Source organism: Salmo salar, chromosome ssa21 (assembly GCF_905237065.1).
Source record: "Salmo salar chromosome ssa21, Ssal_v3.1, whole genome shotgun sequence".
Taxonomy (NCBI): Eukaryota; Metazoa; Chordata; class Actinopteri; order Salmoniformes; family Salmonidae; genus Salmo; species Salmo salar.
The window spans coordinates 50,991,144-51,135,322 of NC_059462.1; the positions used below are offsets into that span (position 1 = coordinate 50,991,144).

Genomic DNA, 144,179 nt, shown 5'->3' on the forward strand with positions numbered 1-144,179 from the left:
AAAAAAAGACTTATGCCAATTAAGGACAATTGTTATTTTAATTTGAAAGATGTTGAATAACATAACTGGTTCATAGGAAAAAGTTATGTCAGTTTTTATTGGCAGCATAGAATAGCAAGATACCTGCTTCTCCTACAGCTGGCTTCAAGGCCTTGCTAACTGGTTTAGATACTACAGCTGGCTTCAAGGCCTTGCTAGCTGGTTTAGATACTACAGCTGGCTTCGAGGCCTTGCTAGTTGGTTTAGATACTCCTACCGCTGGCTTCGAGGCCTTACTAGTTGGTTTAGATACTCCTACCGCTGGCTTCGAGGCCTTACTAGCTGGTTTATATACCACAGCTGGATTTGAGAACTTGCTAACTGGTTTAGATACTAAAGCTGGCTTCAAGGCCTTGCTAACTGGTTTATATACTACAGCTGGCTTTGTTGCCTTTCAAGCTGGTTTAGATGTTCATACAACTGGCTTAGATACTCCTAGAGCTGGCTTAAAGGCCTTGCTAACGGGTTTAGATACTACAGCTGGCTTCGAGGCCTTGCTAGCTGGTTTAGATACTCCTACAGCTGGCTTCGAGGCCTTGAAACTGGTTTAGATACTCCTACAGCTGGCTTCGAGGCCTTGCTAGCTGGTTTAGATACTAAAGCTGGCTTCAAGGCCTTCTAAGTAGTTTAGATACTACAGCTGGCTTTGAGTCATTGCTAACTGGTTTTGATACTACAGCTGTGTTCGAGGCCTTGAAACTGGTTTTGATACTACAGCTGGCTTCACGGCCTTGCTAACTTGTTTAGATTTTCCTACAGCTGGCTTCGAGGTCTTGCTAGCTTGTTTAGATTTTCCTACAGCTGGCTTCGAGGTCTTGCTAGCTTGTTTAGATTTTCCTACAGCTGGCTTCAAGGCCAAGTTAGCTGTTTAAGATACTACAGCTGGCAATGAGGCCTTGCTTGCTGGTTTAGACACTACAGCTGGCTTCACGGCCTTGCTAACTGGTTTTGATAATTCAGCTGGCTTCGAGGCCTTGCTCTCTGGTTTAGATACTCCTACAGCTGGCTTCAAGGCCTTGTTAGCTGTTTAAGATACTACAGCTGGCAATGAGGCCTTGCTTGCTGGTTTAGACACTACAGCTGGCTTCACGGCCTTGCTAACTGGTTTTGATACTACAGCTGTGTTCGAGGCCTTGAAACTGGTTTTGATACTACAGCTGGCTTCACGGCCTTGCTAACTTGTTTAGATTTTCCTACAGCTGGCTTCGAGGTCTTGCTAGCTTGTTTAGATTTTCCTACAGCTGGCTTCGAGGTCTTGCTAGCTTGTTTAGATTTTCCTACAGCTGGCTTCAAGGCCAAGTTAGCTGTTTAAGATACTACAGCTGGCAATGAGGCCTTGCTTGCTGGTTTAGACACTACAGCTGGCTTCACGGCCTTGCTAACTGGTTTTGATAATTCAGCTGGCTTCGAGGCCTTGCTCTCTGGTTTAGATACTCCTACAGCTGGCTTCAAGGCCTTGTTAGCTGTTTAAGATACTACAGCTGGCAATGAGGCCTTGCTTGCTGGTTTAGACACTACAGCTGGCTTCACGGCCTTGCTAACTGGTTTTGATAATTCAGCTGGCTTCGAGGCCTTGCTCTCTGGTTTAGATACTCCTACAGCTGGCTTCAAGGCCTTGTTAGCTGTTTTATATACTCCCGCAGCTGGCTTCGAGGCCTTGCTTGCTGGTTTAGATAATACAGCTGTCTTCGTGGCCTTGTTAGCTGGTTTGGATAATACAGCTGGCTTTGAGGCCTTGTTAGCTGGTTTGGATAATACAGCTGACTTTGAGGCCTTGCTAGCTGGTTTGGATAATACAGCTGGCTTTGAGGCCTTGCTTGCTGGTTTAGATATAAAAGCTATACTATATATTTGGTATTGAAATTGAATGTTTAAAAAAATATATATATGTATTGAGCTTAATGGAATAGTATGACATCATTGGTGACAGGAAGAGTCTTTGGTGATGGTCCTGTTTTTTGGAGGTGAGTTGTTTTCAGATATCTTTGATATCTTCGGTTGTGTTGGAGAGAGTTTTTTGTTCCTCTCTATAATGTAAGTCTTACCTTAGTGCAGTATATTTAATCTGTAAAATCCCCTCAGCTTTGGGACTTGTTATCATACATAAATCAATTTCTTTCTTTAACACAATGCAGCCCCCACTTGGCAGCAGAGCTGGAGTGTACATGTATTTTGGATATAATAAGGTCTTGGAAATGGCAGTGAATAGAAACACTGTTAATGGGATGGAATAATTATTTGAATATTGGTGTGTTAGGAAACACTGACATACACATAAGTTGGTATTTTGTTTATAGTTATTTAACAAGCACAGCGTTACCTTGGCTGAGGCAGTCAAGTGTGAATCACATTTTGTATGGCCCTCTAAAATACTTGTCAAGGCAATTCATAAACGACTTGAATCCTGCCAGGAGCTTATTTGATCAGATTGTATTATAGTATGGCAGTGACCTAGTGCAGCACCTCAGAAAAGAAAAAGCTCTAGTAGAATAAGTCACCTTCATTAAGCGTAATTTCCACCATCCATCTAACAATGGCATTAGCTTCATAAAGACAGTGAAATTGCCTATCCATCTTCCGTAGAATGACTGTGCAGATGCACAACTTTGACAGTCAATTAAAAATGAAAGATCATGTTTTTTTTTGTTTTTTTACTTCGAGTGGAATGCTTATATTCAATTTCAAATATGTAAATACCTGGCAGGGATTCAAAGCTGTTTTCCCATTTATTTTCTTTTTTTTCTCTTAAGTGAAACACACTAAACCTGTGAATATTTACCTGCCATTTACCATGGCTGGTGGCTTCTCCTGGTGACTGCTGTATTCCAATATTTAGTATTCCTCAGGGAGCAATTCCCACATATGCCTCTATAAAGGGAATTTGCCCAGAGGAAAGTGAACATGTTATGTCGGGAGCTTGCTGTGGAACGAGATTTTCCTCCAAACTGCATTTTAAATGATGTTGCTCTCCGTCACTCTGCTGAGATAATTAGTGTGTCCTTCGTTTCTGTCGATAGGCCGCTAGTAACCACTCAGAGACCTAATGACACTTAATTAAATTGGTTTAAGTGGAAGACAATGGGAAAGATCCTGTCATCTGTATCCAGAGGGAAAAACACCCAGATCCTGTCACCTGTATCCAGAGGGAAAAACACCCAGATCCTGTCATCTGTATCCAGAGGGGAAAAACACCCAGATCCTGTCATCTGTATCCAGAGGGAAAAACACCCAGATCCTGTCATCTGTATCCAGAGGGAAAAACACCCAGATCCTGTCATCTGTATCCAGAGGGAAAAACACCCAGATCCTGTCATCTGTATCCAGAGGGAAAAACACCCAGATCCTGTCATCTGTATCCAGAGGGAAAAACACCCAGATCCTGTCATCTGTATCCAGAGGGAAAAACACCCAGATCCTGTCATCTGTATCCAGAGGGAAAAACACCCAGATCCTGTCATCTGTATCCAGAGGGAAAAACACCCAGATCCTGTCATCTGTATCCAGAGGGAAAAACACCCAGAACCTGTCATCTGTATCCAGAGGGAAAAACACCCAGATCCTGTCATCTGTATCCAGAGGGAAAAACACCCAGATCCTGTCATCTGTATCCAGAGGGAAAAACACCCAGATCCTGTCATCTGTATCCAGAGGGAAAAACACCCAGATCCTGTCATCTGTATCCAGAGGGAAAAACACCCAGATCCTGTCATCTGTATCCAGAGGGAAAAACACCCAGATCCTGTCATCTGTATCCAGAGGGAAAAACACCCAGATCCTGTCATCTGTATCCAGAGGGAAAAACACCCAGATCCTGTCATCTGTATCCAGAGGGAAAACACCCAGATCCTGTCATCTGTATCCAGAGGGAAAAACACCCAGATCCTGTCATCTGTATCCAGAGGGAAAAACACCCAGATCCTGTCATCTGTATCCAGAGGGAAAAACACCCAGATCCTGTCATCTGTATCCAGAGGGAAAAACACCCAGATCCTGTCATCTGTATCCAGAGGGAAAAACACCCAGATCCTGTCATCTGTATCCAGAGGGAAAAACACCCAGATCCTGTCATCTGTATCCAGAGGGAAAAACACCCAGATCCTGTCATCTGTATCCAGAGGGAAAAACACCCAGATCCTGTCATCTGTATCCAGAGGGAAAAACACCCAGATCCTGTCATCTGTATCCAGAGGGAAAAACACCCAGATCCTGTCATCTGTATCCAGAGGGAAAAACACCCAGATCCTGTCATCTGTATCCAGAGGGAAAAACACCCAGATCCTGTCATCTGTATCCAGAGGGAAAAACACCCAGATCCTGTCATCTGTATCCAGAGGGAAAAACACCCAGATCCTGTCATCTGTATCCAGAGGGGAAAAACACCCAGATCCTGTCATCTGTATCCAGAGGGAAAAACACCCAGATCCTGTCATCTGTATCCAGAGGGAAAAACACCCAGATCCTGTCATCTGTATCCAGAGGGAAAAACACCCAGATCCTGTCATCTGTATCCAGAGGGAAAAACACCCAGATCCTGTCATCTGTATCCAGAGGGAAAAACACCCAGATCCTGTCATCTGTATCCAGAGGGAAAAACACCCAGATCCTGTCATCTGTATCCAGAGGGAAAAACACCCAGATCCTGTCATCTGTATCCAGAGGGAAAAACACCCAGATCCTGTCATCTGTATCCAGAGGGAAAAACACCCAGATCCTGTCATCTGTATCCAGAGGGAAAAACACCCAGATCCTGTCATCTGTATCCAGAGGGAAAAACACCCAGATCCTGTCATCTGTATCCAGAGGGAAAAACACCCAGATCCTGTCATCTGTATCCAGAGGGAAAAACACCCAGATCCTGTCATCTGTATCCAGAGGGAAAAACACCCAGATCCTGTCATCTGTATCCAGAGGGAAAAACACCCAGATCCTGTCATCTGTATCCAGAGGGAAAAACACCCAGATCCTGTCATCTGTATCCAGAGGGAAAAACACCCAGATCCTGTCATCTGTATCCAGAGGGAAAAACACCCAGATCCTGTCATCTGTATCCAGAGGGAAAAACACCCAGATCCTGTCATCTGTATCCAGAGGGAAAACACCCAGATCCTGTCATCTGTATCCAGAGGGAAAAACACCCAGATCCTGTCATCTGTATCCAGAGGGAAAAACACCCAGATCCTGTCATCTGTATCCAGAGGGAAAAACACCCAGATCCTGTCATCTGTATCCAGAGGGAAAAACACCCAGATCCTGTCATCTGTATCCAGAGGGAAAAACACCCAGATCCTGTCACCTGTATCCAGAGGGGAAAACACCCAGATCCTGTCATCTGTATCCAGAGGGAAAAACACCCAGATCCTGTCATCTGTATCCAGAGGGAAAAACACCCAGATCCTGTCATCTGTATCCAGAGGGAAAAACACCCAGATCCTGTCATCTGTATCCAGAGGGAAAAACGCCCAGATCCTGTCATCTGTATCCAGAGGGAAAAACACCCAGATCCTGTCATCTGTATCCAGAGGGAAAAACACCCAGATCCTGTCATCTGTATCCAGAGGGAAAAACACCCAGATCCTGTCATCTGTATCCAGAGGGAAAAACACCCAGATCCTGTCATCTGTATCCAGAGGGAAAAACACCCAGATCCTGTCATCTGTATCCAGAGGGAAAACACCCAGATCCTGTCATCTGTATCCAGAGGGAAAAACACCCAGATCCTGTCATCTGTATCCAGAGGGAAAAACACCCAGATCCTGTCATCTGTATCCAGAGGGAAAAACACCCAGATCCTGTCATCTGTATCCAGAGGGAAAAACACCCAGATCCTGTCATCTGTATCCAGAGGGAAAAACACCCAGATCCTGTCATCTGTATCCAGAGGGAAAAACACCCAGATCCTGTCATCTGTATCCAGAGGGAAAAACACCCAGATCCTGTCATCTGTATCCAGAGGGAAAAACACCCAGATCCTGTCATCTGTATCCAGAGGGGAAAAACACCCAGATCCTGTCATCTGTATCCAGAGGGAAAAACACCCAGATCCTGTCATCTGTATCCAGAGGGAAAAACACCCAGATCCTGTCATCTGTATCCAGAGGGAAAAACACCCAGATCCTGTCATCTGTATCCAGAGGGAAAAACACCCAGATCCTGTCATCTGTATCCAGAGGGAAAAACACCCAGATCCTGTCATCTGTATCCAGAGGGAAAAACACCCAGATCCTGTCATCTGTATCCAGAGGGAAAAACACCCAGATCCTGTCATCTGTATCCAGAGGGAAAAACACCCAGATCCTGTCATCTGTATCCAGAGGGAAAAACACCCAGATCCTGTCATCTGTATCCAGAGGGAAAAACACCCAGATCCTGTCATCTGTATCCAGAGGGAAAAACACCCAGATCCTGTCATCTGTATCCAGAGGGAAAAACACCCAGATCCTGTCATCTGTATCCAGAGGGGAAAAACACCCAGATCCTGTCATCTGTATCCAGAGGGAAAAACACCCAGATCCTGTCATCTGTATCCAGAGGGAAAAACACCCAGATCCTGTCATCTGTATCCAGAGGGAAAAACACCCAGATCCTGTCATCTGTATCCAGAGGGAAAAACACCCAGATCCTGTCATCTGTATCCAGAGGGAAAAACACCCAGATCCTGTCATCTGTATCCAGAGGGAAAAACACCCAGATCCTGTCATCTGTATCCAGAGGGAAAAACACCCAGATCCTGTCATCTGTATCCAGAGGGAAAAACACCCAGATCCTGTCATCTGTATCCAGAGGGGAAAAACACCCAGATCCTGTCATCTGTATCCAGAGGGAAAAACACCCAGATCCTGTCATCTGTATCCAGAGGGAAAAACACCCAGATCCTGTCATCTGTATCCAGAGGGAAAAACACCCAGATCCTGTCATCTGTATCCAGAGGGGAAAAACACCCAGATCCTGTCATCTGTATCCAGAGGGAAAAACACCCAGATCCTGTCATCTGTATCCAGAGGGAAAAACACCCAGATCCTGTCATCTGTATCCAGAGGGAAAAACACCCAGATCCTGTCATCTGTATCCAGAGGGAAAAACACCCAGATCCTGTCATCTGTATCCAGAGGGGAAAAACACCCAGATCCTGTCATCTGTATCCAGAGGGAAAAACACCCAGATCCTGTCATCTGTATCCAGAGGGAAAAACACCCAGATCCTGTCATCTGTATCCAGAGGGAAAAACACCCAGAACCTGTCATCTGTATCCAGAGGGAAAAACACCCAGATCCTGTCATCTGTATCCAGAGGGAAAAACACCCAGATCCTGTCATCTGTATCCAGAGGGAAAAACACCCAGATCCTGTCATCTGTATCCAGAGGGAAAAACACCCAGATCCTGTCATCTGTATCCAGAGGGAAAAACACCCAGATCCTGTCATCTGTATCCAGAGGGAAAAACGCCCAGATGGATGTAATTTTGTTCAACACTCCCATGATTTTCTTTCAGTAAGAACTTCGATGGTAGATCATCAGTGTCTCTGTGAATATTGAGATGCTATTTTCCTATTTTCTCTCAATATTTCAGTCACATATTTACAATTTCGTGTCATATGAGCAAAATATTTCTGCATTCACACCCAGGTCAGTACATTCATTATACCATACATACATAGATACATACATACATACACACATGTACAGTAATTCACAGGTACTCTTGAAATACCACTGAAATAGTTGTATTCTGTTTTCTGACATTCTTCTTAATTAAGCAGAGGTGAAAGTAATGTCTGAAGTTAAACAGAGGTGACTAGAGCTCAAATGTAACCAGTGTAGGAAAAAATGAAATGGATCCTAATATCCCTATTCTCCTCTACAGTGCTGCTGGCTTGGATGAAACTTCCTGTCCTAATTATCCATTTCAGTCTGTCTGTTTCACATCTCCTACACTTTGCAGTCTGCTCAGTGTTACATTAGTAAAATAGACCCTTTGATTTGTTCTCAACAGTATAGAGATACACAGGGGAAGGAATGGAGAGAGAGAGGGTCAGGGATGCAGTGGAGCCTGGCACGCTAAATGTATTGACCGGCATTTTCATATTCCAGAATACTGCATGTGATCCAAGGACAAGCTGTTTAATGCCGCCATAAGACATTTTGTTTTCATCTCGGCTGTGACTGATGGAAGGATATGTACTGTAAATGAAAGACTCTGAAACTGCTCTTAAAATACACACATTATAACACATCATAGCAACCCAAAGCGTGGATTGCAGTCACCGCTCCATGTATTTTGTTTCTAAAACCTAGAAAACGTAAAAAATATTCCAACTGTAGTTTTTTTGCATTGTGTGAACAACGCGGAAATCAATGTACGGGATACCCTAAGCTCACTTGTTCATACACTAAGTCAGGCTTATTAAAGTACATTAAGGTTGTACCCTCTTGGCCATAATTCAGCAATAAGTAGCTGATCAGGTGACTCTGGAAGAGAGTGGCCCCTGACTCTGCCAACTAAAGCAACACAGCCCTCCTTCATCTTATGCAGGGACATTTTTTTAATTTAACTAGGCAAGTCAGTAGAGAACAAGTTCTTACTTACATTGACGGCCTACTGTGAACAGTGTTTACTGCTTTGTTTGGGGCAGAATTACATATTTTTACCTTGTCAGCTTGGGGATTCAATCCAGCAACCTTTTGGTTACTGGCCCAATGCTCTAACCACTAGGGTACCTGCCACCCCACATTGGTACTCTTGATTTCTTAAGTCCAAACACCAAGACTGTGCCAGGAATGCATCCATCACCGGAGGGCTGTTTGTAGTCAGCAGAAACATGTCCATCCTGTTAGCAAATTCAGCAATTTCCATTTTTCTGCTGTGTCTGACATGCTTTTATTACTGAAGGTGTGGAGATCATGAGGACGCTGCCTTGTTAGTCCTCTCTCCTGGCCCCTTGGTCTAATGACTGTCATTAACAGGGCTGCATTAGAGAGATACCTCAGGAAGCATTGGAGTGTTCATTTGCATGGCACTAATACAGGAGGATGGTGTGCTGTGAGAGGCTTGACATGAGTGTTGTGCCAGAGCCTCATCATAAAGACACCTTTATTGTCCCTCTGTGTCCCTCTCTCTGCTTGCTCAGCAAAAAGGGTGAGACTGGACTTTTTGGTACATTATAAAATTGTGAGATACTACAACTAGGCTACTCTATTGTTTTGGAATGGTGGCCGTCAACATGTGCTCATAATTGAGAGCCATTGTTTTATTTTTGTTTGCTGCAGACATGGCTGCAGATATTGCTGAATCAAATTTCACTAGTATCAACCTTGATATCGCCAATTGAATTTGCTCCTCTATAGATATCCCAATAATCTGTCACTTTTCCCCGTTGAACACATTGCATGACACACTATAATGCGCTGTACAAAATCCAAATCTCTTACACGTACTTGTGGGTTGACATCATTGGAAATATAAAAATAGAGGGATAATCACATGGTGACAAATCTTTCTCCAGATGACGCAGGGTTGCGTGAGAGAGACAGAGAGGCAGAGGGACAGAGATGAGTGCTCAGCAGTAGGATCAGATTGCAAACTCTTTTAAGGCCAGTCAAAAGTGGCAGGTGATGCTGAAGTTGACCACGCCCACACTGACACTCCCCACGCCTATAAAAACCACCAGGCCAGCCTGCATGACTCCTCCTCGCTCTCTACCCCGCCAGGCCGGCCTGCCAGACTGGCAAAGTCACACACAGAGTATACTAGGGTGGGCTTGTATTTTCTTCAGCATTTTCTTCATCAGCTTTCAGACTGTGACTCTGTTCAGGTACATTATTAAAGCAAAATGATCATTATTAAAGCATTTAAGATCTAGGTGTTTAAGATCTAGAGCATTTAATATCTATGTTTTTAATATCTAGAGCATTTAAGATCTATGTTTTTAAGATCTGGAGCATTTAATATCTATGTTTTTAATATCTAGAGCATTTAAGATCTATGTTTTTAAGATCTGGAGCATTTAATATCTATGTTTTTAATATCTAGAGCATTTAAGATCTATGTTTTTAAGATCTGGAGCATTTAATATCTATGTTTTTAATATCTAGAGCATTTAAGATCTATGTTTTTAAGATCTGGAGCATTTAATATCTATGTTTTTAATATCTAGAGCATTTAAGATCTATGTTTTTAAGATCTGGAGCATTTGAGATCTATTAATAACACATCACAATGGAGACCTGCTCTATAAGTCAAATGGGTAAAAGTTAAAAGGACACCAGAGCCTAAGTCTCTGAGTCAGAAGACGGGTGTCAACATGACAGGGAAGATCACTTCAAGGTATAAGGATCTATCATTATCCATTGACTTGTCGTAACATGGAAAACCAATGGGTCAAATAAAGACAAACTATTCTTTGTCGCCCATTTATGTTATGAAGGAGACAATGAAGCTGCCATTTTGGAATATCCCACATTAAAAACCCTTGTTGGTGGCTCTCATTTTGTTCCTTGTTAGCGATGTGCTGGTGATGTCACAGATGTGCTGCTGGGATACGTGACATCATGACAATGTGTTGCTGCCACATTTGGAAAGTCTTTGCGAGTTTGCAGTATTTCATGGTGCATGCAGTCTAGTAATATCCAGTCTGCAGTTCTGTCTAACAGAAAACAGACCCAGTCTGAAGTCCTGTCTAACAGAAAACAGACCCAGTCTGAAGTCCTGTCTAACAGAAAACAGACCCAGTCTGCAGTCCTGTCTAACAGAAAACAGACCCAGTCTGCAGTCCTGTCTAACAGGCAACAGACCCTAAAACACAGCTGTTCCAGGGTCAGCTGCTGAGACCTTTAAGGTTTGGCCTCCACCTCTCACTCGACATACATCAGGGAAGACATCAGAGCTCCCCCAAAAGCAGCAGTATGTGGGTGTTCTCCCCTGCCAAAATGCAGGAGTTACAGGCTGGTAGCAGTGCCTCATCACTTTAATGGCAATTCTATGGAACCTGGTTTTAAACATGTTTTGGGGCTGCCACCCAGTTTTAAACATGTTTTGGGGTTGCCACCCAGGCCGACTTATTCATAGGGGATGTAGTGTACCGGATATATAGGCTACTCTGTTTGGTTCGAGAAAGCCATTAACACGACAACAGTACAAACTATTCTCTAGAAGCTGAGAGCCAGTCCAGCACGAATTTGAACGGCACTTACAGTAACTAATCCTTTGAGAATGTGAAGTAAATTTAAAGCATTATAGTACCTTTGCAGGGACAATACAATGACATGACATTAACCTCCTGGTTAACTTCATTTACAAGTCAGGCTGTGATTGTGTATGGCACCTGTGGAGCGTTTAAAACATGACAACATTTCCTCTCTGTGGTGGAGCGTTTAAAACACAACCACATTTCCTCTCTGTGGTCCGTCAGTGGTGGAGTGTTCATTATTATTATTTTATTTAAACTTTATTTAACTAGGAAATTCTGTTAAGAACAAATTCTTATTTACATTGTCAGCCTACCAGAAGGCAAAAGGCCTCCTGCAGGGACGGGAGCTGGGATTAAAAATATAAAAAATAAAATAAAAATATAGGATAATACACACTGTCACGCCCTGACCTTAGAGAGCCTTTTTTATTCTCTATTTTGTTAGGTCAGGGTGTGACTTGGGTGGGCATATCTATGTTTCTATTTCTTTGTTGGCCTAGTATGGTTCCCAATCAGAGGCAGCTGTTTATCGTTGTCTCTGATTGGGGATCATACTTAGGCACCCCTTTTTCCCACCTGTGATTGTGGGATCTTGTTTGTGTGTTGTTGCTTTCTGCACTGCATATAGCTTTACGTTGGTTTTCGTATTTTGTTGTTTTTCCCGGTGTCATTGTTAATAAAAGAACATGTACGCCTACCACGCTGCACCTTGGTCTCATTCCAACAACGGACGTCACACACACGCACACACACACACACACACACACACACACACACACACACACACACACACACACGACAACAAGAGAAACAACACTACATAAAGAGAGACCTAAGTTTAAAACACAACCACGTTTCCTCTCTGTGGTTCACCAGTGTGCTTTGTTAGGGTTGTTTTTGACGCTGAGACTCAAGTGTGCTTTGTTAGCGTTTTCTTGACGATAAGACTCCTCTTGTCAGATTATGCCACATTTCATAAGCTGTTTACGCTTCAGAAACAATGACAATATCTTCTCTCTTGTGCATATTCTTTCACATATGTTGTGTTACTGGTAATGTCTGGCCCAGTTATAGCAATCATTTAAAAACCAATCCCACAAGGTTATATTACAATTTTTTTTCACATCATGTTTTATCCAAACCGGATGGAATGGGTTTGTACATAAAAACCGGATGGAATGAAAATGTGTAAATGTAAAAATGAAACATTCTGAGGAACACACTTTCTGACTTGCTTTCATACTTTACTACAATTTCCGTGTAACTCAACTAGTAGTACCATAATCAAAGTGTCAAATCCATGAATATTTCCACCAATTATGATTAAAATGACAAGTCTATCCAATAAATATTGAGAAGCCTTTACTCTGAATCCAGTTATGGCTTGTGCTTTACACAAAACCTTTTAATAATGGTGTTTAATGTGGACAATATCTTTTACACATTGGCTCTTATAAATGCTTGGTATGTGGGTCCTGGGCTCAGCGACTGTATCCATTAGGGGTGGTCTCTCTTCGGGGAGGATGAAACAAGTGCATGAGAATAAACCCGGTGTGAGTCCTGTACAAAACACACCGACGAGATCAGACTGGATGAACATTTATTGACCGTTTAAAGCCTTTTTTTCCCCCTTCCCCAGTACAAAATAATCAAAAACTTAATTGCAGTGTCTGTTTTACCAACTGATCACAATTGTGCCATCAATAGCCTCATTAATAGACGCTTCATTAAGGATTAGAAAGACTCTATTACAAAACAAATTAACCATGCTCTGATCTTAACCTGTAGGTCGAACAGCATTACAAGCAAAGTTGAAGCTGTTAGATAACTGAACAAACTTATTACGGCTTAGCGCTGAGCTAGCACTTTGGTATTGATTTTACTCTAGCTATGTATGATGATTTATGGAGTGCTTGTGTCAGTATACTGTAACAAGCTGAAGGACACATAACAACATCCCCGACATCATTAAAATCCAGCAGTGTCCTGAGCTAGCTCATCAAGTACTGTTCACTACCTTGGAATACAGATAGATACAGACATAGCTGTAAGCTACACCGTTATTATTGTGCTGAAACCGTTTGAGTAGATTTCACAGTAGTTTTACACAACAGTTTATATAGTGGCTCCCGAGTGGCGGAGCGGTCTAAGGCACTGCATCTCAGTGCAAAAGGCATCACTACAGTCCCTGGATCAAATCCAGGCTGCATCACATCTGGCTATAATTGGGAGTCCCATAGTGCACAGCAGTGTCTGGGTTTGGCTGGGGTAGGCCATCATTGTAAATAAGAATTTGTTGTTATCTGACTTGCCTGGTTAAATAAAAATATATATCAGATTGTGCTGATAGTAAATATGGACTATTTCTTTTAGGTGAAATGTTGACTATTATTTTTTGTATCATTCTGTTTCGTTCATTCAGATCGTTAAAGTGCACAGTGCCCAGCCCAGTCAGTCTCTCCTCAGTCTGCTAGAGGCAGGTTATGGTCCTCCTGACAGTGGCCACTATGGTACACTAGAGCCCCCTTTGGGCACATGAAAGTAATACCAGCTGAAAAATATACGGTGCAAGGAGCCAGGGGCGGACATGTCCCCCCCCTCCCCCACTTAATTTTCTTAATTTATTTGGTTTGCATGATTTTGTTTGCTCAATATAATGATAATTTTTCTACGTTAAATTTAGTTCAAACCTTTTTAATGTTCACATGGATACTTAAAACAACAGACATTTGAAATGTGATGAATGTAATGTTTTCTCTGTTAATAAGCTACATGTGCAATACAGTTAAACAACTACAGTTAAACTCTGTAATTGAGAGTAGACAGATATGGTAAAAGTGAACAGACTCTTGCCATGTGAGTCTTACTTATAATCTCTCTGTTCCACAGGAAGATTTAGAGCAGGGGGGTCAAACTCACGGAGAGCCTGGTGTCTGCTGGTTTTGGGGTTTTCCTTTCAATTAAGACCTAGACAACCAGGTGAAGGGAGTTCCTTACTAATTAGTGGCCTTAATTCATTAATCAAGTACAAGGGAGGAGCGAAAAACCCACAGACGCTCGGCCTTCCGTGGATTGAGATTGACACGTGATGTAGAGCTTTCAAGCAATTAAGGGTTGTCACTCAAATGAGTTCTTACTGCAGATAATTCAATGCCATTATTTGAGAAATGTCCCGTGAATGAGACATTTTGTACATTCATAAATTCTTTGAAGTTATTCGTTGAAACTAGGTCAAATGTCCTTGGTTAAAATCACAAAGCAACTCATAAACATGGTTATTTGACATTAAATTCTAGATAAATAAATGTGCAACACTTGCTCAAAATCATCTCATTATCAGTTTAACTATCATTTCAGTGTAACCCCCCAACCCCACCCCAACCGCCCTCAAAGCCCCCACCCCAATGAGGAGACCCAGATTCCCCCTCCCGGAACCCGGGTTCCCCCTCCCGGAACCCGGGTTCCGGGTTCCGCAATTCATATTTTAATACATAGCTCCAATTATAGTGTGGACACGACACGATATGAATAGTTTAGGAAATTTGCTTGAGCTCTGTTATTTAGGTGGATTGAGTCCTTATTGGGGAGATAGTATTATACACAATATGAATAAACAGCAGCAAATCTCCTTTTGCACTGTGGAAATTATTAATGTGTAAGGAAATGCAGATAATACGGACAAGTATGACGATGGAGATGCTTTAGGCAAGTATGATGATGGAGATGCTTTAGGCAAGTATGATGATGGAGATGCTTTAGGCAAGTATGATGATGGAGATGCTTTAGGCAAGTATGATGATGGAGATGCTTTAGGCAAGTATGAGGATGAGATGCTTTAGGCAAGTATGACAATGAAGATGCTTTAGGCAAGTATGATGTGGCGATGCTTTAGGTAAGTATGATGGTGGAGATGCTTCAGGCAAGTATGACAGTGGAGATGCTTTAGGCAAGTATGAGGATGGAGATGCTTTAGGCAAGTATGATGGTGGAGATGCTTCAGGCAAGTATGAGCATGAAGATGCTTTAGGCAAGTATGAGGATGGAGATGCTTTAGGCAAGTATGATGGTGGAGATGCTTTAGGCAAGTATGATGGTGGAGATGCTTTTGGGAAGTATGATGATGGAGATGCTTTAGGCAAGTATGATGGTGGAGATGCTTTTGGGAAGTATGATGGTGGAGATGCTTTAGGCAAGTATGAGGATGAGATGCTTTAGGCAAGTATGACAATGAAGATGCTTTAGGCAAGTATGATGTGGCGATGCTTTAGGTAAGTATGATGGTGGAGATGCTTCAGGCAAGTATGACAGTGGAGATGCTTTAGGCAAGTATGAGGATGGAGATGCTTTAGGCAAGTATGATGGTGGAGATGCTTCAGGCAAGTATGAGAATGAAGATGCTTTAGGCAAGTATGAGGATGGAGATGCTTTAGGCAAGTATGATGGTGGAGATGCTTTAGGCAAGTATGATGGTGGAGATGCTTCAGGGAAGTATGATGGTGGAGATGCTTCAGGCAAGTATGATGGTGGAGATGCTTTAAAACCAAACTGAGATCAAGTAAAATAATCCCATAAATGATATATAAGCTTCTCAAATGGAACAAACATGTTAACTTGTATACATTATTTATGATGCAGATGTAATCATATCTTATCTTGAAAACTTTCAGAGAATAGGAATAGGTATTATCAAATCAAACTTTATTTGTTACATGCGCCGAATACAACAAGTGTAGACCTTTCCGTGAAATGCTTACTTACAAGCCCTTAACTCTTCTTGAACTGCACTGTTGGTTAAGGGCTTGTAAGTAAGCATTTCACGGTAAAGTCTACAGTTGTTGTATTTGGCGCATGTGACAAATAAAGTTTGATTTGATAATACCTCAGAGAATAGGAAACGGTATTATCATATCTTATCTTGAAAACTTTCAGAGAATACGAAAAAAAGGTATTATCATATCTTATCTTTAAAAGGGAAATGGCATCTTTTGCTGGTATGACAGCATTTCTGAATTTCTCATATTACCTATTCCCTTGACGGTGAGACCTGACATACAGTATATATTTTCAGTGGGATGCTCAAATCACTCATGATGCTGTGGGATTGCAGGCTGTACACCATCATCTCACTTTGGATAGATTCTCCTATTAGAAATAATGCCATATTAATATTTTGAATACTGAACGATGCGCTATGAAATGTGTCCCCATTTTTTCTCCTCCGCTCTCAAGCTGGGGCTTAATCTTGATTAATCAGTTCCAGGGCCATATTACAGCTCTGACAGCATGCTAGTTCTGGTGAGAAATAACTGTGGCCAGATTTAAAACGTGAGGCTCAAGTGCCAATTATCTATGGTGACCTGGTTTAAAAAAATGATATATGGCTACCTGGTTAATAAATGATCTATGGGGACCTGGTTAATAACGAGATCTCTTGTTAAAGATCTGATCTCAGCGTGATCGTCATCTGTCAACCAGGCTGCATGTTTACAGTTGAAGTCGGAAGTTTACATACACCTTAGCCAAATACATTTCAACTCAGTTTTTCACAATTCCTGACATTTAATCCTAGTAAAAATTCCCTGTCTTAGGTCAGTTAGGATCACCACTTTATTTTAAGAATGTGAAATGTCAGAATAATAGTACAGAGAATTATTTATTTCAGCTTTTATTTCTTTCATCACATTCCCAGTGGGTCAGAAGTTTACATACACTCAATTAGTATTTGGTAGCATTGCCTTTAAATTGTTTAACTTGGGTCAAACGTTTCAGGTAGCCTTCCACAAGCTTCCCACAATAAGTTGGGTGAATTTTGGCCCATTCCTCCTGACAGAGCTGGTGTAACAGAGTCAGGTTTATAGGCCTCCTTGCTGGCACATACTTTTTCAGTTCTGCCACAAATGTTCTATAGGATTGAGGTCAGGGCTTTGTGATGGCCCCTCCAATACCTTGACTTTGTTGTCCTTAAGCCATTTTGCAACAACTTTGGAAGTATGCTTGGGGTCAAATGGGAAGACCCATTTGCGACCAAGCTTTAACTTCCTGACTGATGTCTTGAGATGTCGCTTCGATAAATCCACATAATTTTTCTTCCTCATGATGCCATCTATTATGGGAAGTGCACCAGTCCCTCCTGCAGCAAAGCACCCCCACAACATGATGCTGCCACCCCCGTGCTTCACGGTTGGGATGGTGTTCTTTGGCTTGCAAGCCTCCCCCTTTTTCCTCCAAACATAACGATGGTCATTATGGCCAAACAGTTCATTTCTCCAAAAAGTACAATCTTTGTCCCCATGTGCAGTTGCAAACCATAGTCTGGCTTTTTTTATGGTGGTTTTGGAGCAGGCACTTCTTCCTTGCTGAGCGGCCTTTCAGGTTATGTCGATATATGACTCATTTTACCGTGAATATAGATACTTTTGTACCTGTTTCCTCCAGCATCTTCACAAGGTCCTTTGCTGTTGTTCTGGGATTGATTTGCACTTCTCGTACCAAAGTACGTTCATCTCTAGGAGACAGAACGCATCTCCTTCCTGAGCGGTATGACGGCTGTGTGGTCCCATGGTGTTTATACTTGCGTACTATTGTTTGTACGATGAACGTGGTACCTTCAGGCGTTTGGAAATTGCTCCCAAGGATGAACCAGACTTGTGGAGGTCTACAATTATTTTTCTTGGCTGATTTCTTTAGATTGTCCCATGATCTCAAGCAAAGAGGCACTGAGTTTGAAGGTAGGCCTTGAAATACAGCCACAGATACACCTCCAATTGACTCAAATGATGTCAATTCGCCTATCAGAAACTTCTAAAGCCATGACATCATTTTCTGGAATTTTCCAAGCTGTTTAAAAGGCACAGTCAACTTAGTGTTTGTAAACTTCTAACCCACTGGAATTGTGATACAGTGAATTATAAGTGAAATAATCCGTCTGTAAACAATTGTTGGAAAAATTACTTGTGTCATGCACAAAGTAGATGTCCTAACCGACATGCCAAAACTATAGTTTGTTAACAAGAAATGTTTGGAGTGGTTGAAAAACAGGTTTCAATGACCCAAACCTAACATACGTAAAACCTGGATTTTACGTATGTAATAACCTTTTATTAGGGAGCTGACATCATGATTAAGCTTACCCCAAACACACACAAAGAGGTAGTCAATTACCCTCAGCCAGTTGCATCCACGATGACGGAATACACACCGTATGTACAAAAGTATGTGGACAGCCCCTTCAAATTTGTGTATTCGGCTATTTCTGCCACACCCGTTGCTGACAGGTGTATAAAATCGAGCACACAGCCATGCAATCTACAGAGATAAACATTGTCAGTAGAATGGCCTTACTGGGCCTGCAGAGTGGCACAGCAGGGTCGTGTTTCGGAGGATGCATGGCCTTCACCTCTCCCGAGTCCGTAGGGGAGTTGCAGCGATGGCACAAGACTGTAACTACCAATTGGATATGACAAAATTAGTAAGAAAAAGGGGTCTGGGGCTGTTTTTCATGGTTCGGACAAGGCCCCTTAGTTCCTTTGAATTGTAGTCTTAATGCTACAGCATACAATGACATTCTAGACGATTCCGTGTTCCCGACTTTGTGGCAACAATTTGGGGAAGTACCTTTCCTGTTTCGGCATGACAATGCCCCCGTGCTCAAAGCATTTCTGTATGGACCTCGCTTTGATGAGATTGGTGTGGCAGAACTTGACTGGCCTGCACAGAGCCCTAACCTTAACCCCATCGAACACCTTTGTGATGAATTGGAACGCCGACTGCGAGCCAGGCCTAATCGCCAAACATCAGTACCTGACCTCACAAATGCTCTTGTGGCTGAATGGAAGCAAGTCCCTGCAGCAATGTTCCAACATCTAGTGGAAAGCCTTCCCAGAAGAGTGGAGGCTGTTTATAGCAGCAAAGGGGGGGACCAACGCCATTTTAATACCCATGATTTTGAAGTGAGATGTGCGACAAGCAGGTGTCCACATACTTTTGGTCATGTAGTGTATGTGTGGAGATTTTAGTTCAGATTATTTGTTTGCAATATCTGATATACTGTATAGGCTAAGAGAGCTTCATAAGCTGTTTATTTGATTGTGGGTTTGAATAGTGTGAGAAGACAACAACATATTTGGTGAGAATCACAACATAAGGTACAAAATCTATTGTAGCTCTTAAAGGGACAGTAGCCTATTTTAGATCTTAAAGGGCAAGTAGCCTACATTGGGTGGACAATTTTCAATTACAGCATTATGTAATCTGCAGTTATTATTCTGCTATTTATTCTGCTACCAATTATATTAACATGTTAACAGTGTCTTCTGATTATAATTATTTAAAATATTGTAATTAAATGCAATCTATTAGCTTCCAAAATGTAAGTAGGTCTATCTAGCCTGACGTTTTGATGGAATGGCTTGTCCTGCACTCTGTAAAAATCCAGAGTGCATTGAATGAATGTTGAAAAAAGATCTTGGTTCCTTTCTAAACATAGCAACGTGAATGCAAAGAGGACTTGGATGACAAAATAGGTGAAGAGAACTGGCGAAAAAGTTGAGTCCTCATTTAAAGTCAAGGGCAATGTAAACACAAAGAGCACTTTAAAGAGGACGGAGATCGGTTCTTTAAAAGACGACTGTATGTGAAAAAAAAACACTTCGATGTTCATGGGTAGATTTGATTGACATAATTAATATCGTCATTAGACCAGGTGAAAAGTCAGATATGGTCCCATATTATCCCTCACCTGTCTTCATCCCCATATAGTTTGAATAAACATCCCTTCTGTCAATCACTGTGATAATCAAAACTAACAATACTGACATTTTAGGGAAACTTTTTTTCTTCAATTTTAAATTTGTTGGTAGCAGCTATGGCCATGATGAATGGCTGGATGGTACATTTCCTTTGCTCCTGTTCTTGCTAATCTTTCCTGACAACTTAAATATTGCCTACTTGGAAATTTGCTCTACAATAATTGTTACTGTGATATTTCCCCTGCTTTTAACAAAGATTCTTAACCCCCTCTGTAAGTGACTAAATGCAATTACAAACACGACGTGCCCCACCGTGACTGGCCATCAGCAGCTGCCACCACCATTTCCCAACCCCAACTGTTTCCATTAATGGAAAATAAGACTTAAACAGATTCCCCAAACATTCGCAGAGAATACAACTTTAATTAAAATATATGAAGGCATTTTATTGATTAACGACATCGGTAATTAATGTATACGGAGGACTTTAATTTTCTTGGCTTGCTGTTTTGTTCCCCCTCAGAGATCACTAATTGTTGCAGGCCTGTTTATTGATAACTGTGTTTGATGAATGCAGATGCGCCTTTTTGGAGATCGGGCAGCAGCACTGATGAAGCGATCACACACCAGGCTCAGACAGCAACAGCTGTTGCAGTTCCATCCACTGGAACGCCATGTTTCACAGCCACCCCGCGTACACATGCAGGCACTCTGCAGTAAAGCGCAAACTAATATTTTCCACAACCCCGTAACAACTCCCTATTAACAACTGTATCACATCCCTAGAGCTCTCTGATCTCGGTCCAAAACTTAAACCTTATATCAGACTGATTGTTCAGGCTATATTAATTTCCCTGGTAATCCTTCAGTGATTATACTTTGTGTTCAATAACAGGTTTATCCTTTAATTAAAATGATTTCTAACCTTTAAGATGTAGCCATGTGGGATTACACTACTACAGTACTGCTGGTAGTCTACCCTCCACTAGGACTACAGTACTGCTGGTAGACTACCCTCCAACTAGGACTACAGTACTGCTGGTAGTCTACCCTCCACTAGGACTACAGTACTGCTGGTAGACTACCCTCCAACTAGGACTACAGTACTGCTGGTAGTCTACCCTCCACTAGGACTACAGTACTGCTGGTAGTCTACCCTCCAACTAGGACTACAGTACTGCTGGTAGTCTACCCTCCACTATCAGTGCTTTGACACATGTTAGTGTCAAAGCACTGAAAACAAGCTGAGATTGAAGTACAAAACAGGCGGTGTTGCGTCATGCCTAAGAACAGCTCACTGCCGTGGTATATTGGCCATATGCCACCCCCCCTGGGCCTTGAGCCACACCCCCTCGGGCCTTAAGCCACACGCCCTCGGCCTTATTGCTTAATTATAATACAGATGATGGAATATTAGCAGGTGACCTTTCACCCCAGGACCGTAGGTTCAAAGTCAGCCAAAAAGGAGCATGTGTAAGGACAGGGACGGAGGGCTGGAGACACTTCATTAATTAATGTACTGTAAAATCATATGTGGAGCGAGAGGGCACAGGGACAGCCCTGTCAACACCGGATGAATAGGGGAATATATTAAAGAGATTCATTATTTTGATGATGAATGTCATACTGTTGTATTTATGCAATGTCATATCCTCTACTTTGATCATATCGTACCTGCCTTAATAAACCTGTGAATAACAATAGTATTTGAACGTATACAGTTAAAAAAGTGACATTTTCTGCTGAGGAACATGGATCCTGAAACCTGAAGTCTGAGTCAAGCAGTTATTGGATTGTATTTAATACTTCTGATAACCAGGCGGCGAATCGCATCTCTGCATGTCTGTCAGACATATCAGTGTGGATGACGGATCACCACCTCAAGCTGAACCTCGGCAAGACGGAGCTGCTCTTCCTCCCGGGGAAGGACTGCCCGTTCCATGATCTCGCCATCACGGTTGACAACTCCCTTGTGTCCTCCTCCCAGAGTGCTAAGAACCTTGGCGTGATCCTGGACAACACCCTGTCGTTCTCCACTAACATCAAGGCGGTGACCCGATCCTGTAGGTTCATGCTCTACAACATTCGCAGAGTACGACCCTGCCTCACACAGGAAGCGGCGCAGGTCCTAATCCAGGCACTTGTCATCTCCCGTCTGGATTACTGCAACTCGCTGTTGGCTGGGCTCCCTGCCTGTGCCATTAAACCCCTACAACTCATCCAGAACGCCGCAGCCCATCTGGTGTTCAACCTTCCCAAGTTCTCTCACGTCACCCCGCTCCTCCGCTCTCTCCACTGGCTTCCAGTTGAAGCTCCCATGCCAAAATAATACTTAATTATCAAGAGCAAGTCTTCATTTGGACGTCCTAATTAGTTAATTAGTTGCTGGTTAAGGACGATATGAGCGTTTCATCAATCTCTCCATCTCAATAAAAAACGAACTATTAGGGGATTGTTGTGGTGCTGAATCATTCGAATACTGATGACTAAGGGAAGTCTGTGAGGATGACAAGCCTGGTAGTGACATTCGACAACACACAGACACTGAAAAGCCCGGTAGTGACATCCGACAACACACAGACACTGAAAAGCCTGGTAGTGACATCATACAACACACAGACACTGAAAAGCCTGGTAGTGACATCCGACAACACACAGACACTGAAAAGCCTGGTAGTGACATCATACAACACACAGACACTGAAAAGCCTGGTAGTGACATCATACAACACACTCGCACTCCATAGAACAGTAATTGGAAATGCCAGCATGCGTGACAAGTTATACTCATATATGTAATTGTGACATAGTATTTGAGAGTTGCAGGATGAGAGACCTGCCAGTGACATAGTATTTGAGAGGTGCAGGATGAGAGACCTGCCAGTGACATAGTATTTGAGAGGTGCAGGATGAGAGACCTGCCAGTGACATAGTATTTGAGAGGTGCAGGATGAGAGACCAGCCAGTGACATAGTATTTGAGAGGTGCAGGATGAGAGACCTGCCAGTGACATAGTATTTGAGAGGTGCAGGATGAGAGACCTGCCAGTGACATAGTATTTGAGAGGTGCAGGAAGAGAGACCTGCCAGTGACATAGTATTTGAGAGGTGCAGGATGAGAGACCTGCCAGTGACATAGTATTTGAGAGGTGCAGGATGAGAGACCTGCCAGTGACATAGTATTTGAGAGGTGCAGGATGAGAGACCTGCCAGTGACATAGTATTTGAGAGGTGCAGGATGAGAGACCTGCCAGTGACATAGTATTTGAGAGGTGCAGGATGAGAGACCAGCCAGTGACATAGTATTTGAGAGGTGCAGGATGAGAGACCTGCCAGTGACATAGTATTTGAGAGGTGCAGGATGAGAGACCTGCCAGTGACATAGTATTTGAGAGGTGCAGGATGAGAGACCTGCCAGTGACATAGTATTTGAGAGGTGCAGGATGAGAGACCAGCCAGTGACATAGTATTTGAGAGGTGCAGGATGAGAGACCTGCCAGTGACATAGTATTTGAGAGGTGCAGGATGAGAGACCTGCCAGTGACATAGTATTTGAGAGGTGCAGGAAGAGAGACCTGCCAGTGACATAGTATTTGAGAGGTGCAGGATGAGAGACCTGCCAGTGACATAGTATTTGAGAGGTGCAGGAAGAGAGACCTGCCAGTGACATAGTATTTGAGAGGTGCAGGATGAGAGACCTGCCAGTGACCATAGCATTTGAGAGTTTGAAGATGAGTGACCTGCCAGTGACATAGTATTTGAGAGGTGCAGGATGAGAGACCTGCCAGTGACATAGTATTTTCGAGTTGCCAGATGAGAGACCTGCCAGTGACATAGTATTTGAGAGGTGCAGGATGAGAGACCTACCAGTGACCATAGCATTTGAGAGTTTGAAGATGAGTGACCTGCCAGTGACATAGTATTTGAGAGTTGCAGGATGAGAGACCTGCCAGTGACATAGTATTTTCGAGTTGCCAGATGAGAGACCTGCCAGTGACATCCTGCACGAGACAGACATAATCCAGTAGAGGTCCAACAAGCATTCAAACAAACAGTCAAGTGCAAGAAAAATGAAAAGAGCTTGTGCTGTAAGATGATCTACGTGTTTTTCTCTGACCAGACTGATAAGATTCATCTCAACATGCCCCTATTATTTTGGGTTATTGTTACAGTTGTAGGAGAGAGAGAACGGTGCGGTGATTCCTATAATCAGAACCAGAGAACATTGCATTACTGTGCTGGATAAACAGAACCAGAGAACATTGCATTACTGTACTGGATAAACAGAACCAGAGAACATTGCATTACTGTGCTGTATAAACAGAACCAGAGAACATTGCATTACTGTACTGTATAAACAGAACCAGAGAACATTGCATTACTGTACTGTATAAACAGAACATTGCATTACTGTACTGTATAAACAGAACCAGAGAACATTGCATTACTGTACTGGATAAACAGAACCAGAGAACATTGCATTACTGTACTGGATAAACAGAACCAGAGAACATTGCATTACTGTGCTGTATAAACAGAACCAGAGAACATTGCATTACTGTGCTGTATAAACAGAACCAGAGAACATTGCATTACTGTACTGGATAAACAGAACCAGAGAACATTGCATTACTGTGCTGGATAAACAGAACCAGAGAACATTGCATTACTGTGCTGTATAAACAGAACCAGAGAACATTGCATTACTGTACTGGATAAACAGAACCAGAGAACATTGCATTACTGTACTGTATAAACAGAACCAGAGAACATTGCATTACTGTGCTGTATAAACAGAACATTGCATTACTGTGCTGTATAAACAGAACATTGCATTACTGTACTGTATAAACAGAACCAGAGAACATTGCATTACTGTACTGGATAAACAGAACATTGCATTACTGTACTGGATAAACAGAACCAGAGAACATTGCATTACTGTGCTGTATAAACAGAACCAGAGAACATTGCATTACTGTGCTGTATAAACAGAACCAGAGAACATTGCATTACTGTACTGTAGAAACAGTATGTAGAGTAAGTGAGAGAGATACTATAGCGGTACTGTAGATATACTATAGAAATACTGTAGATATATAGAGATACTGTAGAGATACTGTTTAGGTACTGTAGATATACTGTAGCGGTACTGTAGAGATACTGTAAAGATACTGTAGATATAATGTAGAGGTACTGTAGAGATTCTGTAGAGATAATGTAGAGGTACTGTAGAGATACCGTAGAGATACTGTAGAGGTAATGTATAGGTACTGTAGAGATACTGTAGAGGTAATGTATAGGTACTGTAGAGATACTGTAGATATAATGTAGAGGTACTGTAGATATAATGTAGAGGTACTGTAGAGGTACTGTAGAGATACTGTAGAGGTACTGTAGATATATAGAGATGCTGTAGAGGTACTGTAGAGATACTGTAGATAGAGATAATGTAGAGATACTGTAGATACACTGTTTAGGTACTGTAGAGATAATGTATAGGTACTGAAGAGATACTGTAGAGATACTGTAGATATAATGTATATGTACTGTAGAGGTACTGTAGAGGTACTGTAGATATCCTGTAGAGACACTGTAGATGTATCGAGATGCTGTAGAGGTACTGTAGATATACTGTATATGTACTGTAGAGGTACTGTAGAGGTAATGTAGAGGTCCTGTAGAGATGATGTATAGCTACTGTAGAGATACTGTAGAGATACTGTAGAGATAATGTGGAGGTACTGTAGAGATGATGTATAGCTACTGTAGAGATACTGTAGAGGTACTGTAGAGATACTGTAAAGGTACTGTAGAGATATTGTAGAGGTACTGTAGATAGAGGTACTGTAGATATACTGTAGATATATATAGATACTGTAAAGGTACTGTAGATATAATGTATATGTACTGTAAAGGTACTGTTGAGATAATGTAGAGGTACTGTAGATATATAGAGATACTGTAGAGGTACTGTAGATAGAGATACTGTAGATATACTGTAGATATATAGAGATACTGTATAGGTACTGTAGATATAATGTATATGTATTGTAGAGGTACTGTTGAGATAATGTAGAGGTTCTGTAGAGGTACTGTAGAGGTAATGTAAATATACTGTAGATATTATATATATGTACTGTAGAGGTACTGTATATGTACTGTAGAGGTACTGTAGAGGTACTGTATATATACACTGTAGAGGTAATGTAAATATACTGTAGAGATAATATATATGTACTGTAGAGATAATGTATATGTACTGTAGAGGTATTGTAGATATATAAAGATGCTGTAGAGGTACTGTAGATATACTGTATATGTACTGTAGAGATACTGTAGAGATGATGTATAGCTACTGTAGAGATACTGTTGATATATAAAGATGCTGTAGAGGTACTGTAGAGGTACTGTAGATATACTGTAGAGGTACTGTAGAGATACTGTAGAGGTACTGTAGAGATACTGTAGAAGTACTGTAGAGATACTGTAGATATATAGAGGTACTGTAGATATACTGTAGAGGTACTGTAGGGATAATGTATATGTACTGTAGAGGTACTGTAGAGATACTGTAGAGGTACTGTAGGGATAATGTAGATGTACTGTAGAGGTACTGTATATGTACTGTAGAGGTACTGTAGAGATGATGTATAGCTACTGTAGAGATACTGTAGATATATAAAGATGCTGTAGAGGTACTGTAGAGATACTGTAGATATATAGAGGTACTGTAGATATAGAGATACTGTATAGGTACTGTAGATATAATGTATATGTACTGTAGAGGTAATGTAGAGATACTGTAGATATATAGAGGTACTGTAGAGATACTGTAGAGGTACTGTAGGGATAATGTATATGTACTGTAGAGATAATGTATATGTACTGTAGAGGTACTGTAGAGGTACTGTAGGGATAATGTATGTGTACTGTAGAGGTACTGTAGAGGTACTGTAGGGATCATGTATATGCACTGTAGAGGTACTGTAGAGATAATGTATATGTTATGTAGAGGTACTGTAGAGATAATGTATAGGTTCTGTAGAGATACTGTAGATAGAGGTACTGTAGATAGAGGTACTGTAGATATATAGAGATACTGTATAGGTACTGTAGATATATAAAGATGCTGTAGAGGTACTGTAGAGATACTGTACATATATAGAGGTACTGTAGATAGAGGTACTATAGATAGAGATACTGTATAGGTACTGTCGATATAATGTATATGTACTGTAGAGGTACTGTAGATATACTGTAGAGGTACTGTAGAGGTAATGTAGAGATACTGTAGATATATAGAGGTACTGTAGAGATACTGTAGAGGTACTGTAGGGATAATGTATATGTACTGTAGAGGTACTGTAGAGATAATGTATATGTACTGTAGAGGTACTGTAGAGATAATGTATATGTACTGTAGAGGTACTGTAGAGGTACTGTAGGGATAATGTATATGTACTGTAGAGCTACTGTAGGGATCATGTATATGCACTGTATAGGTACTGTAGATATAATGTATATGTACTGTAGAGGTACTGTAGATATACTGTAGAGGTAGTGTAGAGGTACTGTAGAGGTAATGTAGAGATACTGTAGATATATAGAGGTACTGTACATATACTCTAGAGGTACTGTAGATATACTGTAGAGATAATGTATGTATCAAAATGTCAAGGCATCATGCTCGTTATAATATGAAAGTAGAGTTTGTACTGAATCAAAATCCGTTTTTGGATTGTGATCAGCCATTACTGACTCTTCTAATCTATTGAAGTCTAACGTTGACCAACATAAATGGACTGTAAACGTCAAGTCAGCAACATGAAGCAACGTACATTCCACATCAAACTTCCCACAGAAAATTGTCTACTCGCAAGCCCAAAATTGTTTTTAAACTACATTTTGTCCAGTGACAGGAGTTTCTTCTTTAAATTAAGACAGAGATTAAGTCTTGAAAGCTTTAGAACATAACACCCAGGAGGAGTGGTTAATCACGGAAATGCTTCAATCTGTGTCAAAACAAATTGTGGCCACTAAAGGAATACATTTTTTACATTTCACCTTTATCTAGAGAAAATTCACTGACCCCAGCTATAATGTCATTCACACAAGATAACTAGCCCCTTCACTTTTATAACAAGGGAGGGGATTTTTGGATCAGGCCCCGAGTCCAACGAACCATCAAATATTTTGATGTCACCATAGGCTTGTTATTCAGAACCACAAGTCAATAGCAAGCTGTGACAATGGAGTAATTCCAATTTCTGATGGTACAGTATTTGTGCATTGGGGTTTCCTTTAGAGTGATCTTTATATTTTAATACAATAGATGCTGATCAAATTCATTATTTTGAAGTAAAAGCATGGCAAGTCTTGAAGGCTTGTAGACTAATACTGTACATCTATATGATTGATAGATTCTGAAATGTTTTTTTCAAATCACTCCCACAATGTTAAGTGTTACACTTTGTAACATATTTAGCAAAGAATTCTACGCCATATTTACAAAAACTGTATATGGGGGATTGGAAATGATGCAGGCAATTATATTGATGGAAGCTACAATCTATCTGCTACAATCTATCTGCAATAATAAAAAAATAAAAAAACAAGTCCAGGGTCTTTCAGGATCTATGTCCACATCATGGCTCACTCCATATCACCTTCTACCATGAACTCTGAGTTTTAAAACCCACACGGTAATGCTACAGAGTCGGCAGCATTCTGAAAGGAGACAGATCAGACACCAATGCTAAAAGAACAGACCAAAAATAACCCCAAGCTTGTCATCACCTCATTCAAGGAACTTAAGCCAAGACAGTATGACACCTGCACTTTTCTGTCTGGCCAGATCTCATCCGGAAGCCAAAGAATAGAGAGCTAGTCAAGTTGAGGATTCCCTTGAAGCACCAGAGAGACTAGCTCCGCCTCAGCGAGGGGCTGTTCCATTAGCCCGGAGTGTGGGATCATGAGTAGCATATGGACTTGAAATGACAGCAATAGCTGCTGCTCATGCTGTCTCAGGAACGCACTGCAGATCAAACATTGCAGATCAGGTCTGGATTAGGAGAAAGCCACTGTACACAGTCCTCTAACCTGCAAAACACTCATACAGCACCCCCACATCTCACACAGAGCTCTCCCCCCGCCTCTGGACATGTAATACAAAGACCTTACGCTTCTAGCTGATTTGGGTTTCAAAGCCGACATTGATTGGAAAACCGAGAAAAGTATCCAAAGATGAGAGGATATCTTTGTGGGTATGGCTCTGGAGAAACCCATGAGTAAAACAGTGGAATAGAACACATTACCTTACTGATGACAGAGACAAGCTGGGTTAGGAAACAGCAAACCCCCCAAAGCCTTGTAAATGTGCTTTCCTTTTACTGGCAGTTCAACACTAATAACATAACAACACCATGCATGATGATCTGGGAGGCCTTGTCTCAGCGCTCTAGGAGGAGTAGTACAGGATATGACGACAGTGATAAATGATGTAATGGACTGTCTCGCGTGACAAAAGAACTGGTGCACAATCTGTGTGTGTTCCTCCATCCTCCTCCATCCAGGTCCCATCATAATGTGTAATTGGGACTCATGGCGGTGTTCTTCCACTTAGCCTTTGTTGTTTAGGAATGAGGCTGCTTAAACCCACTTCTAATAAGTCACAGAGAAAGGTGTCCAAACTATTAGAACAGAATGTTAGAATATTACATGAGATGGGGTATGAAGCAATCTGCACAGACACGAGTATTGGTGCTTTGTATCGTTGCGGTGCAAAAGCCCAATAGTAATTTCAAGTGTCTAGCGGTCAGTCCAATGTGCCTGTCTGATGTTGTTTGTTTGACATTGACAGAGAACTGGAGACTGAGTGTGTGTAACATACCCACTTATCTAAAAAAGGTATTTACATGCATATACAGGCTGTTATTGACAGCTGTCTGTACAATCTGGAGTATGCACCATTATTGTAAACAAAGTAGAACCTGTTTGGGATAGGGGGCAGTATTTTCACGGCCGGATAAAAAATGTACCCGATTTAATCTGGTTACTACTCCTGCCCCGAAATGAGAATATGCAAATTATTAGTAGATTTGGATAGAAAACAATCTAAAAAGTTTCTAAAACTGTTTGAATGTTGTCTGTGAGTATAACAGAACTCATATGTCAGGCCAAAACCTGAGAAGATTCTATACAGGAAGTGCCCTGTCTGACAATTTGTTCTCCTTCTAGGGCATCTCTATCAAAAATACAGCATCTCTGCTGTAACGTGACATTTTCTAAGGCTTTCATTGGCTCTCAGAAGGCGCCAGAAAGTGGAATGAGAGCTCTCCTGTCTCTGGGCAAAAAACAGCAGGAGTTTTTGTGAGTGGTCCTGCTGAGAACAATGACACTGGAGCGCACGTGCACGAGACGACTCCATTTTTTTCTTTCAGTGTTTGAACAAATACAACGTCGCCCGGTTGGAATATTATCGCTATTTTACGAGCAAAATAGCATAAAAATGTATTTTAAACAGCGTCTGACATGCTTCGAAGTACGGTAATGGAATATATGGAATTTTTTTGTCACGAAATGCACCGGCGCGTCACCCTTCGGATAGTGACTTGAATGCATGAACAAAACGGCGCTATTTGGATATAACTATGGATTATTTTGAACCAAAACAACATTTGTTGTTGAAGTAGAAGTCCTGGGAGTGCATTCTGACGAAGAACAGCAAAGGTAATCACATTTTTCTTATAGTAAATCTGAGTTTGGTGAGGGCCAAACCTGGTGGGTGTCAAATTAGCTAGCCATGATGGCCGGGCTATGTACTCAGAATATTGCAAAATGTGCTTTCACCGAAAAGCTATTTTAAAATCGGACACCGTGATTGCATAAAGGAGTTCTGTATCTATAATTCTTAAAATAATTGTTACAGCACGTTACAGCAGAGATCCTCAGTTTTCAATAAAGAGAGTGTAGAAGCGCAAGAAATGGTCAGACAGGCCACTTCCTGTAAGGAATCTTCTCAGGTTTTTGCCTGCCATATGAGTTCTGTTATACTCACAGACACCATTCAAACAGTTTTAGAAACTTTAGGGTGTTTTCTATCCAAAGCCAATAATTATATGCATATTCTAGTTTCTGGGCAGTAGTAATAAACAGATTAAATCGGGTACGTTTTTTATCCGGCCGTGCAAATACTGCCCCCTATTCCCAACAGGTTAACAATCACAGGGAGAGCCATCCGGCCCGTCAGGCTCTGATTACAGTGCGGCTCATTAGTTATAATGGGGATACATATCATTTGCAGGCTTGTGTAACTAGGGTAAGAACAGACTCCTGCATCCTATTTGTCACCATACAGAACGTTTAGTGCCACACAAAAGTTCCCAGTAAGTCAGTCTGAGACAGGGACTGACAACAATACTTGGCAGTGTATAACAATATATACAAGTGTATTTTTGTACATTTTTAACCTCTTACATCTAGATGTTCCGCTAGCGGAACACCGCTCCAATATCCAATGATAGGGCCATAATGATGAAGCAAAAACTGAAATATTACATTTACATAAGTATTCAGACCTTTTACTCAGTACTTTGTTAAAGCACCTCTGGCAGTGACTACAGACTTGAGTCTTCTTGAGTATGATACTACAAGCTTGGCACACCCGTATTCGGGGAGTATCTCCCATTATTCTCTGCAGATCCTCTCAAGCTCTGTCAGATTGAATGGGAAGCATCGCTGCACATCTATTTTCAGGTTTCTCCAGAGATATTCGATCGGGTTCAAGTCCGGGCTGTGGCTGGGCCACTCAAGGACATTCTGAAACGTGTCCTTAAGCTATTCCTGCATTGTCTTGGCTGTGTGCTTAGGGTTGTTGTCCTTTTGGAAGGTGAACCTTCGCCCCAGTCTGAGGTTCTGAGAGCTCTGGAGCAGGTTTTCGTCATGGATCTCTCTGTACTTTGCTCCGTTCATCTTTCCCTCAACCTGACTAGTCTCCCAGTCCCTGCCGCTGAAAAACATCCCCACAGCATGATGCTGCCACCACCATGCTTCTCAGAAAGGGATGGTGCCAGGTTTCCTCCGGATGTGACGTTTGACATTCAGGCCAAAGAGTTCAATCTTGGTTTCATCAGACCGGAGCATCTTGTTTCTCATGGTCTGATAGTACTTTAGGTGCCTTTTATGAGGAGTGGCTTCCGTCTGGCCACTCTACCATAAAGGCCTGATTAGTGGAGTGCTGCAGAGATAGTTGTCCTTCTGGAAGGTTCTCCCATCTCCACACAAGAACTCTGGAACTCTGTCAGAGTGACCATCGGGTTCTTGGTCACCTCCCTGACCAAGGCCCTTCTCCCCGATTGCTCAGTTTGGCTCAAATCTTAAAACTTGTTTTACGCTTTGTCACTATGGGGTATTTTGTGTAGATAGATAGATATTTTTTAATCAATTTCAGAATAAGTCTGTAAAGTAACAAAATCTGTAAAAAGTCAAGGGGACTGAATACTTTCCGAATGTACTGTATGTTACTATCTGCACTTGCTATGGGCAACTGTTAGATTTTTTTTAACAGTGAAAGTAGTTTTTTTCCCCTGGCTGTATTTTTCTTATACTACCCGGGGCCCCGTTTCCCAGTTGCAATGTAACTTAAGCATTACGATGATCGTACCAGTTGCATCATTATTTGCCAGACAACTTAGAGCATGTGTCCATACTGATAGTATCTACAGAAAAAGCAGCGCTGCTCTCGGATCGGCCTTCTCCACTCAAATCTCATTATGCTTTACCCAATAATAATGCATTAAATCACAGATTTGCCACATCATTGTTATCACACATCATGAAACATATTGAGACCAAAAATTACAGACATTAAGCTAAAATAAAACTCAATATGATTTAAATGTATAGGCCCATGTAACCTATTTATCTTTTAAAATGCAGTCATCTCGGTTTTCATAGATGTGTGAAGCTTTTTAAGATAAATGTTATTAATGAAGGCTCTGGGAAACAGATTGGTTACTAAAGATACATCGTAAGTGTCCCGACTCCCGCCGAAGTCGGTCCCTCACCTTGTTTGGGCGGCGTTCAGTGGTCAACGTCACCGGTCTTCTAGTCATCGCCGGTCCACCTTTCATTTTCCATTTGTTTTGTCTTTGTCACGTCCTGACCATAGTAAGTTGTTATTTTCTATGGTAGAGTAGGTCAGGGGGTGTGACAGGGGGTGTTTGTCTGTTTTTGTATTTCTATGTTCTGTTTCTATGTTTTGTATTTCTTTGTGTTGGGCCGAGTATGGTTCCTAACCAGAGGCAGCTGTCTATCGTTGTCTCTGATTAGGAACCATACTTAGGCAGCCTGTTTTTCCTTTGGGTTTGGTGGGTAGTTGTTTTCCGTATATAGTCTGTGTACCTTACGGAACTGTTTGTCGGTTGGTTATTTTGTTTAAGTGTTCTCTCTAAATAAATGAAGATGAACAAGCTGCGCCTTGGTCCCCTTCATACGACCCTCGTTACGGTCTTGTTTTCCCGCCCACCTGGTTTACATCCCCTCATTACTCTACGTGTATATTATCCTCTGATCCCCCCCATGTCTGTGTGTGGTATTGTTCGTTCGTTACATGTGTGACGATACAGGCTGGTTTTGCGCCAGGGTATTGTTGTAACCCGTGGTTTTGTTATTTTGTACCTATTTGTGTGATTTGTGTGATTTGTGCGCTATGGCTTTTTTCCTTGGGCCGGAGTGTTGTGACATCGTTGCGTCCTGCTGTTTTCCTCTGCCTGAATAAAGTGTGCATGTTCACTCATCTCTGCTCTCCTGCACTTGACTTCCTTTGACCAGTTGCGCACACTCTGACAGTAAGATGGTTCTAACAATGATCTTAATGCTACGAAGGCTCTGGGAAACAAAGCCCAGAGCATTAATGTCCAATAATTAAAACTAGAATCATCACCACTATCTGTTGGCTAAACGTTGACATGAATGACATGTCACTATTGTAGTTTCTTGCTAGGCTTTGTCATTGCTGCTGGGTTGGGGGCAGTTGTAACGCAGTGTTAAAATGGCCCGGAGTCAAGCAGCCAAATTATGAAATCAAGTGATTTTAACTTTAAGATTGTATGAATTATACAAATAGTAACTTTAAATAGCCTTGGGATCTTGTATAGTGCCTAATAAGTGAATTTTACTGTAATTATTGGTTATGGACATATTCTAATTTCTTGCAAAATCATTATATACATCTATGATAATATGATAATTCATAAACATTTATGTTTTTTAAGTTAAAGGAAGGGTTAAGGTTTATTTTTTTAGGTGTTACATTTGACCCCAGCTACTGTTACAATTGCCCCTGCCACGGGGGCAAATGTAACGTCAGGACTGCTCGGATGAAAATCAATATTGTGATCTGACCGTCTTATGTACAGACATAAATGGTATGTATGAATGACTAGGGGACAGATGTACATTTCTTATATAGAGAAATGTTTGTCCTAGTTCAAATGGTCTCTGAGCAACAGAGTAAAATACAAATCAAATTAAAGTTTAATAAATAAAAAAACATCTGCAAAACTGTGTTCTCAGATGCAGTGAAATACTTCTGTTTCTAGCTCCAACAGCGCAGTAATATCTAGCTATATGGTAACTATACACACAAAATCCAAACGTTTAAAAAAGAAAAATGTATTAACACATATTAGAACAAGCAAATGTTAGAACGAGCAATGTCAGAGTCCAGAATGTAAATACATTTGTGAATGGTGTGTATAGACAGTATATGAATAGAAAAGCTGTGTACAGCAGTAGTTATATAGAATGAGCCTTGACTAGAATACAGTATATACATATGAAGTGGGTAAAACACTACGTAAAAATGATTATAGTGACCAGTGTTCAATGACTATGTACATAAGGTTCAGGGCAGGGTATTGGGTGGAGGTTGGCTAGTGATGACTGTTTAAAACAGATTGATAGCATGGAGATAGAAGCTGTTTAACATGCTCTCTGTCCCAGCTTTGAAGCACCTGTACTCTCTCCACCTTCTAGATGGTAGCGGGGTGAAAAGGCCATGGCTCGGGTGACGAGGTCCTTGATGATCTTTGGGGGCCAAGCCTAATTTCCGTTACAACTTCGTCTCCCCTACCACTCTGCTACTACCGTAGGTATAACTACTGTGGTTAAGGTCTACTAAGACCAAGGAGCAACACAACAGAAAATCCTTCTTTCGTGACCTTAGCCTGTATATCTTTCCCCCTCCTCTGAATCACAGCTCGCCACACCATCTTTAGCTTTTAGAATTAATATCCTCAAATTAATTCCTAACTGTTTTTACATCACACACAGAGAGAGAGAAAGGCAATTATTATTCTGTACTCACCTTACAGAGAGGGATATTATGCTAATTATCTTCTCTCATGATGAGGAAATGGGTCTTGTTTCACTGGGCAGATGCTGCCTAGACAGTCCTGTGTCCTGTGTGCAGCCAGTCATGAAGTAGAGATGCTGGGTAAATATCATCTCTCCACCTGGCTTCCCAGTGATTCCACATCTGAGAAAAGGTGCCGAAAAACATTGCGCAATTCATTTGTTTTTCATTTCAAGTAGGGAATCATTTGAATGTTTGTGCCAGGCAACTAAGGTTAAAAGGAAATGGTCCAAGTGTTATAGTCCAATTTTAAAACAGGTGTACTGCACATACGGTATGAGCTTCGAGGCGCTTCTTGACATAAAACAAAGCCTTGTAGCTAAAATAGTTTTCTGCTAATATTCTACACATCATTAGGCATGAGTAGAGTATCCAGAATGTTCGCCCTGTAAGCGAGATTTGGGCCGACAGGGCGGCTAGGCTGGGGCTCGTAGAGGACAGAGGGATCTCACCTCCCCTGGCCAGCCCTTCCTCTTGCAGTACACACACTGAGTGTTTATTAATCTGAGACCTAGAGACCAGGGAGCAGTTTAACTCATCAATATAGCTCATTTTAAAAACTACAATATATCATTGGTTTTCAGCTTCCAATGTGAGGTATAGTCAGAGCCTACAATACTTCTTAAAGGCCCTTTTTTCTACCTGTTTTCTATATAAGAGCTTTAAAACAAAGTGTCTGTGTTCTTTTTAACTGTTAAAGTCAAAGCACTTATAGCCATTACAAATCAAAAGAGGAGTGTATGAAAAGCAGCCCAGAGATTATCCATCATCACCTTAAAAACTGATCTCAATGGTACAGCTCCAGGTGCTCTCAGTGGTACAGCTCCAGGTGCTCTCAGTGGTACAGCTCCAGGTGCTCTCAGTAGTACAGCTCCAGGTACTCTCAGTGGTACAGCTCCAGGTACTCTCAGTGGTACAGCTCCAGGTGCTCTCAGTGGTACAGCTCCAGGTGCTCTCAGTGGTACAGCTCCAGGTGCTCTCAGTGGTACAGCTCCAGGTGCTCTCGGTGGTACAGCTCCAGGTGTTCTCTGTTCTCAGTGGTACAGCTCCAGGTGCTCTCAGTGGAACAGCTCCAGGTGCTCTCTGTTCTCAGTGGCACAGCTCCACGTTCTCTCAGTAAATTGGGTCTTTGGATGTGGAATGGCTCAAACACCAACTCAATGTTCATTCAGGTAGCCTAGCTGTTAGAGCATTGGGCCAGTAACCCGAAAGGTCACTAGTTTGAATCCCCGAGCTGACAAAGGTGAAAACTCTGTCGATGTGCCTTTGATCAAGGCACTTAACCCTAATTGCTCTAGGGTTGCCGTTGATAATGGAAAACCCTGGCTGTGAACCCACTCTCCAAGAGGGTCTCAGGGAGAGTTGGGATTTGCAAAAAAAGTTCAAATTTGCACATGTGTATTAATACACACTTGTACATGTGAAATAGGACAAAATCATGGGCATAATTATTGTGTTGGTACCACCTTTCCTGCTATAACATTTTTCACTCTTCTGGGAAGATGTTGGAACATTGCTGCAGGGACTTGCTTCCATTCAGTCACAAGAGCAGGCCAGTCAAGTTTTTCCACACTGATCTCGACAAACCATTTCTGTATGGACCTCGCTTTTTGCACGTGGGCATTGTCATGATGAAACAGGAAAGGGTCTTCCCCAAACTGTTGCCACAAAGTTGGAAGCACAGTCGTCTGGAATGTCATTGTATGCTGTAGCGTTAAGATTTACCTTCACTGGAACTAAGGGTCCTATACCGAACCATGAAAAACAGCCCCAGACCATTATTCCTCCTCCACCAAACTTTACAGTTGGCACTATGCATTGGGGCAAAAACCCAGATTCGTCTGTCAGACTGCCATATGGTGAAGCGTGATTCAACACTCCAGAGAACGCATTTCCACTGCTCCAGAGTCCGGGAAAGGGTGGGGGGGTTCAAGAGTTTGGGAAACTCTGGTCTAGTGTGTGGTGCGGGAATAAAGACAAACTAATCTGGAGAGCTTTGTGTTCACATTGCCCTGATAAAGGGAACCAGAAATTGAAGCGAACCAAACTCAAACCACCTCTCAGTTTGCGTCGGGGGCTATTTTGAGGGCTCTGAGTTCATTTGGAGTGTTCACACTGCACAAATATTAAGCAAACCGCACTGAGTTCACATAAATTGACTGAAAGGGACCAAGTGTGAAAACACCTTAATTAAGAGTCTATCAAATATGTTCTTAGGATACCTGTAGACATCTAAAAGTTACACATTCCTCCATGGCCTGCAGTACTGTCAATGGAACACACTTGTATACAGTATGGTCACATGAGAGCTTCACTCCACCATCTGAATATTCCTGCCTGTACAGTAGTGCATACTTAAAGTATACATGAACATTTAGGAATGCAGTACACTCCCGGCTTAAACAGGAATGCAGTACACTCCCGGCTTAAACAGGAATGCAGTACACTCCCGGTTTAAACAGGAATGCAGTACACTCCCGGCATAAACAGGAATGCAGTACACTCCCGTCATAAACAGCAATGCAGTACACTCCCGTCATAAACAGCAATGCAGTACACTCCCGGCATAAACAGGAATGCAGTACACTCCCGGCATAAACAGCAATGCAGTACACTCCCGGTTTAAACAGCAATGCAGTACACTCCCGGTTTAAACAGCAATGCAGTACACTCCCGGTTTAAATAGGAATAGAAAATACTTTAAAGTACTTTTTAAGTTGTTTTTTGGGGTATCTGTACTTTACTATTTATATTCTTGACTTCTTTTACTTCACTACATTTCGAAAGAAAATAATGTACTTTTTACTCCTTACATTTTCCCTGGCACCCAGAGTACTCTTTACATTTTGAATGCTTAGTAGGACAGGATAGGACAGGAATATGGTGAAATTCATGCCTAATCAAGAGAACATCCCTGGTCATCCCTACTGCCTCTGATCTGGCGGACTCACTGAAAACAAATACTTAGTTTGTAAATGATGTCTCAGTGTTGGAGTGTACTCCTGGCTATCCATCAATAAAAAAAACAAGAACATTGTACCGTCTGGTTTGCTTAATACAAGGAATTTGAAATAATTTATATTTGTACTTTAGATACTTATGTATATTTTAGCAATTTATTTTAATTTTGATACTTAAGTATATTTAAAACAAAATACTTTTAGACTTTTACTCAAGTAGTATTTTACTGGGTGACTTTCACTTGAGTTATTTTCTATTAAGGTATCTTTACTTTTACTCAAGTATGACAATTGGGTACTTTTTCCACCACTGCAAGCAAGAGTATAAAATAGTCACAGAACTAAAATGAAAGCAATCAATCCAGCGAGATTTAAGTGAGAAGTGGAATTTGCACCCCTCAAACACAGGAAATAGATGGCTGAAAAACACAGATCCTCTAATTAATGGAGCCTATAAAAGCAACTAATTGAGCATTCCGGAACATGCCGAGTTGGGTATCTGCTACTGACATTTTGCAGCTTCAGATCTCCACCAGGGATCTTCATTAGCTCTCTGAACTGGGCTGTAGGTCAGGTCATTAAAGGCAGGAAGGGCTTGTGCACTAAATACTGTGACAGCCTCATATATGGCACTTGATGTGGGACCAGTGCTTAGGATATATTTGCAGGGATCTCTGGTGAATAGGTTTTCCTAAGGAAGCATTTGATAATGTAGTGGCCCTTCAAAGCTAATCCCTGTTTTAAACCATATAATTGAGCACAATAAATTCCAGCCATATATGTCCTCTTAAAATCAACAATGTTATGAATGACTGCCACTGCAGGTTAAGAAGATCTGTGCTTGTCAAGAAAAACTTGCACTTGACTCATTCACACTGCCAATGGCTTGAATGCTAAAATATGTGTGTCTTCCTACTAACTACACAAATTGATAAATACATTTAAGCCATAACTTTTTCATCTCTGTTTTGAGTACAGACCCTTGACATTACTGCACGTTAACTACCCCCCCCCAAAAAAACTGCAAAGAAAATACAACTATCAACAAAGCTTTCTTTAACCTGTACCACATATTTTCTGTCCATAAACAGATGTCCCCATACGCTTGCAGCCTGCCTGCTCCAACAGTCTCCCTGCTCTCCTTCTGTTTGTGAAACTGCATTTGCAGAGCCTTTCTTTGGTACCACAAAGGGGTGAACAAAAAAAAAAGGTCAAGCATTACGGTGGCCAACTCCTAGCTTTTTAAATCAGCTTCAGTCGCCAGTTATTAAAGAGCCATAAACACTTTGGTTTTAAATCTCAGTGACCTTAAAAGACACTAGAGGAAGCACACATCTGTTAACCAATCATGTCACGGCTGCCCCTGTCAGCCACGGTCCCTCACAGCCGCTGACTGCAACTGGTGATGGAGAGGTAAAGAGGGAGGCGATAGAGGGGGTGGAGGTAAAGAGGGAGGTGATGGAGAGGTAAAGATGGTGGAAGAGAGGTAAAGAGGGAGTAGATAACGAGGGATAGAGGGGGATGGTGAGGTAAAGAGGGAGGAGATAGAGGGGGTGGAGGTAAAGAGGGAGGAGATGGAGAGGTAAAGATGGTGGAAGAGAGGTAAAGAGGGAGTAGATAACGAGGGATAGAGGGGGATGGTGAGGTAAAGAGGGAGGAGATTGAGGGGGGTGCTAGTTTGTCTTCTTTATAATAATCTACCTAAGAATCTATTGTATTGTTTTTCCCTTTACCTAAATTCCATTTCATATTGATCAGAATACAGCTGAATGTATTCTATACTTGTGCAATTAGATGCATGATTGCCCCACTACTCTATTTATTTTACACTGCCCGGCCATCCTCAACACTAAAAGTCTGCTCTGTTGAAAATAATAGTGTTAGGATACTCCTGAAGAGCTATTTAATGTGAATGAGAATTTTAAACGTTGAGCATTTAGATTCCAGCTACAATAGGATTTTGTATTATTTAATAAATTGGAATGATGTCTGTGGAAGCAGGCAAAAGTACCAACTGTTATACAGTGACCCTTCTGTCTCAAGCTCCACTGAGTGTACAAAACATTAGGAACTCCTGCTCTTTCCATGACATTCACTGACCAGGTGGATCCAGGAGAAAGATAAGATCCCCATGTCACCTGTTAAATCCACTTCAATCAGTGTGTAGATGAAGGGTTAAGGGTTGAAGGGTTAAACAAGGATTATTAAGGCTTTAGAAAATTGAGACATGGATTGTGTATGTGTGTCATTCAGAGGGTGAATGGGCAGGATAAAATATTTAAGTGCCTTTGAATGAGGGTACGGTAGTAGGTGCCAGGCGCAGCAGGTTTGTGTCAAGAACTGCAACGCTGCAGGGTTTTTCACGCTCAACAGTTTCCTGTGTGTATCAAGAATGGTCCACCACCTAAAGGACATCCAGCAAACTTGACAACTGTGGGAAGCATAGGAGTCAACATGGGCCAGCATCCCTGTGGAACACTTTCGACACCTTGTAGATTCCGTGTCCCAACGAATTGAGGCTGTTCTGAGAGCAAAAGGGGACGCAACTCAATATTAGGACTGTGTCCCTAATGTTTTGTACACTCAGTGTAATTTATATGGTGTGTAACCGAGCACAATGTGTGAATTTAAGACCTTTTAGTCCTTTTTTTATTTCCATTATAAACATACTGTATGTCCATGTTTCTCTTCTCTTTTCAGCTTTTCCCCATTTTATTGCTTCTCTGTTTATGTAGTTTGTGCAAATGCTTTTGGTGCATGTGTCGTAACGTAGAACCTCCAAGCAGAGTGAGGTTCAACCAGCCTTGCCCCTCCCTGTTCACTGTCAGAACAGACCTTAGGATACAGGAAGGTGCCCGACCTGTCACACCCTGATCTGTTTCACCTGTCCTTGTGATTGTCTCCACCCCCTCCAAGTGTCGCTTATTTTCCCTGGTGTGTATATCTCCCTGTGTTTCCTGTCTCTCTGTGCCAGTTTGTCTTGTATGTTTTTCATGTCAACCAGCGTGTTCTCCTGTACTCCTGCTTCTATTCTCTTTTTGCTAGTCCTCCTGGTTTTGACCCTTGCCTGTTTTCTGGACTTTGTACCCGCCTGCCTGACCTCGAGCCTCCCTGCCACTCTGTACCTCCTCGACTCTGAACAGGTTTTGACCTTTTGCCTGTCCACGGCCAGTCTCTTGCCTACCCTTTGGATTGTTTAGTAAATATCAAAAGACTCAAACCATCTGCCTCCCATGTCTGCAACTGAGTCTCGCCTTGTGCCCTTATACAACCTGGTCTCAGAGTATTTCATATGATTCTGTACGTAAATCCGTGATAGCATTCTAAATGGGGTGTTACGTTTTGTATGGTATGTATTAATTTGTGGATGTCCATCACCCATTTCATATGATATTTCAAATTACAATTTGTATTATATTTTACAATTTGCAAAACGCATGATGTTTTAAATTCTAGCTAGGTGGCTAATGTTTGCTAGGTTAGGGTTAGGTTAAGGGTTAGCTAGCATGCAAAGTAGTTGAAACGTTTCTATATAGCTAAAATGCAAAAGTTGTATGTGAGGAAATTCGAACTGGCAACCTTTGGATTGCTAGAAGTTTGCATTGTGCGTTTTTGCCTTAAGTAACCATCTGCCTTATGTAATCATGCCAAAACGTAACATATCATACTATTGCGTATTCCAGATTTACATTTACTATATTACGTCTAGTCTATGAGACCAGGCTGGGGTGCCTGCTTATAGAGTTGTTACAGACCAGTCAGGATGATGATGATGATACTGCAAGCCTCAGAACTTCTTATCTCAATCCAATGGCCCCGCTTACCAGCAGCACAAAGGCCACTGTTATTATGGATTTGTGGAAAAAATCTATTTGTGAATACTAATGGGCTTTAAATCTTTGCATTTTCTCAGAGAAAGCATGTCTATTGGATATTTTAGGATGATTTCCAGCTGTATCACTGAGCTACCTGCCCCTCCCACAGTACTATGGATTATTGGACCAGCTGCTTGAAGGCCATCTAGGAGACAGCCCTTAAATGAAGTAGACAGTGAACATGCAATTACAGATGAACATGAGTTTGGTGGAAAATAAGATGATAGTAACCAATAAGGGCTTGTTAGTAAACCACAGATAAACTCCAGTTCCCTTTCTTCTTAGCCATGGCCTTGCCAGACATATGAGTCGGTCTATAAACACTATATTTGAGCATCCAGAACTAGAGATTAGCATGGAGCCATCAGCAGCAGCAGCGTTGACTGCAGTCCTTCCTTGTCTGGCCTGCCTCCGCTGTCAGGGCGACTCCCCTCTTTCCAGTAATCAGCAGCTCCGCCGAGGAGCTGTAAAAACCTTTTCCCCACTCCTTAATACCAACAAAACAACACGCACACACCCTTGGCTGAGGTGCACACATTTCTGAGGCCTCTGACAGAACGTCCTGCAGGCACAAATTGTCATTCATAAAGGTTAAGGGGGTCAATGCCTTTTTTATTAGGACTCTGAGCGCATCCAGCTTGATGGGGCCGGCATGCAGATGGAATGTCTCTGAGTGTTCTATGCAACACCACAGACAGGGAGAGCAGTAAGTACCTTGTTGGACGAGGGAGGCGGCGGGAGTCTCCTCCCCCCTACTACTGCAGCTCTGTTCATTAGACACTAAGACCGTGACCTCAGGTGGTTAAGCACGACATTAATATGCTATCTGTCTAGCTGTTGCAATTACTATTTTGCTAAATGTTCCTACTTCAAAATACTCTGCTTCTGGCTGTAGAGCATACATAGTATTGTATCTATCATGTAGCCTATACATGATTGCAATACGAGTTTACAACAACAACAAAAAACATTATGCACACGTTGTCAATTCATACTGCTGCATTGTAAAGAAGTGATATATTCCTAAATACCACATGCATTTGATAAATGAAATACATTTGGAATATGGAATATAAAATTCAGTCAGTAGTGGATATGATCATGTAGAAATGATGACAGCATGAATGAGTGAGAACATGAAGCCTATGAAATTCCTTTAGTGGAATTGAAGTCCTCTTGACTACTGATAACAAAGGGTTACGATCACATACATCACATTAGGTCTCAATGGCACCCTCTGCTGGACTTGAATCCCACCAACTACATTCAGGGACAGGGGACATGCAATGATTCACCAGAGGACATGTTTTTAATGTGTAACAAGATGGTGCATGACACTGTGATAAATGATGTAATGATGATGATATGAAATCCCTCTAAATAAAAATACTTTAGCTTCAACTAGCTACAGACATGACATGATGTGATTATAAACATGATCCTGCCGTTTCAGGTCGTTGAACTGATTATAACAAAAAAAATGAACCAATGTCCTTCTATTCCACACTGAAAGCTTGTGTAAAATACATCAGAACGCATCTAAATGTAATTTATATCAATGTCCCTTTGGTGAATCTGAATCCACTGCTGCTCAGTGCTACTCCGTGCAAATAAAGGCATTCTTATATAATAGGAACTATATGGATCCTCCAGTGACTGTTGATTCTGTTATTTCCATAGGGCGTTGGAGGTTTATGTGCTACATTAGTAAGACTGGTTCTACTCATGACATCGAGAGGCTATGATTTTGACTTCAAACCCCTGTGCACAAGGAAATACCATACCTGGAAAAACCAGTTGGGGATTCCTCCCTTACAAGACCATACCTGGAAAAACCAGTTGGGGATTCCTCCCTTACAAGACCATACCTGGAAAAACCAGTTGGGGATTCCTCCCTTACAAGACCATACCTGGAAAAACCAGTTGGGGATTCCTCCCTTACAAGACCATACCTGGAAAAACCAGTTGGGGATTCCTCCCTTACAAGACCATACCTGGAAAAACCAGTTGGGGATTCCTCCCTTACAAGACCATACCTGGAAAAACCAGTTGGGGATTCCTCCCTTACAAGACCATACCTGGAAAAACCAGTTGGGGATTCCTCCCTTACAAGACCATACCTGGAAAAACCAGTTGGGGATTCCTCCCTTACAAGACCATACCTGGAAAAACCAGTTGGGGATTCCTCCCTTACAAGACCATACCTGGAAAAACCAGTTGGGGATTCCTCCCTTACAAGACCATACCTGGAAAAACCAGTTGGGGATTCCTCCCTTAGAAGATCATTCATGAAGAAGCAATTGGGGATTCCTCCCTTAGAGCAACCGTACAGGCAACAAAGAGGGGCTCCCCATCCCCGTTACATCTACCTTCCAGCCTCAGGTGCTGGCGAACCATTCCACAACATTACAAATTCACCTGGTATGCAGCTATACCTCTAAGTAGAGACATCCCTTATGGGTAGAGTGTTACATTCACAAAATTGGGGAAATGTGGAAGGCACTGTCTACTCAATAGAGTTGTTTTACAAGGGAGACATTTTTATATATAGACCTACATCAAAATAATGGCTTTTTATGACAATGAATGACTGAATACTTTAATGTATCATAGGAAAATTTGCTTGGCATCAATACATGTATTCTTGAATCAACTGGCCTATGATGATGTGATGCTGAAGACGACCAACTTGTAGGCCATAAGACTGCTGAACAGATTCTACCCCCCAAGCCATAAGACTGCTGAACAGATTCTACCCCCCAAGCCATAAGACTGCTGAACAGATTCTACCCCCCAAGCCATAAGACTGCTGAACAGCTTCTACCCCCCAAGCCATAAGACTGCTGAACAGCTTCTACCCCCCAAGCCATAAGTTCAGCTTCTACCCCCAAGCCATAAGACTGCTGAACAGCTTCTACCCCCCAAGCCATAAGACTGCTGAACAGCTTCTACCCCCCAAGCCATAAGACTGCTGAACAGCTTCTACCCCCCAAGCCATAAGACTGCTGAACAGCTTCTACCCCCCAAGCCATAAGACTGCTGAACAGCTTCTACCCCCCAAGCCATAAGACTGCTGAACAGCTTCTACCCCCCAAGCCATAAGACTGCTGAACAGCTTCTTCCCCCCAAGCCATAAGACTGCTGAACAGCTTCTACCCCCAAGCCATAAGACTGCTGAACAGCTTCTACCCCCCAAGCCATAAGACTGCTGAACAGCTTCTACCCCCCAAGCCATAAGACTGCTGAACAGCTTCTACCCCCAAGCCATAAGACTGCTGAACAGCTTCTACCCCCCAAGCCATAAGACTGCCGAACAGCTTCTACCCCTAAGCCATCAGACTGCTGAACAGCTTCTTCCCCCCAAGCCATAAGACTGCTGAACAGATTCTTCCCCCCAAGCCATAAGACTGATGAACAGCTTCTACCCCCCAAGCCATAAGACTGCTAAACAGCTTCTACCCCTAAGCCATAAGACTGCTGAACAGATTCTTCCCCCCAAGCCATAAGACTGCTAAACAGCTTCTACCCCCAAGCCATAAGACTGATGAACAGCTTCTACCCCCAAGCCATAAGACTGCTGAACAGCTTCTACCCCCCAAGCCATAAGACTGCTGAACAGCTTCTACCCCCAAGCCATAAGACTGCTAAACAGCTTCTACCCCCCAAGCCATAAGACTGCTGAACAGCTTCTACCCCCCAAGCCATGAGACTGCCGAACAGCTTCTACCCCCAAGCCATAAGACTGCTGAACAGCTTCTTCCCCCCAAGCCATAAGACTGCTGAACAGATTCTTCCCCCCAAGCCATAAGACTGCTGAACAGCTTCTACCCCCCAAGCCATAAGACTGCTAAACAGCTTCTACCCCTAAGCCATAAGACTGCTGAACAGATTCTTCCCCCCAAGCCATAAGACTGATAAACAGCTTCTACCCCCAAGCCATAAGACTGATAAACAGCTTCTACCCCCAAGCCATAAGACTGCTGAACAGCTTCTACCCCCCAAGCCATAAGACTGCTGAACAGCTTCTTCCCCCCAAGCCATAAGACTGCTAAACAGCTTCTACCCCCCAAGCCATAAGACTGCTGAACAGCTTCTTCCCCCCCAAGACATAAAATTGCTGAACAGTTAATCACAGCCCCCATCCCAGCAGGAGGCCTTTTGCCTTTTGGTAGGCCGTCATTGTAAATAAGAATGTGTTCTTAACTGACTTGACTTGACTAGTTAAATAAAGGTAATAATCAAAATGGCTACCCAGACTATTTACATTGACCCCCTTTATTATTTATCTTAATTGTTGTGCACTGGCTCTATGAACACTCATTAGACTCTACCCACACACTCACTCATAATACATTGATACTCTAACAAGCACACACAGACACACTTCACATATGCTGCTGCTGCTACTCCGTTTTTTATATATCATGGTTGACTAGTCACTTTTACCCCTACCCACATGTACATACTGAATTACCTCATATCCCTGCACATTGACTCGATACTGGTACTCCTTCTATATAGTCTCATTATTGTTTTCATTATGTTACTATTTCCTTTAATATTTAGCAAATATATATCTTACCTTTTAACTCTGCATTGTTGGGAATGGACTCGTAAATAAGCATTCCACTGTAAAGCCTACACCTGTTCACCTGTTGTATTCGAAGCATGTGACAAATAAAACTTGATTTGATTTAACGTGCACAAAAATGTGTATAGAATTAGTGCCAATTGCCTGTTGCCTAATTCAGCAAATACTGTAATGCACAGGTTGGTGGTACGTGGTAATGGCTGGAGTGGAATAGGTGGAAAGGTATGAATAACATCAAACACATGTGTTTGATACCATTCCATTTGCTCCATTCCAGCCATTATTATGAGCCGTAGTCCCCTCAGCAGCTAATTAAAACTACCCCTAAATAATCTTTTTTATTTTTTAATATTTTATTTCACATTTATTTAACCAGGTAAGCTAGTTGAGAACAAGTTTTCATTTACAACTGCGACCTGGCCAATATAAAGCAAAGCAGTGCGACACAAACAACAACACAGAGTTACACATGGAATAAACAAGCGTAGAGTCAATAACACAATAGAAAAAAAAGAAAGTCTATATACAGTGTGTGCAAATGGCGTGAGGAGGTAAGGCAATAAATAGGCCATAGTAGCGAAGTAATTACAATTTAGCAGATTAACGCTGGAGTGATAGATGAGCAGATGATGATGTGCAAGTAGTGATACTGGTGTGCAAAAGAGCAGAAAAGTAAATAAAAAAATATGGGGATGAGGTAGGTAGATTTGGGTGGGCTATTTACAGATGGACTATGTACAGCTGTAGCGATCGGTTAGCTGTTCAGATAGCGGATGTTTAAAGTTAGTGAGGGAAATGTAAGTCTCCAGCTTCAGCGATTTTTGCAATTCGTTCCAGTCACTGGCAGCAGAGAACTGGATGGAAAGGTGGCCAAAGTAGGTGTTGGCTTTGGGGATGACCAGTGAGATATACCTGCTGGAGCGCGTGCTACGGGTGGGTGTTGTTATCGTGACCAGTGAGCTGAGATAAGGCGGAGCTTTACCTAGCATAGACTTATAGATGACCTGGAGCCAGTGGGTCTGGCGATGAATATGTAGCGAGGGCCAGCTGACTAGAGCATACAGGTCGCAGTGGTGGGTGGTATAAGGGGCTTTGGTAACAAAACGGATGGCACTGTGATAGACTGCATTCAGTTTGCTGAGTAGAGTATTGGAAGCCATTTTGTATATGACATCGCCGAAGTCGAGGATCGGTAGGATAGTCAGATAGTCAAAATAGAGAGCCGATTCTCGATTTGATTTTGGATTGGAGATGTTTGATATGAGTCTGGAAGGAGAGTTTACAGTCTAGCCAGACATCTAGGTATTTGTAGTTGTCCACACATTCTAGGTCAGAACCGTCCAGAGTAGTGATGCTAGTCGGGCGGGCGGGTGCGGGCAGCGAACGGTTGAAAAGCATGCATTTGGTTTTACTAACATTTAAGAGCAGTTGGAGGCCACGGAAGGAGTGTTGTATGGCATTGAAGCTCGTTTGGACATTAGTTAACACAGTGTCCAAAGAAGGGCCAGATGTATACAGAATGGAGTCATCTGCGTAGAGGTGTATCAGGGAATCACCCGCAGCAAGAGCGACGTCGTTGATATATACGGAGAAAATAGTCGGCCCGAGAATTGAACCCTGTGGCACCCCCATAGAGACTGCCAGAGGTCCGGACAACAGGCCCTCCGATTTTACACACTGAACTCTGTCTGCAAAGTAGTTGGTGAACCAGGCGAGGCAGTCATTTGAGAAACCAAGGCTATTGAGTCTGCCGATAAGAATACGGTGATTGACAGAGTCGAAAGCCTTGGCCAGGTCGATGAAGACGGCTGCACAGTACTTTCTTTTATCAATGGCGGTTATGATATCGTTTAGGACCTTGAGCGTGGCTGAGGTGCACCCATGACCAGCTCGGCAACCGAATTGCACAGCGGAGAAGGAAAGGCAGGGCAGGATGGATATAGGTCTATAACAGTTTGGGTCTAGAGTGGTTCCTGACTTCCCTGAACAGTTGCATATCGCGGGGACTATTCGATGCTATTGCAGTCCGCCACAGTATGTTTTTGTGCTGGTCAAGGGCAGTCAGGTCTGGAGTGAACCAAGGGCTATATCTGTTCTTATTTCTACATTTTTTTAAAGGGGCATGCTTATTTATGTGAGGAAATTACTTTTAAAGAACGACCAATCTAATCAATGATAGTCTAGTCCAGTCAACATCAACCATTCAATCATATATTTGTCAAATGCTGATATTCTCTAAGCCAGACGTTCTGAGGAAAATAAGTTGATTCTTCCGGTTTGTGCTTTTTATTTGTATTTGTTTAATATTTAGTCAAGACATACCTATTAAAAGGGTAGGCCTCTACATAAAAGGCCTACATAAATTTCATTCATGGAGCTTCGATGGATTTTCATAGTAAATTAACCAGAACAATCATTAGTTGTCATTCGAAAAAGTATAGGGTTTAATAAAGTTATATTGAAATGACCTTGCGTGGCGCTGTATCGCATTAGTGGAAACCAAGACTGTTCTCAGGGCAAGTCTGACGATTTTGACTAGCAGAAGTAACTTTTTTGCAGCAGGTTAGGATAATGAACATGACAGGTTACGAGAATTACCGTAGCAGGTTTGGAGAATTAGCTACAATTTTAAAATCGCCCGGGAAGCGACTCGAACATATCTAGCTACAACCAGGCCTGCCTTGGGAAAAGTCTTGTTTTCCACTAATGCGATGCCGCTTTCATTGTCGCAAAATCTTCATCCGGGAATCTATAAACACCGATTTGCGCGGCCGCACTACTATACCGAAGATTTTATAACTAACCCAAGATAGACTAAAGCCTGTAGTTTCCAATTGGAGCAAATGAAACATAGTGGGCAGAGCCAAGCACGAGCTAGTGAGATCCTATTGGCGCGTTCTTGCAATCATTTGCATATTTCCGGTAGGGAACGCCTAGTCTCTGCTTGTGCAATAACTCAATTCGGCCTTGCACTCCTAAACAACGCACTTTTTTTGGCAAAGGGTAAGTCTACAAAGTCTTCAAAATGCAGCCCACTCTGTTTGTTACATAATCTAGTTTTGGAAACAGAAAACTGTATGGAGAGCAAATGTTAAATGATGAGAAAATTAGCAGAAAGTCGGCCAAAATCCATCTCGCTCCATCTTCTCCCGCTGCCGGTCACTGGACTTCCTCTCATCACCACATTTGGTGTTGAGTGGAAACGCCAACCGGATGCCTCACATTTATATATACGGTGAAATATCTGGCTCGTTGTTCCATCTGTGTCTTCTGTGGTTCGACCTTCTGCAGTCGGTAAGTGTGTAATGGAGGGCTGTCTAAGAATTGTCTATTGCAAATCCTTTTTAATCCTTCGTTAAAATAACACGTAGCACAATACACGTGACGGGTGCATATTGTACGGATTATTGTGTACATTGGGCTGTCATTATTGTTTTGTATCGTTGTGTATTTACAAACCTATTGACCTTATCTGTATTGTCTTCGCAGAAAGACCCGGGCTTCAATCAAATTTGACCGACCAGGTTAAAACAGACTAAATTGAAAATGTACGCCTGCGCAAAGTTCGTCTCCACGCCGGCTCTGGTGAGTTATTTTCATCAATCTGTTAAAAGAAACCATGTGTATCTTACATCTGAATTCATATTCTCCGGTTGTATTCGTATGGGCCTGTGTTGAACTTGAATGGAATTGTCTGACAAGGGTATTGGCTAACGTTAACTAGCCAACGAACGTTAGCTTACTCGCTACCGTTATTAACTAGTTTAACGTTTATGAGTATGTAAGTGACGTTATTTTAGTTTCCTAGCTGTTTGCTAATTCCATACTCCAAGCCGGAACTAGCTATCCGTCTTTTTTAGCTATAGCCTAACGTTAGTTAGCTATGAATAAGGTCAACATGACACTTGGCTTGTTTCAGCATCCAAGTCTATCTGTAACGTTACCTAGCTTGTGACATAGCTACGCTAGTTAACCCTCTGGCCTGCTTCTTTTTCTTGAGCTGTCACCTTCCTTTTTTTTGTGTGTTTTGTTTGGGGCTCTCTGCCCAAGGTCATGTTTTACTTGACTAGAAACATTACATGTTCAGGTAAAACATGTCTAACATGTTGTTTTACTGGTAACGTAACTGTTTGACATTAGTTTGTGCAAAGTGCACTCAGCAGGTTAGTGTTTTATCCTTGTAACGTTACTGTTACCAGGTGGTGTTGAACGAATCTTAAATACTTTTTGATGACTAAGCTGGGAAAGCAGCTATGATGTTGGAATTAACAAATTGTAATGTGTTGTTGGTATGCATGTCTTGGTACAGCTCTATGATGTTCCACAACCACAATGACAGTGACTAGCTACTGTCAAGGTGCCTGCCACAGGCCAAGGTGCACTTGTTCTGCCTTTCACGGTGGGAAACATAACACTTAAGCGTTTACTTGTCTTGAACTTTGAACCGTCCTGTGCACTTCATCTGTCATTTTATTTATTGCCTTCAAGATCTTCCGTGTGTGCCCTTGGCAAAATATTTGTGCTTTTTTTTTTCACTCAGTTTTGTCCTTGTCCCTGGTGCAGGTCCGCGCTGGCTCCCGGACTCTTTACAGACCCTTGTCTGCCTGTATGATGTCCAGGCCCGAGGTCAACACAGAGGTGAGGAAAGACGCTCTTCACTGTGGAATACAATGCAATGTTTTCAATCCTCCTAATGGTCATTGATGTAGGAGTGCTTTACCCATCATTAAAAAGAGGCTTGCTTTGTTTTTCAGAACAATGTAGCCCTCATGCCACAGAGCCCCTTCACCCAAGTAGCACTGAGAGGCTTCCAGACCAGTGCTGTGAGCAGGGACATTGATACAGCCGCTAAGTTCATTGGTGCTGGAGCAGCCACGGTCGGAGTGGCTGGATCCGGTGCTGGAATTGGAACAGTGTTTGGCAGTCTCATTATTGGATATGCCAGGTAAGTCCACATCTACAAATAGATGCCTAGATATGTGCTTGTCAATGTCAGCTTTCAGAAAAAACTATGATTCAAAGCTGACTTTTACATAGAAATGGTTTGTGTTTTGCAGGAACCCATCTCTGAAGCAGCAGCTGTTCTCCTATGCTATCCTGGGATTCGCCCTGTCTGAAGCCATGGGTCTTTTCTGTTTGATGGTTGCCTTCTTAATCTTGTTTGCTATGTAACAAATCTATTGTTCATAGAAACACTGTAATTACTGATGTGACTACATATTTTATTGTGGCTACCAAAAATGTTCTGTGTTGGCATCATGGAAATGTATATTTTCAAGTCAATAACAAAAACATGTTTTGTAAAAATGTAAGAAATTACATAATTAAAATGCATGTATTTGACTATTTAACATATGGCAGTATGTTTTCTGTTGGGAATTATGTTTCACCACAATCAAGAAGACAACTAGCTTCTATTGAATGTCAGCATGGGATTATACAAAGGAACTGCTTAACTTACTGTAAATCAGTCTGGCACATTTTCCAATGCATCATATGTTCGCTTCTGTGGGTCCACTTTGATGCTTTTGTTGGTTCAAGTACAGTTCTATAGAAGTATGTAAGTAGGCAGCAAGTGAATGCTTGCTTTTGTAAATGGCATTAAATAAATCTAGACAATTTGATGGTGCTAAATAGTGGTCACTGGTCCAGTTTATTTGGGATACTCTGAATGAACGTGCGTAGTCTGTCAAAAAGCCTGCAGGTCTTGATATGATTCTCTTGACAATTTTACAATAGTTTTTGGTTCATGCTAAGCTTGCATAATATTGGCTTATTACTTAGAGATATATTTTAGAGCTTTAAGACACCTGTGAACACCAGATCCAATATATTGCCAAATCGGATGGGCCCAGAGGAAATTCATCCATAGTGTCTTTGATGCAACGATTTCAAAAGATAATTCCAATATTCTCATACAAAGGCCGTGTAGTTTCTGGAGATGGGTCACCCTTCATACCCCGGCTCCTGGTTGTCACGTTTTCAAGACCCAGGGTTATGTTCAGTCGGCACAGAACAGAAAACATTTAACAGGTTAAGGATGGTACAACCTGATCTCGTCCAACAAGATTTCTCCTTTTCGATTTCGTTTTGGACAAATGTACATATTTTGCATTTGGTGTTTACCTGGGTTCCAGTGGAGTTATTTCTCCATCCCACAGATGACAATAACATGTAGGAGACTTCTGTAATAAATTCTCACTGTTCTGGTGGGATTCATTTCCCACTGCCTTCAACTGTAGTTGTAGTTTGTACTTCCAAAGACTGAAGAACCCCTTGTTCACCTGGACTCCCATGTCGATCGTTCCTTTGCTCACCAAGCACTTCATTCAAGATTGGATCCTCTAATAATCTGGACGTGTGTGTGTGTGTGTGTGTGTGTGCTTTATGAAATGTTTTGTTTCATTGTGGTTGTTTGGCATTGGCCTAGCATACTGCTTGCACCAAATATCTGCTGTCACATCCACATGTCATTGGAATTATAACACCATTTACTCTCATGACTAGCCATAAAGATAATTGAAACTGACCATATTCTAAAATGTATTGTGAACTGATTTTTCTTCATTTCTATAAAATTGCGGTTGCTGTCTACCGCGGTAATGCTGCTATCGCGAGAGTTGCTCAGACGAGGGATTTCGATAGGAAGGGTTGCGCTGGTGGGTAAGTGCACGAACTCAAAGCGATTATACACAAAGATATCGCACGTGTACCGATTTATTGGCATTAGTGGGGATTTAAGTGAAACACGAGTCTGTGATAAATGCACACCCTTCATGTGTTAACATTAGTAAATATAGTTAATATTGCGACCGTACTATGCTTGTAGATGTTAAGTTACCCTGACTGAAGGCGGTGTGGATAGGACGAGCAAGCTAGTTGGTGATGCGGAGGAGGGGTGTGTAAACTAAACCACCGCACATTGTTTTGTAAGAATGCGCTGAATTAATTTTTTAACAAAGCTAAGTAATTGGGTTTCAACTGCTTCTTCTGAAAAAGCGCACTATGACGTTGTGTCAGCTTTCATAATTCGAGTTTCCACTAACCATTTTGATAGAGGACTTTTTTTCTAACCCCAACAATATCTCTCACTCCTGATTGAAAAAGACCATGCATTTATAAGAGGCAGTTGCCAACTTGCCATCAATAAGCTTTGTCCCCAAGATAAACTCTTTGAAAGAGCCTATAAGGTGAGGAACATTGATCTGGAATGTTCTACCTACTAAAGTACAAATCATATATATATATTTTTTATTCCAGGGTATAAAAGGAATTCCTAAATATGAGTGATGACAAACCATTCTTATGTTCTGCTCCTGGATGTGGTCAGGTATGTTTTAAAAGTCTCTGTGGTTTGCTTTGTGGTTATATGTGTAATGTGTTAAGTATATATTTATCATCTTTTCATAGCGATTTACAAATGAAGAACATTTGGCTGTCCACGAACACAAACATGAGATGACAGTAAAGTTTGGTCCAGCAAGAGACAACAGTGTCATAGTTGCCGGTAAGCACAACAAGGGGCTTCAAATCAATTCCTAAGTGACAGTGGTGGATAAGGTACCCAGTTGTCGTACTTGAGTAAAAGTAAAGATACCTTAATAGAAAGTCACCCAGTAAAATACTACTTGAGTAAAAGTATTTGGTTTTAAATATACTTGAGTATAAAAAGTAAAAGTATAAATCATTTCAAATTCCTTATATTAAGCAAAGCAGATGGCACCATTTTCTTGTTTTTTAAATGTATGGATAGCCAGGGGCACACCAACACTCAGACAATATTTACAAAATATGCATTTGTGTTTAGTGAGTCCGCCAGACCATAGGCAGTAGGGATGACCACGTGTTCTCTTGATAAGTCCATGACTTTCACAATTTTCCTGTCCTGCTAAGCATTCAAAATGTAACGAGTACTTTGGGTTGTCAGGGAAAATGTATGGAGTAAACAGTACTATCTTTTCTTTAGGAATGTAGTGAAGTAAAAGTTGTCAAAATAGTAAAGTACAGATACCCTGAAAAAACGACTTAAGTCGAACTTGAAATTATTTTTACTTAAGTACTTTACACCACTGCTAAGTGATAGAATTCATTCAAGTGATGTGTGAGAGAGATTGCCTTCTGTTGCAGACCAAACGCCAACACCTACATGCTTTTTGAAGAACTGTGAGGAAGTTGGACTCTTCAACGAGCTTACCAGTCCTATGGAGCAGGACTTCAAAATAGCTGCTGTGGATGACATGAAAAAGGTGACTAGTTACTAATCAGTGGTTCTATCAAGAATAACGCTCTTTATATTCGTAGTACAGGTTGCTTCAGATTTGATCTTATCTGATCTGTTGACATTCGTTTCTGACATGTAGATGCCCTTGGATTTGTCACCTCTTGCCACACCGATGATCATACAAAACAAAATTGAGGACCACTCAGCTGTGGCGGCACATCGGGGCAGCCCTCTGCCCCATCCGGAATCTACAACAAGGGATGACAAGGTAAAGAATTTGGTATACTTCATACAGTGATATCCAAGTGAATTAGTTGATATACATGTAGGCTAGATCCTAGTTTTAGTTGCTAGATCCTAGTTTTAGTTGTTAGATCCTAGTTTTAGTTGTTATATCCTAGTTTTAGTTGTTATATCCTAGTTTTAGTTGTTAGATCCTAGTTTTAGTTGTTAGATCCTAGTTTTAGTTGTTTCATCCTAGTTTTAGTTGTTAGATCCTAGTTTTAGTTGTTAGATCCTAGTTTTAGTTGTTAGATCCTAGTTTTAGTTGTTAGATCCTAGTTTTAGTTGTTAGATCCTAGTTTTAGTTGTTAGATCCTAGTTTTAGTTGTTAGATCCTAGTTTTAGTTGTTAGATCCTAGTTTTAGTTGTTAGATCCTAGTTTTAGTTGTTAGATCCTAGTTTTAGTTGTTAGATCCTAGTTTTAGTTGCTTGATCCTAGTTTTAGTTGTTTGATCCAACTTTTAGTTGTTAGATCCTAGTTTTAGTTGTTAGATCCTAGTTTTAGTTGCTAGATCCTAGTTTTAGTTGCTAGATCCAACATTTAGTTGCTAGTTCCTAGTTTTTCAATATTAGTTGCTTGTGACACCGTCATCATTTATCTGTGGGGCAATTCTAGGTCTTGACATGCATTTTGTACATTTATAAACAACTATTGTCTCACCTTTTGAATATCCAGGATTATATTAAACCTTAAACAGTTTGATTAATTTCGAACAGTGTTACTTGAATGTTGAGTAACACTGCAGATGTGAATTGCTGAAAAAAGCAATTGTCTTTGCTACCATGTAGGCTAACTATACAGACGTACTGCCATAAGTCTGGTGATACGGTATCCAGGAACCCCAAATGAATGGCTTATCAGAGATGTTGCTCAACAACATTGCAATAAGCTCAGAGTGAATTGTTCTCTGTTATGACCACCCAGTGTAATGGAGTTGATCTACAGTTTAAAATATTTTGTTATCTCAGAATGAGGTTTATACTCACTTGCAGCACCTTTTTGAAATGTTTCTTCACAGACTAACCACTTTTTTTCTGGGAGCTTTGTCTTCCGTTGAATAGTCGCACTGTAATGTTTGATGCAATGAAACACTGATTCTCTTCCACACTGCTTTGATTGATGGTTTCACTCCTTCACTAAAAGAACACATTACTACCAGAACTGTACAAATGGTTTGGAGAAAGAAATCACTTTGGGCTATATTTTGTTCACCAGACCCATAACTATTTGATTATCAGTTAGTACTCTTATCTTTTTAAACTGTATTACAGGAGTTAGACAAAACGAGGGCATTATTTCATAGTTGAAGTCTAGAAAATAGATTTCATTGAACTATTAATGCAGCTAAGGTCTCGTATGGTGTTTTCTGGAGTTATCTTTGCAGCCGTCCTCACTGCCAAGCTCTACTGTAGTCCATCCTGCATCCCTCCAAGTCCCCAATGTACTTCTTGCAACCTCCGACGCTAGTGTTGTTATACAGCAAGTTCTCCCATCGCCAACATCTAGCTCTGTAATTACCCAAGCCTCATCCTCTAAAAGGCCAATAGTGTAAGTAACTCAAAAATATAACTTAGTTATTTTTTTTGTCAATTTTTTACAATTTTATAAAAAAAAAAGGTTTGCTTGATTTCTTTCTTGGAATAATTTTTGTGCTATTATGTCTTTATGATATTGCATTTCGTGGTCAGATGGTTAATTGAAAAGTTTGCTCTTTGGTTTGATGTCTGTGACCAGGACTGGTACCATATTGTATGAATACAAATCCATTTAATTAGGCTGTTATGTTCCTTTGATTGCCTGTTAAGTTTATTATTACATTTTTTTGTAGTGTAAAGTGTATCATAATGTTCTTAAATTATATATTTTTGAAAAGCTATATAATTGCTGTTTGTTGTGTAACCCGCAGTGTCTTGTCTTCTCTCCAGTCCAGTCTCTGGCACTTTCCCTGTACTCTTTCAGCTGCCTAATGGACAGACCATGCCCGTCGCTATCCCAGCAACCATTGCATCCAGTTTACACATTCCAACCGGCATTCCTGTAAGTATTGCAAGTCTTGTTTTATGGAGTTCCATTGTGTATTTTGAATGTATTGATTTCCAATGAGCTGTAGTGGTTAGAGCGTTGGGCCAGAAGCTGGATCAAATCCCCGAGCTGACAAGGTAAAAATCTGTCATTCTGCCCCTGAGCAAGGCACTGTTCACCGGGCGCCGAATAGGTGGGTGTCGATTATGGCAGACCCCGCACCTCTCTGATTCAGAGGGTTTGGGTTAAATGCGGAAGACACATTTCTGTTGAATGCATTCAGTTGTACTTCTGACTAGGTATCCCCCCTTTCCCTTTCCCAATCACTTGGTCACATTTGCACTAGGTCTATACCCACGTTCCAGTAGTTAATGTCATGTATCTGTATTCCGCCCCTAGAGGTCCCTATTTACTGCTTTGGCACTAGTGTCTTTGGCATGTGTTGCATATGCAGGGGATGATGGGGGATCTAATGTGCCTTAGAAGAGAGCAGCTGTATGTCACCATGGCAAAGACATTGAGTAGGCCAAACGGTTACTTGGCCCCATCCAGAGTGCCTCACTACCATTTGTCCTAGATCAATTTCAATCACCACACTTGACTTCTGGCAGACTGGATGGACTATGCCTGATGTGTGTCACAATCAATTAACATGATGATCTGGATTAGAGGTCGACCGATGAGGATTTTTCAACGCTGATACCGATTATTGGAGGACCAAAAAAGCTGCTACCGATTAATCAGCCGATTTTTTTTTTTTTTTTATTTTTTTTAATTTTTTATTTTTTTTATTTGTAATAATGGCAATTACAACAATACTGAATGAACACTTATTTTAACTTAATATAATACATCAATAAAATCAATTTAGCCTCAAATAATGAAACATGTTCAATTTGGTTTAAATAATGCAAAAACAAACTGTTGGAGAAGAAAGTAAAAGTGCAATATGTGCCATGTAAGAAAGCTAACGTTTAAGTTCCTTGCTCAGAACATGAGAACATATGAAAGCTGGTGGTTCCTTTTAACATGAGTCTTCAATATTCCCAGGTAAGAAGTTTTAGGTTGTAGGAATTATAGGACTATTTCTCTCTATACGATTTGTATTTCATATACCTTTGACTATTGGATGTTCTTATAGGCACTTTAGTATTGCCAGTGTAACACTATAGCTTCCGTCCCTCTCCTCGGTCCTACCTGGGCTCGAACCAGGAACACATCGACAACAGCCACCCTCGAAGCAGCGTTACCCATGCAGAGCAAGGGGAACAACTACTCCAAGTCTCAGAGCGAGTGGCGTTTGAAACGCTATTAGCTCGCACCCCGCTAACTAGCTAGCCATTTCACATCGGTTACACCAGCCTAATCTTGGGAGTTTATAGGCTTGAAGTCATAAACAGCGCAATGCTTGAAGCACAGCGAAGAGCTGCTGGCAAAACGCACAAAAGTGCTGTTTGAATGAATGCTTACGAGCCTGCTGCTGCCTACCACCGCTCAGTCAGACTGCTCTATCAAATCATAGACTTAATTATAATATAATAAACACACAGAAATATGAGCCTTAGGTCATGAATATGATCGAATCCGGAAACTATCATCTCGAAAACAAAAAGTTTTTCCTTTCAGTGAAATACGGAACCGTTCCGTATTTTACCTAACGGGTGGCATCCCTAAGTCTAAATATTCCTGTCACATTGCACAACCTTCAATGTTATGTCATTATTGCGTAAAATTCTGGCAAATTAGTTCGCAACGAGCCAGGCGGCCCAAACTGTTGCATATACCCTGACTCTGCGTGCAATGAATGGAAGAGAAGTGACACAATTTCACCTGGTTAATATTGCCTGCTAACCTGGATTTCTTTTAGCTAAATATGCAGGTTTACAAATATATACTTCTGTGTATTGATTTTAAGAAAGGCATTGATGTTTATGATTAGGTACAGTCGTGCAACGATTGTGCTTTTTTTCGCAAATGCACTTTTGTTAAATCATCCCCTGTTTGGTGAAGTCGGCTGTCTTTTGTTAGGAAGAAATAGTCTTCACAGTTCGCAACGAGCCAGGCGGCCCAAACTGCTGCATATACCCTGACTCTGTTGCAAGAGAAGTGACACATTTTCCCTAGTTAAAAGAAATTCATGTTAGCAGGCAATATTAACTAAATATGCAGGTTTAAAAATATATACTTGTGTATTGATTTTTAGAAAGGCATTGATGTTTAAATAAAGGTGTAAAAAAATAATAATTAGTCAAATCGGCGTCCAAAAATACCGATTTCTGATTGTTATGAAAACTAGAAATCGGCCCTAATTAATCGGCCATTCCGATTAATCGGTCGACCTGTAATATGGATATTACGTTTCGGTGTCCGTTGAGGACATTAGCTGATATATCCATATCATAGGTGCTATAGAAGTCTCTCTGTCCCTGGTTCCCACAGAGCCACGTCTCTCTGTCCCTGGTTCCTCCAGAGCCACGTAGTGGTGCCTCCAGCCTCCGGCCCTGTCTATTAGTAGTGTCTCTGGCCCTGTGTATTAGTAGTGTCTCCAGCCTCTGGCCCTGTGTATTAGTAGTGTCTCCAGCCTCTGGCCCTGTGTATTAGTAGTGTCTCTGGCCCTGTGTATTAGTAGTGTCTCTGGCCCTGTGTATTAGTAGTGTCTCTGGCCCTGTCTATTAGTAGTGTCTCCAGCCTCTGGCCCTGTGTATTAGTAGTGTCTCTGGCCCTGTGTATTAGTAGTGTCTCTGGCCCTGTGTATTAGTAGTGTCTCTGGCCCTGTCTATTAGTAGTGTCTCTGGCCCTGTCTATTAGTAGTGTCTCTGGCCCTGTCTATTAGTAGTGTCTCTGGCCCTGTCTATTAGTAGTGTCTCTGGCCCTGTCTATTAGTAGTGTCTCTGGCCCTGTCTATTAGTAGTGTCTCTGGCCCTGTCTATTAGTAGTGTCTCTGGCCCTGTCTATTAGTAGTGTCTCTGGCCCTGTCTATTAGTAGTGTCTCTGGCCCTGTCTATTAGTAGTGTCTCTGGCCCTGTCTATTAGTAGTGTCTCTGGCCCTGTCTATTAGTAGTGTCTCTGGCCCTGTCTATTAGTAGTGTCTCTGGCCCTGTCTATTAGTAGTGTCTCTGGCCCTGTCTATTAGTAGTGTCTCTGGCCCTGTCTATTAGTAGTGTCTCTGGCCCTGTCTATTAGTAGTGTCTCTGGCCCTGTCTATTAGTAGTGTCTCTGGCCCTGTCTATTAGTAGTGTCTCTGGCCCTGTCTATTAGTAGTGTCTCTGGCCCTGTCTATTAGTAGTGTCTCTGGCCCTGTCTATTAGTAGTGTCTCTGGCCCTGTCTATTAGTAGTGTCTCTGGCCCTGTCTATTAGTAGTGTCTCTGGCCCTGTCTATTAGTAGTGTCTCTGGCCCTGTCTATTAGTAGTGTCTCTGGCCCTGTCTATTAGTAGTGTCTCTGGCCCTGTCTATTAGTAGTGTCTCTGGCCCTGTCTATTAGTAGTGTCTCTGGCCCTGTCTATTAGTAGTGTCTCTGGCCCTGTCTATTAGTAGTGTCTCTGGCCCTGTCTATTAGTAGTGTCTCTGGCCCTGTCTATTAGTAGTGTCTCTGGCCCTGTCTATTAGTAGTGTCTCTGGCCCTGTCTATTAGTAGTGTCTCTGGCCCTGTCTATTAGTAGTGTCTCTGGCCCTGTCTATTAGTAGTGTCTCTGGCCCTGTCTATTAGTAGTGTCTCTGGCCCTGTCTATTAGTAGTGTCTCTGGCCCTGTCTATTAGTAGTGTCTCTGGCCCTGTCTATTAGTAGTGTCTCTGGCCCTGTCTATTAGTAGTGTCTCTGGCCCTGTCTATTAGTAGTGTCTCTGGCCCTGTGTATTAGTAGTGTCTCTGGCCCTGTGTATTAGTAGTGTCTCTGGCCCTGTGTATTAGTAGTGTCTCTGGCCCTGTGTATTAGTTGTGTCTCTGGCCCTGTGTATTAGTTGTGTCTCTGGCCCTGTCTATTAGCTGTGTCTCTGGCCCTGTGTATTAGCAGTGCCTCTGGCCCTGTGTATTAGCAGTGCCTCTGGCCCTGTGTATTAGTTGTGCCTCTGGCCCTGTGCATTGGTAGTGCCTCTGGCCCTGTGTATTAGTTTGAGTTTAAAACCTATAAGTCTAAACCCTGTCTAAGTTGTTGGGGGGGGGGGGGGTTCTACTAAGCTTTATGGAATTGTTTTAAGAAGGTCATACAAAGGGTAATTGAGCTAATATTAATACCCCTTGAAGTAAAAAAAAAAAAATCGTCCCAAAACAACATCAAAAGGAAGTTTGTCCTGAAGTGTCTCTACTATATCTGAGAGATATAATAAATATCAGGAAATGTTTGTTTTTCTGACTTGTATTTAACCCCTTTTATTTGGCATTAAGCAGTCTCCAGACATACAGTGCTTTCGGAAAGTTTTCAGACCCCTTGACTTTTTCCACATTTGGTTACTTTAGAGCCTTATTCTAAAATGGATTACATAGTTGTTTTTTCTTCTTCTCATCAATCTATACACAATACCCTATAATGACAAATCAAAAAACCGTTTTTTTTTTCTTTTTGAAATGTATAAATTAAACTGATATCTCTGAAATGTACATAAGTAATTCAGACCCTTTACTCAGTACTTTGTTGAAGCACCTTTGGCAGCGATTACAGCCTAGAGTCTTATTGGGTATGACGATACATGCTTGGCACACCTGTATTTGGGGAGTTTCTCCCATTCTTCTCTGCAGATCCTCTCAAGCTCTGTCAGGTTGGATGGGGAGCGTCGCTGCACAGATATTTTCAAGTCTCTCCAGAGATGTTCGATTGGGTTTAAGTCCGGGCTCTTGCTGGGCCACTCAAGGACATGCAGAGACTTGTCCCGAAGCCACTCCTTCTTATCTTGGCTGTGTGCTTAGGGTCATTGTCTTTTGGAAGGTGAACCTTCGCCCCAGTCTGAGGTGCTGAGTGCTCTGGAGCAAGTTTTCATCAAGGATCTCTCTGTACTTTGCCCCTTTAATCTTTCCCTCGATCCTGACTAGTCTCCCAGTCCCTGCTGCTGAAAAATAATCCCACACTATCATGCTGCCACCACTGCATCACCAAAGGGATGGTGCCAGGTTTCCTCCAGACGTGACGCTTGTCATTCAGGCTAAAGAGTTCAATCTTGGTTTCATCAGACCAGATAATCTTGTTTCTCATGGTCTGAGAGTTCTTTAGGTGCCTTTTGGCAAACTCCAAGCGGGCTGTCATATGCCTTTTACTGAGGAGTTGCTTCCGCCTGGCCACTCTATCGTAAAGGCCTGATTGGTGGAGTGCTGCAGAGAAGGTTGTCCTTCTGGAAGGTTCTCCCATCTCCAGAGGAACTCTGGAGCTCTGTCAGAGTGACCGTAGGGTTCTTGGTCAAGTCCCTGACCAAGGTCCTTCTCCCCTGATTGCTCAGTTTGGCTGGGCGGCCAGCTCTAGGAAGAGTCTTAGTGGTTCCAAACTTATTCCATTTAAAAATGGAGGCCACTGTGTTCTTGGGGAACTTCAATGATGCAGAAATGTTTTGGTACCACAGATCTGTGCCTCGACACAATCCTGTCTCGGAGGTCTATGGACAATTCCTTCGACCTCATGTCTTGGTTTTTGCTCTGACATGCATTGTTAACTGTGGGACCTTGTATAGACAGGTGTGTCTTTGCAAATCATGTCCAATAAATTGAATTTACCAGAGGTGGACTCCAGTCAAGTTGTAGAAACATCTCAGGGATGATCAATGGAAACAGGATGCACCTGAGCTCAATTTCGAGTCTCATAGCAAAGGGTCTGAATACTTATGTAAATAAGGTGTGTTTTTTTAGTTTTAATACATTTGCAAAAATGTTTAAACCTTTTTTCCCTTCGGGATTATGGGGTATCTGTGTAAATTAATTAGCAATATTTTAAAATACATTTTGGAATAAGGCTGTAACGTAACAAAAATTTTAAAAGTCTTAATAGTCTTAATACTTTCCGAATGCTCTCTACTTCCATTCATTTTTTCAACTGGTACCGGGGGAACTTCAGACAAGTCTTGTGAGGCCTGTGGGCATCCTAGAGCAATATCACCGACATGGACATGTTCCTGAGAGTCTCACCTTTACACACATTAGTGTGTAGCCCAAACGGTTTGGGCACTACAGACAGAAGTTGGCAGATCGGCTGTTCCGACTTCAGACTAGTCTCCTGACATTTGTGGAGGTCATAGAGCAAAATGGAGAACAACATTGTGTTCGTAATAGTTTTTAGGCCAAACCGGTCGGACACTACAGACGATTTTGTGAGAAGATGATTTTCAGCAAGTCTCATGGTCTGACAAACACCGGTCTAGCTCTGTCACCTTTCACCGCAGATGCGGAAGTGCGACATCAGAGGATAAGGTGAATTGAGACGCAGAAATCTCTTAAACTGACAGATTTTTATGGGGATTGTTTTATTATGCTAATTTGATTTCCGCAGGAGTGTGGACATCGACCTTAGGAGGTTAAGATGGGGAGGGGCGGGGGGTCGGCGTTCAAGATGGGGAGTGGAGGTTTGTTGCGTACAAGGGGTGCAGTGATGACAAACGCCCAGACAGCGTTTTGCTCAGCATGCCATTGTCGGGGCCAACCGGAGGGAGGGGGGGGGGGGGGGGGGGGGGCTTCCGCCGAGAGCCAGCTGGGTGCGTCTTGGCATGGGCTCGTAGAGGCACATTATTCCAGCCTCCACCTGCATGGAACCTTTTTGTTCAGCAGAATCCTGGCTGAACTGCTTTCCCCCAGCCCCTGGTTCCCCCATCACACTCAGCTTATCAGCAAACGCAAAGACCACAATAATGATAATGAACTTTCTGAATTTTTAAAAGATTATGCTGTTAATTAGTTTCAAAATAAAGATAAGTAATAGGGCAGCAGATGGTTGAAAAACACCCATGAGATGAAGGGTTATTACGCTGATGAAGTTTTTGTGGCAGATATGAAATAGGAATCTGACTGACTTCTGCCTCCTCCTATGGGCTGTTCCAGGACAGTAATATCTTGTTTCTGCCAGAAGAGCTTCTGGAAGGGTATTACACTATAAACTAACTTGGTCGATCGATTGCTCTGGCAAAAGGTAGTTAGAATAACGTGCTCCTCTCTTCTCCCATGTAAATATATTCCCACTCACTTTATGCGTTGAGATGGCTCATTCACCTTCAGCTTTTTTTATTCACTGTCTGATGGCTTAGTATTTGGGCTTTTAAAGAGACAAGGGATGGGTGAAATGTGTTGTGTAGATTTTCACGTAAAACATCAAGTACAAATATGTATTTAACTTCACAGTATGTAGCATGACTAACTACACCTCTCCATGTAGTGTCTCTGTTTAACTTCACAGTATGTAGCAAGTGCATCAATGACGTTGTCCCCACAGTGACCATACGTACATACCCCAACCAGAAGCCATAGATTACAGGCAACATCTGCAATGATCTAAAGGCTAGAGCTACCACTATCAAGGAGCGGAACACTAACCCAGAAGCTTTTAAGAAATCCCGCTGTGCCCTCCGACGAAACATCAAACAGGCAAAGCGTCAATACTGGACTAAGATCGAATCGTACTACACCGGCTCTGACGCTCGTTGGATGTGGCAGGGCTTGCAAACCATTACAGACTACATAGGGAAGCACAGCTGAAAGCAGCCCAGTGACACGAGCCTACCAGACGAGCTAAACTACTTCTATGCATGCTACGGGGCGAATAACACTGAAACATGCATGAGAGCACCAGCTGTTCTGGAAGAGTGTGTGATCACACTCTCCACAGCTGATGTGAGTAAGACCTTTAAACAGGTCAACATTCACAAGGCCACAGGGCCAGACGGATTACCAGGACGTGTACTGTGAGCATGCGCTGACCAACTGGCAAGTGTCTTCACTGACATTTTCAACCTCTCCCTGTGTGAGTCTGTAATACCAACATGTTTTAAGCAGACCACCATAGTCCCTCTGCTCAGTGTTCAACACCATAGTGCCCTCACAGCTCATCAATAAGCTAAGGACCCTGGGACTAAACACCTCCCTCTGCAACTGGATCCTGGACTTCCTGATGGGTCACCCCCAAGTGGTAAGGGTAGGTAACAACACATCCGCCATGCTGATCCTCAACACAGGGGCCCCTCAGGGGTGCGTGCTCAGTCCCCTCCTGTACTCCCTGTTCACTCATGACTGCACAGCCAGCACGACTCCAACACCATCATTTAGTTTGCCGATGACACAATAGTGGTAGGCCTGATCACCGACAACAATGAGACAGCCTATAGGGAGGTCAGAGACCTGGCCGGGGGGTGCCAGAATAACAACCTATCCCTCAACTTAACCAAGACTAAGGAGATGCTTGTGGACTACAGGAAAAAGAGAACCGAGCACGCCCCCATTCTCATTGACAGGGCTGTAGTGGAGCAGGTTGAGAGCTTCAAGGTCCTGTGTCCACATCACCAACAAACTAGAATAGTCCAAGCACACCAAGACCGTCGTGAAGAGGACACAACAAAGCCTATTCCCCTTCAGGAGACTGAAAAGATTTTGCATGGGTCCGGAGATCCTAAAAAAGTTATACAGCTGCACCATCAAGAGCATCCTGACTGGTTGCATCACTGCCTGGTATGGCAACTGCTCGGCCTCTGACAGCAAGGCACTACAGAGGGTAGTGCATACGGCCCAGTACATCACTGGGGCAAAGCTTCCTGCCATCCAGGACCTCTACACCAGGCGGTGTCAGAGGAAGGCCCTAAAAATTGTCAAGTCTAGGTCCAAGAGGCCTCTAAACAGCTTCTACCCCCAAGCCATAAGACTCCTGAACATCTAATCAAATGGCTACCCAGACTATTTGCATTGCCCCCCCCCCCTTTTACACTGCTGCTACTCTCTGTTGTTATCATCTATGCATAGTCACTTTAATATTACCTCGACTAACCGGTGCCCCCGTACATTGACTCTGTACCGGTACCCCCTTGTATATAGTCTTGCTATTGTTATTTTACCGCTGCTTTTTAATTACTTGTTACTTTTATTTCTTATCTGTATTTTTTTAAGCTGGATTGTTGGTTAGGTGCTCGTAAGTAAGTATTTCACTGTAAGGTCTACACCTGTTGTATTCGGCGCATGTGACGAATACAACTTGATTTGATGACTAACTAGACCTCTACATGTAATGTCTCTGTTTAACATCACAGTATGTAGCATGCCTAACTAGACCTCTACATGTAATGTCTCTGTTTAACATCACAGTATGTAGCATGCCTAACTAGACCTCTACATGTAATGTCTCTGTTTAACATCACAGTATGTAGCATGCCTAACTAGACCTCTACATGTAATGTCTCTGTTCAACATCACAGTATGTAGCATGCCTAACTAGACCTCTACATGTAATGTAGTGTAATGTAATCTCTTTGTTTGGATTTCCTAGAAGATGGAATTGTTTTGTGTCGTCACTTATTAAGGTCTTGTACGTTTGACTTTGTTAGCTAGTTTTATGATTTGGCGGACTAGGGGGCGGGGCCACTATGGACTGCTATAAACACACTCAAGAGGCAGAGCTTCCTCTGGCAAGTTGATGTCACCAGCTCCTTAGGATATATTGGCCATGACTGCCATTAGAAGTCCTATGTAACATTACTGGAGAAGTCTTTGTTTTCATGTCTAATTTTATATCATACAGAATATAGTGTATTGGTTTCATACAGAATATAGGACATTGGTTTCATACAGAATATAGGACATTGGTTTCATACAGAATATAGGACATTGGTTTCATACAGAATATAGGACATTGGTTTCATACAGAATATAGGACATTGGTTTCATACAGAATATAGGACATTGGTTTCATACAGAATATAGGACATTGGTTTCATACAGAATATAGGACATTGGTTTCATACAGAATGTTGGTTTCGTACAGAATCTAGAATGTTGGTTTCGTACAGAATCTAGAATGTTGGTTTCGTACAGAATCTAGAATGTTGGTTTCGTACAGAATGTAGAATGTTGGTTTCATATTTTGCGACTCCTTTTTTTGTCATTGATCTATGAACATAGTATTGATTTTGGTTTCAACTCAAACATAACATCTCTACATTGCACAAAAGTTTTATCTCGTGGCTTGTGTTCTTTTCTCCCGCTAGAAGCTGAAAGCAGTAGTGAGCCAGCAGCTCCCTCAGGTAACCAGTGGAGATGCTGGTGTTGTCCAGAGCAGTGCTGTGACCCACACTGCAGCCCCAGCCCTGGCTCCAGCCTTGGCCCCTTCCCCTGGTCCAGACCCATCACCTGTCCCTGCCCCGCCTGTGGAACCCTGCCCCCAGCCCCTCCATCAGCCTGCCACCTCCACCACTGTGTGTACACTACCACAACTAGCCATCAGAGGGGGCTATGCTTAGTTTGGCCATTCCACAACTACAGTCATTGAAGTACATGTATCAGTGTACAGTATTACCTTGATGAATTCTACATGATATTACTCTATATCAGTGTTTCCCAAACTTTAGGACGTAGAAACTCCTGCTCTATACAACCCTCTGTGATAATGAGGGTTTGTTTTTCCATTAGATACAGTATGTTGTAGTCTCTGGGTTATAGAGCTTTGATAGTTTGGTTCTGATGTGTGCTGCTCATTCTGGTCTCTATACCAGGCGTCCCCTGCCCAGCACACCACAACCACAGGGGGCCGGCAACGCAGAGCCACCAGCGAAGACCCAGACGAGAAGAGGCGCAAGTTCCTGGAACGCAACCGAGGGGCGGTGTCCCGCTGCAGACAGAAGAGGAAGGTCTGGGTGTCTTCACTGGAGAAGAAGGCTGAGGACCTCAACTCTATGAACGGACAACTACAGGTATACTCCCAGTCGGTATTAGACAGAGGTGAGACCAAGTCACTATTATTCGAGTTTCAAGCAAGTCACCAGGTCCAAGTCTCAAGTCGAGTCCCAAGTAGAACGGTTTAAGTCTCGAGTCAAGTCCAAGTCGTGCATTCTAAGAGCAAGTCAAGTTGAGTCACAAGTTTTTTTTATTATTATTTTATTTTTTTATTTTTTTCAAATCAAGTATCAATTCAAGTAAAAAAAAAAAAATGAAATCTATACTTGCGACGCTTTGTTCAAGTACAGATCTGTGTCTATGTACTGAGGCTACCAGACAGCCCTTTGTTCAAGTACAGATCTGTGTCTATGTATTGAGGCTACCAGACAGCCCTTTGTTCAAGTACAGATCTGTGTCTATGTACTGAGGCTACCAGACAGCCCTTTGTTCAAGTACAGATCTGTGTCTATTTACTGAGGCTACCAGACAGCCCTTTGTTCAAGTACAGATCTGTGTCTATGTACTGAGGCTACCAGACAGCCCTTTGTTCAAGTACAGATCTGTGTCTATGTATTGAGGCTACCAGACAGCCCTTTGTTCAAGTACAGATCTGTGTCTATGTATTGAGGCTACCAGACAGCCCTTTGTTCAAGTACAGATCTGTGTCTATGTACTGAGGCTACCAGACAGCCCTTTGTTCAAGTACAGATCTGTGTCTATGTATTGAGGCTACCAGGCAGCCCTTTTCACTAATTTATCTGTAACACATTTTGATGATGTCATCGTAAAATAGGGTCCTCGTAATAGTCATAAGGGCATGAAATCAGCAGAAGGCAAGGCAGGTTGACGTGCTCGGAGTGTACATTTATTTACAGGTCTTGGTGATCCAATGGTGAAAGAACCATATCATACTAAATATACAATTAGATTTACCAGATATACACGGGCAGAAGCCCAAAAGATATAGCCTCCGTATCAGGCTTAACCTGTCCTATCTGAACAAAGACAGGTAGAGGGCAAGACTGCACAGCCTCCCATTGAGAAAGCAAATGGAATCTGTCAGGAGCTCAACAGGTACATATAAGCACTTGAATCTTCCCAGGACCATACAATTATCTAATTGGAAATCGCAACCAATAAACTGGTTCTACAATGTAGAAAAGCAATTTCTAATTTCCAAATCCATTGTTACTTTGGTACATTCGTTTTAATCCGACTTAACGATTATTAATTATATTTCATCACCTTTCATACATGGAAAAATAATGTTCTCTTATTCACGTACTGACTCCAAAGGGTGACGCGCGGGCCACGTAGCCTTTTCCTATGTGCACTGAGGCGCGCACGCTCCTATTTCCCACTGACACTAGTGACGCGCATGCCCCGCCCACCTGAGGATCTGTATTTTTCAGCCATCTATTTCCTGTGTTTGAGAGGTGCAAAATCCACTTGTCACTGAAACTTCGCTGGATTGATTGCTTTCACTTCGCTCCTGCGACTCTTTCATAATGTTGCTTCGGCCTGTCGTTAACTTCCCCGTTAACGTTACGACCTCAAATGTTTGTAATGCCATGTCAAAACACATCCCGGTGGTGTTATTTCTGATCTCACAATGTAAAGTATGTATATAGAGGTGTTGGTTTTTAATCCGAGGGTGTCGTGCTATCGATACACTTGTTGAGTTATGCAACAGAACGTGACAACAGTAATTAACGAGGCAGTCTAGACAGGGCAGGTAGGCCTAGACAAGAGCATGTTTTTGGTGGTTGCAGCCCTGTCCCACCCCTTTATGTTAATGTTGGTTACCAGTGTATTTATGCAAATGAAGCACATATAATTTTCTTTATTTTTACACCATTTTTGGGGTAAAATAACTGATTACATTAGAAAATGTATATGACTGCATTATAATAAATTGTATACCTGAATTCCTACAAATCCTTGAACTCTATTAATTATTTGTCCATGCCAGGGAAGTGCTTTATGTGTTACAATTCAGTCAATATCTGATGGATTTGTTGTTATGTACAGTGCCTTCAGGAAGTATTCAATCACACCCCTTGACTTTTTCCAAATGTTGGTGAGGGAGAAAGTGTGGTGGAACAAGTATTAGCATTGTTAATTAAGTGTCTTACTAGCTGGATCGAATTCTCCGTTAGCTTGCCAGAGAAATGATGAGCAACATTAGCCAACCCATTTGATCAAATAATTTAGTTTATGGTGTGAAAATTAGCTTGCTAATAAAGTCAGACAGCAACAATACAACATCAAATGAGCTAACATTAGTAACCAAACCAATTCGCTGTAGTATATACTGGTATACGACTCCTTGCCGTTCAAGTTATAACGCGTTCGTTGCTTACTGGACCCTGGCAATCTGTGAAATGTTAACTAGCTAACGAACTAACCGCTATCTGTTAACTAATGTTTTCCCTCTACAGTATGTGGTTCATTTTCAGAATGAGAGAATTAGGTGAAAATGAGACGTTGCTTGTTAAGCAGTTAAGTGTAGCTGTAGCTGGGCCTGGCTAAAGCTGGATGCCACTATAGAGGTGAAAGGAACACCACACACTTTCCCTCTTTCTCACTTTTTGCTGGCACATTGTAGAACTGATGACCACAGGCAGAAAGTGTATCGTAAAGATATTGTTTTTGTTGCGTTGAACTAAGGGTGGATAATCTTTATATTGTTTTTACTCCGTGACCGTTTATTTTTGCACACATGTAGCCTTGTGCACTTGATCGACGTCTATAGTGGCCACTATAATAGAGCAACAATAGATTGCCTGTTTGTTTCATTCTATTAATTCTTCTACTTTAAGATGTTTTTTTTCCCCAAGTGCAATATTTAGATGTGTGTGGTCACAAGCGTTCTATTGTAAAGGCTGTCATGGCTAACTGCAATATTAGTGTATTGTTTTTTTTTTCTCAAGACTTGAGTGTCATTTGCAGTAAAGTCTAGGCAACAAATAGCATTGGATTGTTTTCTTTAATTTTTTTTTAGCTGTGAGTTAGGTTCACACTAACCACTTTTTATTTTACGCACAGAGACTGATCATGTAGATCATATTCTTTGTTGTTTAATTAGTTAAAACCTGCATTTCACCCTAGCAGGGATTTTGTGCATGTTTCAGTGCAAAAAGTGTCACCTTTTTGAGCCCTCACCAGTTTGCATCCCTGGTAATTACTAAAATGTCTGTACTTTAAATTGGTCTAGCCTCTATTAAGATTCATTTTGGAAATCTTTTTTTTTGTGTGTTTTTTTTGCAGTGCGTTTTTTGCAGTAGCATATTGTTAGGTTCTTAATTCTCAGAGTAAATAACTCACGGACACTATAGAAGCTTTACCAAGTTTAATCATTCCCCAAAGCTTCTGTACAGCTGAAAACAGACAGCTAAAGATTTCAGACTTCACAGTTTATATGCATCCTACTTAAGACACTCCCCTTTCTCTCCAATCCTTACATTTTATGGCTCTACAGGAAGCTAATAAAGAGGGTAACATGATTCCGAACATTTATTACTCTCTTAAGAGAATCTGTCCTCACCTCCTGACCTCAACCCCTCTTTCATCTAATACACAGATGTCCATCTGTCTCCCCTGTATCAACACATCACTCTCCTCTCCTCCATCAAACACATTCCAAAGCCTTCTTCTTTCTTCTGAGAACCATTCACTTCTAACATAACCCAGTCTCTTTCATTTCCTGTCATTCATTTAATATCTCAATGTTCAAAGTTTAGCACATTCCAACAATATGTATTGTATAACAAATGGCACAATTGTTATTTGTTATTTTAATTCCTCTTTTTTTTTTCAGGCTTTGGCTTATATATAATATTACACACACGTGTGTGTGTGTGTGTGTGTGTGTGTGTAGGCCTATGTATACACTCTGATATGGATATGGTGTTTTGAATTAACCATCACCTTAGAAAGCACTGTCCATTTCATTGTTAGGCTTTGAAACAACAACCATGATTTCCACTTAGATTAACATCAAATTTTATTGGTCACATACTGTATTTATCAGATGTTATTGCGGGTGTAGCGAAATGCTTGTGTTCCTAGCTCCGACAGTGCAGTAGTATGCAACAATTTACATCAATACACACAAATCTAAAAGTACAAGAATGGAATTAAATATACAAATATTAGGTTGAGCTATGTCTGAGTGCCATTGACCAAAATACAGTATATACATATGAAATGAGTAAAGCAGTATGTAAACATTATTAATAAAGTGACCAGTGATTCCATGTCTATGTACAGACTGTAGGGCAGCATCCTCTAAGGTGCAGTGTTGAGTAACCGGGTGGTAGTCGGATTGTGATGGGTATTTAACAGTCTGATGGATTTGAGATAAAAATCCTAGAGGAAAACCTGGTTCAGTCTGCTTTCCACCAGACACTGGGAGATGAATTCACCTTTCAGCGGGACAATAACATTAAACAGAAGGCCAAATCTACACCGGAGTTGCTTACCAAGAAGATAGTGAATGTTCCTGAGTGGCCGAGTTACAGTTTTGACTTAAATCTAGTTGAAAATCTATGGCAAGATCTGAAAATGGTTGTCTAGCAATGATCAACAACCAAAATGTTTTAGTAGAATTCTTACAGTACCAGTCAAAAGTTTGGACACACCTACTCATTCCAGGGTTTTTCTTTATTTTGACTATTTTCTACTTTGTAGAGTAATAGTGAAGACCAAAACTATGAAATAACACATATAGAATCATGTAGTAACCGACAAAGTTAAACTAATCAAAATATGTTATTTTTGAGATTCTTCAAAGTAGCCACCCTTTGCTCACTCTTGGCATTCTCTCAACCAGCTTCATGAGGTAGTCACCTAGAATGCATTTAAATTAACAGGTGTGCCTTGTTAAAAGTACATTTGTAGAATTTCTTTCCTTAATGCATTTGAGACAATCAGTTGTGTTGTGACCAGGTAGGAGTGGTATACAGAAGATGGCCCTATTTTGTAAATATTGTGGCAAGAACAGCTGAAATATGCAAAGAGAAACGACAGTCCATCATTACTTTAAGACATGAAGGACAGTCATTGCGGAAAATTTCAAAAACTTTGAGTTTCTTCAAGTACAGTTGCAAAAACCATCAAGCGCTATGATGAAACTGGCTCTCATGAGGACCGCCACAGGAAAGGAAGACCCAGAGTTACCTCTGCTGCAGAGGATAAGTTCATTAGAGTTACCAGCCTCAGAAATTGCAGCCCAAATAAATTATTTTCAGAGTTCAAGTAACAGAGACATCTCAACACTAACTGTTCAGAGGAGACTGCGTGAATCAGGCCTTCATGATCGAATTGCTCCAAAGAAACCACTACTAAAGGACACCAATAAGAAGAGACTTGCATAGGCCAAGAAACACAAGCAATGGACATTTTAGACCAGTGAAAATATATTCTTTGATCAGATGAGTCCAAATTTGAGATTTTTGGTTTTAACCGCCGTGTCTTTGTGAGACGCAGAGTAGGTGATCAGATGATCTCTTAACCAGCATGGCTACCACAACATTCTGCAGCGATACGCCATTCCATCTGGTTTGTTTTTCAACAGGACAATGACCCAACACATCTCCAAGCTCTGTAAGGACTGTTTGACCAAGAAGGAGAGTGATGGAGTGCTGCATCAGATGACCTGGCCTCCACGATCACCCGACCTCAACCCAATTGAGATGGTTTGGGATGAGTTGGACTGCAGAGTGAAGGAAAAGCAGCCAACAAGTGCTCAGCATATGTGGGAACTCCTTCAAGACTGTTGAAAAAGCATTCCAGGTAAAGCTGGTTGAGAGAATGCTAAGACTGTGCGAAGCTGTGGCTACTTTGAAGAATCTGAAATATTAAATATATTTTGAATTAACACTTTTTTGGTTTATACATGATTCCATAGGTGTTATTTCATAGCTTGGATGTCTACACTATTGTTCTACAATGTAGAAAATATAAAAAATAAAGAAGAACACTTGAATGAGTGTCTCAACTTTTGAATGGTACTGTATGTAAATATATGTATTTTCAATTAATTTGCAAAAATTTAAACATTTTCTCTTTGTCGTTATGGGGAATTCTGTGTAGATTGGTAAAGAAAATTATCATATTGAATCCATTTTCAGTCTGTGACCCACCAAAATATGGAATAAATCAAGGGATGTGAATCATTTCTGAAGGCACTGTACATGGACTGGTTCCCTCAATTTCCCACCCTCCCATGCTGAATAGCCTGAAGCAACAGAGATCAACTCGCTGGCTCTAGTTCCGTACGTGGGAGTAAACTACAGTCGTGGCCAAAAGTTTTGAGAATGACACAAATATTAATTTTCACGAAGTCTGCTGCCTCAGTTTGTATGATGGCAATTTGCATATCCTCCAGAATGTTATGAAGAGTGATCAGATGAATTGCAATTAATTGCAAAGTCCCTCTTTGCCATGCAAATGAACTGAATCCCCCAAAATATTTCCACTGCATTTCAGCCCTGCCACAAAAGGACCAGCTGACATCATGTCAGTGATTCTCTCGTTAACACAGGTGTGAGTGTTGACGAGGACAAGGCTGGAGATCACTCTGTCATGCTGATTGAGTTTGAATAACAGACTGGAAGCTTCAAAAGGAGGGTGGTGCTTGGAATCATTGTTCTTCCTCTGTCAACCATGGTTACCTGCAAGGAAACACGTGCCGTCATCATTGCTTTGCACAAAAAGGGCTTCACAGGCAAGGATATTGCTGCCAGTAAGATTGCACCTAAATCAACCATTTATCGGATCATCAAGAACTTCAAGGAGAGCGGTTCAATTGTTGTGAAGAAGGCTTCAGGGCACCCAAGAAAGTCCAGCAAGCACCAGGACCGTCTCCTAAAGTTGATTCAGCTGTGGGATCAGGGCACCACTAGTACAGAGCTTGCTCAGGAATGGAAGCTGGCAGGTGTGAGTGCATCTGCATGCACAGTGAGGCAAATACTTTTGGAGGATGGCCTGGTGTCAAGAAGGGCAGCAAAGAAGCCACATCAGGGACAGACTGATATTCAGCAAAAGGTACAGGGATTTGACTGCTGAGGACTGGGGTAAAGTAATTTTCTCTGAATCCCCTTTCCGATTGTTTGGGGCATCCGGAAAAAAGCTTGTCCGGAGAAGACAAGGTGAGCGCTACCATCAGTCCTGTGTCATGCCAACAGTATAGCATCCTGAGACCATTCATGTCTGGTGTTGCTTCTCAGCCAAGGGAGTGGGCTCACTCACAATTTTGCCTAAGAACACAGCCATGAATAAAGAATGGTACCAACACATCCTCTGAGAGCAACTTCTCCCAACCATCCAGGAACAGTTTGGTGACGAACAATGCATTTTCCAGCATGATGGAGCACCTTGCCATAAGGCAAAAGTAATAACTAAGTGGCTCAGGGAACAAAACATTGATATTTTGGGTCCATGGCCAGGAAACTCCCCAGACCTTAGTCCCATTGAGAACTTGTGGTCAATCCTCAAGAGGCGGGTGGACAAACAAAAACACACAAGTTCTGACAAACTCCAAGCATTGATTATACAAGAATGGGCTGCCATCAGTCAGGATGTGGCCCAGAAGTTAATTGACAGCATGCCAGGGTAGATTGCAGAGGTCTTGAAAAAGAAGGGTCAACACTGCAAATATTGACTCTGCATCAACTTCATGTAATTGTCAATAAAAGCCTTTGACACTTATGAAATGCTTGTAATTATACTTCAGTATTCCATAGTAACATCTGACAAAAATATATAGACACTGAAGCAGCAAACTTTGTGGAAATTAATATTTGTGTCATTCTCAAAACTTTTGGCCACGACTGTATAGGCTAGATCTGGATTTTTTTACCTGTTTGATGTGGCGTACTGCATTAGCATAGAATAGCCCCCGCGATATGCAACTTTTCAGAGAAGTCAGGAACCAATATATACAGGCAGTTAGGAAAGCAAAGGCTTGCTTTTTCAAACAGAAATGTACATCCTGTTGCACTAACTCAAAAAGGTTCTGGGACACTGTAAAGTCCATGGAGAATAAGAGCACCTCCTCCCAGCTGCCCACTGTACTGAGGCTAGGAAACACTGTCACCACCGATAAATCCACTATATTTGAGAATTTCAATAAGTGTTTTTATACAGCTGGCCATGCTTTCCACCTGGCTACCCCTACCCCGGTCAACAGCCCTGCACTCCCCACAGCAACTTGCCCAAGCCTCCCCCATTTATTCTTCACCCAAATCCAGATAGCTGATGTTCTGAAAGAGCTGCAAAATCTGGATCCCTACAAATCAACCGGGCTAGACAATCTGAACCCTCTCTTTCAAAAATGTTCAGCCGAAATTGTTGCAACCCATACTACTAGCCTGTTCAACCTCTCTTTCATTTTGTCTGAGATCCCCAAAGATTGGAAAGCTGCCGCGGTCATCCCCCTCTTCAAAGGGGGAGACACGCTAGACCCAAACTGCTACAGACTTATATCTATCCTACCCTGTCTTTCTAAAGTCTTTGAAAGCCAAGTTAACAAACAGATCACAGACCATTTCGAATCCCACCGTACCTTTTCCGCTATGTAATCTGGTTTCCGAGCTGGTCATGGGTGCACCTCACCCACGCTCAAGGTCCTAAATGATATCATAACCGCCATCGATAAGAGACAATACTGTGCAGCCATATTCATCGACCTGGCCAAGTATTTCAACTCTGTCAATCACCACATTCTTATCGGCAGACTCAACAGCCTTGGTTTCTCAAATGATTGCCTCGCCTGGTTCACCAACTACTTCTCAGAGTTCAGTGTGTCAAATCGGAGGGCCTGTTGTCTGGACCTCTGGCATTCTCTATGGGGTGCCACAGGGTTCAATTCTCGGGCCGACTCTCTTCTCTGTATACATCAATGATGTCGCTCTTGCTGCTGGTGATTTACTGATCCACCTCTACGCAGATGACACCATTCTGTATACTTCTGGCCCTTCTTTGGACACTGTGTTAACCTCCAGATGAGCTTCAATGCCATACAACTCTCCTTCCGTGGCCTCCAACTGCTCTTAAATGCAAGTAAAACTAAATGCATGCTCTTCATCAGATCACTGCCCGCGCCTGCCCGCCCATCCAGCATCACTACTCTGGACGGTTCTGACATATGAGGACAACTACAAATACCTAGGTGTCTTGTTAGACTGTGAACTCTCCTTCCGGACTCACGTTAAGAATCTCCAATCCAAAATTAGATCTAGAATCTGCTTCCTATTTTGCAACAAAGCATCCTTCACTCATGCTGCCAAACATACCCTCGTAAAACTGACTGTCCTGCCTATCCTTGACTTTGGCGATGTCATTTACAAAATAGCCTCCAACACTCTACTCAGCAAACTGGATGCAGTCTATCACAGTGCCATCCATTTTATCCACCGCTGCGACCTGTATGCTCTCGTTGGCTGGTCCTTGCTTCATATTTGTCGCCAAACCCACTGGCTCCAGGTCATCTACAATTCTTTGCTAGGTAAAGCCCCGCCTTATCTCAGCTCACTGGTCACCATAACAGCACCCACCCGTAGCATGTGCTCCAGTGGGTATATTTCACTGGTCACCCCCAAAGCCAATTCCTCCTTTGTCCGCCTTTCCTTCCAGTTCTCTGCTGCCAATGACTGGAACGATTTGCAAAAATCACTGAAGCTGGAGACTCATATCTCCCTCACTAACTTTAAGCATCAGCTGTCAGAGCAGCTCACAGATCACTGCACCTGTACATAGCTCATCTGTAAATAGCCCATCCAACTACCTCATCCCCATAATGTTATTTATTTTAATTTTTTTGCTCCTTTGCACCCCAGTATCTCTTGCACATTCATCTTCTGCACATATATCACTCCAGTGTTTAATTGCTAAATTGTAATTATTTCTCCACTATGGCCTATTTATTGCCTTACCTCCCTTGCACACGCTGTGTATAGACTTTTTCTATTGTGTTATTGACTGTATGTTTGTTTATTCCATGTGTAACTCTGTGTTGTTTGTGTCGCACTGCTTTGCTTTATCTTGGCCAGGTCACAGTTGTAAATGAGAACTTGTTCTCACCTAGCCTACCTGGTTAAATAAAGGTGAAATAAATAAATTAAAATGTAATGTAAGTGCCTTAATGTGTTTGGACCCCAGGCTGCTCTAAATCCATATAGTCACCTTGAGTGTAATGTGGCCTCTCTTTACGGCATGCTGAATCCCTCGCTCCCACAGGGAGTAATGACACAGGAGTGTTACTCTCAGCAGAATCCACAAAGTTGTGCTGACATTCCGAAGACCTCTGACAATTGTTGTTTATAGCCAGTAATCTGACATAATTATTATAATAATTTACAACGTCCTTTATTCACCTGCCATCCATTATCCAGGTACCTTTCCCAGTGTCTGTTCTTCTTCATGGTGGGGTGGGGGCGAATAGGAGATAATGTAATGGTCGTATGTACCAGACAAGGAGAAAGACATGACTTGTGGTGTAATGAGGTTCTTCCTTTTTGTCAAATAAAATCATTATGATTTTGGTACTGGGAAAATAGTAGCTGAAGTCCTTTCACTTTTCAGAACTGGGAAACGGGTGTATGCTGGCTGATGATTTGGCAGGTCGTGCTCCTCATAAGGTTAGGGATCGTGAAGGTTTAGCCTCTGTGTTTCAGAGACATGGTATACCAATGGTTATCAGACCCAAGTTCCGGTATGTACAGTGCATCTGGAAAGTATTCAGACCCCTTGACTTTTTCCACATTTTGTTACGTTACAGCCTTATTCTAAAATGGATTAAATAGTTTTTACCCCCCTCATCAATCTACACACAATACCCATAATGAAAAAGCAAAAACAGGTTTTCAAAATTAAAACACTTAAATATCACATATACATAAGTATTCAGACCCTTTTACTCAGTATTTTGTTGAAGAACCTTTGGCAGCTATTACAGCCTCGAGTCTTCTTGGTTATGACGCTTCAAGCTTGGCACACCTGAATTTGGGGAGTTTCTCCCATTCTCTGCAGATTCTCTCAAGCTCTGTCAGGTTGGATGGGGAGCGTCACTGCACAGCTATTTTCAGGTCTCTCCAGAGATGTTAGATTTGTGACATCGGCTGATGTAAAAAGGGCTTTATAAATACATTTGATTGATCAGGTTCAAGTCCGGGCTCTGGCTGGGCTCTGTCCGAGTGACCATCGGGTTCTTGGTCACCTCCCTGACCAAGGCCTTCTCCCCTGATTGCTCAGTTTGGCCGGGCGGCCAGCTCTGGCTCAAGGACATTCAGAGACTTGTCCTGATGCCAGTCCTGCATTGTCTTGGCTGTGTGCTTAGGGTCGTTGTCCTGTTGGAAGGTGAACCTTTGCCCCAGTCTGAGATCCTGATTGCTCTGGAGCAGGTTTTCATCAAGGATCTCTCTGTACTTTACTCTGTTCATCTTTTACCCGATCCTGACTAGTCTCCCAGTCCCTGCCACTGAAAAACATCCCCACAGCATGATGCTGCCACCACCATTCTTCACCGTAGGGATGGTGCGAGCTATCCTCCAGATGTGAGGCTTGGCATTCAGCCCAAAGAGTTTAATCTTGGTTTCATCAGGCCAGAGAATCTTGTTTCTTATGGGCTGAGAGTCCTTTAGGTGCCTTTTTGGCAAACTCCAAGCGGGCTGTCATGTGCCTTTTGCTGTGGAGTTGCTTCCGTCAGGCCACTCTACCATAAAGGCCTGATTGGTGGAGTGCTGCAGAGATGGTTGTCCTTCTGGAAGGTTCTCCCATCTCCACAGAGTAACTCTGGAGCTCTGTCAGAGTGAACATAGGGTTCTTGGTCACCTCCCTGACCAAGGCCCATCTCCCCTGATTGTTCAGTTTGGCCAGCTCTAGGAAGATGAGGGTGGTTCCAAACTTCTTCCATTTAAGAATGATGGAGGCCACTGTGTTTTTGGGGACCTTCAGTGCTGCAGAAATGTTTTGGTACCCTTCACCAGATCTGTGCTTTGACACAATCCTGTCTCGGAGCTCTACGGACAATTCCTTCGACTTCATGGCTTATTTTATTGAAGTGTTTCAGCTGTGGGGTAGAATAAGGCTGTAACGTAACAAAATGTGGAAAAAGTCAATGGGTCTGAATACTTTCCTAATGTACTGTATGTCTGTATGAGGGTGTTTTATTGATTGTGTGTTGTCTGTTTCCCTCTGGCAGAATGAAGTCACCCTGCTGAGAAATGAAGTGGATCAGCTGAAGCATCTTCTTCTGGCTCATAAAGATTGTCCTGTAACCACCAAGAAGAAGAAATCTGCCTATCACAGTGAGTAATGTTCCCTTACCCTCACCCCGGGGCCGCCCGCTAAATACATCCAAAACCAGCCCTGTTAACTGCTCACCAGAGGGACACGTCTCACTCATCGCCTAGCCCAACAACTCCTGAGCTATCGACACATAAGGTTGTTCTCTCTTTGAAAAACTTCTGAGAAATTGAGCTATTCGTATGCCTTTTTGTATCCAGGCAAGTCATGTGTTTTGAGGTGTCATATTGTTTTAAATGTGGTTTTCCTTCATCTTTATGGAAGCCTACATGAGTAAAGGCATTAGCAGATATACGTTAAGCTCCACGTCTTTAGGTTTTTATTCTTTAATGATGCAAATCTGTTCATCGTGTCTGCCATATCCAGCCTCTTCATTTCAATTTGCTGTTGTCAGTAGAACGGGCTGTTGGGAGACGATGGTTGACTCACTTTGCCCAGCAGTGCCTGTTTCTCAGGTGCTTGTTGTAAAACTTATTGGCTGCCAGGTTTCACCAGTCATTGTGTAAGCACTTCTGTAGGAACATGTTATACTTTTTAATTTCCACCATTTCAGCCCCATTTGCCTCTCTGTATTTTAGAATCTAGATATTTTTTTTTTTTTGTCAGTTCAGCTTTGAGCTCATACCTCACCATCTCTCTTTGATGGGTCAATATGCAGAATGTGTAATGCAGAGCCACGTCTGGATTGGATTGACAATGATTTCCTCCAAGATGAGTCCATTATTGCTGAGAGGAGAGCTTGACCAGACCGTGGAGCTTTCTCAATGAGAGGTGCCGCAGCTCTGCTGTTCATTTTGCATTCCTATTGTTAACCATCGCTGACACGCCTTGTGCTTATTCTGGGACTGATGGCTGAATGGCTCCCAGGCTGTATTGACCTGTCACAGACAGGAATCATTTGGTTGTCTGAGATTGTTTCCACTACGATTTGCGGATTAATTGGGTCATCTTTTGGGGCGGTAGGTAGCCTAGTGGTTAGAGCTGTTGGGCCAGTAACCGAAAGGTTGCTAGATTGAATCCCCGAGCTGACAAGGTAAAAATCTGTTGTTCTGCCCCTGAACAAGGCAGTTAACCCACTGTCCCTAGGCCGTCATTGTAAATAAGAATTTGTTCTTAACTGACTAGTTAAATAAAGGTAAAATAATAATCTTTCTCAGGTATGTAGAATGTCCCCCCGGCTTCTTAGACCTCTGTGAAGGATGATCCCTTGCAGCTAGCTAGTTGATACAGTGGAGACAATAGCCTAGACTCATCCTGTTACTTTACGGAAGCATTCTATTTTTGAAAGGTGAGGTTGCAGTAGATGACATCAGCCTGTACACACTCTACTATACTGTCAATACTGTGGCAACAAAAGGCAGCATCCTCCCATATGTCTGGGAACGTTTCATTATCCAGCCCCGGGCTCCCAGCATCCTCCATCTCTGTCTGGTAACATGTTTCATTATCCAGCCCCGGGCTCCCAGCACCCTCCTGTCTCTGTCTGGTAACATGTATCATTATCCAGCCCCGAGATCCCAGCATCCTATGTCTCTGTCTGGTAACGTTTCATTTTCCATCTCCAGGCTCCCAGCACCTTTCATCTCTCTCCTGTAACATGTTTCATTATCCATCCCCAGGCTCAGGTCCAGGCACTCAGCTACAGCAGGTGGGAGGAAATTACCCAGCCTACCCTACAAACATACCAGGCCGTGCTTCCTCTTGGCGCACCAAATTGTCTATCTGCTTCTGGTAAAAACCACACAGAGCTGTCCATCTGCTTCTGGTAAAAACCACACAGAGCTGTCCATCTGCTTCTGGTAAAAACCACACAGACCTGTCCATCTGCTTCTGGTAAAAACCACACAGAGCTGAACCATCTGCTTCTGGTAAAAATCACATCAGAAATAATGTAAAGGGCTGCTTAGGGGAACCAGTAAAGCTGCGTATGATAAAATATCAGCATTCCGCTCCTGTGCTTAATGCCATTAAGAGTAATAATACACAATGGAATATAGTACAAAAAGACAAGGCTGATTTACTCTGGGATCAGCCTTATGATTTACTCTGGGGTCAGCCTTATGATTTACTCTGGGAGCAGCCTTATGATTTACTCTGGGGTCAGCCTTATGATTTACTCTGGGAGCAGCCTTATGATTTACTCTGGGAGCAGCCTTATGATTTACTCTGGGAGCAGCCTTATGATTTACTCTGGGAGCAGCCTTATGATTTACTCTGGGAGCAGCCTTATGATTTACTCTGGGGTCAGCCTTATGATTTACTCTGGGAGCAGCCTTATGATTTACTCTGGGAGCAGCCTTATGATTTACTCTGGGAGCAGCCTTATGATTTACTCTGGGAGCAGCCTTATGCAGGGACAAATTCAAAGTGATTTGCAGTAAATCACCTGATCAAAGTGTGGTCAGTACGAAGGCAATGGGAGCCCTCCCACACAGAGGGCCTTTTTAAATGCAATTGTATTGCAACTTTCCGTGTTATGGGGTCTGTATCTTACGTTCTCAAATACCAAGCCCAATCGTTAATTACGAAGTGCCATTTCAACTGACTACATATCATTAGCTATATTAATTATCATAGTGGTCTTCCTCATTCCTTTGAGTCAGAGCATGATTGTGACAGGATTTATTTTCATCAGGATCCAGTTAATTCAGTACAACTGCCTAGCAGTTGGTGGCATTTCGAGATTAAGTCTTGTGTACTTTCCAGTGTGAGCATAATTAAAATCAGGTGCTGTGATCATCTGTCGTTACAGTAGTTGGCAAGGTAGGAAAAAACGAATGAGAACGCAGTGAGGATTGGGAATCACTGCCACATGCCCCAGAATGTAACGTCCCCTTATGACTTTGGTTTAAATTGACATTGTAATTTAACTTTAATTAAAGGCAAAAATTGTAAGAGGCATTGGTAAAGTAGGCCTAGGATAGTACATACAGTGCATTCGGAAAGTATTCAGACCCCTTGACGACCTCCACATTTTGTTACGTTACAGCCATATTCTAAAATTGATTAAATAAATACAAATCCTCAGGAAACTTGGTGCCATCCCTACGGTGAAGCATGGTGGTGGCAGCATCATGCTGTGGGGATGTTTTTCAGCAGCAGGGACTGGGAGACTAGTCAGGATCGAGGGAAAGATGAACAGTGAAAAATATAGAGAGCTCCTTGATGAAAACCTGCTCCAGAGCGCTCAGCACCTCAGACTGGTGTGAAGGTTCACCTTCCAACAGGACAACAACCCTAAGCATACAGCCAAGACAACGCAGGAGTGGCTTTGGGACAAGTTTCTGAATTTCCTTGAGTGGCTCAGCCAGACCCTGACCTTGAACCCGATCGAACATCTCTGGATTGACCTGAAAATAGCTGTGCAGCGACGCTCCACATCTAACCTGACAGAGCTTGAGAAGATCTGCAGAGAAGAATGGGAGATACTCTCCAAATACAGATGTGCCATGCTTGGCAAGCGGTACCGGAGCGCCAAGTCTAGGACCAAAAGGCTTCTCAACAGTTTTTACACCCAAGCCATAAGATTCCTGAACTGGTAATCAAATGGCTACCCGGACTATTTGCATTTTTTTTACCTAATACCTATTTTTTTACTTAAAAATTGCACTGTTGGTTATGGCCTGTAAGGTTGTACCTGTTGTATTCGGCGCACGTGACACGTGTCAAATACACTTTGGTTTGATTTGTTGCTTCATACCCAAGAAGACTCGAGGCTGTAACCGCTGCCAAAGGTGTGTCAACAAATTACTGAGTAAAGGTTCTGAGTACCTATGTAAATGTTATATTTCAGTTTTTTATTTTTAATACATTTTCAAAATTTATATATATATTTTTTTCAAAATGTGGAAAAAAATCAAGGTGTCTGAATATTTTCCGGATGCACTGTATCAGTCCTAAATAGATTGGCCAACAGAGGTTACTCCTAATTAGGGTTGCAAAGCTCCCAGTAATTTACCAAAATCCATGCAATCTATGGTAACTTTGTGTTCATGTACACTACCGTTGAAAAGTTTGGGGTCATGAGGAAATGTCCTTGTTTTTGAAAGAAAAGCTCATTTGTTTTGTCAATTAAAAAAAATAAAATAACATCAAATTGATTAGAAATACAGTGTAGACATTGTTCATGTTGTAAATGACTAATGTAGCTGGAAACAGCTGATTTTAAAAAATGTATATTTTTATGTAATATCTACATAGGTGTACGGAGTCCCATTATCAGGAACCATCACTCCTGTGTTCCAATGGCACGTTGTGTTAGCTAATCCAAGTTTAGCATTTTAAAAGGCTAATTGATCATTATAAAACCCTTTTGCAATTATCTTAGCACAGCTGAACACTGTTGTTCTGATTAAAGAAGCAATACATCTGGCCTTCTTTAGACTAGTTGAGTATCTGGAGCATCAGCATTTGTGGGTTCAATTACAGGCTCAAAATGGCTAGAAACAAATTACTTTCTTCTGAAACGCATCAGTCTATTCTTGTTCTGAGATATGGAGGCTATTCCATGCGAGAAATTGCCAAGAAACTGAAGATCTCGTACAAAGCTGTGTACTACTCCCTTCATCAGGACAGCGCAAACTGGCTCAAACCAGAATAGAAAGAGAAGTGGGAGGCCCGGGTGCACAACTGAGCAAGAGGACAAGTACATTAGTGTCTAGTTTGAGAAACAGACGCCTCACGAGTCCTCAACTGGCAGCTTCATTAAATAGTACCTGTAAACAGTGAAGCGGCGACTCCGGGATGCTGGCCTTCTAGACAGAGTTCATCTGCCCAGTGTCTGTGTTTTTTTGCCGTCTTAATCTTTTCTTTTTATTGACCAGTTTGAGATATGGCTTTTTCTTTGCAACTCTGCCTTCAAGGCCAGCATCCCGTGTATCTCATGATATGCTGTAGACCACACTACCTACTGAGAGAGTTTTCATCTGTATTCTTTGTAGCTGTTTACATACCACAACAGTCAGAGGCTGGCACTAAGATAGCATTGAATGAACTGTATTCCGCCATAAGCAAACAAGAAAACGCTCCTAATAGCCAGGGACTTTAATGCAGGGAAACATAAATCCGTTTTACCAAATTTCTATCAGCATGTTAATGTGCAACCAGAGGAAAAATAACTCTGGACCACCTATACTCCACACACAGAGACACATACAAAGCTCGCCCTCCATTTGGCAAATCTGACCATAATTCTATCCTCCTGATTCCTGCTTACAAGCAAAAATTATAGCAGGAAGCACCAGTGACTAGATCAGTAAAAAAGTGGTCAGAGGAAGCAGATGCTAAGCTACAGGACTGTTTTGCTAGCACAGACTGGAATATGTTCTGGGATTCCTCCGATGGTATTGAGGAGTACACCACGCATTAGTCATTGGCTTCATCAATAAGTGCATCAATGACGTCGTCCCCACGGTGACCGTACGCACATACCCCAACCAGAAGCCATGGATTACAGGCAGCATCCACACTGAGCTAAAGGCTAGAGCTGCTGATTTCAAAGAGCGGGACTCTAACCCGGACGCTTAGAAGGAATCCTGCTATGCCCTCCGACGAACCATCAAACAGGCAACGCGTCAATACAGGACTAAGATCGAATCCTACTACACCGGCTCTGACGCTCGTCGGATGTGGCAGGGCTTGCAAACCATTACAGACTACATAGGGAAGCACAGCCGAGAGCTGCCCAGTGACACAAGCCTACCAGACAAACAAAACTACTTCTATGCTTACTTCGAGGCAAATAACACTGAAACATGCATAAGAGTACCAGCTGTTCCAGAAGACTGTGTGATCACGCTTTCCGCAGCCGATGTGAGTAAGACCTTTTAAACAGATCAACATTTACAAGGCCGCAGGGCCAGACGGATTACAAGGACGTGTACTGTGAACATACGCTGACCAACTGGCAAGTGTCTTCACTGACATTTTCAACCTCTCCCTGTTTGAGTCTGTAATACCAACCGATTTTAAGCAGACCATCATTGTCCCTGTGCCCAAGAACACTAAGGTAACCTTCCTAAACGACAACCGACCCGTTGTACTCACGTCTGTAGCCATGTAGTGCTTTGAAAGGCTTGTCATGGCTAACATCAACACCATCATCCCAGAAACCTTAGACCCACTCCAATTTGCCTACCGCCCCCAACAGATCCACAGATGATGCAATCTCTATTGCATTCCACACTGCCTTTTCCCACCTGGACAAAAGGAACACCTATGTGAGAATGCTATTCATTGACTACAGCTCAGCATTCAACACCATAGTGCCCTCAAAGCTCATCAATAAGCTAAGGACCCTGGGAATAAACACCTCCCTCTGCAACTGGACCCTGGACTTCCTGACAGGCCGCCCCCAGGTGGTAAGGGTTGGTAACAACACATCCGCCACGCTGATCCTCAACACAGTGGCCCCTCAGGAGTGCGTGCTCAGTCCCCTCCTGTACTCCCTGTTCACTCATGACTGCACGACTCCAACACCATCATTAAATTTGCTGATGACACAACAGTGGTAGGTAGGCCTGATCACCGACAAAGACGGGACAGCCTATAGGAAGGAGGTCAGAGACCTGGCCGTGTGGTGCCAGGACAACAACCTCTCCCTCAACGTGATTAAGACAAAGGAGATGATTGTTGACTACAGGAAAAAGAGGACCTAGCACGCCCCCATTCTCATCGATGGGGCTGTAGTGGAGTAGGTTTATAACTTTAAGTTCCTTGGTGTCCACATCACCAACAAACCATCATTGTCCAAGCACACCAAGACAGTCGTGAAGAGGGCACGACAAAACCTGTTCCCCCTCAGGAGACTGAAAAGGTTTTGCATGGGTCCTCAGATCCTCAAAAGGTTCTACAGCTGCACCATCGAGCACATCTTGACTGGTTGCATCACTGCCTGGTATGGCAACTGCTCGGCCTCTGACCGCAAGGCAGTACAGAGGGTAGTGCCAACGGCCCAGTACATCACTGGGGCCAAGCTTCCTGCCATCCAGGACCTCTATACCAGGCGGTGTCAGAGGAAGGCCTTGAAAATTGTCAGACTCCAGCCATCCTAGTCATAGACTGTTCTCTCTGCTACCACACGGCAGGCGGTACCAGAGCGCCAAGTCTAGGTCCAAGAGGCTTCTAAACAGCTTCTACCCGCAAGCCATAAGACTCCTGTACTTCTAGTCAAATGGCTACCCAGACTATTTGCAGTGCCGCTCTCACCCTCTCTTTACACCACTGCTACTCTCTGTTGTCATCTATCCATACTCACTTAATAACTCCACCTACATGTACATACTACCTCAACTAACCGTTGCCCTCGCACATTGACTCTGTACCGGTACCCCCCCTTTATATAGTCTCGCTATTGTTATTTTACTGCTGCTCTTTAATTACTTTTCTCTTATTCTTTTTTTTTTAACTTCACTGTTGGTTAGGGGCTTGTAAGGAAGCATTTCACTGTAAGGTGTTGTATTCAGCGCATGTGACAAATACAATTTGATTTGATAATCTGAAGTACCCAAACAGGCCACTGATAAAATTCATTTTTATTTGATTTTTTGAAAGTTATATATTTTTTTTGTAGTTGACTGATGAACTTTAAAAGTTTCCAGTAATACATCCTGCCTTAGTAACCCTACTCCTGATCCTGTTTTAGAATATCAGCATAGTGTATTGAATATAAGCTATGCATTTTGATTAATTGTTGTACTTTAGCACTATTGCTGCAGTAGATGTACTGTATAAAACATGTGATGATCAAACCACAAAGCCAAAATAGGCTTTTTTAAACACACTGTGGCTCAGTGTGCGTATGTGTGTTCACTGTGTGTTTGCAGCGTCTGAGGAGGACAGCTATGAGGAGATGTCAGTCCCAGACAGCCTTCAGAGCGAGGCCATCCAGCACAGCTCCGTCAGCATATCCAACAGAGTCAGCACCTCCTCCATGACCCCTGCGGCCTCCGCCCCTGCTTCAGCCCACGTCCCAACCACAGCATCCCAGAGCACAGAGGAAGACCAGCCACAGGGGGGTGCTGCCCTGTTCACCACCCAGACTCAGCCCTCTGGAAGCTGATCAACCCCACCACACCACAGGCAGTGGCCCACCCTCACTGGGGAAAGGAACTCTCACTCTGTGTCAGTTTGGACTATACTGTTTCCTTTTTCTTTTGACTTTTAAACTTGTCTAATAAAACAATGAATTTTTAATGGTGAGCGAGCGTTGCGCCTTTTCCTGTCTTTTGATTTTCTTGAAATGCAACATTCCTGAAAATGCAACGTTCCTGAAAGGCACAACATGATAGTTTGAAATGCATTGTTCCTGAAAAACAACACGATCATCTGTGGCAATTGGTACATATGCGAGAGAACAAAGCATTTTACGAAATTGTTGTTGAAAATGGAACTGATTGTCTTATTCTCTTGTATTTATTTAATTTATTGACTCTATACCCATACTTTTTGTTTTGGACCTCTATGACCTGTGAAGTTGCAATGACTCAATCAGTGCTTTGTCAATGAGACTTTTCCAAAGTGTATTGTGGCTCACTTGGAATGTATTTGGTTTTTAATGTCCCTTTTATAAGTATCTTATGAAGAGATATAAGAAACAGATTGTTTTGCCTTTTCCATTTTGCACATAATGAAAGATTAGAGCTTACCTTTTGTAGTGTTTGACTGTTCATGCAAAGTACTGGCAGTGTTAAGAGGTAGATTGAAATACCTGTCTCATTCCAAAACTTCAGTGGTTTGGTTAGATTTTAACAGGCAACGTTTTTTGTGAGTGAGTAGGTTAGTTGCATCTGCCGGTAGCATAATGTGGTTTCAATGTTCGGAGATTCCTCCACTTGTAAAATAGTCTTCTTCAGGGGGAGCTTGGGTAGAATTCTGTGTGTATTCTTTAACCAACATTCCAGCTGTAGTCTGATTGTTCCATGAAGCGGTGATTGTAGGAATGCAGTACATTTTACATTACACAAACATGTTGATGTTGACTTAACCATATGCCGTTACTGTTATTTATCACACAGGGCGTTTCCATGTACATAATTGCTTGGTATAGAGATATCATGCTTCTGAGTAATGTTTCTACTTACACAGTGACAGTCTAGTGACAGTATATTGCATGTTTGACCCTGAACACTCTTAAGGAAATATTACAGTTACTCCTTGAGATAAGAATGACACTTTTAGGAAACATTATAAATAACATTATTACTGATACATTATCTTTCCAGATGTCATGAGTTTTTTATATATTAGTTTTAATGTTTTATCCTAATTAGAACTTTTTTTTTTTAAATCAATGCTAGATCAACTTGAAGAACCTTTTATTGGCCTGCAGCCTAACACTAAGGTTCTGTACGTCTGTTGTTGTACAGTACCTTTAAAAACATTGAACCACATACCGCCGCGACAGAAACTTAACGAGGAATCCAGGATGTATGTTTTAAGTCTGTTCCTCATTTAAAGCACTCTCACTGTTGTGTGCTCTCTCTGCATGATTAAATCATTATTTGAGAGAATTAAACTGTTATTAATGTCTCAGTCAAGAAGTAACATTGAACCTGTTTCACCTTGAGTTGTAACTAAATGGTCCTAATTTTATAAAACGTTTTGTCCATTGTTTTACCTCTGCTTAACTGATTAAAAGGTGTGTGAAATTGTGTTGGCAGTAAACTTGTAACTTGTGAAAGGTATGTGTGAAGTGTTATAAATGAATAAGATGTAATAAATATTTTTATCCATTTTTGCCTCCTATGTTTTTCTGTATTAATGGCATAGAACCAGTTGGAGTGCAGACTAGACGATTGCTTCTTTCTGACTCAAAGCATGCTTTTCCATATCACCATTTCATTATTTGCTTGTTTATTGTAAAGAGGAAGGACAGGAGAACAAAGATCTAACATCTGAAGGAAGGCCAGCTGCAGAGGGTGGCAAGCCCCTGCTCCACCAGGAAGTATAATGGCACAGGGAGTGAATGAGGAGAGGTGGTTCCCAGCTGATGACCCTGTGTAGCTGGTCTATTTAACAAGGCAAGTCAGTTAAGAACAAATTCTTATTTACAATGACAGCCTACCAGGGAACAGTGGGTTAACTGCCTTGTTCAGAATAACAGATTTTTACCTTGTCAGCTCAGGATTTGATCCAGCATCCTTTCAGGTACTGGCCCAACACTAGCCACTAGGCTACCTGCCAGCACAACAGCTGTCTACAGGCACCTGTTGGAGGTGTGACGGGCGGAGATGTCAAGCAGGGAACCATTGAATTATCTGTATACAACCAGTTGGAGTGCAAACTAGATAGTTGCATATCAACATTTCATAATTTGCTCCTTTAGTCTATGTACAGTTACTGCTGGCTGACAGTAGTCTCTCTGTGTAAGTTTGTTGTGGTGCATTCTGCCACCAGGTGGATAGTTGGGTTATTATGTTTGCTATGAGTCAGTGAATACAGAAAAATCTGCAACAAACTCCCTCAAAACCTGCAGTGAAATATACGTTTCAATGACAAATATAACAGATCATTTTTTGAATGATCCAAATCACATACACTATGTAAAACATATATGATAATAAAGAGTAATTGCACCCCAAGTATGGTAACATGTACTTAGTTTGAATCCGAGTTGCCATCAGACATTGGTATCCCAGCACACAGGAGCAGCCACAAGAATCTGACTCTCGTTCATTTATCTCGAGTCGGAACGGTGCTATTCCTGGAATGTGGACAACCAGAGCCTGGCAAGGTATATGGCTAGGAAAACGTACCCCAATCCAGGGATGTAATATGTCGTTGTAGTCCTAATCATTCTGAAATTATAAAAGGTGAATCGAGAAGATTGAAATACTGCTCGTTTTTTAATGAAACTTACATTTTTGTCAGCATGCTAGGCTAGATAATTCTAAAGCAACCCATTGGATTCAACAACAATTCCAGTAGCTACTCACCCAACGCTAGGCGCTGCATTTTCAGGGAATACAATGGGCTGCTATAGCATTAGCTAGCCTACCATGCTGGCGAAAAAAAATTACACTTTCCAAACAAAATAGGGTGTTGAAGGCCGTAGGTCATCAAGGTTGTTTGATGTTGATGAACCGACTATCTAGCTCTTGTGTCAAACTGGTCATACTGTAATGTTTAGGAAAAAATATTCTGCAGTTGCAGTCCCATGGGTTCTCATCCCAGTTGAAATATGACAGCTGAAGCCTGCTTTCCAATGCCCTTGGATTTAAGTGGGAGAGTGTTGTGGTTCAGTTTCAGAACCCTTAGATGTGTTAAAACCACAAAAGCAGAATCGTTGATCGAGGAGGTCAAATTGTCACCGAGGTCAATCTCCCTGATGTGAGTACAGAGACAACACATGCTTCCAGATTTTCAAGATGAGATTTCCTTTCAATCTCAAGGCGTCACGTTTTGATAACTTGTTGAAAGCGTTTTGGGTCAATCTCAGTTATGGCCCTAAGACAGTGCCTTACATTTGCAAAAATGTCTAAAAACCAGTGGTGTAAAGTACTTAAGTAACAATACTTTAAAGTACTGCACACCACTGCACATCGACTCGGTACTGGTACCCCATGTATATAGCCAAGTTATTGTTATATATTCCTCATGTTATTAAAAAAAAAATCTCCCTGCATTGTTGGGAAGGGCTGTAAGTAAGCATACTGTTAGTCTACACCTGTTGTTTACGAAGCATGTGACAAATAACATTTGATTCAAAGATTTTATTTGATGTTCTGGCAGATAGTAACATCGTTGAGATGGCTCTATTGAACAAGGCCAACCATATCTATTTGCGTGATCGTGCAATCGGCAAAACACAAAGGTCAAAATAATTGCTACAAAATTCATTTTTAGATCAGACAATGACGTCAACTCTCCCCGGCGCGAAAATTCTAAAATATAGCTATAGTGCATAATTATGTCTGAAACACATCCTTACTCATAATTATGTCTAAAACACCCTTTCGCCACTTAGAATTCTGTCTGGAGCACCCTTTCACCACTCAGAATTATGACTGAAACACCTCATCACTCAGAATTATGTCTGAAAGACATCATCACTCAGAAATATGTCTGAAACACTTCATCACTCAGAATTATGTCAGAAACATCTTGTCATCTCTCAGAGTAGTCTGAAACACCCTCTCATGACTCCGAATTATGCTATTTGGGGTGTTTTTCCAGTTCCATAATAATGATATGTAAGGGATAATCAAGGAGGGGCTATATGTTCTATGGATAATAATGAAAGACATGGAAGGTTCCACGACGCGTAAGCGGAGTGAACTGACCTTCCACGGTGCTGCATTATGTTCCAGAGAACGCATAGAGCCCCTAGTTGATTATCCCTTTCATACCATGGCTATCATTTAACACGTTTGCCACGAGATATGTGTTAATTTTTTGGTAGAAATGTGCTCAACACCCACTGAAGTAGCTAGAAAGTTTACTAGATAGCTACAGTTGTTGCTGCGGTAACCAAACAAACATACTTGCTAGATTATATCACGTTTTAGGGAAGACCCAAATGCAGACAGTGTCGAAGTAACAAAAGTTTATTACTAGAACAAGGGGCAGGCAAACGACAGGTCAAGGGCAGGCAGAGGTCAGTAATCCAGATCAGAGTCCAAAGGGTACAGAACAGCAGAGATTCTCAGGGTCAGGGCAGGCAGAGGTCAAATTATCCAGTGTGGTGGGACAAGGTACAGGATGGCAGGCAGGCTCAGGGTCAGGGCAGGCAGAATGGTCAAAACCGGGAAAACTAGAAAACAGGAACTAGAAACAGACAGGAGCAAGGGGAAAAAAGCTGGTGGGCTTGATGAACAAAACGAACTGGCAACAGACAAACAGAGAACACAGGTATAAATGCACAGGGGATAATGGGGGGAAAGGAGACACCTGGTGGGCGGTGGAGACAAGCACAAAGACAGGTGAAACAGATCAGGGTGGGACAGTTTAGCTAACCAAACCATCAGTCCTAACTTGCTATTTTGAATATCAAATTCAATTTTCAATTCGACTTTTGCTTTCAAAAGCAGCTCAAACTAAACATGTAAAAATAAACTATAGCCATTGAATTCTACCATGCAGAAATATGCTCTAGGATGCCCAATCAAGCCAATCAGAAAGGAGTATTCGACAATGTCATGTTATATTTAAGCAATAAAGCCAGAGGAGGTGTAGTATATGGCCAATATACCACGGCTAAGGGCTGTGGTACATTGGCCATATACCACATGTCATGACATGGCCCTTTCTGGGTGTAGATTGTGGCTTCCCCTCTGTCCTAAACCCAGGTTTTGTTATCTCAGTTCATAAATTCCTGGCAGAGACTCTCTCCCCGTGGTCATGCAGAAAGAGAGGGAGAGAGCACAGAGAGAGAACAAAGGACTTCACTTGGCCAAACTCCTATATCCCCAAAATGGGAGAATTAAACAATTTCTACTTTTGAGAATGTGGGAATGGTTCATGGACACTTAAGGGACAGTTATGATGACTGTGTTTCATTTGGTGATCTCATGAAGTACAGGAAACACACATAACGGTATCTCTTAAAGTGTACATTTCCCAGCTGTCAGGTCCACATCTAAATATTGTGAAAAGTATGTGATTAAACATGAAACTATTTGTGAAAAGATGTGATGTGATATTAACCTTCAAAATGAGAGCATGTATTTTCATATGAAGCTTAACTAGTCAGTGGCCACACCCCCGTGAGCCCAGACATCACATTAGGCGTCATGGACCACCCCTTTTTTACTGAAACGTATAAAACCCACTCCTGATGAAATTCACACCAGATCACGCAAACCCCTGTGTAAGCTAAGGTTGCAAATGGTTGAATTTCTAAGACCAAAACATGCCGGATGATGCTGGTGTGTGAAGTGGTTTAAGCTGCAAGTCTACCAAAGGACAAGACTTTTCCATGTGGAGCATTGGCTACTGTATATGGCTGGAAATGGTTCAACTCTGAGACTATCGATCCCTACAGAATAAGCGCAAATCTTAGATACGAATTACTAGTCTGCAGCTAGAAATTACGTAAACCGAGGATGAGAATACAGACAACGTCGAAACATATATTTTATGAGAACATTTCTGAATGGTACTCTGAATTATCCATTCTAACCACGAAAGACTTTGTGACTTCAATGAGAGACTCTGATGAACTCTCCAGCAGACGGACCGGAATTCAACAAAGAAGACAACAACGACATCCGGACGTAAATATTTATTGCAATTTCTTTTCGAATGAGTGGCTGTTCATGGGCAAAGGATTAGCATTTCAATTAATATAATTATAGACCGTGTGTAATGAATCCATTTGTCTTTCCCGCTCCTTCTCAGTCCATATCCCCTTTCCTTTGTCTACCAAGCCGTCATATCGGCTTAGCCCAATAGGGACTATTTCCTATCATTGTTAGTAGCCAATATCTACTATTTGTTTGTTATGTATTTCTGTGATTATTTAGTTAGTTACTAAATAAATAATTTGGCCAATTTGTGTATGGATGATTCATAAATAAAGGCTGGGTTCGTGCAGATAGCCAAGAATTTGAAGACGTTTGGAATGAGAAGTGATGAGGTAATAATTCATTAATAGAAGACTAATTGATCAGATATTAAAATATCTTAAGAGTTATATTTGGAAAATTCTAACTTTGTAATCTGAACATTTTCCATGGTGCCCCGAATTCCTATTTAATTAATTGTACATGATTAGTTTTTAATCACATAATAATAATTACAGAGAACTGATTTGATAAAATAACAGTCTTCACATTTAATGACAAGCCAGAGACACGACAGGACCATGATAGTTTGTTGGTGATGTGGACACCAAGGAACTTGAAACTCTCGACCCACTCCACTACAGCCCCATTGATGTGAATGGGGGCCTTTTCCTGTAGACCACGATCAGCTCCTTTGTCTTGCTCACATTGAGGGAGAGGTTGTTATCCTGGCACCACACTGCCAGGTCTCTGACCTCCTCCCTATAGGCTGTCTCATTGTTGTCAGTGATCAGGCCTATCGCTGTTGTGTCGTCAGCAAACTTAATGATGGCGTTGGAGTTGTGCTTGGCCATGCAGTGGTGGGTGAACAGGAAGTACAGGAGGGGACTGAGCTGTAGTTAATTAACAGCATTCTCACATAGGTGTTCCTTTTGTCCAGGTAGGAAATGGCAGTGTGGAGTGCGATTGAGATTGCGGCATCTGTGGATCTGTTGGAGCGGTATGTGAATTGGAGTGGGTCTAGGGTTTCCGGGATGATGGTGTTGATGTGAGCCATAACCTTTCAAAGCACCCGTAGCACTCATGGCTACCGACGTGAGCGCTACAGGGTGGTAGTCATTTAGGCAGGTTACCTTTGCTTTCTTGGGCACAGGGACTATGGTGGTCTGCTTGAAACATGTAGGTATTACAGACTCGGTCAGGGAGAGGTTGAAAATGTCAGTGAAGACACCTGCTAGTTGGTCCTCGCATGCTCTGAGTACACGTCCTGGTAATCCGTCTGGCCCCGCGGCCTTGTGAATGTTGACCTGTTTAAAGGTCTTGCTCACGTCAGCTACGGAGAGCGTGAGCACACAGTCATCCGGAACAGCTGGTGCTCTCATGCATGCTTCGGTGTTGCCTCGAAGCAAGCATAAAATGCATTTAGCTCGTCTGGTAGGCTTGCGTCTCTGGGCAGCTCGTGGCTGGGTTTCCCTTTGTAGTCCATAATATTTTGCAAGCCCTGCCACATCTGACGAGTGTCAGAGCCGGTGTACTGTAGTAGGATTCAGTCTTAGTGTCACGTCCTGACCATAGTAAGATGTTATTTTTTTGGTAGAGTAGGTCAGAGCGTGGCAGGGGGTGTTTTTCTATGTTTTGTATTTCTATGTTTATGTTCTAGTTTTGTATTTCTATGTTGGTTTTGTTTGAGATGATCTCCAATTAGAGCCAGCTGGTCATCGTTGTCTCTAATTGGAGGTCATATTTAAGTTGGTGTTTGTCCCACCTGGGTTTGTGGGAGATTATTTTTGAGTTGTGTATGTTTCACCTCTGGGTCACTGTTTGTTGTTTTTGTCATTCAGTTTATTTATGTATTGCGTAGTTTCACAGTATAAATAAAATGTGGAACGACACACACGCTGCACTTTGGTCCGCTCCTCTTTACGACAGCCGTGACAGAATCTCCCACCACCAAAGGACCAAGCAGTGTGATAAGCAGGACAAATGGACTTGGGATGAGATATTGGACGGGAAAGGACCCTGGAGGCAGGCTGGGGAGTATCGCCGTCCTCAGAAGGAAATCAAGGCAGCAAGAACGGAGCGACGATACTACGAGGCACTATACCGACCACGATGCAAGTGCAAGAGGCAGCCCCAAAAAATGTTTTTTTGGGGGGGCACACGGGGAGATTGGCAGAGTCAGGTTGGAGACCTGAGCCAACTCCCCGTGCTTACCGTGGGGAGCGAGTGACGAGGCAAGCACCGGGTTATGCGGTGACACAGTGCGCATTCACAGGCCGGTGCGATCTGTGCCCACGCCCCGCATTTGTCGAGCTAGGTTGAGCATCCAGCCAGAACGGGTTGTGCCAGCTCTACGCTCGAGATCTCCAGTGCGCCTCCATAGCCCAGTATGTCCTGTGCCTGCCCCATGTAACCGGCCTCCAGTGAGTCTATCCAGCCTGGTACGCCCTGTGCCTGCTCCTTCACTTGTCCTGAGGTGCGTGTTACCAGTCTGGCGCCTCCTGTGCCAACCCCACGCATCAGGCCTCCAGTGCGCCTGCCCAGCCCGGGGTGTCCTGTTCCTGCTCCCCGCACACGCCCTGAGGTGCGTGTTACTAGTCTGGCGTCACCTGTGCCAGCCCCACGCATCAGACCTCCAGTGCGCATTCCCAGTCCAGAACCTCTAGTGGCGGCCTGCAGCCCAGAACCTACAGCAGCGGCCTGCAGCCCAGAACCTCCGGCCATGATCCACGGTCTGGTCGCACAGAAGCAGAGGGATCAGCGGGCGGCATGGGGGTTACGTCCCGAACCAGAGCTGCCTCCTCTGTTGGAGGATCCGCGGGAGAAGGTTATGTGTACTGCACCAGAGCCGCCATAGACATTAGTTACACACCCTACCCTCCCTTTTGTTGTTGTTTTGGGGGGGGGGTTGGTTTTATTTATTTTTTTTTCTTTTTTTTTTAGGTGTGGTCGGAGTCCGCACCTTTTGGGGGGGTACTGTCACGTCCTGACCATAGTAAGATGTTATTTTTATGGTAGAGTAGGTCAGGGCGTGACAGGGGGTGTTTTTCTATGTTTGAGATGATCTCCAATTAGAGCCAGCTGGTCATCGTTGTCTCTAATTGGAGGTCATATTTAAGTTGGTGTTTTTCCCACCTGGGTTTGTGGAAGATTATTTTTGAGTTGTGTATGTTTCACCTCTGCATCACGGTTTGTTGTTTTTGTCTTTCAGTTTATTTATGTATTGCATAGTTTCACAGTATAAATAAAATGTGGAACGACACACACGCTGCACTTTGGTCCGCTCCTCTTTACGACAGCCGTGATACTTAGTCCTGTATTGACGCTTTGCTTGTTTGATGGTTCGTCTGAGGGCATAGCGGGATTTCTTATAAGTGCCTGGATTAGTGTCCCGCTCCTTGAAAGCAGCAGCTCTAGCCTTTAGCTCGGTGTGGATGTTGCCTGTAATCCATGGCTTCTGGTTGGGATATGTATGTACGGTCACTCTGGGGAAGATGTTGTCGATGCAGTTATTGATGAATTATCTTTTCTTATTTGTGCAAATCTTTACAAAACAGAAAATGGACACAATTCAATGGATATCCATCAACAAAGAGGTAAGAATATGTATACTATAAGAATTATGTTGAAGGCTAGCTGTATTGGGTTCAGATGACTGAACTGCTCACTTTTGTGTCTGTGTCTGCAGGTATACAGATGAGGCATACAAAGTTATGTAAATTGGTATGTTATGCAGATCGCATGTACCATCCTCCTCCCTTACCTCTTCAATGAATATCCCATAGGCCTCTACATTATGGACAAGGTATGTGTATGAAAACCATTATCACGGGGCCAGCCTGTCTTTTTACTGTTATTTTATTTCTTTACTTACCTATTGTTCACCTAACACCTTTTTTTGCACTGTTGGTTAGAGCCTGTAAGTAAGCATTTCACTGTAAGGTCTACACCTGTTGTGTTCGGCACACGTGACAAATAAACTTTGATTTGATTTTAATTCCCATTTACCACAAAACCTTTTGTTGGCAGTGACTTATCTACAGGGATGTTGTTCTGCCATTGAATCACAATCTCCATTAATAGTATTATTATATTCATTGTTATTTCAGACCACATTGTATGGCCACAAAATATGCCACAGAACCTGAACATTTATATTAAAGACCAGTAAACTGAGGAACAGCCTCTCTCCCATGGTACCCGAGCACAATCTCCATATCTTTGCCTGCTCACACCAGAGGTTCTCAACCTCTTCACAAACGATCACAATATGGGAATGATTCAAGGCTGCAAGTTCATTTGCAGTATGATCAATAGTAAAATCCTATCAGATTTTGGAACCAGTCCTATTGGACTCTTATGTAATTCTATACTCTAGGCTTGAATCTCGTAGGATCCTATAGGATTCGAATGCTAAAATCCAATAGAAAACTCCTTTCAGATTTTGGAACCAGTCCTACTGGAGTCCTATAGTTCTATGACAAACGCACATTGATTTACATCGAATAAATACAACTTTGTATTAATCACAGAGGGACAAACTTTATATTAGAATTAGATGAAAGCTGAGATCGTGACAAATCGGTAGTAATCAACTCTGTGATACGTTCACTGGAGGATAGAGACAGCCATGAATGAGAGCAGAGCACCAGGAAATGAGTCGGATTTTCCCTGAACACTCATATAAAAATTATTACAGAATTAAGGCAGCTGAAGAACAGCCTTTTTACGCGCTTTCAGCGCTCGGCGGTTCTGTTCTGTGAACTCATTTGACCTACCACTTCATGGCTGAGCCGTGTTTCTCCTAGACTTTTCCACCTCACAATAACAGCACTTACAGTTGACAGGGGCATCTCTAGCAGGGAAGACATTTTACGAAATTGACTTATTGGAAAGGCGGTATCCTATGACAGTGCCACATTGAAAGTCACTGAGCTCTTCAGTAAGCCCACTCTACTGCCAATGTTTGTCTATGGAGATTACATGGCTGTGTGTTCGATCTTATACACCTGTCAGTAGCCACGTTTTGCCATGATGACAGCTTTGTACAGTCTTGGCATTCTCTCAACCAGCCACACCTGGAGTGTTTTTCAACAGTCTTGAAGGAGTTCCCACATGAGCACTTGTTGGCAACCTTTCCTTCACTCTGCGGTCCAACTCATTCCAAACCATCTCAATTGGTTTGAGGTTGGTTGATTGTGGAGGCCAGGTCACCTGATGCAGCAATCCATCACTCTCCTTCTTGGTCAAATAACCCTTACACAGCCTGGAGGTGTGTTTTTGGGTCATTGTCATGTTGAAAAACAAATGGTAGTCCCACTAACCGCAAACCAGATGGGATGACGTATCGCTACAGAATGCTGGTTAAGTGTGCCTTGAATTTGAAATAAATCACTGACAGTGTCACCAGAAAGCACCATCACACCTCCTTCGTGCTTCACGGTGGTGGGAACCACACATGTGGAGATCATCCGTTCACCTATAATGCGTCTCACAAGACCAACAATCAAAAATTTGGACTCATCAGACAAAATGATAGATTTCCACCGGTCTAATGTCCATTGCTCGTGTTTCTTGGCCCAAGCAAGTCTCTTCTTATGATTGGTGTTCTTTAGCAGTGGTTTCTTTGCAGCAATTCGACCATGAAGGTCTGATTCACGCAGTCTCCTCTGAACAGTTGATGTTGAGATGTCTGTCACTTGAACTCTGTGAAGCATTTATTTGGGCTGCAATTTCTGAGGCTGGTAACTCTAATGAAATTATCAAATCAAATTTATTAGTCACATGCGCCGAGTACAACAGGTGTAGACCTTACATTGAAATGCTTACTTACGAGCCCTTAACTGACAGTGCAGTTTCAGAAAATACGGATAAGAATAAGAGATTAAAGTATCAAGTAACCTCTGCAGCAGATGAGAACCTGATGAGAGCCAGTTTCATCATAGCACTTGATGGTTTTTGTGACTCTACTTGAGGAAACATTCAAAGTTTTTGTAATTTTCCATGTTGACTGACCTTCATGTCTTAAAGTAATGATGGCCTGTCATTTCTCTTTGCTTATTTGAGCTGTTATTGCATAATATGGACTTGGTATTTAAAAAAGAGGGATATATTCTGTATACCACTCCTACCTGGTCACAACACAACTGATTGTCTCAAATGCATAAAGAAGAAAATAAATTCCACAAATGTACTTTTAACAAGGCACACCTGTTAATTGAAATGCATTCCAGGTGACTACCTCATGAAGCTGGTTGAGAGAATGCCAAGAGTGTGCAAAGCTGTCATCAAGGCAAAGGGTGGCTACTTTTAAGAATCTCAAATATAAAATAGATTTTGATTTGTTTGACACTTTTTTTGGTTACTATATGATTCCATATGTGTTATTTCAAAGTGTCGATGTATTCACTATTATACAATGTAGAAAATAGTAAAAATAAAGAAAAACCCTTGAATGAGTAGGTGTGTCCAAACTTTTGACTGGTACTGTATATATATATATATATATATATATATATATATATATATATATATATAATTTTTTTTATGTAGAAATCTTGCTGCAGGTGATGTCCTTGTCACGCCCTGACCTGAGAGAGACGTTTTATTTCTCTTTTTGGTTAGGTCAGGGTGTGATGTGGGGTGGGCATTCTATGTTATCTATTTCTTTGTTTTGGCCGAGTGTGGTTCCCAATCAGTGGCAGCTGTCTATCGTTGTCTCTGATTGGGAATCATACTTAGGCAGCCTTTTCCCACCTGTGTTTGTGGGTAGTTGTTTTCTGTTTAGTATTCTGTTACCTGACAGAACTGTTGGCTTTTCGTTTTGTTATTTTTGTTTCAGTGTTTCATTTTTAAATAAAATCATGAGCACTTACCACGCTGTGCTTTGGTCCCCTTCTCATTCCGACGAATGCCGTTACAGTCCTGACCTGTCATAATATAATAGAGACAGTAGATCTATCTGACCTGTCATAATATAATAGTGACAGTAGATCTAGCTGGTCTGTCATAATAGAGACAGTAGATCTAGCTGGTCTGTCATAATATAATAGAGACAGTAGACCTAGCTGGTCTTTCGTAATATAATAGAGACAGTAGAACTAGCTGGTCTGTCGTAATATAATAGAGACAGTTGATCTAGCTGGTCTGTCATAATATAGTAGAGACAGTGCATCTAGCTGGTCTGTCAGAATAATTGAGACAATAGCTCCTGCCATGTCATTCACATGAGCCCTTGTAGATTTAATTTCTCATTTGCTGCTGTTTGTTTTCTTTTTTTGTGTTTCATTGATTTTGTTGATATACACTGAGTGTACAAATATTAACAACGACTTGTAATATTGATTTGCCCTCAGAACAGCCTCAATTCGCCGGGTCATGGATTCTACAAGGTGTCGAAAGCGTTCCACGGGGATGCTGACCCATGATAAATCCAATGCTTTCCACAGTTGTGTCAAGTTGGCTGGATGTCCTTTGGGTGGCGGACCATTTTTGATACACACGGGAAACTATTGAGTGTTCAAAACCCAGCAGCGTTGCTTTTCTTGAGACACTCAAACTGGTGCGCCTGGCACCTACTACCATACCCTGTTCAAAGGCACTTAAATATTTTGTCTTGTCTATTCACCCTCTGAATGGCACACATACACAATCCACGTCTCAATTGTCTCAAGGCTTAAAAATCCTTCTTTAACCTTTCTCCTCCCCTTCATCGACACTGATTGAAGTGGATTTAACAGGTGATATCAAAAAGGGATCTATCATGCAAAATATTTTGGGACTGTATCAACAGTGGATTATTAAAAAAAACTAAAGATAGTTTTTGAGTGAAATGTCCATTTAAGTGCATAATTGCTAACCTCTAGCCCACTCCACACTATTAGCCACAACCCTGGGTCAGTGATGCAGAGCCACACAGCCAACCCGGGCTCTAATCAATTTGACACATTACTGCAAAACTCACGTACATGCTCTAAAGAACACAGCCATCAGCAACGCAGCCAAGGAGTACAGCCTGCAGGTATATGGTACGTAAACAACAACCTCAGAATAGTACAAAATGTAGGTGTACTGTGTGTGTGTGTGTGTGTGTGTGTGTGTGTGTGTGTGTGTGTGTGTGTGTGTGTGTGTGTGTGTGTGTGTGTGTGTGTGTGTGTGTGTGTGTGTGTGTGTGTGTGTGTGTGTGTGTGTGTGTTAGTATACAGTATGTGTGTTTTGTTCCTCCAGTCTCCCCCATTATCTGTGGTCAGAACCAGGTCCAGTGTCACGCCCTGACCTTAGAGATCCTTAGTATTCTCTATGTTTGGTTAGGTCAGGGTGTGACTCGGGTGGGAAAGTCTATGTTTCCTATTTCTTTGGTCTTGGACTATTGGTTAAGATGTTGGTTTTCACTCAGGAAACCACGGTTCAGATCCCACCTGTGACAGAGTCATGATTCAGAGGTGGGATTCTTGACCTGTGCAGGGAAGACTAGTTTAGGGGTGAGGGTTGTGCTGAGGCCTAGTGGAAGTTGTACTCACACAAATTACAATAGAGTTGTACTCAGGTTCACTTTGAATGTTTATGCTGTATTAGGGCCTTATTAGGTCCCTGGAGTAAATCATTTGTGTGTCTCCAACACCTTTAATTGGTAGAATTCCTTAGAGTTTTGGACCTCCTTGTTCCAGAGCCTTGCATACAGGTGATAACAGGACCCTCTGGTGTCAGAAACTTAAAAATGGCGAACTAACATCATTAAAGAGTTACACAGTAGAGACGATATAGTCCCAGTGACATCAGTCACAGAGCACAGGTTGCCTTTTGCTGATGTAATATGCTCTCTAAGAATCATTCAGAGGTGAAATACATATTGTTTTGTCTGTCATTTAGCAGACACTCTTATCCAGAGCGACTTACAAGAACAATTAGGGTTAAGTGCCTTGCTCAAGGGCACATTCACAGATCTTTCACCTAGTCAGCTCCAGGATTTGAACCAGTGACCTATCTCTTACTGGCCCAACATTTAAACAGCTAGGCTACCTGGCACCAGATTTTGAGAGTTAGTTTTGATTAATCTTGTATTTATATTATGTTCACGTTCACAAGGCTTCCTTGCAAATAAGACACTGTTCTCTATGGTGACCCACACTGTGAATAAATAAAACAATAAAAAAATACAAATCACAATGTATTAGATGTGTTTGTGTTTGACACCTTTAATTTGTAGAGTGATATAAGTGTCATTATGACAGAGCCCTGCATGTTTTGAATAATATGTGAATATGTAAATGAGTGATTTGTGTACTAACATTACAGTTTTCTGTACGGTATGTAATATATTATGTTGTGTTGTGTATTTGTATGCTGATGTCTCCAAATGAATTTCCATGTAAATGGACAATACAGTATATGGTTTTGTAGAGCTAACAGAACCCTCTGGAATCTGACAGAACAACAACAAACTAGATTAAAAAAAAAAACATTTGAATCAAAGTTTATTGGTCACGTACACAGATCTGCAGGTGTTATGGCAGGTGCAGCAAAATGCTTGTGTTACTAGATCCAACAGTGCAGTAGAATGTCTCTACACAAATAATCAAAACAAGTAATCAATAAAAATATATTGTATGTACATAAATATGTACAGTAGTAGATACAGTGGGGTCTGAAGTGATTGACATCATTGATAAAGACTGTATAAAATATATATATTTTTAATTATATTATTTATACAAATGCAATTGCTCAGAGAAATATTTAGTTTGACAAGTAATATTTTTTTCTCCTGAAAAGGTAAGGGTAAAAATTGACACCTTTTAAAGATTCTTACAAATCAAGTAGTCAAAAGGTTATTATTTAGTCCCATATTCCTAGCACGCAATGACCACATCAAGCGTGTGACTGTACAAACTTGTTGGACGCATTTGCATTTTGTTTTGGTGGAGTTTCAGATTATTTTGTGCCCAATAGAAATGAATGGTAAATAATGTATTGTTACCCACCTCAGCTCACACCGCCACAAGAAGCCATCATGCACCTGAGGAAGATGAGTTGCCTACACACCTCTCTCATCTAAGAGACCACCAGCCCTGCTCCAGGCCTCCTCAGTGGTCAGGGAGTGACCACACCCTCACCAGTTGGGAGCTGATGAGGGAATACGAGAACCTACATCACGAGCAGCAAGAGATCCGGAGGGCGTACTCTAGGCCCTCCCAACCTGAGTCGCCACCGCTGGAGCACCGGTACCGCTGCAACTCTCCTGACCACCTCCAGGCCTCCCCGGCTAGAGCAATCATCACCACCACGAGACCGCCATCACTGCCGGTCCTCCCCGAGTCGGCCAGGCTACTCCCCTGAGAGACACTACTCCAGGACCTCCCGGCCTGAGTGTTCACCACCTCCACGGGACCACTGTGACCCACAATATTTAACAGATCTTCATCGCTCCAGACCCCCCCCCGGCTGGAGTCTACGTTGTGTCTGCCATAACGTTGGGAGTGCCACCTCCCCCCGAGGTGATCCAGCCGCTCTCCCGACCGACGTCCCTCCAGGCCCCCCTGGCCACAGGCACGGGAGCGTCGGGTGCACTTCTGCTCCCCAGAGCATCCTAGCTCCCAAGTATATGAAATCCAGAGAGCACATTCTACAACACCAAGGTCTGCACCCTCCTCAGCCAGCTCCTCGACTAGCCAGAGTTAAGGAGACTACTGCTCCAGATTAGAGTTACAGTTTGGGCCTTCCTGGCAGGTGTAAAGTGACCAAGCATTGAGTGTCCTGCCTCTCAAGTAGGTCCAGTGTATCCTATCTCCATGGTAAGTTTAGAGTTCCCTTCCTTACTTGTAGGGTGAGAGTTCCCCTCCTTCCCATTTCGTTTCCTTCCCAGTACGGTCAGGTTTAGAGTACCCTCCTTTCCCAGTAGACCAAGTATGTCCCAAGCACTAGGTCATTGTTCTCCAGCTGCACCAGGTCATTGGTCTCCAATTGCACTAGGTCATTGGTATCCAGCTGCACTAGGCCACTGGTCTCCAACTGCACTAAGTCACTGGTCTCCAGCTGCACTAGGCCACTGGTCTCCAACTGCACTAGGTCACTGGTCTCCAGCTGCACTAGGTCATTGGTCTCCAGCTGCACTACGTCATTGGTCTCTAGCTGCACGGGGTCATTGGGTCTCTGGCTGCACTAAGTCATTGGTCTCCAGCTGCACTAGGTCACTGGACTCCAGCTGCACAAGGTCATTGGTCTCCGGCTGCACAGGGTCATTGTCTCCTGCTACACTAGGTCATTGGTCTCCAGCTGCACTAGGTCACTGGACTCCAGCTGCACTAGGTCATTGGTCTCCGGCTGCACAGGGTCATTGTCTCCTGCTACACTAGGTCATTGGTCTTAAGCTGCACTAGGTCATTGGTCTCCCGCATTAGTCCATCAGTCCATATCCCAGCTGGGTCATCAGCCTCTTGCCCAACTAGGCTCAAAGGTGCCAGTTTCTCTAGTAGGTCCAGAGCTCTACTATTCTCCATGTCCAGCGTCAGTTCCCTGGCAGGTCCAGAGTCATTCTCCCTGTCAATTTCAGAGTTGTTCTCCCTGTCAGGGTCTGAATCGTTCTCCCTGTCAGGTTCAGAGTTGTTTTCCCTGTCAGGGTCTGAATAGTTCTCCCTGTCAGGTTCAGAGTTGTTTTCCCTGTCAGGGTCTGAATAGTTCTCCCTGTCAGGTTCAGAGTTGTGCTCCCTGTCAGGTCCGGAGTCATTCTCTCTGTCAGGTTCAGAGTTGTTCTCCATGTCAGTTTCAGATTCGTTCTCCCTGTTAGGTTCAGGGTCATTTTCCTTCTAAGGTCTAGAGTCTGATTCCCTGCCAGGTCCAGAGTCAGTTTCACTGTCATGTCAATAATCGGTTTCCCTGTCAGGTCCGGAGATGTTCTCACTGTCAAGCCTAAAGTTATCAGCACTAGGCTCACAGCCTTCAGCCGTTCTAGTTTCATTGTCTCCAGCTCTAGTCGGCTATCAGTCCACTCCTCAAACAGGCTATAGGTTCTCTGCCCCACTAGGTTTGCAGCATCTGCCCTCAGTTGGTCGGCAGCTCCCAGCCTCAGTCAGCAAGCAGTCAGCTCCCTCAGTGTTACATGCCAAACCACCTGCCCTAGTTCTTGGCCCTGGGTCTCCCGTCCTGCTAGACCCGGAGTTATCTGCTCCTCTAGGTGTGCAGTTAGACAGTTCACAGCCCTCAGCCTGCAACCAGTCACCTATACTCACGCTAGACTATACTTTCCCTGCTTGGGTTGGTTTGCAGCCTCCCACCATTTATTTATTTTTATTTTATTTCACCTTTATTTAACCAGGTAGGCAAGTTGAGAACAAGTTCTCATTTACAATTGCGACCTGGCCAAGATAAAGCAAAGCAGTTCGACAACATACAAAAACACAGAGTTACACATGGAGTAAAACAACATACAATCAATGATACAGTAGAAAAAATAAGACTATATACAATGTGAGCAAATGATGTGAGATAAGGGAGGTAAAGGCAAAAAAGGCCATGGTGGCAGAGTAAATAAAGTATAGCAAGTAAAACACTGGAATGGTAGATTTGTTATATGAAGAAAGTTCAAAGTTAAAATATAAATAATATGGTGCAAAGGAGCAAAATAAATAAAATAAATAAAGTAGGGGAAGAGGTAGTAGTTTGGGCTAAATTATAGATGGGCTATGTCCAGGTGCAGTGATCTGGGAGCTGCTCTGATAGCTTGTGCTTACAGCTAGCGCGGGAGATAAGTGTTTCCAGTTTCAGAGATTTTGTAGTTCGTTCCAGTCATTGGCAGCAGAGAACTGGAAGGAGTGACGACCAAAGGAGGAGTTGGCTTTAGGAGTGACCAGAGAGATATACCTGCTGGAGCGCGTGCTACAGGTGGGTGCTGCTATGGTGACCAGTGAGCGGAGATAAGGTGAGACTTTACCTAGCAGGGTCTTGTAGATGACCTGGAGCCAATGTGTTTGGCGACGATTATGAAGCGAAGGCCAGCCAACGAGAGCGTACAGGTCGCAGTGGTGGGTAGTATATGGGGCTTTGGTGACAAAACGGATGGCACTGTGATAGACTGCATCCAGCTTGTTGAGTAGGGTATTGGAGGCTATTTTGTAAATGACATCGCCGAAGTCGAGGATTGGTACCATGCCATTGGTACCATACCATGCTAGCAGTCCTCAGATTTAGTAGTGGGTTCCAAGTTCCCTGCCCTGTTAGGCCCTCAGCTCCCTGATCTGGGGAAACCACCGTTCCCTGATCCGTGGAGCCTGTTGTCTCTAGTTCTGGGACTTCTCCCACCTCCTGCCTTTGACGGCCCTCAGCCCTTCTCACGTGAGAGACCACTTGACCTCGTCTCTGGGGCCCAGCCACCCACATCCTCCAGATCCCTGATGATCCATGCCCAGGGGTTCCAACTTGCTTCACCATGGGAGTCATCACTTTCAGCCGTGGTGAAAGAGTCACCAGCCTCAGCCAGTGAGCTGCCAATGACAGTTGTAGCCCGCATGCTACATTCCTCTGTTGCAGTAGGCTATCCACCTGCTTCAGTCATGGTCAGCCTTTGGCGTTGCACTCAGCGTCTAAGGATGGGGCCCAGCAGCCCTGTACCAGCTGAGTTAGAGGGCCCTCTCCCACCCGCATGGCATTCTATGAAGCGGCCTTGGACTGTCTCCGAGTATATATGTACCTCCCTCGCAGGGCGGCCCCTAAGCCATGCCTTTTCTGCAGGGTAGGATAACAATAAGCTTCACCTTGAGGCCTGTGGCTTTTCAGAGACTTTGGCCCTGTAAATAATGTGGCCCCTATTGGAGACTGTGCCATTTAGGTTAGAGGCCTTTTTGTGGATGTTAATATTTTCCTAAGAAATATTGGAGCTTCTGTAAAAAGGCTGTCGTGCTCCTCTCCTCTCTACCTAACTTCCCTCACAGTCCCTTCAGTTTCTCTTAAGTCCTGTTAGATTGGTTGCTCAGGGTACCTAAGTTATCCCTCACCAATCTCAGCCCTGACATTCCCAACCAATCAGGGCACTTGGAAATGCGCATCTGGACACTGCACCTGCCCGCTCAGGTCAGAGTGTTATCATCGTCCGAAGGGAGAAGACACACATTTCTGAGGACTTTTATTGTCGACAGTAATACGAATATCGGAATTTTACACCAAAACAGCCACACTGTTGTAATAGTGTGATGTGTAACTTCCGACACACTCTATTGTTAGTAAAGTAATGTTTTTCGTTCGAAAATGCTAACATTCACGTTTGTTTGCAGTGACATGTCTACCAAAACCAAAGTGTGGATTGCAGTCACTTATTTGAGCAGTTCATAGACTGCTTCAAGGTTAAGGAGACCAATATGTAAATACATAACTTGCTGAACATTACAGTTAAAGGATTAGCACGTTTAAAGGCCCAGTAAGAGTGCAGCCAAACAAAGCAACGTTTGAAAATAGTCTGCGGTTAAAAGACTGAAGCAATGGAAACATTTAAAGGTTTGGATATACAGTACATGTATCATTTCTACCTGAAAATACCTCTACATTTCAATCACATATCACTTCGGTGACCATCAACACTGGGGCCCCACAAGGGTTCGTGCTCAACCCCCTCCTGTACTCCATGTTTACCCATGACTGCGTGGCCATGCACGCCTCCAACTCAATCATCAAGTTTGCAGACGACACAACAGTAGTGGGCTTGATTAACAACAACGACGAGACAGCCTACAGGGAGGGAGGTGAGGGTACTCGGAGTGTGGTATCAGGAAAACAACCTCTCACTCAATGTCAACATAACAACGGAGATGATCGTGGACTTCAAGAAACAGCAGAGGGAGCACCACCCCTATCCACATCAAAGGGACAGCAGTGGAGAAGGTGGAAAAGTTTTAATTTCCTCGGTGTACACATCACAGACAAACTGAAATGGTCCACCCACACAGACCGTGTGGTGAAGAATACGCAACAGCTCCTTCAACCTCAGGGGGCTGAAGAAATTTGTCTTGTCACCCAAAACCACGACAAACTTTTACAGATGCACAATCGAGAGCATCCTGTCGGGATGTATCACAGCCTGGTACGGCAACTGCACCGCCCTTAACCGCAATCTCTCTTGAGATGGTGGTGCGGTCTGCACAACGCATCACCGGGGGAAAACTACCTGCCCTCCATGACACCTAAATCACCCGATGTCACAGGAAGGCCAAAAAGATCATCAAGGAAAACAACCACCTGAGCCACTGCCTGTTCACCCCGCTATCATCCAGAAGGCGAGGTCAGAGCAGGTTCATCAACGCTGGGACCGAGAGACTGAAAAACAGCTTCTATCTCAAGGCCATCAGACTGTTAAACAGCAATCATTAACTCAGAGAGGCTGCTGCCTACATTGGGACCTAATCATTGGCCACTTTAATAAATGGATCACTAGTCACTTTAAACAATACCACTTTAAATAATGCCACTTTAGTAATGTTTACATATCTTACATTACTCATATCATATGAACGTACTGTATTTTATACCATCTGTTGCACCTTGCTTATGCCGCTCGGCCATCGCTCATCCATATATTTATATGTTCATATTCTCATTCACCCTTTAGATTTGTGTATTTTGTAGTTGTTGGGGAATTGCTAGATTACTTGTTAGATAATACTGCATTGTCAGAACTATAAGCTCAAGCATTTCACTACACTAACATCTGCTAACTATGTGTATGTGACCAATACAATTTGATTTTCAATTTGATTTGATTTGAGTTGTAATGAAGGAATAAAAATCCACCAGTGAAAAACTGTCCAGCTGTTGTGTGTAGGGTACATCTTCCTGTTTTATGATTAGTTTGTGTTTGTGAGGTTGACAACATGAGCTAAATATTTGCAATTCAACACTTCCTCACGTCTTTGCAAATAGTATTTGTGAATTAAATGTTTGATATATTTCCTTAACCTCTTACATCTAGACGTTCCGCTAGCGGAACACCTGCTCCAATATCCAATGATGGGCGTGGCGCGAAATACAAAGTCCTCGAAAAACCGAAAACTTCCATTTTTCAAACATATGACTATTTTACACCATTTTAAAGACAAGACTCTCCTTTATCTAACCACACGATTTCAAAAAGGCTTTACAGCGAAAGCAAAACATTAGATTATGTCAGCAGAGTACCCAGCCAGAAATAATCAGACACCCATTTTTCAAGCTAGCATATAATGTCACAAAAACCAAAACCACAGCTAAATGCAGCACTAACCTTTGATGATCTACATCAGATGACACTCCTAGGACATTGTGTTATACAATACATGCATGTTTTGTTCAATCAAGTTCATATTTATATCAAAAAACTGCTTTTTACATTAGCATGTGACGTTCAGAACTAGCATACCCACCGAAACTTCCGGTGAATTTACTAAATTACTCACGATAAACGTTCACAAAAAACATAACAATTATTTTAAGAATTATAGATACAGAACTCCTTTATTCAATCGCTATGTCCGATTTTAAAATAGCTTTTCGGTGAAAGCACATTTTGCAATATTCTGAGCAGATAGCTCGCCATCACGGGCTAGCTATTTAGACACCCACCAAGTTTAGCCCTCACCAAAGTCAGATTTACTATAAGAAAAATTGGATTACCTTTGCTGTTCTTCGTCAGAATGCACTCCCGGGACTTCTACTTCAATAACAAATGTTGGTTTGGTTTCAAATAATCCATAGTTATATCCAAATAGCGGCGTTTTGTTGTGCGTTCAAGACACTATCCGAAGGGTGACGCGCCCGACGCTTTCCTGACAAAAAATGTCAAAATATTCCATTACCGTACTTCGAAGCATGTCAACCAGTGTTTAAAATCAATTTTTATGCGATTTTTCTCGTAAAAAAAGCGATAATATTCCGACCAGGAGTCGTTGTTTTCGTTCAAAGACTGAAAATAAAAAGATGGTGTCAGCTCGTGCACGCGCCTCCAGTCTCATTGTTCTCTGATCGACCACTATCCAAATGCGCTACTGTTTTTCACTTCCTGTAAGGAATCTTCTCAGGTTTTGGCCTGCCAAATGAGTTCTGTTATACTCACAGACACCATTCAAACAGTTTTAGAGTGTTTTAGAGTGTTGGAGTGTTTTCTATCCAAAGCTAATAATCATATCCATATTCTAGTTTCTGGGCAGGAGTAATAATCAGATTAAATCGGGTACGTTTTTTATCCGGCCGTGAAAATACTGCCCCCTATCCATAACAGGTTAATAAATGGATCACTAGTCACTTTAAACAATACCACTTTAAATAATGCCACTTCAGTAATGTTTACATATCTTACATTACTCATATAATATGAACGTACTGCATTTTATACCATCTATTGCACGCTGTTTATGCCGCTCGGCCATCGCTCATCCATATATTTATATGTACATATTCTCATTCACCCCTTTAGATTTGTGTATTATGTAGTTGTTGGGGAATTGCTAGATTACTTGTTAGATATTACTGCACTGTCGGAGCTATATGCTCAAGCATTTCACTACACTCGCATTAACATCTGCTAACCATGTGTATGTGACCAATACAATTTGGTTTTAAATTTGATTTGATTTGAGTTGCAATGAAGGAATAAAAATCCACTAGTGAAAAACTGTCCAGATGTTGTTTGTAGGCTACATCTTCCTGTTCTATGATTAGTTTGTGTTTGTGAGGTTGACAACATGAGTTAAATATTTGCAATTCAACACTTCCTCACGTCTTTGCAAGTAGTATCTGTGAATTAAATGTTAGATATATTTCCTTAAACATCCTGTGTTGTGTGCTTTTTCTTTTACCATTGTCACGCCTGCTACTGCTCCCTCCACAATCGGCACTGGTGGTCTACTAACCACTGGTCCTGGCAACCATCATTGCGCACACCTGCAGCCCATCATTACGCACAGCTGGACTTCATCACCACCCTGACTACTCTCCCTTTATATAGCAATCAGTAGCCTCAGTCATCAGGCAGTATTGGTTTTCTTCATGTTCAGTATGCTTCTCCTGTTTTGTTTATCTGCTTTTTCTCATCATCAAACTTACCTTCTCCACCTGCTTCCTGACTCCTAGCAAATACGTTACAGAATACTGCCTCAGAAAATATGGAAGCAGCAGAAGATAACAGCATCTTCCAGAAGGTCAAGGAACAGGGTCTTCTACTCCACCAACACCACCAGCTGGCAGTACTGGGTACGACCTTTAAGGAGGTCCTCCACGATCTCCACCGCCTGGACACCACCAGCTGGCTCTGCTGGGTATGGCCATGGAGGAGGTCCTCCGCGTTCTCCACCGCCTCGACACCACCAGCAAGGTTCTCCAAACCTCTGATGTAGGGCCTCCTACCACGGGTCGTCACAGGGAGACAGTCCCGCAGCCGTCCCCAGCCGTCCACCCAGGTCAGTGATGCTCGACTGTCCCTTCCGGAGAAGTATGACGGCACTACATGGCTTCCTACTCCAGTGCTCCCTCTATTTCGCCTATCAGATGGGAGCCCCCACCACCGAGTGTTCCAAGGTTGCCACGGTCATTTCCCTGCTGACCGGTCGGTCGTTGGAATTGGTTACGTCCATCTGGGAGAGAGGAGAGGATGAGCTGGGGTCCTATGAGAAGTTCATGGTTCTATTCAGGGCGGTCTTCGACCATCCTCCAGAGGGCAGGATGGAGGTGAGAGACTTTTCCAACTTTTCCAACTGAGGATTAGGCCCTCACCTTTCGGAGTGTGGCAGCCTCCAGCGGATGGAATGAGCCGGCGCTCTGCACTCTATTCCGCAGTGGACTGCACAAAGAGGTCCAGACGGAGTTGGCATGTTGGGATGACAACATATCCTTGGACGCTCTCATCCCGATGGCCATCCGGCTGGATAACCTTCTTCGGGAGCACCGGTGTCCACCTCATCACTCGCTTACCTCCTTTGGCTGTCTGAGGTAGAGTCTGAACCCATGGAGGAAGGGGGCACACACCTCTCCGTGGCAGAGCGGCATCGCCGGAGACAGCTGGTGCCCTGTCCCTATTGCGGCCAGGAGGAGCACCAGCTTCAGTGGTGTCTGGTGTGTCCCACCCCGGGGTCAAGTAGAGCAGATTGGTGGCCCCGTGACCTTCCGTCTCCCAGGGTAGGCGTGAGTATTCCATTATCATCGTTTTCCACCAAACCCTTTCTGATTCCCATTTCACTGGCTGGCTGTCACTCAAATGTTGTCTCTACATCTCTAGTGGACTCCAGTGCGGCAGAGAACTTCATCGACCAGGCCCTTACCTCTTCATCGACCAGGCCCTCACCTCCTCCCTGAACTTAACTTCATACCCGCTATCCTCTCCTTTTCCTGTCCAAGCCCTGGATAAACGACCGTTGGGATCCAGCACAGTTACGCACATCACAGCAACACTCACCCTCACCATGGGACCCACGCACCAGGAAAGCCTTCCCTTCCTCAACATCACCGCACCCGTACACAAAGTCATCCTAGGCTTCCCTTGGCTTTGGGCTGCAGACCTTCGCTGAAGGCTCTGGGCCGTAGACCTCTGCTGAAGGCTCTGGGCCGTAGACCTCTGCTGAAGGCTCTGGGCCATAGACCTCCGCTGAAGGCTCTGGGCTGAGGAGCGTCGCTGGAGGCTCCGGGCTGAGGAGCGTTGTTGGAGGCTCCGGACTGGAGAGCGTCGCTGGAGGCTCCGGGCTGAGGAGCGTCGCTGGCGGCTCCAAGCTGAGGAGCGTCGCCGGAGGCTCCAGACTGAGAAGTGTCGCTGGAGGCTCCGGAAGGAACAGCGTCGCCGGAGGCTCCGGACTAGGAGGCGTCATCATCGGTTCCGGACTTATGACCGTTGCTACTGACTCTGTGCCATGGATTCTTTCAATAGGTTTCTCGCCTAGGATCATCCTTACGGGCATCGGACTATCGACTATCACTGGAGGCTTTTTACGAGGAGCAGGAATCGGTCTCACCGGACTGGGGAGACGCACTAAGGGCCGAGTGCTCACAGCAGGCCCTGGCTGTGCCGGGTTATGAATGCGCACTGGAGGGTGAGTGTGAGGAGCAGGAATCGGTCTCACCGGACTGGGGAGACACACTACGAGCCAAGTGCTCACAGCAGGCACTGGCCGTACCGGGTTATGGACGCGCACTAGAGGAAGAGTGCGAGGAACAGGCACGGGATATACTGTGCTACGGAGGCGCACTGGAGAGAGAGTGCGAGAGGCAGGCACATGCTCGCTACAAAAAGCACAAGTAGTTGACTTCAGGCCTCAACCCTTGCCCAGCCAAACTACTCGTGTACACCCCCAACAAAAATGTTGGGGTGCTGCCTCCCGTTTCTTCCAGGTATCTGGCCCCAAGTCCAGGTTCTCCTTTCCCACCATTCTTCCACTGACCAGGTGTCCATATCTACCCGGGCGGGCCGCTTGATACAATCATGGTGGGTGGTTCTGAAATAAGGGTCGTCTAAAGGGGACCAAAATGCGGCGTGTGAAGTGCTCATAATTACTTTTAATGAAAACAGTTTGCAAAATAACAAAAATGACCAACAACAGTCCCGTCAGGTACAAACAACGAAACGGAAAACAACCACCCACAAAACCCCATGAAAAACAGGCTGCCTAAGTATGGCTTCCAATCAGAGACAACGGAAAACACCTGCCTCTGATTGGAAACCATACCGGCACCAACATAGAAAATACAACATAGAACGACAATCTAGACAACCCACATAGAAAACAGAAAACCCAAAATACATAGACAAAAAAAACCCGCGTCACGCCCTGACCAATCTACTATGGAAAAATGACCTCATACTAAGGTCAGAACGTGACAAGTCCATTTCGACACCTTAAATGTCTTCTAATTGTGAGAAATTGCACAGGTCACTCAAAACATTGATTCATTATTTAAAAAGAACAAATAGCTCTCGCTTTAGATTAGGGACTGCAAAAATATTTGATTAGTAAATGGTTTACATTAATAAAAATGTAAATGCCTTACAACAGGTTAATTAAGGAAAATTATTATAACGTGTTACAGAATTAGGTGATAAATATTAATGCCCCAAAAGTGACATTCACACAATCACAGAATTTTGTGCAAGGTATGTTTACTTTTACAATACAGTAGTTAGACTTGTATTATAGATGGTCCTTGTGTCCAGGGTCTGGGGGCTACCGTTGAAGCTGTTGAGGAGGGCTAACTTGATTAAATGGTTAATCATGAATTATTTCTAGAGTTCACATTTTTTTGTAAAATGTTCTTTTGCAAGTGGTTTTGAGATGATTGATTCAACTAAATGAAATGGAAACTACATTTATATCACACCCTGATCTGTGTCACCTGTCCTTGTAATTGTCTCCCCCCCCTCCAGGTGTCACTGATTTCCCCCAGCGTATTGATCCCTGTGTTTCCTGTCTCTCTGTGCCAGTTCGTCTTGTATGTTTCCAAGTCAACCAGTGTTTTTCCCGTTCTCCTGCTTTTTGCATTTCTCCTTTTTTCTAGTCCTCCCGGTTTTGACCCTTGCCTGTTCTGGACTGTGTACCCACCTGCCTGACCATTCTGCCTGCCTTGACCACGAGCCTGTCTGCCACTCTTTACCTCTTGGACTCTGATCTGGTTTTGACCTTTTGTCTGTCCACAACTATTTTCTGGCCTACTCCTTTTGGATTAATAAACATTGTAAGACTCCAACCATCTGCCTCCTGTGTCTGCATCTGGGTCTCGCCTTGTGTCATGATAATTTAGTCTTTTTTTGTTTAAATCAGAGAAAACAACACACCATAAAAGGAAAACAACATTAAGAGGTGATTGGGTCAGAATACAGTGTGGTTGTTCTGATGTCTGACAAAAAGTATTTGTCCCCATGATGTAACTGAGACAAAGTGTCCCTCAACTTGAAGAAGTATGGTTCATAATTCAGTTCATATGGACATTTCTAAACGTCTATGGAAGGTTCATATGAAACGGTACTATTCATTTTGACTGCATATGCTATAGTGCATACCCCATACTGCCCTACAAAGGCAAAACACAGTAAATATGTAATTTATTTTACTGCAAAATCTGACTTTTTCTGTCTACACAGACATCACTTTCTGATACTGCATTATATATTCTGATTCACTGGTTTGTTCTTGTCTCAGGAAACAAATACCACATTAATCAGATAATATACTTGGCCGTTACAACAGATCAAATTCGTAGATACTGTATTTTGGCTTTGTAGGTCAGCATAAACTTATGCCATTTCATCAACTTCCCTACTGACAACTTTCCTACACACTGACTAGCTGACATGTGGCGTGCCGTCATGTCTCCTGAGGTTGTGGATTATGTTCGACACTGAGCACTGACATCACCCAAAACAGTTAGTCTGCACAGTTATCCTATTTCCCATGTAAATAGCCTTTGAGTGACCAAAATATCACCCATGCTATATTTTCCCCATTAAAACACTTAGTTGAGAAAATGTATCTTTTCTCTCATTTATTTAACATTTTTAATTGAACCTTTATTTAACTAGGCAAGTCAGTTAAGAACAAATTATTATGGACAATGACGGCCAACCCGTGGAACCCAACAAATGAAATAGGTGAAAACAATCTCATCTCTGACTATCAGTAAGGCTGAAGGACAGGCAGGTGGGCAAAACAACATCCAATCCTGTCATACATTACATCATGCTTTCACCAATGATTTGTTTATCTAACCGTTTGTTCATTTCTGTGCTCACGTGTGCGTGTGTGTGCAGAGAGACACTGGGGAGGGGAGTTTCTGTCTGTAACTCAGGGATAAATAGAGAGGCAGAGCTCAGAGTTTGTCAGAAGGCGGACCTGACAGGGTCACACACAGGACCAAGCATGAGAAGGACCTCAGCATTTTTACCTTTTGATACAAATGGAGAAACATGAAGATGTTCAATACTGTTTTCAAGACGGAAACTCTTCTTGCAGAAAGGCTTTGCTATCAACATCTATCTACATAACACTGTACATCTTCTTCTCATTGATTTCAGCATTAACAGTATTTTTGAACGTACTGGTGATCATCTCCATCTCTCACTTCAAGCAGCTCCACACTCCAACCAACCTGCTCATCCTCTCTCTGGCTGTGTCAGATCTCCTGGTGGGACTGATTGTAATACCAGTAATGACTGTAGCAGCAATGGAATCATGCTGGGGTTTTGGGGAATATTTCTGTGCGTTTCATTTCTACATCTCTTTTTTATGTACTTCTTTATCGCTTGGCAATTTGGTCTTGATATCTATTGACCGCTATATTGCTGTGTGTGATCCCTTATTGTACCACTCTAGAATAACAATAACAGGAATTATGTGTTGTATATCCATCACCTGGTGTTGTTGTATCATATACGATGCTGTTATTTTAAAAAACTTTGTAAATGTACAGGTACCCAGTAGGTGTTTGACAGAATGTTTTATTGTTGAAGGAATAACCTGGGGTAATATCATTGACCTTGTTATTACAATGGTTGTCCCATGCTCTATTATTATAACACTTTATATGAAAATCTTTGTGGTGGCCAGATCACAGGCCAGAAAGGTATTTTCAAAAGAGGCTGCCGGTGTGTCTGGTGTTAAAACTGTACAGGCAAATAAGTCTGAGAGAAAAGCAGCAAAAACTCTTTCTATTGTTGTTTTCAACTATTTCATTTGTTGGATTTCAACTATATTTATTAACTTTTTCTTTTCTTTTTTAACTGACAATTCCTTATCATATTTCATCATTTTTCTGCCACTTGTTAATTCCTTAATTAATCCAATAATTTATGCTTTCTTTTATCCATGGTTCAAAGTCACAGCTAAACTTTTATTAACTTTGAAGATAAGACGTTCATAGTTCCTATAATTTTATTCCCTAGGTTGGCAAACATAGGTTTGATTAAAAAAAATTATACAATTGTTGTAAGTATTTATTTCATGTAGCAATACATTGACATTACTTACCTCAGTGTTGTCATGATAGATGCATGTGGTGTTGATTTAGAATGATTTGTCTGGATTGGAATGGAATGACTTGGAGAGGCATAAGAAGGCATAAGCTTGTTTTATAAAATACATTGTTGTCATTATGGATTGTGTACTCCAAATACCTAAGGCTGTGGTTGTTCCGTGTTACTTAATGATAAATAGTAAGTATTCTAATAGTCCATTCCGAGGACGTCATGAGTCATTCTATATGTTGTTTAACATCTCCCTCTAGAGGCTCAATTGTGACACAACGTCTTCATCAAGTGTAGTAAAGCTGAAATGTACTATACTGCATGTCAGATGACGTCCAAGTCTATCTCAATGGTGTATTGTGTAAGTAGTTGATGGAAAAATGTAAGAATAAGCAATTATGTGTAACACTTTATAATAACATTCAGTAATAAACCATTTGTAAGGCATTTACAGTTTGCTCACCATTTAATATTAAGCCCACATTTGTGAAATGTTATTCAGCTAGGTATTCTGACATTTATAAATAACTACTATAGTAAATACATTAATTATTCAACACAACAGTGCAGGAGACCACAGTAGACACTTCAACCTCAACATACTGGTTATGAACACTACCACTACTCTCACTACCACTACTCTCACTACTACTACTCTCACAACCACTACTCTCACTACCACTACTCTCACTACCACTACTCTCACTACATCACTGCTGCCAGGTCAGGGGTCACACCAGAGCAGCTCTCAGAAGCTTAGTGTGAATGAATATAGAGATTGGGTAACACACAAAATAGTTTAGAATGGATTAGTAAATAGTTTATTCAAAATGTTTCATTACTTCCATATTTATTTTGTAAGCTAGTTATTCACACATATATAAACAACTTTTATAGTCTGTAATAATGACTCAGAAGATCACTCATAAGATGTTTAATAAATGTCTTTATAAACCATTTACTGATCATTAGGGGAGGCAGGGTAGCCTAGTGGTTAGAGTGTTGGACTAGCAACCGCAAGGTTGCAAGTTCGCATCCCCGAGCTGTCAAGGTACAAATCTGACGTTCTGCCTCTGATCAATGCAGTTAACCCACTGTTCCTAGGCTGTCATTGAAAATAAGAATTTGTTCTTAACTGACTTGCATAGTTAATTAAAGGTTAAATAAAACACTAATAAAGTAGTTTTGCAGTCCTTAATCTAAAGTGAAGACTATTCATACTTTCTTAATACTTTATAAACAGTGACCAGTGTAATTTATCACAAAAAAATTGACATGCTGTTGGTAGATATTCCAGCAGTACCTGATGCTCCTTAAGTTCTCAAAATGACCTAGAACATTTCAATGCTTAAACAACAAGCACACAACACAGAGGATGTTTGTCACAACTTCCACCGAAGTCGGCGCCTCTCCTTGTTCGTTCGGCGATCGATGTCACCTGCTTTCTAGCCATTGCCGCTCCATTTCTCATATTCCATTGGTTTTGACTTGTTCCATTACACACCTGGTTTTCATTCCATAATTACTGCATGTACTTAGTCCTCTGTTTCCCCTCCATGTCTTTGTATGTCATTTCCTGTTTGTGATGTGGATTATTGTCGGTTGCCATGTTCCGTGTTTTTTGCAAGTTATTGTTTTGATATGCTGTATTTTGTGGAATGGAATTAAAGTGCGCCTGTTTACTACACTCTGCTCTCCTGCACCTGACTTCTCCTCCCGTACACACCCTTGACAACGTTAAAGGAAATATAATGAACATTTTATTCCAAAACAGTCACACTGTTGTAGTAGTGTGCTGAAGGAAGTAACGTGTTTTGTCTGAAAATGATAACATTCTTGTTTCTATTTAGTGACTGATTGCAGTCACTCATTAGAAATCAAATGAAATTGTATTGGTCAAAAACATGTGTTTAGCAGATCTTATTGCAGGCGTAGTGAAATGCTTATGCACCTAGTTCCGACAGTGCAGCAATATCTATTACATTTACATTTACATTTAAGTCATTTAGCAGACGCTCTTATCCAGAGCGACTTACAAAATGGTGCATTCACCTTATGATATCCAGTGGAACAACCACTTTACAATAGTGCATCTAAATCTTTTAAGGGGGGGGTTAGAAGGATTACTTTATCCTATCCTAGGTATTCCTTAAAGAGGTGGGGTTTCAGGTGTCTCCGGAAGGTGGTGATTGACTCCGCTGTCCTGGCGTCGTGAGGGAGCTTGTTCCACCATTGGGGTGCCAGAGCAGCGAACAGTTTTGACTGGGCTGAGCGGGAACTGTGCTTCCTCAGAGGTAGGGGGGCCAGCAGGCCAGTGGTGGATGAACGCAGTGCCCTTGTTTGGGTGTAGGGCCTGATCAGAGCCTGAAGGTATGGAGGTGCCGTTCCCTTCACAGCTCCGTAGGCAATCACCATGGTTTTGTAGCGGATGCGAGCTTCAACTGGAAGCCAGTGGAGAGAGCGGAGGAGCGGGGTGACGTGAGAGAACTTGGGAAGGTTGAACACCAGACGGGCTGCGGCGTTCTGGATGAGTTGTAGGGGTTTAATGGCACAGGCAGGGAGCCCAGCCAACAGCGAGTTGCAGTAATCCAGACGGGAGATGACAAGTGCCTGGATTAGGACCTGCGCCGCTTCCTGTGTGAGGCAGGGTCGTACTCTGCGAATGTTGTAGAGCATGAACCTACAGGATCGGGTCACCGCCTTGATGTTAGTGGAGAACGACAGGGTGTTGTCCAGGATCACGCCAAGGTTCTTAGCACTCTGGGAGGAGGACACAAGGGAGTTGTCAACCGTGATGGCGAGATCATGGAACGGGCAGTCCTTCCCCGGGAGGAAGAGCAGCTCCGTCTTGCCGAGGTTCAGCTTGAGCTGGTGATCCATCATCCACACTGATATGTCTGACAGACATGCAGAGATGCGATTCGCCGCCTGGTTAATCTATCAAGTAATATCTAACAATTTCACAACAAATACCTAATACACACACATCTAAGTAAAGGAATGGAATTAATAATATAAGAAAATATGGATGAACAATGTCAGAGTGGCATAGACTAAGAGCAGTTTATAGACTGGTTACAGGGTAAGGGAACAAATATATAAATACATAATTTAACTGAACATTACGTTTCAAGGTTTACTACCTTAATACACAACAAAATCATTTCAAAATCACATTTTATTGGTCAAATACACATGTTTAGCAGATGTTTTTGCGGGTGTAGGAACAAAAGCATTTCATTATCTCCAATAGTGTAGTAGTATCTAACAATTCACAATAATACACACAAATCAAAAAGTAAAAGAATGGAATTTAAAAATATATACACATTTTAGCACAAGCAATGTCTGAGTGTTATTGACAAAAAATACAGTAGAATACAGTATGTACATATGATATGGTTAAAATAGCATACAAATATTATTCAAGTGACTAGTGTTCCATTATTAAAGTGACCAGTGATTCCATGTCTATGTATATAGGGCAGCATCCTCTAAGGTGCAGGGTTGAGTAACAGGGTGGTAGTCGGCCAGTGATGGCTATTTAACAGTCTGATGGCTTTGAGATGTATTTCAGTCTCTTGATCCCAGCATTGATGCACCTGCACTGACCTCGCCTTCTGGATGATAGCGGGGTGAAAAGGCCGTAGCTCGGGTGGTTGATATCCTTGATGATCTTTTTGGCCTTCCTGTGACATCGGGTACTGTAGGTGTCCTGGAGGGCAGGCAGTGTGCCCCCGGTGATGCATTGGGCAGACCGTACCACCCTCTGGAGAGTCCTGTGGTTGTGGGCGGTGCAGTTGCTGTACCAGGTGGTGACACAGCCGGACAGGATGCCCCCAGTTGTCCCCAAAGCACACACATCCCTGGGTCGCTTGTCTTTTCAGTTCGCTGCAGCTAGCGATTGGAATGAGATGCAAAAAACATTCAAACTGAGCAGTTTTATCTTAATCTCTTCATTCAATGACTCAATCATGGACACTCTTACTGACAGTTGTGGCTGCTTTGCATGATATTTTGTTGTCTCTACCTTCTTGCCCTTTGTGCTGTTGTCTGTGCCCAATAATGTTTGTACCATGATTTGCACTGCTACAATGTTGTGCTGCTGCCATGTTGTGTTTCTACCATGTTGTTGTCATGTTGTGTTACTACCATGCTGTGTTGTCATGTGTTGCTGCCATGCTATGTTGTTGTCTTAGGTCTCTCTTTATGTGGTGTAGTGTTGTCTCTCTTGTCGTTGATGTGTGTTTTGTCCTATATATATGTATATACTACCGTTCAAAAGTTTGGGGAAACTCAGAAATGTACTTATTTTTGAAAGAAAAACATATTTTTTTGTCCATTAAAATGACATAAAATTGATCAGAAATACAGTGTAGTCATTGTTAATGTTGTAAATGACTATTGTAGCTGGAAAGTTCCTCTGTCCAGTTTCTGTGTTCTTTTTCCCATCTTAATCTTTTATTTTTATTGGCCAGTCTGAGATATGGCTTTTTCTTTGCAACTCTGCCTAGAAGCCCAGCATCTCAGAGTCGCCTCTTCAATGTTGACGTTGAGACTTGTGTTTTGCAGGTACTATTTAATGAAGCTGCCAGTTGATGACTTGTGAGGCGTCTGTTTCTCAAACTAGACACTCTAATGTACTTGTCCTCTTGCTCAGTTGTATATTAATACAACTTAATAGCGGAGAAGGTAAAGTGGGATTCGAAATGGTCGGTGATCTGTTTGTTCACTTGGCTTTTGAAGACTTTAGAAAGGCAGGGCAGGATGGAAATAGTTCTGTAAAAGTTTGGGTCAAGAGTGTCTCCCCCTTTGAAGAGGGGGATGACCGTGGCCGCTTTCCAATCTTTAGGAATCTCAGATGATACGAAAGAGAGGTTGAACAGACTAGAAATAGGGGTTTCAATAATGGCGGCGGCTAATTTTAGGAAGAGAGGGTCCAGATTGTCTATCCCAGCTTATCTTTTGGTATCTTGATTTTGCAGCTCTTTCAGGACATCAGCTGTCTGGATGTTGGTGAAGGAGAAGCGGGGGGGGATTGGGCAAGTTGCTGCGGGGGGTGCAGAGCTGTTGACCGCGGTAGGGGTAGCCAGGTGGAAAGAATGGCCAGCTGTATTCTTGATTATAGTGGATTTATCTGTGGTGACAGTGTTTCCTAGTCTCAGTGCAGTGGGCAGCTGGGAGGAGGTGCTCTTATTCTCCATGGACTTTATTGTGTCCCAAAACTTTTTGGAATTAGTGCTGCAGGATGCAAATTTCTGTTTGAAAAAGCTAGCCTTTGCTTTCCTAACTGACTATGTGTATTGGTTCCTGAAATCCCTGAAAAGTTGCATATCACGGGGACTATTCGAAGCTAGTGCAGTACGCCACAGGATGTTTTTGTGCTGGTCAAGGGCAGTCAAAGTCTGGAGTGAACCAAGGACTATATCTGTTATTAGCTCTAAATGTTTTGAAAGGGGCATGCTTATTTAAGATTGTGAAGAAAGCACTTTTAAAGAACAAGCAGGGATCCTCTACTGACGGGATGAGGTCAATATCCTTCCAGGATACCGGGGCCAGGTCAATTAGAAAGGCAGAAGTGTTTTATGGAGCGTTTGACAGTGATGAGGGGTGGTCGTTTGACCGCGGACCCATAACGGACTCAGGCAATGAGGCAGTGATCGCTGAGATCTTGGTTGAAAACAGCAGAGGTGTATTAAGAGGGCAAGTTGGTCAGGATGATATCTATGAGGGTGCCCATGTTTACAGATTTTGGGTTGTACCTGGTAGGTTCCTTGATAATTTGAGTGGGATTGACGGCATCTAGTTTAAATTGTAGGATGGTGTTAAGCATATACCAATTTAGGTCACCTAGCAGTACGAACTCTGACAATAGACGGGGGGCAATCAATTCACATATGGTGTCCAGGGCACAGCTGGGAGCTGAGGAGGCTCTATAACAAGCGGCAACAGTGAGGGACATATTTCTGGAGAGATGGATCTTTAAAAGTAGAAGCTCAAACTGTTTGGGCATAGACCTGGAGAGTATGACAGAACTCTGCAGGCTATCGCTGCAGTAGATTGCAATTCCACCCCCTTTAGCAGTTCTGTCTTGACGGAAAATGTTGTAATTGGGGATGGAAATTTCAGAATTTTTGGTGGCCTTCCTAAGCCAGTGCTAAAGCAGTGAATAAAGCAAACTTAGTGAGGAGGCTTCTGATGAACCAAGGCTTTTACAGTTGCAGAAGTCAACAAATGAGAGCGCCTGGGGACACATAGGGCCTGGGTTAACCTCTACATCACAAGAGGAACAAAGGAGGAGTAGGATGAGGGTACGGCTAAAGGCTATAAGAACTGGTTGTCTAGTGTTTTGGGAACAGATAATAAAAGGAGCAGATTTCTGGACGTGGTAGGATAGATTCAGGGCATAGTGTATAGACAAGGGTATGGTAGGGTGCGAGTACAGTGGGGGTAAACCTAGGCATTGAGTGAAGATGAGAGAGGTTGCATCTCTGGAGGCGCCAGTTAAGCTAGGTGCAGTCTCCGCATTTGTGGGGGGTGGGACAAGGGGACTATCTGAGGCATATTGAACAGGACTAGGGGCTCTGCAGTAAAATAAAACAATGAGAGCTGCCCTAAACAACAGAACACAAGGCATATTGACATTAGAGAAAGGCATAAAGTAATCACAGGTGTTGATTGGGAGAGTTAAGTCAACAACGGGTGAGACAACAACAGGTAAACAGCTAGGACAACAACAACGGGTAAATGGCGATGCATGGGCAGAGAGGGTCAGTTAGCTATACACAGGGCCTGAGTTCGAGGCTGGGGCCGACAGCTAAACAAAATTAAGTACCGTGTTAATGAACAGTCCAGCAGGCATCAGCTGTGTAGTTCGAGTGATCATAGGGTCCAATAAGCAGCAATAGATGAAACGGAGCCGTTCAGTAGTCGATTACTCCGCTAGGCGAGCGGGAGACATGGCGTTCAGGAAGCTAGCAGGCTGGGGCTAGCAGGAGGATCATCACCAACATCCGCGACGCAGAGACCGGTTGAGAGCACATCGGTCGAATTACGTCAGCAGAACAGTAGACCAGTCGTGATATATCTTTCGGGCTCTGTGTCGACAAAGGGTCTAGGCCAATTGGCAAGAGAGGTATTGTCGGTTGTGTACTTCGCATGCTAGCCAGGAGATGGGCCTAGCTCGAGGCAAGCTCGAGGCTAACTAGTGCATGCTTCTGGACAAGGGCATTAGCCACAATAGCAAATAGCTAACTGCGAAAATCCAGTTTAATGGTCCAGAGCTTGCGACAGGAATCCGGTGATGTAGTGGGGAAAAAAAGCAGACCGATATGCTCAGGGCTGATATCATGCTGTGCAGACTGGCAGGTATTTTCCGGGCTATACGTGCTCAAGCGGCTGGAGCCCGAGCTAAAGGTGAACACCGCTAGCAGTGGCTAACAATGACTAAATAGCTAGTAGCTAATTAGCTGACTAGCTGCTGATGGAGGTTCTTATGGAGGTTCCAGATATAAGGTTAAAAAAAATAGCACATCCGTACCACATTGGGTGAGGCTGGTTGCAAGAAGGTATATTTAATTTGAAAATGGAAAAAAAGATATTCAAATATAATGAAATGTATTCAAAAAAACGAAAAACATTATATTTACATGGGACGAAAACAAACACCTCTTACTGCTGCGCCATCTTGGATAACAACGTCCGGGAGCAAGACGTCGGTATCCGTGACGTGGCTGGTTTTTCCTTTGTAATCCCTGATGGTCTATAGACCCTGGCACTTAAGTCTTGTGTCTAAACCTTTGAATTGCGACTCCAGTTTTTCTCTCTACTGACATTTTGCCTGTTTGATTGCCGAAGTTGTCCAAATACTTATAAATTCTTTAATTGGGGGGAATAGATACATAAGGTGTTTCTAAACTGTAAAACAGATACAGCGCATTCTGAAATTATTCAGAGCCCTTGACTTTTTCCACATTTTCTTACGTTATAGCCCTATTCTAAAAAAAATGTAATATTTTTTTTTTACCCCTAATCAATCTACTCACAATACACCATAATGTCTGTAAGAATATTTTAAGATAATACACAATGCAGAGGACTAACGATCAAGAGGGAATTAACGATCAATGGAAATAGTGTTTTTTCTGTAATATGGAATTAATGATCAATGGGTCAGGGACATGGGAGAAATTTGTCTAGGCGTTGAGCCTGAAACAGGATACTTGTTGTTATTTGGCCATTGGACCAGTTTCATTGCAAGGAATTCTAATTGGTCAACCACAGGCTAGGGTTGGGTTCTAAAACTACATCCTGTCTCTTTGTTCTGTGCAGAGAATCACTGTGGAACGGGGAGAATGATCAACTACCTCTCAGCATAACATCTATGATTTGTCCTCTTTGAATAAACCTATTTTTCTCTCCTTGATTTGTTTTGGGGTCTGTGTTATTGAAGAGTAACATCAACTGCTAACCTGATGAAACATTTAAAATGGAAATTAACATTAGTATTCAGACCCTTTACCCTGTACCTTGTTGAAGCACATTTGTCAGCGATTACTATGACGGCACACCTGTAATAGGGGAGTTTCTTCCATTTTTCTCTGCAGATCCTCCCCAGCTCTGTCAGGTTGGATGGGGAGCGTCACTGCACAGCTGTTTTCATGTCTCTCCATAGATGTTCCATAGACGTTCCGCTAGCGGAACACCTGCTCCAATATCCAATGATAGGCGTGGCGCGAATTACAAATTCCTCAAAAATACAAAAACTTCCATTTTTCAAACATATGACTATTTTACAGCATTTTAAAGACAAGACTCTCCTTTATCTAACCACACTGTCCGATTTCAAAAAGGCTTTACAGTGAAAGCAAAACATTAGATTATGTCAGCAGAGTACCCAGCCAGAAATAATCAGACACCCATTTTTCAAGCTAGCATATAATGTCACAAAAACCAAAACCACAGCTAAATGCAGCACTAACCTTTGATGATCTTCATCAGATGACACTCCTAGGACATTATGTTATAAAATACATGCATGTTTTGTTCAATCAAGTTCATATTTATATCAAAAAACAGCTTTTTACATTAGCATGTGACTAGCATGTGACTAGCATTCCCACCGACCACTGCCGGTGAATTTACTAAATTACTCACGATAAACGTTCACAAAAAGCATAACAATTATTTTAAGAATTATAGATACAGAACTCCTCTATGCACTCGATATGTCCGATTTTAAAATAGCTTTTCGGTGAAAGCACATTTTGCAATATTCTCAGTAGATAGCCCGGCATCACAGGGCTAGCTATTTAGACACCCAGCAGGTTTAGCACTCATCAAAGTCAGATTTACTATAAGAAAAATGTTATTACCTTTGTTGTCTTCATCAGAATGCACTCCCAGGACTTCTACTTCAATAACAAATGTTGGTTTGGTCCAAAATAATCCATCGTTATATCCAAACAGCGGCGTTTTGTTCGTGCGTTCTAGACACTATCCTAAAGGCTAAATAAGGGTGACGAGCATGGCGCAATTTGTGACAAAAGAATTCTAAATATTCCATTACCGTACTTCGAAGCATGTCAACCGCTGTTTAAAATCAATTTTTATGCCATTTTTCTCATAAAAAAGCGATAATATTCCGACCAGGAATCTGCGTTTAGATAAACAGACAAAGGAAAAGAAAGCATTCGGTCGAAGCGGGCACGCGCCTAAGCCCATAGTACTCTGAGTGGCCACTTGCCAAAAGCGATAAAGTGTTTCAGCCAGAGCCTGCCTCGATATCGTTCAACTTTTTCCCGGGCTCTGAGACCCTATGGAAGACGTAGGAAGTGTCACATTATTGCACAGATCCTGAGTCTTCAATAAAAAGAGCCAAGATGAAACACTACTTCTCAGACAGGCCACTTCCTGCTTGAAATCTTCTCAGGTTTTGGCCTGCCATAGGAGTTCTGTTATACTCACAGACACCATTCAAACAGTTTTAGAAACTTTAGGGTGTTTTCTATCCAAAGCCAATAATTATATGCATATTCTAGTTACTGGGCAGGAGTAGTAACCAGATTAAATCGGGTACGTTTTTTATCCAGCCGTGTCAATACTGCCCCCTAGCCCTAACAGGTTAATCTGGTTACTACTTCTGCCCAGTAACTAGAATATGCATATAATTATTGGCTTTGGATAGAAAACACCCTAAAATTTCTAAAACTAATTGAATGGTGTCTGTGAGTATAACAGAACTCATATGGCAGTCAAAACCCTGAGACAAATCCTGACAGGAAACTGAAATCTGATGTGTGGATATCACTTCAAACATTTGCCATTGAAACACACAGTGGCTTGCGGTTCATTTAGCACTTCCTAAAGCTTCCACTAGATGTCCCCAGTCTTTACAAAGTGTTTTGAGCCTCCTACCATCAAAATTGACTGAAAGAGAGGATGTTTACCTTGGTCACAGGAAATGGGCCATTACCATTGTGACGTCGGCGCCCATGGGTACTCTCCCGTTTCGAAACGTTTTGAAAGACAATGCAACCATCCCAATGGAATATTATTGAAGCCCTGGTTGAAAAAGCCCCTAAAGATTTATGTTATACAACGTTTGACATGTTTGAACGAACATAAATATATTTTTTTTGCTCATTCCTGACGACAAGTCAGACGCAGACGGTACATTTTCACTAGCCTTCGGAGCGCGCTAACGCTATTGGGACATAAATTATTAACTTTTTTGAACAAAACTACATTTGTTATGGACCTGGGATTCCTAGAAGTGCCTTCTGATAAAGATAATCAAAGGTAAGGGATTATTTACAATAGTATTTTTGATGGTTGATCGTTCCAAGATGGCTCAAAACATGTATAGCCTAGACTATTTTTCTGGGCATACCACGTCGTTTATTGCAAAGTGTGATTTCCCAGTAAAGTTATTTTTAAATCTGGCAAAGAGATGGCATTCAAGACATGTTAATCTATAAGTCTTTGAATGACAATATTACATTTTAACAATGTTTTCGAATAGTAATTTTGTAAATTGTAGCGCTAATAAACCGGAAGCATATGAGGCAAAAGATTTTCTGAACGTCATGCGCCGATGTAAAATGCTGTTTTTATATATAAATATGAACTTTATCGAACAAAAAATGCATGTGTTGTGTAACATGATGTCCTAGGAGTGTCATCTGATGAAGGTTGTCAAAGGTTAGTGCTGCATTTAGCTGTGTTTTGGGTATTTGTGATGCATGCTAGTTGCTTTGAAAATGGCTGTGTGATTATTTCTGGCTGGGTACTCTGCTGACATAATCTAATGTTTTGCTTTTGCTGTAAAGCCTTTTTGAAATCGGACAACGTGGTTCGATTAAGGAGTGGTGTTTCTATAAAACGGTGTAAAATAGTCATATGTTTGAGAAATTGAAGGTTTTGCATTTAGCGTGACACGATTCCACTGGCTGTTGATTAGGGTGGGACGCAAGCGTCCCAGAGAGGTTAAACAAGACAAAACAAATGGAAAATGAAACATGGATCGGCGATGGCTAGAAGACCGGTGACGTCGACCGCCGAACACCACCCGAACAAGGAGAGTAACCGACTTCGGCAGAAGTCATTACAGTACCCCCCCTGGAGCCACGCGCCGACACCGGCCTCGGGGACGACACGGAGTGCGAGGCGCAGGGCAATCCGGATGAAGACAGTGGAACTCCCGCAGCATTGAAGGGTCCAACACATCCTCCACCGGAACCCAGCATCTCTCCTCCGGACCATACCCCTCCCAGTCCACGAGGTACTGAAGGCCCCTCGCCCTCACCTCGAATCCAGTATGGAACGAACGGAGTACGCCGGGGCCCCCTCGACATTGAGGGGGCAGAGGAACCTCCCGCACCTCAGACTCCTGGAGCGGGCCAGCCACCACCGGCCTGAGGAGAGACACATGGAACGAGGGATTAATACGGTAATCGGGGGAAGCTGTAACCTGTAACTCACCACGTTCAGTGTCCTCAGGACTTTAAATGGCCCCACAAACCGCGGACCCAGCTTCCAGCAGGGCAGGCGGAGGGGCAGGTTTCGGGTCAAGAGCCTGATCCGGTCCCCTGGTGCAAACACTGGGGCCTCACTGCGGTGACGGTCTGCGCCGGCTTTCAAATAAAATCTAAGTTTATCAAATCAAAGTTTATTTGTCACGGCGTGCTGAAGGTGAACATGGGCGGCGTCCCATGTTTCCTCCGTGCGCCGGAACCAGTCGTCCACAGCAGGAGCCTCGGTCTGACTCTGATGCCAAGGAGCCAGAACCGGCTGATACCCCAGTACGCACTGGAAGGGGGAGAGGTTAGTGGAGGAGTGGCAGAGTGAGATCTGGGCCATCTCTGCCCAGGACATGAGCGCTGCCCAGTCCCCTGGCCGGTCCTGGCAATAAGACCTAAGAAACCTACCCACATCCTGGTTTACTCTCTCCACCTGCCCGTTACTCTCGGGGTGAAAACCTAGGAGCCTTACACTGGGCACACACTGAGCAGGAGGAAACATAAACCCTCACGTCCTTAGCAAAAGTGGGCCACCAGTATTTCCCACTCAGACAGCGCACCGTCCGACCGATGCCTGGATGACCAGAGGAGGGTGACGTGTGTGCCCAATAGATCAGCGGTCACGGACAGCAGATGGAACGTACAGACGCCCAGCGGGACACTGAAGGGGAGCGGGCTCTGCACGCAACGCCTGCTCAATGTCCGCGTCCTGCTCCCACACTACTGGCGCCACCAGGCAGGAGGCCGGGAGTATGGTGGTGGGATCCATGGGCCGCTCCTCTGTGTCATACAGCCAGGAAAGTGCACCTGCCTTCACGTTCTGGGAACCTGGTCTGTAAGAAAGGGTGAAAACAAAACGGGTGAAAAATATGGCCCACCTTGCCTGGCGAGGGTTCAGTCTCCTCGCCGCCCGGATGTACTCCAGATTGCGGTGGTCAGTCCAGATGAGAAAAGGGTGTTTAGCCCCCTAAAGCCAAGGTCTCTACGCCTTCAAAGCATTGACAACAGCCAACAGCTCCCGGTCCCCCACATCATAGTTTCGCTCCGCCGGGCTGAGCTTCCTCGAGAAGATGGCACAGGGGAGGAGCTTCGGTGGCGTACCCAAGCACTGAGAGAGCACAGCTCCTATCCCAGCCTCGGACGCGTCCACCTCCACTATGAATGCCAAAGAGGGATCCGGATGGGCCAGCACGGGAGCCGAGGTAAACAGAGCCCTCAGGTGACCAAAGGCCCTGTCCGCCTCAGCCGACCACTGCAAACGTACCGGTCCCCCCTTCAGCAGTGAAGTAATGGGAGCCGCTACCTGACCAAAACCCCGGATAAACCTCCAGGGTAATTGGCAAACCCTAGAAACCGCTACACCTCCTTTACCGTGGTGGGAGTCGGCCAATTACGCACGGCTGAGATGCGGTCACTCTCCATCTCCACCCCTGAGGTGGAAATGCGGTACCCTAGGAAGGAGACGGACTGTTGGAAGAAAATACATTTCTCAGCCTTGGCGTACAGGTCATGCTCCAACAGTCGACCAAGCACCTTGCGCACCAGGGACACATGCTCGGCATGTGTAGCGGAGTATACTAGAATGTCATCAATATACACCACTACACCCTGCCTATGCAGGTCCCTGAAAATGTCATCTACAAAGGCTTGGAAGACTGATGGAGCATTCATCAACCCGTACGGTATGACGAGGTACTCATAATGCCCTGAGGTCGTACTGAACGCCGTCTTCCACTCGTCTCCCTCCTGGATACGCACCAGGTTGTAAGCACTCCTGAGATCAAGTTTGGTGAAGAAGCGCGCCCCGTGCATTGACTCAATCGCCGTGGCGATAAGAGGCAGCGGGTAACTGTACCTCACAGTTATCTGATTAAGGCATCGATAGTCAATACAAAGGCGCAGACCTCCCTCCTTCTTCTTCACAAAAAAGAAACTCGAGGAGGCGGGGGAAGTGGAAGACTGAATGTACCCCTGACGCAGGGATTCGGAGACATATGTTTCCATAGCAATCATCTCTGCCTGTGACAGAGGATACACGTGACTCCTGGGAAGTGCAGCGTCTACCAGAAGATTTATCACACAATCCACCCGTTGATGGGGTGGTAATTGAGTCGCCTTCTTTTTGGAGAAGGCGAGAATCAAATCGGCATTTTCGGGGGGGAATGCGCACGGTGTAGACCTGGTCTGGACTTTCCACCATAGTAGCACCTACGGAAACCCCTAAACACCTCCCCGAGCACTCTCGCGACCACCCCGTGAGAGCCCTCCATTGCCCTGAAACAGTGGGGTCATGGCAAGCTAACCAAGGTAGGCCTAGCACCATGGGAAACGCAGGAGAGTCAGACTCTCTCCGTGTGACCCCCTGCGTCACCATGCCCAGAGGAGCGGTGGCCTCCCTAATCAACCCTGAACCTAATGGTCAACTATCTAAGGCGTGAACTGGGAAGGGCATATCCACAGGAACGATGGGGATCCCTAAACTATGGGCAAATGATCTGTCAATAAAATTCCTAGCCGTGCCTGAATCGACGAGCGCCTTAACCTGTTATGGCTAGGGGGCAGTATTTTCACTGCTGGATAAAAAGCGTACCCGATTTAATCTGGTTACTACTCCTGCCCAGTAACTAGAATATGCATATAATTATTGGCTTTGGATAGAAAACACTCCAAAGTTTCTAAAACTGTTTGAATGGTGTCTGTGAGAATAAAGAGAACTCAAATGGCAGGTCAAAACCTGAGAGATTCCGTTACAGGAAGTGGCCTGTCTGACCATTTCTTGAACTTCTTTGCCATCTCATTCAATTACAAAGGATCTCTGCTCTAACGTGACACTTCCTACGTCTTCCATAGGCTCTCAGAGCCCGGGAAAAAACAGAATGTCGTCATCCCAGCCCCAGGCTGAAACACATTATCGCCTTTGTCAAGTGGCCGATCAAGGGACTGTGGGCTTAGGCGCGTGCCCTGGCCGCCCCCATCTTTGTGATTTTTCCTCTGTTTGCCGAAAAGGAGATTCCCGGTCGGAATATTATCGCTTTTTTACAAGATAAATTGCATAAAAATTGATTTTAAATAGCGGTTGACATGCTTCGAAGTACGGTAATGGAATATTTAGAAATGTTTTGTCACGAATTGCGCCATGCGCGCGACCCTGATATACCATTTCGGATAGTTTCTGGAACGCACGAACAAAACGCCGCTATTCGGCTATAACGATGGATTATTTGGGACCAAACCAACATTTGTTATTGAAGTAGCAGTTCTGGGAGTGCATTCTGACGAAGACAACAAAGGTAATAACATTTTTGTAATAGTAAATCTGATTTTGGTGAAGGCTAAACTTGCCGGGTGTCTAAATAGCTAGCCCGTGATGGCTGGGCTATGTACTTAGAATATTGCAAAATATGCTTTCACCAAAAAGCTATTTAAAAATCGGACATATCGAGTGCATAGAGGAGTTCTGTATCTATAATTCTTAAAATAATTGTTATGCTTTTTGTGAACGTTTATCGTGAGTAATTTAGTAAATTGTTAGTAAATTCCCCGGAAGTTTGCAGGGGGTATGCTAGTTCTGAACGTCACATGCTAATGTAAAAAGCTGTTTTTTGATATAAATATGAACTTGATTGAACAAAACATGCATGTATTGTATAACATAATGTCCTAGGTGTGTCATCTGATGAAGATCATCAAAGCTTAGTGCTGCATTTAGCTGTCTTCTAGGTTTTTGTGACATTATATGCCAGAAGAAAAATGGGTGTCTGATTATTTCTGGCTGGGTACTCTGCTGACATAATCTAATGTTTTGCTTTCGCTGTAAAGCCTTTTTGAAATCGGACAGTGTGGTTAGATAAAGGAGAGTCTTGTCTTTAAAATGCTTGTCAACTTATATAGACAGGTGTCTGTGTCACAACGTCGACAGAAGGTGGCGCCTCTCCTCGTTCGGGCGGCGCTCCGCGGTCAATGGAAACAGGATGCACCTTAGCTCAATTTCGAGTCTCATAGCAAAGGGTCTGAATACTTATGTAAGTATTTCTGTTTTAATGTTTTATACATTTACAAATTGACAAAAAAAGGTTTATGAGGTATTGTGTGTAGATTGATGAGAAATAAAAATAAATAAAATAATCGAATAATGCTGTACCGTAACAAAATGTGGAAAAAGTCAAGGGGTATGGATACTTTCTGAATGTGTATGTAAGGGAAGACCCCCATTTAATGGACAAAAATGAATGGGAACATATTGGCACTGAACGAAACATACACACGATGTCTAATACCACTCATTTAGATGCCGTTTCATCCAAATCATATTGCAAATGGCATATGGCAAATGCCAAGTGTTACACTGAAAAAATCCAATAGATGGTGAGCGTGCTCCACCGTAACTTTCTAATATTGCAAATGTAACACAAGTCAAGTCCCAAGAGTCAAATAATTTTTTTTTTTTTTTTTAAATGGACAACTTATCACCCCCTTAAAATGCTCAGTTGAGTAAATGTACCTATCAGTAAGACTGAAGGACAGGCTAGGTGGGCACAGCAACATCCAATCCTGTCATACATTACATCATGTTTTCACAAATTATTTGTTTATCTAACCGTTTGTTAATTTGTGTGCTCACGTGTGTGTGTGTGCACAGAGCGGCTCCAGGGAGGGGAGTGTCAGTAACTCAGGGATAAATAGAGAGGCAGAGCTCAGAGTTTGTCAGACGGTGGACCTGACAGGGTCACACACAGGACCAAGCAGGAACAGGACCTCAGCATTTTGACCCTTTATTACAAATGGAGAAACATGAAGATGTTCAATACTGTTTTCAAGACGGAAACTCTTCTTGCAGAAAGGCTTTGCTATCGACATCTATCTACATAACACTGTACATCTTCTTCTCATTGATTTCAGCAGTTACAGTATTTTTGAACATACTGGTGATCATCTCCATCTCTCACTTCAAGCAGCTCCACACTCCAACCAACCTGCTCATCCTCTCTCTGGCTGTGTCAGATCTCCTGGTGGGACTGATTGTGATACCAGTAGTGACTGTAGCAGTAATGGAATCATGCTGGGGTTTTGGGGAATATTTCTGTGTGTTTCACGTCTACAGTACTTTCTTATGTACTTCTTTATCTCTGGGTAATTTGGTCTTGATATCTATTGACCGCTATGTTGCTGTGTGTGATCCCTTATTGTACCACTCTAAAATACCAACTGTGGCTCAGTTGGTAGAGCATGGTGTTTGCAACACCAGGGTTGTGGGTTTGATTCCCACGGGGGACCAGTACGGAGGGGGAAAAAAAAAGAAAAAAAGAAAAAATGTATGCATTCACTACTGTAAGTTGCTCTGGATAAGAGCGTCTGCTAAATGACTAAAATGTAAAATAACAATAACAAGAATGATGTGTTCTATATCCATTACCTGGTGGTGTTCTATCATATACCGTGCTGCTATTATAAAAAACTTTGTCAATGTACTGGTACCTGGTAGGTGTTTGAAAGAATGTTTTATTGTTGAAGGATTAACCTGGGGTAATATCATTGACATTGTAATTACAATGGTTGTCCCATGCTCTATTATTAGAACACTTTATATGAAAATCTTTGTGGTGGCCAGATCACAGGCCAGAAAGGTATTTTCAAAAGAGGCTGTCAGTGTGTCTGGTGTTAAAACTCTACAGGCAAATAAGTCTGAGAGAAAAGCAACAAAAACTCTTTCTATTGTTGGTTTCAACTATTTCAGTTGTTGGATTCCATTTCTATTTGTTTTTGTAGTTGACATTTTATTATCAGTTATCATCGGCTTTCTGCCTCTTGTTAATTCCTTAATTAATCCAATAATTTATGCTTTCTTTTATCCATTGTTCAAAGTGACAGCTAAACGTATTTTAACTCTGAACTTTAGGCGTTCATAGTACGTATGTTTTCATAGTACATGTGTTAGCTAGGGATGGGGGAAAAGTGTGACATCAATCAGGCCACCGAGGACTGGAATTGCCCTTCTAGTGTCTAGTGGCTCAATTAGGGCACAATGCCTTCAACAAGTGCAGTAAAATTTAAATGTACAATATGCATGATATCAGGTAACATCCAAGTATAACTCTATGGTGTATTGTGTAAGTAGTTGATGGTCAAATTTAAGAATATGCAATTTATCACAAAAAGATGGACATGCTATTGGTAGATATTCCAGCAGTACCTGATGGTCCTTAAGTTCTCAAAATGAGCTAGAACATATCAATTGAAATATAATAAGCACACAACACAGAGGATGTTAAAGGAAATATATTGAACATTTTATTCCAAAACAGTCACACTGTTGTGGTAGTGTGCTGAAGGAAGAAACGTGTTGGTCTGAAAATGATAACAGTCTTGATTGTTGGCAGTGACTTCCAAAACCAAAGTGTGGATTGCAGTCAGTCATTAGAGCTGCTCATAGACTGCTTACAGGGTAATGGAACCAATATCTAAGTATATAATTTAACTTAACATTACGTTTAAAGGGCTGCTACCTTTAATACACTACAAGTGAAGTTTTCCAAAAATGTATGACTCTCTTCAAATGAGGGCGGCAAGTCCAAAATACTGGAGTAAAGAGCCAAGTTTAAAAACTGTTTTCTTGCAGAGCTTTAAACCCACTGGGCACACACTTGTTCAATCAGCTTTGTTTCTTTTTGAAACAACATGGAGTAGACATTGTATTGACGTCTGTGCCCAGTGGGCAGAGATTGTTTTCAGTATGTGCAGTGGCCATTGGATGGTACTGTAGTATTCAATCTGTGACTGACAGGGATAATATGACTCATTCTATATGAAAGAGAAGTATGTCTGTTCTATAAAGTCAATTTCTATCTGAACGTTTTATGTTAGGAGAAAAGTATGTCTGTATCAAACTGAGAAGAGACCGTCTGTCTGAATAATACCAATGCATTTTCATTACAATAGACTCACTGAATATAAGGGTTTTATTATGAGTGATACTCCACCAACCACCCACTTTCTTCAAGTTATCCCTAACAGTCCTGAGACCCCAGCAAAAAGTGTCTGCAGGATGGCGTGGTTGGTGCCGCTCAGCGGCAACAGGCACTTTCCGTGGCAGGAGTTGGCCAGGTAGCCCTGCGGTGGGATGATGTTGACCTGCCAGCCCACGTCCTTGAAGTTGATGTAGAGGGGACAGGCCTACACACATGACTGGGTGTCACCGGGAAGTAGACAGCGCTCCTCTAGCGTTGGCTAGCTTCCTAGCTCCTTCCAGACACAAAATGAGAACACACCGCCACTGACCACTTTACTCGCCCTAGCATAGCTAGTTAGGCTGTTTTCATGCTATCCAGAGCGTTGGTGACTGCAACTGCGGTGCTGATAACAATTGAATTATGCTTTTTTTGCCAATGTTTACTGTCACCGGCCATATTCAATGGGTGTTGAGCGTTCGTATATTCGTAAGTTATTTCGAGCTCTGGCATACTCAGACGAGAGTCCTCTGAAATCGGAGTAGATGACCAGAGCATATTTACCAGCTACGTCTATCGACAGTTGTCGCAGTGACATCACAAACAATCTATTGAAATGGTTACATGCATAGTGGAGCCTTTTGTTTAGACATGTAGCTAACTAGCTAGCTAAACAATGAACCTTGCATAAATCTGCAGGTAGCTAAACAACCAGGTTCAATGTTAGCTAGCTAACATTAGGCTATAACTAGCAATGCAAATGGCTCTGAGATACAAAACTATTACTACACAGATCAAACACTGTCACGATACACTTCGGTAGCAGGAGGGGTGAAGTCAGGCGCAGGAGACTGAGGTCCGTGAAACACACGTTTAATAATAATAATAGGAGAAATGCCGCAACAAGGCAGGGTGCACAAAATGTAGTAGGAGACAGCTCCAAAATACAAAAGGACGGGACGCAGCCCGGCAACCCTAATGCCAAAACACGCAGCGTCAATAGGAAAAATACAATATTCCCCTTCTCTCTCAAAAGGCATGACACATAGACAATCCCGCACAAATCCCCAAACGAAACAGACAAACTAAATACCCCCACTAATGACTAACACAAAACAGGTGCAGACCTAAACAGACATAACCAAACGACACAGAAACATAGATCAGAATAACATTTCCAGACATATTTTTTATCAGCTCCTTAAATATCCCTCTGTGCTATGGTGGCACTACATCCCCAACACTCTAAAAATTAGGGGTTCAACAAGGGTTATTTTAAGATCCTCTGTTCTTTAAAGAACCATAGGGGGTTTTGGCACAGAATATGGCCCCCAAAAGGTTCTTCCAAGAACCCCATAGGAGGTGGGGTTCATCGAGGAACCTCCTTAGTTGGTGGGGGTTCTTGCAGGAACCTAACTGCCCAACTGAAACATGTGGAAACAGGTAAGGCTTATTCCTTGTATGATCTAAATTGATATTGTTTTATGATGATACCATCTAGCTTTTCAAATTTGTACAAATCTTTCTAAAACAGAGACTGGACACAATTAAATTGATATGAATCAACAGAGGTAAGAATATTTAGACTATAAGAATATGCTGAAGGCTAGCTGTATTGGGTGCAGATGACTGAACTGCTCACTTTTGTGTCTGTGTTTGAAGGAATACAGACAAGGAGGCATACAAAGGTATGTCTATTGGTATGTTATGCAGATCACATTTACCATCCTCCTCCCTTTAATCTTCAATGAATATCCCATAGGCTATGAGGTAAACTCCCAGCAGAGCCCAAAGTCCAATGGTTATATCCTGTGGCGTGTTGATGTTAATGTGTTGACTATTTAAAAATGGTGAAAGCCCTCAATGGGGCTGCCGATGACAAAACAGGCCTCCCCATCAAAATCCATCTTTAAGCTATTGATATCTGGCTCCAGGTCATCTACAAGACCCTGCTAGGTAAAGTCCCCCCTTATCTCCGCTCACTGGTCACCATAGCAGCACCCACCTGTAGCATGCACTCCAGCAGGTATATCTCTCTGGTCACCCCCAAAGCCAATTCCTCCTTTGGCCGTTTCGCCTTCCAGTTCTCTGCTGCCAATGGCTGGAACGAACTACAAAAATCTCTGAAACTGGAAACACGTATCTCCCTCACTAGCTTTAAGCACCAGCTGTCAGAGCAGCTCACAGATCACTGCACCTGTACATAGCCCATCTATAATGTAGCCCAAACAACTACCTCTTCCCCTACTGTATTTTATTTATTCATTTATTTTGCTCCTTTGCACCCCATTATTTATATTTCTACTTTGCACTTTCTTCCACTGCAAATCTACCATTCCAGTGTTTTACTTGCTATATTGTATTTACTTCGCCACCTTGGCCTTTTTTTGCCTTTACCTCCCTTATCTCACCTCATTTGCTCACATTGTATATAGACTTATTTTTCTACTGTATTATTGACTGTATGTTTGTTTTACTCCATGTGTAACTCTGTGTTGTTGTATGTGTCAAATTGCTTTGCTTTATCTTGGCCAGGTCGCAATTGTAAATGAGAACTTGTTCTCAACTTGCCTACCTGGTTAAATAATGGTGAAATATATATATTTTTTTAAACACACAGTGCATTCGGAAAGTATTCAGACCACTTTACTTCTTCCACATTTTGTTACGTTACTGCCTTATTCTAAAATGTACTAAATCTTTTTTTTCTCTCAACAATCTACACACAATAGCCCACAAACAGGTTTTTAGAAATGTTTGCAAATGTATTAAAAATAAAAACAGAAATACCTTACTTACATAAGTATTCATACCCTTTGCTATACGACTCAAAATTAAGCTAAAGCGCATCCTGTTTCCACTGATCATTCTTGATGTTTCTACAACTTGAATGGAGTCCACCTATGGTAGATTCAATTGATTGGACATGATTTGGGCTCCCGAGTTGCGGAGCGGTCTAAGGCACTGCATCTCAGTGCTAGATGTGTCACCACAGACACCCTGGTTGAAATCCAGCTGTATCACAACTGGTTGTTATTGGGAGTCCCATAGGATGGCACACAATTGGCCCAGCGTCCTCTGGGTTTGGCTTGTGTAGGCAATCATTGTAAATAAGAATTTGTTCTTAACTGACTTACCTAGTTGGATAAAAATACTTTTTTTTGGAAAGGCACAGACCTGTCTATATAAGGTCCCGCAGTTGACAGTGCATGTCAGAGCAGAAACCAAGCCATGAGGTCGAAGGAATTGTCTTTAGAGCTCCGAGATAGGAATGTGTCGATGCACAGATCTGTGGAAGAGTACCAAAACTTTTCTTCAGCATTGAAGGCCCCCAAGAACACAGTGGCCTCCATTCTTAAATGGAAGAAGTTTGGAACCAACAAGACTCTTCCAAGAGCTGGCTGCCCGGCCAAACTGAGCAAACAGGGAGAAGGGCCTTGGTCATGGAGGTAACCATGTATCGATGGTCACTGAAAGAGCTCCAGAGTTCCTCTGTGGAGATGGGAGAACCTTCCAGAAGGACAAATATCTCTGCAGCCCTCCAACAATCAGGTCTTTATTGTAGAGTGGCCAGGCTGAAGCCACACCACACTAAAAGGCACATAACAGCCTTGGAGTTTGCCAAATGGCACTTAAAGGACTCTCAGACCATGAAAAACAAGATTCTCTGGTCTGATGAAACCAAAATTGAACTCTTTGGCCTGAATGCCAAGCGTCGCGTCAGGAGGAAAACCTGGCACCATCCCTACGGTGAAGCATGGTGGTGGCAGCATCATGCTGTTGGGATATTTTCTGTGGAAGGGACTGAGAGACTAGTCAGGATAAAGGGAAAGATGAACGGAGCAAAGTACATAGAGATCCTTGATGAAAACCTGCTCTAGAGCTCTCAGGACCTCAGATTGGGTCAGAGGTTCACTTTCCAACAGAACAACGACCCTAAGCACACAGCCAAGACAATGCAGGAGTGGCTTCGGAACAAGTCTCTGAATATCCTTCAATGGCCCAACCAGAGCCCGGACTAGAACCTGACCGAACGTCTGTGGAGAGACCTGAAAATAGCAGTGCAGCGACTCTCCCCATCCAACCTGACAGAGCTTGAGAGGATCTGCAGAGAAGATTGGGAGAAAATCCCCAAATACAGGTGTGCCAAGCTTGTAGCATCATACCCTGTATTCGCTGGCAAATACGCTTCAACAAGGTACTGAGTAAAGGGTCTGAAAACTTCTCCAGAGGGTGGTGCGGTCTGCCCAACGCATCATCGGGGGCACACTGCCTGCCCTCCAGGACACCTACAGTACCCGATGCCACAGGAAGGCCAAAAAGATCACCAAGGGCATCAACAACCCGAGCCACGGCCTGTTCAGCCCGCTACCCTCTGGAAGGCGAGATCTGTACAGGTGCATCAAAGCTGTGACCGAGAGACTGAAAAACAGCTTCTATCTCAAAGCCATCAGACTGTTAAATACCCATCGCTAGGCGACTACCACCGAGTTACTCAACCCTGCACCTTAGAGGATGCTGCCCTATGTACATAGACATGGAATCCCTGGTCACTTTAATAATGGAACACTGGTCACTTTAATAATGTTTACATACTGCTTTACTCATCTCAAATGTATATATACTGTATTCTACTGTATTTTTTGTCAATACCACTAAGACATTGCTTGTCCAAATATTTATATTTTTCTAAATTCCATTCTTTTACTTTTAGATTTGTGTGTATTGTTGTGAATTGTTAGATTCTACTGCACTGTTGGAGCTAGGTGTCACTGTTGTCGTAGGGATTGGACCAAAACGCAGCGGGAACATGTAAACTCATCTTCTTATTTATTTAAAGAAGGAAAACAAACTAAACACGTATACAAAAAACAACAAACCACACTAAACAGTCAGGTGCACGAACACAAAACAGGAAATAACTACCCACAAATCCCATAACAAAAACACCCCTCTTAAATAGGACCTTCAATTAGAAGCAACGAGGAGCAGCTGCTTCCAACTGAAGGTCAACCCAACATAGAACTAGACATACTAGACTAAACATAGAAATATACTAACATAGAACATTGCCCAACAAACCCCGAAACACTCTAAAAAAACACCCCCTGCCACGCCCTGACCAAACTACAATTTCAAACAACCCCTTTTACTGGTCAGGACGTGACACTAGGAAGAAAAGCATTTCACTACACCTGCAATAACATCTGCCAAACATGTGTTTGTGACCAATAAAATTAGATTTTGATTTGATTTTGTAGTATATTAAAGGTAAAAACCCTTGAAACATAATGTTAAGTTAAATTATGTATTTAGATATTGGTTCCCTTACCCTGTAAGCAGTCTATGAACTGCTCTTAGTCTGTGCCACTCTGACATTGCTCAACCATATATTCATATATTCTTAATTCCAGTTCTTTACTTTGATTTGTGTGTATTAGGTATTTTTTGTGCAATTGTTAGATATTCCTTGTTAGATATTGCTGCACTGTCAGAACTAGATGCATAAGCATTTCACAACACCCGCAATAACATCTGCTAAACACATGTTTTTGACCTATAAAATGTGATTTGATTTAATACTAATGAGTGCAATCAGTCACTTCCTAGAAACAAGAATGTTAGCATTTTCAGACAAACACGTTACTTCCTTCAGCACACTAGTACAACAGTGTGACTGTTTTGGAATAAAATGTTAAATATATTTCCTTGAACATCCTCTGTGTTGTGTGCTTATTGTTTAACCATTGATATGTTCTAGGTCATTTTGAGACCTTAAGGAGCATCAGGAACTGCTGGAATGTCTACCAATAGCATGTGATAAATTACACTGGTCACTGTTCAAAACATTTATAAAGTATTAAGAAAGTATGAATAGTTCTCACTTTAGATTAGGGACAACAAAACTACTTTAACATCAGTTAATGGTTCATAAGTATATTTATTAAAAATCTGACAAATGATCTTCTGAAATCATTGTTACAGACTATAAAAGTTGTTTATAAATGTGTGAATAACTAGCTTACTAAAATAAATATAAGAGAAATGATAATAAACTATTTACCAATCCATTATAAACTATTTAGTGTGTTACCCAATCTCTATATTCATTCAGAGTAAACAGTATCTGAGAGAGCTATACTGTAGTAGTTATTTATAAATGTCAGAATACCTAACTGAGTAACATTTCACAAATGTGGCCTTAATATTTAAAGGTGAGCAAACTGTAAATTCCTTACAAATGGTTTATTACTGAATGTTATTATAAAATGTTACCCATAATTGCATATTCTTACATTTTACCATCAACTAGTTACCCAATACAGAATTTATTTAGACTTGGACGTTATCTGTTATCATGCAGTATTGTACATTTCAACTTTAATAAACTTGATGAAGACGTTGTGCCACTAGAGGGAGATGTTAAACAACATATAGAATGACTCATGACGTCCTCAAAATGTACTATTAGAAAACATACATACTATTTGTCATTAAGTAACACGGAACAACGACAGCCTTAGGTATTTGGAGTACACAATCCACAATGACTACAATGTCCTTTATAAAACAAGC

The 144,179-nt window shown here is 42.6% G+C and overlaps 3 protein-coding genes across 7 annotated transcripts; all 3 read left to right on the forward strand.

The window, feature by feature from the left end:
- The first annotated feature begins 50,066 nt into the window (after positions 1-50,066).
- atp5g2 (ATP synthase, H+ transporting, mitochondrial F0 complex, subunit c-2) lies at positions 50,067-52,446 on the forward strand. 3 transcript variants are annotated; one of them, NM_001139710.1, is given in 5 exon segments: positions 50,067-50,106; positions 50,302-50,397; positions 51,376-51,450; positions 51,567-51,757; positions 51,870-52,443. In NM_001139710.1, coding segments are annotated over 4 exon segments (420 nt in total). In that variant the 5' UTR covers positions 50,067-50,106; positions 50,302-50,358; the 3' UTR covers positions 51,985-52,443.
- A 956-nt stretch (positions 52,447-53,402) lies between these two features.
- LOC106582491 (cyclic AMP-dependent transcription factor ATF-2) lies at positions 53,403-88,660 on the forward strand. 3 transcript variants are annotated; one of them, XM_045704871.1, is made up of 12 exons: positions 53,403-53,475; positions 54,073-54,142; positions 54,223-54,319; positions 54,940-55,058; positions 55,173-55,301; positions 56,689-56,864; positions 57,242-57,353; positions 67,492-67,698; positions 67,996-68,193; positions 80,364-80,469; positions 82,087-82,198; positions 88,291-88,660. In XM_045704871.1, exons 2-12 carry the CDS (start codon positions 54,095-54,097, stop codon positions 88,295-88,297), a joined length of 1,311 nt encoding a protein of 436 aa, XP_045560827.1. In that variant the 5' UTR covers positions 53,403-53,475; positions 54,073-54,094; the 3' UTR covers positions 88,298-88,660. The 3 variants fall into 3 exon arrangements, with proteins under 3 accessions (XP_045560827.1, XP_045560826.1, XP_014021125.2); XM_045704870.1 differs by lacking the exon at positions 82,087-82,198 and having other exon boundaries at positions 53,408-53,475; positions 56,701-56,864; XM_014165650.2 differs by lacking the exon at positions 82,087-82,198 and having other exon boundaries at positions 53,409-53,475.
- A 28,849-nt stretch (positions 88,661-117,509) lies between these two features.
- On the forward strand, positions 117,510-119,086 carry LOC106582482 (trace amine-associated receptor 13c). Its single transcript, XM_014165637.2, has one exon. The coding sequence runs from the start codon at positions 117,574-117,576 to the stop codon at positions 118,534-118,536; it is 963 nt and encodes a 320-aa protein (XP_014021112.1). The 5' UTR covers positions 117,510-117,573; the 3' UTR covers positions 118,537-119,086.
- The last annotated feature ends 25,093 nt before the right edge of the window (positions 119,087-144,179 follow it).

Coding starts and splice junctions, on each gene's coding strand:
- atp5g2 (XM_014165625.2), top strand. CDS start 51,145: ATGACAGTGACTAGCTACTGTCAAGGTGCCTGCCACAGGCCAAGGTGC. Junction 51,212..51,352: donor CACTTGTTCTGCCTTTCACG/GTGGGAAACATA, acceptor TTTTTCACTCAG/TTTTGTCCTTGTCCCTGGTG. Junction 51,758..51,869: donor CTCATTATTGGATATGCCAG/GTAAGTCCACAT, acceptor TGTGTTTTGCAG/GAACCCATCTCTGAAGCAGC.
- LOC106582491 (XM_014165650.2), top strand. CDS start 54,095: ATGAGTGATGACAAACCATTCTTATGTTCTGCTCCTGGATGTGGTCAG. Junction 54,320..54,939: donor CAACAGTGTCATAGTTGCCG/GTAAGCACAACA, acceptor CTTCTGTTGCAG/ACCAAACGCCAACACCTACA. Junction 80,470..88,290: donor GAAGAAATCTGCCTATCACA/GTGAGTAATGTT, acceptor GTGTGTTTGCAG/CGTCTGAGGAGGACAGCTAT.
- LOC106582482 (XM_014165637.2), top strand. CDS start 117,574: ATGGAGAAACATGAAGATGTTCAATACTGTTTTCAAGACGGAAACTCT.